Below are 130,214 nucleotides of genomic sequence, written 5' to 3'. Positions count from 1 at the left end.
TCTTCTATACCTATTAATCTTAGGTTTGATCTTCTCATTGAGTCCTGGATTTCCTGTATGTTTTGGACCAGTAGCTTTTTCTGCTTTACATTATCTTTTACAGTTGAGTCAATGATTTCTATGGAATCCTCTGCTCCTGAGATTCTCTCTTCCATCTCTTGTATTCTGTTGGTGAATCTTGTATCTACAGCTCCTTGTCTCTTCTTTTGGTTTTCTATATCCAGGGTTGTTTCCATGTGTTCTTTCTTGATTGCTTCTATTTCCATTTTTAATTCCTTCAACTGTTTGATTGTGTTTTCCTGGAATTCTTTCAGGGATTTTTGTGTCTCCTCTCTATGGGCTTCTACTTGTTTATTTATGTTTTCCTGGAATTCTTTCAGGGATTTTTGTGTCTCCTCTCTATTGACATCTACTTGTTTATTTATGTTTTCCTGGAATTCTTTCAGGGATTTTTGCGATTCTTTCAGGCATTTTTGCAATTCCTCTCTGTAGGCTTCTACTTGTTCTCTAAGGGAATTCTTCATGTCTTTCTTGAAGTCCTCCAGCATCATGATCAAAAATGATTTTGGAACTAGATCTTGCTTTTCTGGTGTGTTTGGATATTCCATGTTTGTTTTGATGGGAGTATTGGGCTCCGATGGTGCCATGTAGTCTTGGTTTCTGTTGCTTGGGTTCCTGCGCTTGCCTCTCGCCATCAGATTATCTCTAGTGTTACTTTGTTCTGCTATTTCTGACAGTGGCTAGACTGTCCTATAAGCCTGTGTGTCAGGAGTGCTGTAGACCTGTTTTCCTCTCTTTCAGTAAGTTATGGGGACAGAGTGTTCTGCTTTCCGGCGTGTGGTTTTTCCTCTCTACAGGTTTTCAACTGTTCCTGTGGGCCTGTGTCTCGAGTTCACCAGGCAGCTTTCTTTCAGCAGAAAAGTTGGTCTTACCTGTGGTCCCGAGACTCAAGTTCGCTCGTGGGGTGCTACCCACGGGCTCTCTGCAGTGGCAGCAACCAGGAAGACCTGTGCCGCCCCTTCCGGGAGCTTCAGTGCACCAGGGTTCCAGATGGTCTTTGGCTTTTTCCTCTGGCGTCCGAGATGTGTGTGCAGAGAGCAGTCTCTTCTGGTTTCCCAGGCTTGTCTGCCTCTCTGAAGGTTCAGCTCTCCCTCCCACGTGATTTGGGTGCAGAGAACTGTTTATCCGGTCTGTTTCCTTCTGGTTCTGGTGGTGTCTCAGGCACAGGGGTCCTGCCGCTCCTGGGCCCTCCCCCATGGGAGCCCAGAGGCCTTATACAGTTTCCTCTTGGGCCAGGGATGTGGGCAGGGGTGAGCAGTGTTGGTGGTCTCTTCCACTCTGCAGCCTCAGGAGTGCCCACTTGACCAGGCGGTTGGGTCTCTCTCTCACAGGGTCTGGGGGCAGAGAGCTGCTGCGGGCCGGGATCCGCGGGTCGCATTTTTCTTTAAAATCCCAATATTTAGGATTTTTCCCAATCTTTTCTCTCTAAATATTTTAATTTAATGCTTTGTTGTTGTATGATTGTGATTCTCTTATCTTGTCTGGGTATGACTGAAGCAAGATCTAGTCTCAAATGTCAAGAGTGTTTCATAAGTGTCTGAGAACCTGTCATGCTCAGGCATGGAGTGGGCAATAGAACACAAGTATAGTATATTTGTTGCATGGAATATTTTTTTTAAAAAAGCAATCCAGTCTACAACCAGCTAGGCACCAGTGGACAGCCCAGCTGGTTCCCAGCCCCACAGACAGGCTGCCCTGTTCTCAGCCCAGCAGTTTCTGTGAACTGGAGCTTGGAATTCTCTCTACCTGGCTCACTAAGTTCCCATGGTCGGTAGCTGCAATGCCAACCCCACACTTCCAAATTCCTATGGCTAGTTGGGGTGCATTTCTTGAAAACCTCACTCTGCCACCATACCTTTCTCTTTGGAACCCAGTTTAATTATTACACAAAGGAAAATATCACACAAACTTAGTTTAGAATTAACAGGTAACAAAATTGTTGGGCACAGCAACTACTATCCTAATTTGTAAGCTATTTTAAGTTATAAATCCTCTGGTATTTGATCCCAGTGGGTCTGCCCCCTGAACCGGGGTCCTCACTCCCTGCATTTTGGCCTCCATGCTCTCTTCCTTCCCAAAAGTGAATATCCTTTTCCTGCCTCCCTCTTCCTCTCTCCAACCCAAAAGTATCACCTACTTGCCCAGTGATTGGGTTCCTTGAAATCTTTACTCATTAGAGGAAGTTTCTGCCATATATATTGACTAGGACTAAGTATCTTTAAGAGAAAAATGTGTAAAGCTCCAAGTATCTATTTTATTTCCATTGTTAAGTTTTATTAATTTTGTTTAAATACACTCAGGTTTGGTAGAGACAGAACATGTTAAATTTTATATATTTCTTGAACATCACTGTTTCATTATTAAACTTGCTATTAGCATAATTTTCTCTCTATACTTTTTGGTTTGTTTTACTTTGTTTTCTTTGTCCTGGGTTGGATGCATGCTATCACAATCTACTCTACATACTACAACACACCCAGACTTTATATTATGTGAGCCAGAGTAACATAGACATTGGTACTATTCTATGCTTTCTATTAATAAAGTACAACTTTCTGTCAATCATTATTGTCAGTTTTATTTTTTTCAATTTAAAATGCTTCTCTTATAAATAGCACATTTAGGCACACAATACAAGAGAATATAATTTTATCAAAATGGAGTGAATATGAACATATGTTAAAAGGGAATGTATTAGAGTGCTAATGTCCTGTGATCAGGCTAGTCCAACAATGGGTTCTTTTTTTTTTTCAGCAAAAAGTCCAAGGATCTGATAATTTTTCAATCTATGAACATGTGATAGAGGCTCCTTCATCTCAATGTTTGATTCTGTGATAGGGAAGAGAACCCAGGAGTATCTCACACTGTTAATTAAATGGTCCATCAGAAGTGACCTCTGTTTAGAGTACTTTCAGCAAAGATCTCAAGTATAGCAAATAACATTAAAAGAGGGTTAGGAGAACAAATTCACAAAGTTTCACCTTACGTTGTTTTCTCCCTTGATTTCAGCTATTCTTGGTATTCTAGAATCTTGGCAAGTCACTCCTGAGTCATGAAATTATACATTGGCATCAAATACACAGCTTCCAAATGTTTTCTTCTAAAACCTAACCAGAATCTCTGCCTTCTACCTATAAGGCCCTTCGCTTGCTCCTCATTGTGGAAAGGGATGTGCATCACTGCACTGAATTTAATAACATCCTCAAGGAAAGCTAAGAGCGAATTTGAGAATAGAGTTCGTTGACTACAGACACACTGGTTAATGTGTCTATTTATATTAGAAATTACAATCTTCATCACTCAGAAGCTTTAAAACTGTCTAAATGCTTCTGAGCTTCAAATGACAGCAGACTGTTAATGGCCTTCTAAAGTCTTTGATATCAGTGATGGTGATGTGTGGTAAAAAAGAAACTAAAATTAAAGTAGAAGTTGTGAAGAATTCACCCAGTAATATGTTTCATATCATAACATGCATACACATACATACAAGCACACACATGTTCATGACTGTACATACATTTATATAGTGACACACATACAAACAAATTCTGTATATATGTGTGTGCACATATATACAGAAGAGGCACACCTACATGAACATACACATGTACATAGACAAACAAATACCTACACACATATATGCTCACAGATGTACACGTGCATACATAAAACACTCCTACTGAATAATTTACCCTTAGCATTACAATTTATACATCCTTCTTAGTGCCATAAATCTTGGAATCTTTTCTGCAAATAAAGACTATTGTAAAGGTATGTGTCATCTCCATTTCAATATCCTTGCTTTAAAATGGAAGGGAATTACTATAAACCTATCACAAAGGGAAATCTCATTTTTATTTCTCTTTTCTCATAGATTAGAGGAACATTTTGACCTCATCTGTGTACTTGTCCCCCACAAACACCCACCTAGAATAGTCTAACAGGCACTCCCCTACTCATATCACCTAAATGTCTTTGAATCAATTGAATCTGAACTTTCCTTTCTGAGATGTAGAGAATTTAGTACAATAGGCTACATCCCATCTCAGTACCACACAGCACCAGTGGGCTTCTAGTGATCGGTCAGCCAGTTCTAAGAAAAATCAGTGTTACTCCTCTTTGGTTTCAATTAATTTTCTAGGCTACTCATCAAGTCAGGTAATTGCATTACAGTTTTAAAATATCACCAAGAAGGATTTGCAGACTTTGCTCAAGGTAGTTTGACCCAACTCTTCACTATGGTCATTGTTAGAAGTACCCATTTGAGAAGATATTACAAGCCCCAACATCCCCTGTGCAGGTATCACAACTCCCTACAAAATAAATATAGGCTTGATGATTGATACATAAAGTGATTCTGATGACTGGAACCCCTCCCTCCCACCGTTTGAATCTTACAAATACCTACCTTCATGCCTTTTTACTGCACAATAGACCATTTACTATGCCTTTTATAAATCCTAGTAGTCTGGAATGATTACCATGATCTAAAGATGCAGGACTATGCATAGCCCATATCGAACAGTGAATGAATAAAGAGGGTGGAATAGCTTGGAAAATTGCAGTACAAATTAGTGGTTTTATAAACACAGAATATTTTGATATGTTTTTCTGAATTCAATTTTACATGGCATCAATGTGTTGAAATTTTAAACTAAATTTTCATAGTTTTGCTTTATGTAATGAGCCTCAGGAAAAACACATTTCAAGTATACAAACTATTTGTGTTCTTCTTATACATAGTTTTATACTTTGAAGTGCATATTTGACTTAGTCATATTTATAATATATTTATTTATATAGCTGAAAGTTGAGAATCCTTTTGGAAACTATTATTGTACTTGTGTAAAACAGCTACTCAAAGGGTGCCATCACTCAATAGGGACTTTTCAGCTATGTCTACCAGATCCCCACTGTATGTGATTTGCCTTCCTACAAAACTTTACATATATCGGAAAGCTGTAGACATGTCACAATTCCATAGTTAAATACTTTGTTTTCTATTTTCACATTTTTTCATCTCTACAAGAAAAACTGCCTTTGTTTTTATAAGCAATGCAAAGTGTGGTACTTGTGCTTCACAAATCCACTCTGGGTAATGTTCAGTGCATGTCAGTGTGCCCACAAGGAAGTCCTACCCTCTGCCTCTGTTTTTATCTTTCGGACTGCATTGTTTATTCATTGTCCTTAGAACCTTCTTGAGTTTTAATCACCTTCTAGAATATTAACTCATTCACTTTCTATTAGTTTAAAAATGTGATTTAAATAAAGGTTAATGGCTATAACTCAATATAATCCGAAAAAAAATTAATGGAGAAGACACATGGATTTCTCTTCATCTCTGTTATTTTCAAACTCAGAATTAAAAAAGAAATAAATTAGACAATTCAAGCTCATTATATTTGTTAGCTAGACTGGGCTAACTAGTATAACTCTTTTTTTATTTCTTTCTCATCTAAAGCTGAAAATTCTATTGAATTTTTGATGTTTTCATATGAAAGTTTTAGGCTTTTAATTTGGACATTTTAAGAAAATCTTTAAATAATTCATTAAAAATATTTCATATTCCCCATCCCTGTACTAAATACATGTGTGTTGTATAAGATAGAAAGTATTTCAGGACAGTAGTTCTGATGAGAAACAGTAATGGCGAGTGGACTCATCTACTTGTTTCTAGTGTGATGCTAATATTTTGAAAGGCAGAATCACAAGTAAGCGTCTGATGTGTAACTCAAGTTTCTAGTCATGAATGACTATCAGTGGTCCACATTAACCCCTTTCTGTTCTAGCCACTATGAATGCCTGGGACATGTCCTGCTGTCTAATCGTGGTGGTCACATGAATGACAAAGCTAGTTTTAATTTCTCACTCAACTTAATACGATTGTAACCCTATTGGGGAGTTACGTGGTGGCTGTTTTAAAAATTACCTGATGGTACTCATTTATCAAACACCATTTGACTATAAATAACAGCAAATTATTTGATATAAAGAAAAATGATGCATATTTAGATAGTGTCCATAATTAACCAACTCCTCTGTAATTAAGAGTTATCAGTTTTGAATCCAAAATTGACTTGGGTTTTTATTGTCCTCCAGCTTCCCTGCTTCTAAGCAACCATTCTTTACACTGCTCATGTCATTATGACTGGCAGGTGACAATAACATCAGGTTAAAGGGCAAACACAATTGATTTCCTGTCACTGAGCCTCTGAAAGTGACCATACTCTGACACACAATTTCTTAATACGTTCTAAAGTTTCATAATTGCCTAGAAAGGAGGAAAGTAATAGATGGTGAATTCTCCTGGAAGAAAGTGTGAGGAGACAAAAATGCCTCCAAGAGAAATGAAAAGAATGTGTTGGTGGAAATGGAATCTAAGATTCCCTCCCAAAATTAAGAACATTACGCTTGTGTGTGTGTGTGTGTGTGTGTGTGTGTGTATTATCTGTATATTCCATGGATATTTTTGATATCTTTTTGAGAGCAGAAAAGATGTGTGACTAATCATTTGACCAGAAAGAATAGCACAGTTAAAATGGGAATCCTAATTACTTTTGCTACAAAAATGTTACTACACTCTTGAGAAATGACTGAAAACTTTTCTTATGTTCTCACACCACTCAAGTAGAATGATAATGCTGTCATAGTCAAGACCATGGCACTATGCTACTAGGACAAAGACCAGAAGATGATACAGGTTCCCACACCTACTATGATATTAAATTCAGTGGAGTAATGTTGTACAATGGAGAAGAAGGTTTATGATATGCCCTAACTAAATTTCGGAATGCTTGGTGCCAAGCTCAGGAGTGACAGAAATATTACTCCAAGTTCATATAACTATTTCCAAAGAAAGGAATTATCTGGGTCTTCTACATCTTTCATCCTCTCTTGCCTGAACTCTTCTAAACTAATTCACAGATATATTTTTCCAACTGAAATCATTGCCTTGCATTGAAGAGCAATCAACATACGAATTTCTAGAAGAGTCTATGAGCCCCACATGAATGAACTAAATCTACTTTAAAAAATCATCTCCTCGATGATACTGTTTCTGATTTCAATGGCCTAAAAATAAAGCCTTTTTTGAATATGACTCATTTGGAGCCAATGTTCTAAAGACACGTGAATTGCGTGCCCTTGAGTGATCTAATGGGGATGTGCAGAGCAAGCGGAGCAGTTCCCATCCTCACTGCAGAAGGAACACACAATGCTCCCTCTGCCCAAGTAAACTGTCCTAATCAAACACGTACAGAATGCACCAGACCATTAGCCATGGGCTGCTTTTTATATATTGCAAACAAACCCAATTACACGGGGAGGAATATTCAAGCGCTGCATGAAAAGTTATCAGAGGGCCTGCCGAGAGTCCCCTGAAGCTGCCAAGCACAGACACAGTTGCCAGTGATTTTCACTTTCTTAGATAATGTGCAAGGACCATGGTGCTGATTAGCCCTTAAATCACACTCGCCCAGGGACAGCAAAGCCTTTAATTCCCTTAATGGGCAGAGTCGTGTCCTGGCTTTCTTCCTTTTTCACCTTCAACACTTCGCTGGCAGTGGGAAGATACAGTGTTTGTATGTGTATATGATGATTTGTATGTTCATACAAGCACGGACACGGGTCTGAAGTTTCTGGTGTCGTGTCTGCAGTAAGATTCCTTACTTAATAGCATTTTCTTTTGCTCAGTGCCAGGCTACTGTCAATATTTGAGTTGGGTAGAGACAGTTCCACTGACCTGCTTTGTGTTTTGCTTGCTTGTTTGTGTCTTCACCCAAAACCGATCCCCCAAGCCCATTTGAGTTCTTTGTTTCCACAGTGGCCAAGGACACATAGAAATGATATTAACTGTGGCATATCTACCTCTATTAAAATAACTCTTTTGAAAGTCCACTGACTAAGGGACCTTTTTTTTTAAAATTTATTTAATACGTAATAATAATTCTTTGGTTTCCGGGCAAACATCCCCCTCCCTCCTCCCCTTCCTTATGGGTGTTCCCCTCCCAACCATCCTCCCATTGCCGCCCTCCCCCCACCAGTCTAGTTCACTGGGGGTTCAGTCTTGGCAGGACCCAGGGCTTCCCCTTCCACTGGTGCTCTTACTAGGATATTCATTGCTACCTATGAGGTCAGAGTCCAGGGTCAGTCCATGCATAGTCTTTAGGTAGTGGCTTAGTCCCTGAAAGCTCTGGTTGCTTGGCATTGTTGTACATATGGGGTCTCGAGCTCCTTCAAGCTCTTCCAGTCCTTTCTCTGATTCCTTCAACGGGGGTCCCGTTCTCAGTTCAGTGGTTTGCTGCTGGCATTTGCCTCTGTATTTGCTGTATTCTGGCTGTGTCTCTCAGGAGAGATCTACATCCGGCTCCTGTCGGTCTGCACTTCTTTGCTTCATCAATCTTGTCTAATAGGGTGGCTGTATATGTATGGGCCACATGTGGGGCAGGCTCTGAATGGGAGTTCCTTCAGTCTCTGTTTTAATCTTTGCCTCTCTTTTCCCTGCCAAGAGTATTCTTGTTCCCCTTTTAGAGAAGGAGTGAAGCATTCACATTTTGATCATCCGTCTTGAGTTTCATTTGTTCTAGGCATCTAGGGTAATTCAAGCATTTGGGCTAATAGCCACTTATCAGTGAGTGCATACCATGTATGTCTTTCTGTGTTTGGGTTAGCTCACTCAGGATGATATTTGCCAGTTCCAACCATTTGCCTACGAATTTCATAAAGCCGTTGTTTTTGATAGCTGAGTAATATTCCATTGTGTAGATGTACCACATTTTCTGTATCCATTCCTCTGTTGAAGGGCATCTGGGTTCTTTCCAGCTTCTGGCTATTATAAATAAGGCTGTGATGAACATAGTGGAGCACGTGTCTTTTTTATATGTTGGGGCATCTTTTGGGTATATGCCCAAGAATGGTATAGCTGGATCCTCAGGCAGTTCAATGTCCAATTTTCTGAGGAACCTCCAGACTGATTTCCAGAATGGTTTTACCAGTCTGCAATCCCACCAACAATGGAGGAGTGTTCCTCTTTCTCCACATCCTCGCCAGCATCTGCTGTCACCTGAGTTTTTGATCTTAGCCATTCTCACTGGTGTGAGGTGAAATCTCAGGGTTGTTTTGATTTGCATTTCCCTTATGACTAAAGATGTTGAACATTTCTTTAGGTGTTTCTCAGCCATTCGGAATTCCTCAGCTGTGATTTCTTTGTTTAGCTCTGAACCCCATTTTTTAATAGGGTTATTTGTCTCACTGCGGTCTAACTTCTTGAGTTCTTTGTATATTTTGGATATAAGGCCCCTATCTGTTGTAGGATTGGTAAAGATCTTTTCCCAATCTATTGGTTGCCGATTTGTCCTAACCACGGTGTCCTTTGCCTTACAGAAGCTTTGCAGTTTTATGGGATCCCATTTGTCGATTCTTGATCTTAGAGCATAAGCCATTGGTGTTTTGCTCAGGAAATTTTTTCCAGTGCCCATGTGTTCCAGATGCTTCTCTAGTTTTTCTTCTATTAGTTTGAGTGTATCAGGTTTGATGTGGAGGTCCTTGATCCACTTGGACTTAAGCTTTGTACAGGGTGATAAGCATGGATCAATCTGCATTCTTCTACATGTTGACCTCCAGTTGAACCAGCACCATTTGCTGAAAATGCTATCTTTTTTCCATTGGATGGTTGTGGCTCCTTTGTCAAAAATCAAGTGAGCATAGGTGTGTGGGTTCATTTCTGGGTCTTCAATTCTATTCCATTGGTCTATCTGTCTGTCTCTGTACCAATACCACGCAGTTTTTATCACTATTGCTCTGTAATACTGCTTGAGTTCAGGGATAGTGATTCCCCCTGAAGTCCTTTTATTGTTGAGGATAGTTTTAGCTATCCTGGGTTTTTGTTATTCCAGATGAATTTGCAAATTGTTCTGTCTAACTCTTTGAAGAATTGGATTGGTATTTTGATGGGGATTGCATTGAATCTGTAGATCGCTTTTGGTAAAATGGCCATTTTTACTAAATTAATCCTGCCAATCCATGAGCATGGGAGATCTTTCCATCTTCTGAGGTCTTCTTCAGTTTCTTTCTTCAGTATCTTGAAGTTCTTATTCTACAGATCTTTTACTTGCTTGGCTAAAGTCACGCCGAGGTACTTTATATTATTTGGGTCTATTATGAAGGGTGTCGTTTCCCTAATTTCTTTCTCGGCTTGTTTCTCTTTTGTGTAGAGGAAGGCTACTGATTTATTTGAGTTATTTTTATACCCAGCCACTTTGCTGGGTTGTTTATCAGCTTTAGTAGTTCTCTGGTGGAACTTTTGGGATCACTTAAATAAACTATCATATCATCTGCAAATAGTGATATTTTGACTTCTTCTTTTCCGATCTGTATCCGCTTGACCTCCTTTTGTTGTCTGATTGCTCTGGCTAGAACTTCAAGAACTATATTGAATAAGTAGGGAGAGAGTGGGCAGCCTTGTCTAGTCCCTGATTTTAGTGGGATTGCTTCAAGTTTCTCTCCATTTAGTTTAATGTTAGCAACTGGTTTGCTGTATATGGCTTTTACTATGTTTAGGTATGGGGCTTGAATTCCTATTCTTTTCAGGACTTTTATCATGAAGGGGTGTTGAATTTTATCAAACGCTTTCTCAGCATCTAATGAAATGATCATGTGGTTCTGTTCTTTCAGTTTGTTTATATAATGGATCACGTTGATGGTTTTCCGTATATTAAACCATCCCTGCATGCCTGGGATGAAGCCTACTTGATCATGGTTGATGATTGTTTTGATGTGCTCTTGGATTCGGTTTGCCAGAATATTATTGAGTATTTTTGCGTCGATATTCATAAGGGAAATTGGTCTGAAGTTCTCTTTCTTTGTTGGGTCTTTGTGTGGTTTAGGTATAAGAGTAATTGTGGCTTCATAGAAGGAATTCTGTAGTGATCCATCTGTTTCAATTTTGTGGAATAGTTTGAATAATATTGGTATGAGGTCTTCTATGAAGGTTTGATAGAATTCTGCACTAAACCCTTCTGGGCCTGGGCTCTTTTTGGTTGGGAGACCTTTAATGACTGCTTCTATTTCCTTAGGAGTTATGGGGTTGTTTAACTGGTTTATCTGTTCCTGATTTAACTTCGGTACCTGATATTTGTCTAGGAAATTGTCCATTTCCTGTAGATTTTCAAGTTTTGTTGAATATAGGCTTTTACAGTAAGATCTGATGATTTTGTTGAATTTCCTCTGAATCTGTAGTTATGTCTCCCTTTTCATTTCTGATTTTGTTAATTTGGATGCACTCTCTGTGTCCTCTCATTAGTCTGGCTAAGGGTTTATCTATCTTGTTGATTTTCTCAAAGAACCAACTTTTGTTTCTGTTGATTCTTTCTATGGTCCTTTTTGTTTCTACTTGGTTAATTTCAGCTCTGAGTTTGATTATTTCCTGCCTTCTACTCCTCCTGGGTGTATTTGCTTCTTTTTGTTCTAGAGCTTTTACGTGTGCTGTCAAGCTGCTGACATATGCTCTTTCCTGTTTCTTTCTGCAGGCACTCAGCGCTATGAGTTTTCCTCTTAGCACAGCTTTCATTGTGTCCCATAAGTTTGGGTATGTTGTACCTTCATTTTCATTAAATTCTAAAAAGTTTTTAATTTCTTTCTTTATTTCTTCCTTGACTAGGTTATCATTGAGTATAGCATTGTTCAATTTCCACGTATATGTGGGCATTCTTCCCTTATTGTTATTGAAGACCAGTTTTAGGCCGTGGTGGTCTGATAGAACGCATGGGATTATTTCTATCTTTCTGTACCTGTTGAGGCCCGTTTTTTGACCAACTATATGGTCAGTTTTGGAAAAAGTACCATGAGGAGCTGAGAAGAAGGTATATCCTTTTGCTTTAGGATAGAATGTTCTATAAATATCCGTTAAGTCCATTTGGCTCATGACTTCTCTTAGTCTGTCTACGTCTCTGTGTAATTTCTGTTTCCATGATCTCTCCATTGATGAGAGTGGGGTGTTGAAATCTCCCACTATTATTGTGTGAGGTGCAATGTGTGTTTTGAGCTTTAGTAAGGTTTCTTTTACGTATGTAGGTGCCCTTGTATTTGGGGCATAGATATTTAGGATTGAGAGTTCATCTTGGTTGATTTTTCCTTTGATGAATATGAAGTGTCCTTCCTTATCTTTTTTGACATCTTTTAATTGAAAATTGATTTTATTTGATATTAGAATGGCTACTCCAGCTTGCTTCTTCTGACCATTTGCTTGGAAAGTTGTTTTCCAGCCTTTCACTCTGAGATAGTGTCTGTCTTTGTCTCTGAGGTGTGTTTCCTGTAGGCAGCAGAATGCAGGGTCCTCGTTGCGTATCCAGTTTGTTAATCTATGTCTTTTTATTGGGGAGTTGAGGCCATTGATGTTGAGAGATATTAAGGAATAGTGATTATTGCTTCCTGTTATATTCATATTTGGATGTGAGGTTATGTTTGTGTGCTTTTCTTCTCTTTGTTTTGTTGCCAAGATGATTAGTTTCTTGCTTCTTCTAGGGTATAGCTTGCCTCATTATGTTGGGCTTTACCCTTTATTATCCTTTGTAGTGCTGGATTTGTAGAAAGATATTGTGTAAATTTGGTTTTGTCATGGAATATCTTGGTTTCTCCATCTATGTTAATTGAGAGTTTTGCAGGATACACTAACCTGGGCTGGCACTTGTGTTCTCTTAGGGTCTGTATGACATCTGTCCAGGATCTTCTGGCCTTCATAGTTTCTGGCGAAAAGTCTGGTGTGATTCTGATAGGTCTGCCTTTATATGTTACTTGACCTTTTTCCCTTACTGCTTTTAATATTCTTTCTTTATTTTGTGCGTTTGGTGTTTTGACTATTATGTGACAGGAGGTGTTTCTTTTCTGGTCCAATCTATTTGGAGTTCTGTAGGCTTCTTGTATGCCTATGGGTATCTCTTTTTTTAGGTTAGGGAAGTTTTCTTCTATGATTTTGTTGAAGATATTTACTGGTCCTTTGAGCTGGGAGTCTTCACTCTCTTCTATACCTATTATCCTTAGGTTTGATCTTCTCATTGAGTCCTGGATTTCCTGTATGTTTTGGACCAGTAGCTTTTTCTGCTTTACATTATCTTTGACAGTTGAGTCAATGATTTCTAGGGAATCTTCTGCTCCTGAGATTCTCTCTTCCATCTCTTGTATTCTGTTGGTGAGGTTTCTATCTACAGCTCCTTGTCTCTTCTTTTGATTTTCTATATCCAGGGTTGTTTCCATGTGTTCTTTCTTGATTGCTTCTATTTCCATTTTTAATTCCTTCAACTGTTTGATTGTGTTTTCCTGGAATTCTTTCAGGGATTTTTGCGATTCTTCTCTGTAGGCTTCTACTTGTTCTCTAAGGGAGTTCTTCACGTCTTTCTTGAAGTCCTCCAGCATCATGATCAAATATGATTTTGAAACTAGATCTTGCTTTTCTGGTGTGTTTGGATATTCCATGTTTATTTTGATGAGAGAATTGGGCTCCGATGATGCCATGTAATCATGGTTTCTGTTGCTTGGGTTCCTGTGCTTTCCTCCTGCCATCAGATTATCTCTAGTGTTACTTTGTTCTGCTATTTCTGACAGTAGCTAGACTGTCCTATAAGCCTGTGTGTCAGGAGTGCTGTAGACCTGTTTTCCTGTTTTCTTTCAGCCAGTTATGGGGACAGTGTGTTCTGCTTTCGGGCTTGTAGTTTTTCCTCTCTACAGGTCTTCAGCTGTTCCTGTGGGCCTGTGTCTTGAGTTCACCAGGCAGGTCACTTGCAGCAGAAAAGTTGGTCCTACCTGAGGTTTCGAGGCTCAAGTGTGCTCGTGGGGTACTGCCTTAGTCCTCTCCGCGGCGGCAACAACCGAGAAGATCTGCGCCGCTCTTTCCGGGAGCCTCTGTGCACCAGGGTTCCAGATGGTGTTTGGTGTTTTCCTCTGGCGTCTGGATGTGCGCAGAGTGCAGTCTCTTCTGGTTTCCCATGCGTGTTCGCCTCTCTGAAGGTTTAGCTCTCCCTCCCACGGGATTTGGGTGCAGAGAACTGTTTATCCCGTCTGTTTCTTTCAGGTTCCGGCGGTGTCTCAGGCAGGGGTCCTGCCGCTCCTGGGCCCTCCCCCACGGGAGCCCAGAGGCCTTATACAGTTTCCTCTTGGGCCAGGGATGTGGGCAGGGGTGGGCAGTGTTGGTGGTCTCCTCCGCTCTGCAGCCTCAGGAGTGCCCACCTGACCAGGCGGTGAGGTCTCTCTCCCATGGGGTTTAGGAGCAGAGAGCTGCCTCGGGCCGGGATCCGCGGGTGTCGGGACCTTTTTTTTTTTAACCAAAAGCATTTAGTGGCCAGGGCAGGCAAGACATTTACAACCACTATATCTTTATTGTTCCCTGTTTGGAACAAGTAGAAATGCACAATTATAAAAGTAAAGGAGGAAACAGAAATGAAAACACATGACAATTGAACTGCTTTATATTAACAAATTATGTATGTAAGAGTCGAGGATCAAAATCAAAAGTAGCAGACATCTTGAGCAATAAGGACATCAAGGAAGATATGATTTGATCCTCCTAACATATGAAGTCACATGACTTATTAATACAACTGTGACCTAAGCAAATATAACATGAGAACTTTTCCTCAAAACATGAACCCATCATCCTTAACACCAATAGAGTGTCTTTTTAATTTGTCTACTTACACTGGCCATCTACTAATGTAGCTCACAGGTGACAGAACAAAACTAACATAGGAATGAGCATGAGAAAAAACATGATAGTTATTTGTTATCAGCAAATAGACACAAATATCATTGCTATTCAGCAGAATCACTGTTAACAACCACATATTAATACAATTACTCTTCTTTTTTCCTCTTAGTACAATCTGTTGGTGACCTCCCAGATTTATTGATATGTTCATTTGAATTAAAGCAGTTCTCATGTGCAGGGAAAGGGACAGCCCCTCGCTTCTGTCTCCTGCCCATATTTATATTATGTGTATGTAGTCACATGTATATGATATATGCTTAACAGAAGTATCTCCTTTTCTTTTTATCACAGTGAACATGGTCCAGTTACCTGCATTTACACAAAGCATTAGTGAATACTCAGCTCAGGGAAAATAATAGAAGCAAATGCATCTATCAAGTGAGCCCTCTGGAGTTTTCATGGTCTACTTCCTTGCTAGAAGCAAAGATGGATAAAAGTATTTACCTCTTAAATGTTTACCTAATACTGTATGAAGCAGTGACCTTAAGTGGTCTTTACAGCTCATAGACCACACACACAAAATTATGAATGAGCAATTTTTATTCTACTGAAACTAATGGCTATGGGCACACTCTCATCCTCTTCTGGAGAATTACAAGCAATATCCTTGAGTCGAATTACTATTATTCATAGATGGCAGGGACCAGTTTTCTGAATCTCTGCCCAGGGCTCTATAAGGAGGAGAAGGCAGAAAAATGGGAAGAGCAGAAAGCTATAAATGACTCCAAGTAAACCACTGTCTTCTGTACTCAATAGGACTGAGACATGTATGAACGCCCAGATACAGTGGGAGCATACACGGGCTCTGCACAGTTTCCAATAAGATAGAGTCTCAATCATGAGAGGGGGAGGTGCACACACCCTTCTATCAAACACAAGAAACTATCTTGCATAGAAAAAAATTAGTTTTCTCCAATGGATTTTCACTATATATTAACCACACTTTAGAATAGGCCCCATGCTCAGCTCTACCTGAATATTTCAGAATTAACTCGGTGATATACTGTAGACTTTTCTTATTGCTTTACTTGAGCATTTTTTTCTTACTCGTGTTTTGCTTATACAGTACTGTTTCCACTTTTGCTAGTGTGTGTGTGTGTGTGTGTGTGTGTGTGTGTGTGTGTGTGTGTTTGTGCATGCAAACAATGTGTTGGATTACCAAAGGTTGACCTCAGGATGTACTCTTTCAACTGTTCTCACTTGAGAATATACTGGCAAACTAGTCCGTCCCAGTGATCTGCGAGTCTTTACAACCAGGGATGAATTACAGACCCTTCGATTTTGTAGAGTTACTATGTATAAATTTGTATGCTCATGACTTCCTTGAGTCCTGGGAATCCACACTAAGCACTGTATGCTTGGACAGCAAGCAAGCACTTTATCTATTGAACCATTTTCCTAGCATTAGCCCATGTTGTTTTCAAATGACCTCCTTCTTCAGTTCCTATAGACTAAATTGAAGTCCCTGCTGTATACATACTTCAATAATATTTCCTTCCTTTTCTAATACTTTCCTGTCTTCCTCATTAAACTGTTTTTAAGGCATTTTGAAGTTGTCGAATTTGTTTTTGAAGTAATTTCTTCGTGTAATCCAGGCTGGCCTCAAGCTTTGTATGAGGATGAGGATGACTTTGAATTTCTGATCATCCTGGCTTCACTTCCCAAGTTTTGGGATGATAGGAGTGTCCAATCATGTGGGGTTGGTGGGATAGTGAATAGAAATAGTAAGGTTTTGTGCATGATAGACAATCTATTTACCAATCTCAGCACTGACTTTATTAGAAAATAAAGGTCATGTTGCTCTTAATGTTGGCTTCGATGACTTATGTCTGTTTATAGTTTTCTGCATCATTCATGAAGGACCTGAGTATCCGTCTCTAAGAACAATGATGGAGCACAGCTTAGTACCTGGACGGAGCATCCTTCTAAAGCAAACTGCTCCCTCTCTTCTCCGGACAGCCTCCTTAGTGCTTAAGCAGCAATTTTCAAGAAAGCCATCTTCTTTCCTCTACAAATGTCTTTTATGCATCTTTAGAGTGTGAGAATTCCCTCAACTCTCTAATAAAAATGAAAAATGTTCCCATTCTGAGCAAACACAGAACACAGATGATATGGTAAAATCTTTTAAGTTCTATAAAAAGCTGCATTCTCCGAGGGGCTCCACCAGCACCCCTGAAAAGCTTTTTCTCTCCTCTTAGTGCAGAGCTGATGGCAGCTTAGCATGCAGATTTAATTACAGCTTGTCCCACATGGCTCTTTTGCACATTTCCCATATTCCTCAGTACCTTCCTCTCTCAGGACCAATCAACGTTTAGCTCCTTCCCCTTGTCAAACATGTAATCTTTCTTTGTTCTGTGATTCTGTCTAATTTTATTCTCTTTCCATCTAACTCTAATTTCAAATTTGTCCTTGTACCCACGGTTTGCCAGAGATCTTGTGACATAATCACGTGAGATTTAAAAGTGCTCTTGAAATTAATTTGAGTTGTACATGTGCACAGTTATCTAACTTGTCTTGAATCTGATGCTATCTGTTTTCATCTTTTTATCAAAATATCATTCACACAAAATAAATTTTACCATCTTGAGGTATGCACTGGACTAATTTACTTTTAATAAAAAGAACTGTATAGTGACCACTGTCATTTTCTTTTAGCAAAATTCCGAAGGCCAAACCTAAATCTCTAACATTTTAACAGCTTTTTACACTTTCCAGTTCTGAAAAGCAACTCTTGGATTTTTGCATCAATAATTGTTTTCATTCAACACTTTTTTTACAAGGGGAAGAATAGCACATAGCGCTTTTATCTGATATCCTCTCTTAAATATGTTTTGAGATCTTCTGAGAAACAGTTTGTATAAATATTTCCTTTGTTCCTTTAAATAGTCAAATTTTGCTGTATTATGCTTCTATAAATTTTTCTTGAGCACTAATTATTTGACTTTCTTTTCATAACATGAAAACTCATATGAACAATTTTATAAGCATACACTTTTTAGTTTGTTTCTGATGTGTACTAGCTGTACTGATAGTCACATTGGTGCCTAGAGTACTATTTTCCTGAATGTTTTCACAGACACTTAACTATTATTTTTCCTTTTTGGTATAAAGAGAAGTTGAGCTGGTAGGGGCATACCTGTGTATACCCTTTTATATCTGAACTTCTGTAATCCTAAAGTATTTATCTAGCTAGACTACCATCCCCAAACTTTGCATGGACCAGGTCAGAACCATGTGGACTCAGAGGGAGTTGTTGTCAAAGGCCCCAACCCTCTGGCTATCTGAGTGCTTTTTATCTGTTTGTATTGGTTTTTAAAGTTTAATATTTCATTAGTTAAGTTTGCTCTCTCTCTCTCTCTCTCTCTCTCTCTCTCTCTCTCTCTCTCTGTGTGTTTGTGTGTTTCTTTTTCTGAGTGTGTGTGGAGGGGGGTATATGTGTGTGTGTGTACAGCTATTTATGTGTCCATGGGTTTGGAACTGAAAGGTGACACTTGATAGGCTCAATGGTGGGTTCATAAAGGAAGGCGTGTTTCTGTCAGGATCTATCAGAAGCCAGTGCACCAACTGGAGGGAGAGGGGTCAATATTTCTTCCACTATTCATGACTACTCATGACAGAACCAGTCATGTGCAGGCCCAGCTTGATGCAGCTGCCTGACTATGTAATAAAACAACACATACACTTTTTTAATGGCTTTTGAGTAAGGATTGATCTTTCAGTGTAGCTCAGACCAACCTGGGGCCTGTAGGATCATCCTGTCTCTTCTTCCCAGGTACTGGGAATACAAGCATTCACCATTATGTCTAGATACACTGATTTTCAATTAATATCATCCCTAAGTATTTTAATGGGTAAAATGATTTTTTTGATCAACAAACGACACTGGAAAGAATAGTGCTAGCATACAAAAAACATAAACTACAACCTGGAGCCTGTTTATAATTTAAAAATGCAATTAATGTAAAATGAAAAAGAAGCACAATACTATCAAACATGTAGATTATATACATACCTATAAGTCTTCATGATTTTGACACCATAAATTTAAATTTTAACTGGATAAACTTCACATTTTTTTTTGCAAACTCCATGTAGAAGAATGTCAGGTTAAAGTCCTAGAAGACAGAAATTCATTTTTTCTAACCCCATTATGATTTGGTACACTCATAGAGCACTAAAATTTCAAAGTACATTCATCAACATGCATTTCTTTCTCTCTTAAAATATCTGTACAGTTCATCATCAATGTAAAATCATTACATCATCATGCTTCCTGATGTTTGCCTTGATCAATTCCCACTTCAGGTTTTGCTCTACTTTTAATAGAGCCCCCTGTTTCCCTGGTGTAGATGGGAACCCACAGAAAGTAAGGAAACCATTGACAAGAAAATATCTCAGAGGTAAAGTTCCCCAGAATTGTTAAATTTCAGGCATCTGAATTTCTTTACCTCTTGTTATAAGAAAACTAGTTTCCGGCAATTTCCCAAAGAAAATATTGTGTTTTCTTTCACTTTGTGTTGTTTAATCATTATTTTCATTTATTATTTTTAATAGATTCTCAGTGTTTAGTTTTTATTTTATAGTAACTATTGATGCTCTACATTTCTAATTTTAAGTGACACTTTCACTTTTCCAGTTTGGAAAAGTACATGCTATTTTACAAAGATTGACAAATGTATTATTTTTTCAGAACTCATTTTATCCTTATCATTTCTACTGTAATAACAACAAATTTTTCCATACACCGTCATTTTATTTCAACAAGAGAAAGTACGCTAACACGGAAACAGAATAAATGGAGCACTTACTGAGGAAACAGTAGAGAAATGACAAACCTGACGGAGAGCCCACCTGACACACAACGACTCAGCACTCGTCAGGGCTCATCAGCAGATGTGACTGACATTCAGTCAGAAACTTCAGCAATAATTATTTCTGCCTCTCATCCTTAATATTTGAGAGAGAAAACCACTCAACAATAAGTTTTCTCAAGCATTTCTGAGGAATATTGTCCCATGATGACAACATTTTGTAATTCTGGAGTAACTTGTTTCTCCATTGCTGGGCTTCCTCTGTGTGGTGATCTTTATCTGATCAAACTTTGTTGCTCTCTTTATTAAGCTTGGTATCATTGTACAAATGACATAACCAAAATGCAATGTGAATGACATGTGAGGTGCTGACCCACCACAGACCATCCAGTCACCGCCATCCTTTACCTATCAGCCGCTTAATGCAAAACTACGGCAAGTCTTTAGTGGTCAAATCTGCAGAGTCCTTTAACGGTAGATGTGTCATCCTGTCCCTGTTGTTTGGTTTTTCGGGTTTTTTTTTTTTTGGTTTTGTTTTGTTTTGTCTTGTTTTGCTTTGTTTTGTCTTGTTTGTTTTTTGTTTTTTTGATTGTTTGTTTGTTTTTCGCACTTTCATCTTTGATTCTCATGTTTGAATATTTTTCTCTTCTTTGTAACTGTGTAAGCAGTCATGACTACTTAGGAGTAGGACCTAGCTAAGTGAAACTCAGGGCTTCATTTTCAGGAAATGCCATGAAATACAATGAATTTAGGACTGACGAAGAAAGCAGTTCTATGTAGGAAATTCTGAATTTTTGATCAAAGGCTAATTTCTTTCATTCACATAAGGCCATATCTAAGAAAGAGGGATGCTTATAATTTGTTTACTATTTTGTCTTATTTGGGCAAAGTTCTTATTTTCTAAGAGTCCAAAAACAGTTCAGAAGACTAATATTTTGAACACAGTAATGAAAGAATCCTCTACCTCTTAGACTCTGAAACATGAAATAACATTTACAAATTGAGACGAATATATTACATAGATATATAAAAGACAGGTACATACAGTAATGAGCTATTAATAAGAGTTATAAGTCAAGTCCTGAATCATACAGATAAAATTGATTTAGAAATTCAGAAACTATAAATCAATAATAGTCATATGATCAGGCCCTTTACATGATGTAATGGCTCATATTTAGGGAACATTTGATTTATGACACGTGTTACTGTATGAAACATAAATATGCTTAATAATCATCCCTTTGTTATTAAAATATTATATTGATTATACATAACCAAGGAAACTGACTCCTTGATTTAATAACTTGTTTACTACATGAGACATATACCTAGGAGTCTAAAAAGACACGGCTCAAACAAGTTCATTCTATTTCTCCAACACAAAGGACTCATTTTCATCAAATCTTATTAAACACGCAGATATGAGAAGGTCCAACCTGCAGGAAGTTGTTTACTTCTTGTTCCCTGGAATGTGAAACCATAGTTGTTCATACCTTAGAAGCATGCCTTGTCTGGAAACAGTGTTGAGGTACCAACAGGAAATATGGGCAAGAGACTCCATTGTGATCTCTGTAGGAAGAAGTCAGGGAAGAAATGATAATTTAGAAGTAGATCACCTGAAAAATGTGAGTTGCCTTCTGTGGCACAGTGATATACTGGTCTTGTTCTCAGCCCAGAAGTGAACCAGGACAGACTACCCATGTACAGTAGCTGTAGAGAGGGGGAAGTCATCATGGGTTTCCTATGGGATTGATTGCTTTATATTTAAAAGCCATGCCGCAAGCCATATTCTTAGGAAATCCTAGCTAAGCCGAGGGGAGAATAAGAATTCCAGTGTCAAATGCTGAAACACTGAAAATGAAAGACTGCTGAATACATCTTCCATGCCCAAGTTGCATCCTGACATCAGAAGATCAAAACCAAGTGCTCATGATCATCTGGTATTTTCAATAAACTTCTTCCTTTCAGTACAAAACTTTGGGAGGTTATTTAATTTGAATTAACTCTGAGGTTACATAGAAAAACCATTAAGTATAAAAAATATATCAAGACTATTTCAAAAGGTAACTATATACCATGGAAACATGCACATTTCAAATACAGATAAGCTTGAACAACTTCTATATTGCTTGTATATATATTACAAATTAAAAACGGGAGAATCATAGCGGAGGGGTACTTTTCAATTCACAGTATCTAGTATCAGTAAAAAAACTGACAATTTTCTTTCATAGAGACAGTTACAACTTGAATCTACTTTCTTCTTAACAATTATAGTTGCCCAAAATTTCACCCATAAACCAGTTAAAATATTGAATATACCAGGCTTTTCAAAGAATCCTCGAGTACATTATTTAGTAGTTTATTATAGAATACATATAAGACGAGAGTTATTTTTACCTGCTTTTCAACACTAAAAGGTAAACAGCAGTTTTCTCATTTTTCCTTGGTAAAGTTAAAAGAGAGTACCAATGGGAGATATATTCATATTCATATATTCATATATATATATATGAATGACATATTTGAGTGCTACCATAGGAGCCTGGCATATCTGTATATTGGTCAGAGATCTGAGGAAAGGAACAGTGTGTGTGTGTGTGTGTGTGTGTGTGTGTGTGTGTGTGTGTGTACACAAAGATACATCCCAAACTCTAATCTTTCTTTTTTCTCATCATTTTACCTACCTAAGAGCACTGGCATTTGTGTCATTACCTGAGCTACAGTATAAGACATAGTTGGTCACATTGGACACAGTAAAATTCAAGTATCTTAAGTTGCTAATTCCTTACTTTAGAGCTCTGAAAATATTTAGCCTTACTAGACTGGGTCGAACAGATGTCTCCTGTTCTACCAATGGGTGGGCTTTATGGATTTATATGTTTATGTTTTGGGGGAGAGTAAAAATGACCTGGTAAGTGTAGTGAACATGTAGAGAGTGTGGGCTTTGTCTTGGTGTTTGTCACCGCAACAGAAACCTAAGACATATGTGGGTCAATCTCTCTACTTCTATATTCGAAGTCTTTGAAGTAAATTTTAAATAAATTCCTAATTTCTTTGAGATTTAACTGGTCTTCTACAAATGATATGAAACTGTTAGCACTTTGTGTATAATAACAATAGGATGTTTTAACCCTGATGGGTTAAAATATCTCTAGACAGGTGGTAAAGTCATATCTGAATGCTGTTAGAGGAGCCTGACATATAGGTCAGTGATCTGAGGAGAGAAATTCTCTGCCATGTTTCCACAATTGGGCATGAATTGGGCAGCACCCAATTCATGGAGCCTGGACTGAACAACTACATCAAAATTAGAAAGGATGATTTTCTTTCTTTCTATATTGGAAATCAGAGAAATGGTTTCTCTAGCCTTGGAAACTCACTGATAGGTAACAGCTTCTTAGTTCTCTGTCACAGAAAGTCATATTATGGGATTCCCTGGCTCCTAGATTAAGAACTTGGTCTAGGCTACACTATCACTCTCCCATATCCTCCAGTGTATCCACCAGATTGCCAGGGGACCACATGGCTTCTACTTATATGAGTCAAACTCTGTTGAAACATAGTCTCATGGAAAAACATCTATGCTTGTTTGTATAGGTCCTTCTTAGTTCTGGGCATCTGGAAAAACTAATACAACGTTGAACATTGAGTGTTAATGCTTCATAGAGATTTTGGTTGTCAAATGCATTTAACCAATTTAACATGTTTAACAATATTTTAAGTAGAAAAATTAGTAATTCAGATATTCAGGGAAAGAAGGACTTGTGCCTGAAAGACAAGAAAGAGGGGTGGGCAAGCCAAAATGTTTTAGCAAAGGGGAGAGAGGAATACTATAGGCAAACAACAGAACATTGTCTCTGTATTAGAGAGCTTTGGAATGAAAGATTTCTAAACCAATGAAGAACAACTCTTAAAATGCTACTTTTCCCACTGAGCAGTGGCAGAGACCTGATATCAGCAATGGGGTCATTGAAATCACCTGAATGTGAGATGACTTTATGGATGCATATATTGGAAGAACAATTTTACCAAGGGGACAAGCAAAGGGCTTAAAGACTGCATTTATTACTTAGCATTGAAAACTAACTGGACCTTCAGTACAAGCATGGTTGTAGAAACTAACAAGATAGAATTCTGCTGAATTCATACTATGCACATTGGAGGGAAATAAACCCATTTCAGAAGACTGTGTTCTATGCTTAACAGAAGGCTGCACTGTCCTATTCAGTGCAGGTTTGAATGGTGCCTTCAAATATTCATGAGCCCTGTGCTTTATGTGTGGGACATTTCAGGTCTTCTTCTCGAGCACAATGAGTATTGTATCCTTCACTATAGGGGAGGTTGCTGCCTGGTAGCATTTCTTCTTCATAAGCCATTTAAAATGCCTCACAGACCATTTTGTGATAAATTTACAAGGATGTTTTGGTCACCAGAGTTATCCCCTGAAGATATAACTAATGATATTACTTCCTAACCCTCAAATTTCTGTGGACCCACGTTATAATGAAACATATAAAGCCCATAAAGTTGTGATGACAGCATCCCTGGTTTTCCAGTGCAAAAAAATCAAATGTCAAGCATGCTCGTTGGTAAGAAATTACACTGCAACTGAACTAAACCTCCAGAGTTCTTGCAGAAAATCAGTGAAGCGGAATTCATATCTTGAGTTCTTATTTGGTGAAGGGGGTAGATACACAGTCTGGACAGTGCCTTCTAGGTAAGAAATGGGCCAAATAGCTATCATTGTGTTTTACCTTCTGGGGGAAGGACTAAGAAACAGGATCATCTGTGAGATAACATCCAGAGGTAACCAATTTTCTCAAGAAACATTCATGGACCAATGTATTACAGAACAGGTACGTAGCTCTGTGCTAGGTTCCATGAGGTATGTAAGCGTAATATAACCCTAGAGGAATTATTTAACATTCCTTTAGGGGAGTCACACACAAGAAGATATGTCATGCAATATTAGATTGGAGATGACTGACAAAAGAAAATGTGTAGGTGCTGAGCAAGAAATGAACAAAACTTTATTATCTTTATTATTCTTCACATATCACTTTATTTTAATTTTGCCTATAAATGACAATTAAAGTAGTGTTTATATGAAAAACAAAATCTAAAATGATCATTTTCAATCCATATATTTTTTGTCTACCTCTTCATAAAAGGATCAGCGGCAGGAACCATGCTAGGATGTTGATGAGCGTGCTCTAAATGCCAACTGTATTAAACAGCCTACAGGCATACACAAAGACCTACACATACAACCAGGCTGGCAATTTCATGAAATACACTTATTAATGTGTCTTGGTGTATTTGGCTGAATCTGTGAATGAGGCTTTAGATATTCAAGATGTAGTTGATCTGGCGACACTTAAAGAGTATATGTCACTGATTTTCTTTTCTTCAAGTTAGCACCAAGTAATAGTTTAAGAGTGAAAGGAAATCTGTGCATCATCTCAAAAGTTACTAGATTGTGATTTGGAGACCTTCCTGAATAGGTCACACAGACTTCCAGCAGTGCAGTACCTTCTGACAGTTGCAAGAGGAAAACAGTTGTCCTGGCAATGGTGTTTTTTATTTCCTGTTGTTTTTATTGTTGTTATTGTTTTCTTTTGTTTTTCTATCAAATATAAGAACAAAACATTTTGGTTTGCTTTTCTATTAAATATAATAATAAAATCATTTACACATAATTTTCCAGCAATGCAGAGTCCAAACAGCTCTGAGGAGATCTAGAGGATTCTTTAGCAATGATACAAGAATAACCCAAAGAAGTGCAATAATACCTTAAAACACTTTCATATCTCAAACTCAAAATGGAACTTTCTCTCAAACATTGCTCTACTCCTTAAATTGTCACCAACACGTTTCTGCAAATAAAGAATCCCTCTGAAAGTATTTACTCAAAAAAACAGAGAAATCAGAATAAATAACGCTACATCTTTTAATAATGATGACTCGGTGTCCCTGTTTATTTTTCTATTGCCATGATAAAACCCTCAGAGAAGAGGGTCTTAAAAGAAAAAGTCTATTTTAGTTCACAGTTGCAAGATATAGCCCATTATTAGAATGCCTCAAAGACATGCTCTGGATGAGTCTCTGAGGAGGGATCTATAACCAGTCCCTTTCAGCATGTACTTTTTTTTAGCTTCATCAATCTTATCTAGTTTTGGTGGCTGTATATATATGGGCCACATGTGGGGCAGACTCTGAATGGCCGTTCCTTCAGTCGCTGCTCTAAACTTTACTTCCATAACCCCTCCTAAGGATTTTTTTTCCCCTTTTAAGAAGGAGTGGGAGCATCTGCATTTTCCAGAGCATGTCCAAAACAGAGATCAATGCTAGCAGCAAACCACTGAACTGAGAACAGGACCTACTTGGGGGGAATTAGAGGAAGGACTGAAAGAGTTGAAGGAGCTTGCAACTCCATAAGAACAACAATGCCAACCAATCAGAGCTTTCAGGGACTAAGCCACTACTCAAAGACTATACATGTACTGACCCAGGGCTCCAAATGTATATGTAGCAGAGAATAGCCTTGTTGGGGCACCAGTGGAAGGAGAAGCCCTTGGTCCTGCCAAGTTTGGACCCCCAGTGCAGGGGGAATATGGGGGGACAGTAATGGGGATAGATGGATGGAATACCCATATATGGACAGGAAACTGGGAAAGGGAATAACATTTGAAATGTAAGTAAAGAACTATATCTAATAAAAAATAGATGAAAAAATGTCTCAAAGAAGCAAAAATTTGAAGCAACTGGTTATAGTACGTCTGCTATCAGAACAGAGAGCAATGTGTTGATACCAGGAAGTGTTCAAACCACTCTCTGTACGTTGCTTTCCTGTTTTCTCTGCTGGCTCTTCGGCAAGCTGCTTACAGTAAAGAGCACTGTGGCCTATGAATGCTGAAGGTAAGAAACAGATTCGTGTTCCATTAGGGATGCAGCTTATTGTGTCATCATATGCTTTGTAAATCAGTGGTTTCTTTTGCTGTGGCGTTTAAGTCACAATCTCATTATGAAGGAAGGGTACAGGAATTTTAATGTTATGCTACAAAATTTTAACACTAGGGTACTTGTATTTTAATATTTTGATATGGTCCTGAAATAATAATAGTTATCCATATGCCTAGATTATCAGTCTAAAATTTTGTATGCATAAGTTGAAATATATATATATATATATATATATATATATATATATATATATCTTACCTGACTATTGAATTATTCAGTCCTAATTTTCAATGAGAAAAATAATCAATGTGATGATACCTCATGAATAAATACTTACAAATTTTCAATGAACTCAAGAAAAAATGCAACTGTTATTAGCCTTCCCCAGTATAAAGCTTCAGTCTATGGCGATAGATTCATAAGGTATTTAAATTACCATGGGCAGACACATTAATGACAGGAAGTACTGGTGGCCTTGTAGTCACTGAAGGCCTCATGAATTGTCATTGAGCTTAATAAGGAATCAACCACTTTGAGATTAGTTTTACAGTTTCTTGAAAAATTTATATTTACTTTCATATAATAGAGGAATTAAAGTGTGATGAGGATAAGCAATGAAAATATGTCTCAGCAAAGACTTGCACAGGCCTGTTTAGAAACTTTGTAAACATCTCAAATAGGAAATGGTCTTAATAATGTCCTTCATTGGATGAATGAAAGAACAAACTGGGCTACACTGACAGTGAAATACACCTCATTGGCAGACATGGTTATACAATCAATCTAAAAACAGCATGCGGATTGAAAGAACTTGGGGAAAACTGACTAGTTTTGTTTCATCCCATCAGTGGGAAACACAGAAAAGACAGATTCAATCAGCAATGATAGAGGACAGAGAGAAGTTGCCTGGGGCAAGAGGTGGGCGATGATTGACTGAAATGGGTATTGGAGATTTTTTTTGGGTGCAGCAAATATTTTCTATCTTCAAGATGTTTGCAGTTACAAGGGAAAATATCACTGAAATATAAAAAATAATTATAAAAATAAACATAATATACTTAAGCACCAAACACAGGTATTTTAAAGAACTAGAATACATAGTACCAAATGAAGGAAGCAGTTCGTACAAGATAAAAGACAGTTCACATTTCCAGAAGCTCTTAGTGTTTGAACACCATGTGAATGGGGAGAAAGAGGTTTTCATAAATAATTGAATGAACATGAACATCTTACAAATAACAATGTCCAGATCCCATCTCAGAATTAGTTCTGTAGATACTGAAGTTTGTTCCGGATAAAACAAATTAAAAGCTTGTCTTCTATAATAAAAGGCCTCTATCACCAAGACACATATTCATATATATATATATATATATATATATATATATATATATATATATATATATATATGCTTGCTGAGGGACAAGTCCACAGTAATTAGAGATTATCTGTAGAAATAATTTGAATAGTATACAAGAAATATATATTTTGAAAGATTTATATAATGTGTTGAAAGTTAATTTTGTGCCCTCTTTTTTTTTCCTTAGTGATAGACTATATCTTTAATCCCATCTTCGGGAATTGGATGTACATTAAACTTGAGCTGAGCCTGGTCTACTTAGTGAGTTCTAGCCCAGCCACAGAAACCTGGTGAGACTCAATATGACACACACACACACACACACACACACACACACACACACACACACACACACAAAGAGAGAGAGAGAGAGAGAGAGAGACCAAAAGACAGACAGACAGAGACAGAGACAGAGAGACCCAGAGACAGAGAAAGAGACAGAAAGACAGAGACAGAGAGACAGAGTCAGAGAGAAGAGAGAGAGAGTTTGAGTATAGCAGTCAGTGGATACTAATGGAGAAAGATTCAGTTTTCCTTAAGAATAAGTTTCCAATCCAAAATTGTCAGCCCTTAATACATACACACATGGATAACACTTATTGAACTCTGTATGATATATATATATATATGAAACAACAATAATTATATCATAGAGATGTTATGAATTTGAGAACAAGGATATGGTATGAGTTGAAGAGAGAGAAGACTTTTTTTCTGTCTAAATGATTGTTTTTATTTCTTTTCTTTTCTTTAATTGGATATTTTCTTTACTTACATTTCAAATGTTATCCCCTTTCTCAGTTTCCCCTCCAGAAACACCATACACACTCCCCTTCCCCCTGCTTCTATGAGGATGTTCCCACTCCCACCCACCTATTTCCATCTCAGTGCCCTGGCATTCCCCTCCATTGTGGAAATGAGCTTTCACAGGACCAAGGGCTTTTCCTCCTATTTATGCATTGGTTGTTGTTTTAGTGCATGGGAGCTCTAGTGGGTCTGGTTGTTTGATATTGTTGTTTATGGAGTTGCAAGCCCCTTCAGCTCTGATGAGTTTTTAATGAGAAATATACAACGGTATATTCATGTATGAAAATCTCAAATGTTAAGCACATAATACTCAATATCACAGTCATAAACGATAATTATAAAATTATGTTCAAGCAATAGACTCATCTATGTTATAAGCAAAGAGGTGAAAAGAAAAAGAACTGCTGGTGAAGATAAGTAATTGTTTGTGGGTACGGAGCCCTTGAACACTGCTTGCTGAGGGTGATATGATGTAATCGTATTAGAATCAGTATGAGGGTTCTTCAGAAAATTAAAAACATGACTCAGGAATAGTGCTTTTAAGTACATATCTGAGCAGAATTAATCATGTAATCTTTCTTTTAGGTATATATACATAGGAAAATAATCCAGGAATCTTACTTCTTGGTATATATCCAAAAATAATAAACTGACCCACTTGTGCATTATTCAAAGTAGTCCAGATGCATAAGGGTCACTGAAAATCAATATGTAAAGTATAAATTATATCACACACACAGATATAGATATATAGATATAGATATAGAGATAGAGATAGAGATAGAGATGGAGATAGAGATAGAGATAGAGATATATAGCATTATTTCTTGAGGTAGGGTCTCCTACTGAACCTAAGTCCACCTGTTGCCAGTCTTGAGCTGTGTCTCGGCTTCCATCTGTCTTTGTCCCTCTAGCCACAGAGTTACAGATGCACATCACTAAGAGTGATCCATCTCCCTAGCTCCTAAATACGTGCCCTTTTTATTTGACAGTTACACCACACACAAAAGCATTGAACACCATAAAATAAATCTCCAGGGAGAAATTAGCTTCCACCTCTTGTGTAACATAGATTTATGTAATATACTGATGCAGACTTTTGTATACATATTTTTGGAATTAAAAGAATGGGGGAATTAAACATAAATAAAAGTAGATTATATTCTTCAAATATGGTGCACAGTATTTTCAGTCCATAAATCTAGTCTATGAAATAATTTTGACATTTTATGACTCATGGGACTTCATGAACCATCTTCCAGTGTGAATGTATGCTACCTGGTACAGGGACGTCTTTCCATCTGTTTTAATTTTCACACATAATCTTCTCCCACACTCAAGATATTTAAGTTTTTCCCACAGGGAATAAACACACTGTATTTATTTTAGAATATTAAAGGAAAATGTAAATTAGAGATTCTTTATTTAGTAAATATAGCACTTTTTGCATATAACGAGGGAAATTCAAGTTATCCAAATCATGACTTGTTATAGTCTTTCCACTGAGGTCTCCTTTTTTTCAAGAAATTTTATGCTATCTTTGACTAATAAAATGTGTAGACATATCAACCACTTACTGAAAACAAGTCATATGGATGCATACTCTATAACAGCTCTTTGATATAGATGTGTCTGTGTGTGTGTGTGTTAGAATTAATTAAAAATAAAAGCTAATGTGAACATCAAAGAATTATCTGCTTATATTCTTAATGAATTAAGTCTTAGTTCCATGTTTGGTGTGGAGCAACTTCAAGGCTCATCAAAGTTGACCTATATCTTGTTTCCATCCCTGTCAATACTGAGAATATAACTTCATGAAAATACACTGCAAAATGACAGAAACATATTTGGGGACATTTCCAAAAAGATCAGTGATTTTGTATAGATACCCAGTCAAAAACTATTAATGACTTTTAATGGAAACCAGGTCAGGAATTCCAACAGGAGCTCTACAATCACATGTAGGGGAAGATCACAATTATACTAATTACATGTGTATGTGCTATAGAATAATGCTAAAAAAATGCATTAAATCTTTGTTTTCTATGATAAAGCCACTATGTTTTTGTAAGGAACAAAATTGGTATTTTTCATAAAAACGTCAATATTAATAACAGAATAGTCTTGACTCTAAGCAGAGATATTATGGAGCATCCATTGGTGTAATGTGCTACAGTGGATAAGTGCATGTATCTTTGACTGAGACGCAAGGCTGCAGGGAAGTTGAATGATTCACACAGGTGAGCCCTACCAGAAATACCTCTGCTTTGTCCCACAAAAGAATTGTAATTAAATGTTGGTCCTTGAACTTTGAAAAATCCTTTCTTTTAATTAATTTGTCTCTGAGGTTGCATTTCAATCATGAGATAAAAGTACAAGACTATCTTTTCTCTTTAATATTAATACATATATCTGATGTCCTGGGAAATGCATTTGCCATAAGTATAAATGTAAACAAAACTTCAAATAATTATTAAAAAAGTATAAAATTAATTATATGTCAGGCTAAAATATAAACATTTTGTCATCTCCACTTTGCCTATTTTGTTAAATAAATACCACTTCCCTTTAAAAGGCAAAAGATTATCAATACCCTGTGTGAACCATTATCTGTCCACTAGTTATAAATGGGTTTTAAAGGAGATGTGGTCTTCATAAGATTTAAAAAGTTCCACAACAGTAATCAGAATTTTCAACTGTCTCTGAATAGTGTATCTTGAAATTAATCCATTTCGACATACACAACTTCAATACATCCTTCTGTGTGCTGTTGTCTTTGTAGGGATATGTTATTTGTTTCCTACTGTGGATAGACACTTGATGGTTTCAGTTCTTGCTAATGCAATAATCAAACACATTCTTGCCCAGGCCTGAGCTCTGTTTTTTTTTCCTAATGTTATTTATTAGTGATTAGAATCTCAGGCTACTAGACAATGATAGCTTCAAGTCATTAATCCTCACAGAGCCAATGATTTATGTCACGCAGAGTCGATGTTCTGATGTTGCTCGGCACAAGTCAGTGCTAGGCAGAGGACAGAATCTCCTGGGCCTTTCTGATTCTGTTTGTGATTGATGATGATAATTTCAAATTGTAGTTAATAAAGATTGGTAAGATCAGAAACTTATGACAAACTGTAGTCTTTGTACAACAACTTCTTTGTACACCAACAAATTAAGTGTAAACAGAATGCCCACGACTGATAAAAGCAAAGCTGGCGTGCAGTGACCGTCACACTGAAAGGGGGCATTCATAAAACTCAGGATCAACCTGAGCTGCATCATCGGGGGTTGAGACCATCACAGAATGTGTAGGAAGATATAGTCAGGCACTGTTATATTTAGAGAAGTTTATTAATATATAATGATTTATATAAAATATATACTATATGATACAAATTATATAATGTTATCTGTTTACATTATATATCAGTCATTATTATGAATAATCACATCCTTCAAAGCACTAATATTTACATCATTAACCCCTGCTCAGTTATAAATGCTATCATTAGTTGGCATCCTAGCTGTATTTTCTTAGTGACAGACATACACACCCTGACGTAAGCCATTAGGTGCAAATATTTGTGCCTCAAATTGCCCCAGTGTGTCAGAGAGTACCCTCTGTCTTCATCCTTTCCTATTTTAATTGATAACACAAATTACACTACCATTTTATACTGCTAGATTTTAAGTTATATGATCAAAATCTAATACTGTCTTTAAGTTTTATTAATATAATAAATGTAGTCATTTGCCCAGTGTCAATATGTTATGTGTTGTCAGTCAGCTGCAGGAGAAATATCTGAATTTCCAGTGTCTGATGGTTTTTATTATATGTCTCTTCATATCAGTAATGAACATTTGGCCTTTTATGTCTTCAGTCCATAAATTTTTGAGTTGTCCTTTTTTGCACGAAGTTGTTGAGTTTTTCGTGTGTTCCGGAGTATGGTCTTGTCATTCAGGATAATTTAAGTATTTTCTTTTTGTTTGTTATTCAGTAGCTTTGTTTATTGTGCCTTTCTCAAGAGAAGTTTAGATTCTATTTTATTTTAATTGAATATGTTTAAAACTATTCTAAGGTATTAACATAAACTTAATTTTGTCAGTAGTAGGTCAATTTATATTAAACTACATATTACAAAATCTGTGCATAATGTATAATATATATCTTTTTTTAGTGTCATCATCTACTTTGTAATTTTCTTTCATATGTTAGTTAGCATGCGCTGTTGTGTGTCCTTATACAGTTTCCTACTATCCAGCTCCTTCTCACTTCTGACTTCTGCTTGTTCTCTTAGCCTCCCCCGAGCGGCATTCCATCTTTTTAAGGATATCAGGACTAACCTTTATAGCCATGTGACTTCCATGAGTCTTCTGTTCACATTACCTCATCCTCATGCATAGATTCCGTGCATTAAATCTCTCACGCCTCATTTTTAAAGCCAGTTTCACTGAAGAACAATCCCATCCACTCCACTGGTCTCACCAAACTGGATGTAACTGTAATTAGCTGTTAGAGTCAGGAGAGTGGGCAGGCCAACGCCAGGACTGGCCTCACTCTTCTCTGTAGCTCTCCTCTCTCTTCTGTTCTTGGTCCATGAAAATACATGTGATTTTTTTTGTTGTTGTTTTTTTGCTGTTGTTTGTTTTGTTTTGTTTTGTTTCTGCTATTGTTGTTTCCTTGGGTTTGCTTGCTTGTTTTAAAGAAGATGACAGAAACCCTCAATTACTGCTTCAGGTCCTCAGGCTTTTCTATCATCACCATGTATTAGTTGTGTGTGTGTGTGTGTGTGTGTGTGTGTGTGTGTGTGTGTGCGCGCGCGCGTGTTACCTCACATAACAAACTTACAATATTCTGACTGGCATGGAAGACTTATTTTGAGAGAAAGAATACATGGATGCATCTTCATCAGGTGCTATCTATGAAACACACACACCCTACTTGTGAACAAGGAACATCTCTCTTCAAGATAGGAAACACACATTCCAGGCTGACTCAGCCAAACTCTATACCTTCCTTGAGAGAGAGATGGCAATTTCTTCCCAGCAACCAAGATTACCTCTCACTGAAGCTGCCACAGAAGCAAGAATACAGAGCCCTATGTATGCATATGTAGAGGTACCTTTAATTTTTCATATTGTTGTTTTCATTTTTTCATAATGTTGTCATTATAAAAAGGTGGTGGTAACCAACATTATAGAATGTAAAAATAAATAAATGTCCTGCAAATAATGATTCCTGTTATCTACCAACAAGCCTTTCTGGTGAATGTAAACTTAATTGCAGTGCATTTCCTTAATGGTTCTGTTAATTGGTTAGTCTGATATGATATCTTTGAAGGGCTGAAATAAGGCATTAGTGCTTGCTCTTCCCTAAAAGCTTGTAATGATACAAACATGTGGAAATAATGTCTTTTCGATATTAGGCGATTTAATGAAAATAGTTATAGTTCAATTTTATTTGAGTTGAGTTCATTTGTTCAACCATATGAAGGTTTAACACAGAGAACATTACTGACAAGCAAGATCTATTTACATAAAACTTCACAACGATCAGGAACTGATTCTTAAAATGTCCACTTCTCGTTTTCATTCATTGGTATGGAGAAGGCTTTAAAATCACAAAATCCTGGTGCTGCGGCTTCTGCCTGCAGTGCCCGTGCTTGTTGGGTTGAAAAAGGAGGAATGTCATACATTGAGGCATCATCTAGTGAGCTTCCAGCCTGTGGTACAGGATGAAAAAATGCCTATAGTAAACTTACAGAGGGAAAAAGGAAGGAAAGGGGAAAGAAAAAAAAGAAGGAAGGAAGGAAAGAAGGAAAGAAGGAAAGATGGAAGGAAGGAAGGAAAGAGAGAAGGAAGAAAAGAAGGAGGGAAGGAAGGAAAGAAAGAAAGAAAGAAAGAAAGAAAGAAAGAAAGAAAGAAAGAAAGAAGGAAGGAAGGAAAAAGCAAGGAAGGAAGGGAGAGAGGCCTGAGAGAGGGAACACAAAGAAAACGGAGAAATAGGGAGGAGGAGGGGGGGAGTGGGAGTGACAGGACAGAAAAAAGAAAAGGAAAAAGGGGGAGAAAAAAAGAAAGTGATCCTTCAAATGCTTGTTATATTTTTATGCAGGGGAGTATCTTTCTCTTTATAATGTCTACTCTCTCCTGAACTGTTTCCAGCAGGAATAAGCAACACAACTTCTCCCCAGCACTTCTCCCTTCCCCACTTCCTCTCTATCCTTCACTCAGTTCCTCCCTCTCATTCCTCCTTTTCTCCCTTGCCTTCTTCCTTTCCTACCTTCAGTGTTAATAACTGAACTCAGGGCACATGCTGGGAAACGATTTACCTCTGAGCTACTGCCCAGCCCTAGTACTCTTTTTGCATCTCGCAGTGGCTGAATTATGTGGGCCCCTTTATCTTTACTTTTTCACTTCTTAAAAGAAAAATAAAAAGATCTAATAGACCGCTGAGAGAAACATTCAATTCTCTGTATTTTCTTGTCTAATTAGACTACAGATGCTGTTTGAATATTCTCCTGCCTAGACAATTTTTGCCCTGTCTTGGGGGAACCACTCTAAGAGACCATTCATAACCTTGTCCTGTAGCTTCATTCTCATTGTGTTTCAGATTTCCCTCTCACTCTGTTCATTAGATAATTCCATTCATTCCTTAATTGAATTAGCTTTATTATTCAAACATGGCATTATTATAATGGTATGCAAATGATGTGTTTTCCTTTTACTGGATATTTGCAAACTTGGGACATTATAAAGAGATTTAATCTTCTAAAGGAGGAAAGTCAACACCAAGAAGGTGTGGCAGCTGCCTATTGTTGTACCTAACTCCTGAGTCTCATGGAATAGATTTAGCCCCACACTCAAGGTGATCACAATTTGTGACTGTTATAGCTTGCTTTCAACTTCCTTTTACATTGTGAATTATATTCCTGTGTTCATGTTGTACTAGATGCCATTCTATATTTCATATTGATTTACTTTTTTTCTACCTCACCAACTTTTGGATTTTTGGCTAGGTGTGATGGTAAGTTGCCTTCAAACCCAGCACGATCTCTGTAGACGGTGAGGTAGGAGAATTATATATTTGGGGAGTACCAGGGACACCTAAGAAGACTGTCTTAAACAAAGATAGTGCATTTTATTGTATTTCTCATATGACCAGTGGCATAACTTACCATGCACTTAGGTTACATCCAAATCCTTCTGTTTTACTATTCTTCTAACTTAAAATATAATTTCATAGGTCTCTGAATTATGCTCTTCTTTTCTCTTTCTCCTGTGAATGCTTTCATCCTTTCTTTATGATGACCAACTCCAAATTCTAAGTAACGAAGTATTTCAGCCTGCTTCCCTATCTGGATGAGTACGAAGCTGCTTGAGTCTCTGAGATGATTGCTCTTTGCAGACTCTGTGATTTATTTTGTTTTTTAGGAGGCGAATGGCCAGCTGAGAAGTGTGATTCAAGTCACATGTTCTTACTTAAATAAATCAATGAAGTTATAAATGTCTTCTTTGAATTTTTCATCAAATATGCTTAATTAGATTTTCGTACAATTTGTGATACAGATAAATATGTTAAATACAATGTTTTTCTGCACAGAGAGACAGGGTAGTAGAAAATCTCCTAGCTTCAACTCTCTGACATAGATGTGTTGCACCCAAATTTCTGAAAAAAAAAGAAAAAAGTGTCAAAATCTTGTTCATGCTATCCATGTCACCCGTTCGAAAGGGGTAACTTTCTATCCTGAAAGTTTAACTGATCAAATCTCCTATTTCATTTCTCCTAGTAAACGACAAGAGCCAATGCCCTTCTAAAAGCCATGTGTCCCTAAATGTTCCTTGCCATTTCCATTTTCTGCTGTCCTATCACAATCTATACATTGTCTCCAAAATTGTAAGATTGCCCCACAACCTAATTCAAATGCAGTAGAGCTTCTTCCGTATGTATGTCCTTCATATTCTACGGCTATCAGAATATGGGTAAGGAATGAGAACAGAGTTGTGTAATTCTGGATGCCCGCCACCACTGTGGCAGCAGGGAAAGTGCTGTCAAGTAGTAAATTATTCTGTCCTTTAGACCAGAACAGAAATGGCTTATTGAGTACACTCAGGAGAACAGCAGTCAGGGCAGTAACTAGAGCATTGAGGAGAGCAGAGGGCAAAGCAGCTGCAGGGGCTGATTTAGTTACTTTTAGATTGCAGTGACAAGCTACCATAAGCAAGGCAAATTATGGTCGAAAAGGCTTGATTTTGGCTACAGCTTCAGGAAGTTAAAGCTTATAATGCTGGAGAAGGCATGGCACCAGGGAGAATCAACAGGAGCCAGAAGCTAGATCAGCACATCTCATCCACACACAGGAAGCAGGGAGAGTGAATAAGAAATGGGACAAGGCTATATACTCCCAAGTCCTACCTGAGTCACACATTTCCTCCAGCAAGGCTGTACCACCTAAACGTTCCAGGACATTTTGGAAAAGCACCAACACGTGGGATGCCTGGGGAACAAGGGTTTAAGGTATGAGTCTAAGGTGGATATTTCCCATTCAAATCACCACAGTGGCATCTTTCTTTTGAACGAAATCCATATCTAATTACTATGACTTTCCTGGGTGCATAAATGCAGGTTCCTGTCATGTAACTCATGGCATGAAGAGGACTGATGCGCTGGTGTCAGTAAGATCCATAATACATTCATTTTCCCATTGTACAGTCTCTGTCTTGAAAATAAAATGTAAATGAAAGTAGGCCAGCTTGATCAAGTTAAGTCCTGGTCAGTGGGTCAGAGCACTGAGCCTGGACAGCCACCATACAGAGCCGAGCCGGACAACAGCATTCCTAATGGAGTTGTTTGGGATTCAGTGCTTTTGAAGATTAATGACAGGAAGGACTCCATGTTCTAATTTCTTATTGAACTCCTCCTTTCCTGAACATATGTTTCCCCATAGTTGGTGGCCTCCCTTGTTCTATATTAGTTGGTGAAGACAGGTTCATAATTTTGTGGCTGGAAGATTGTGGTACACATTTTGTGGTCCAGCTGTGATTTTGGAAGATCCACCACTTTTTTTCTCTCCCAGGGATCAAAGCTCCATACCAAGCTTGAAAGATGAAACAGAGCCCAGAGCATTTGGGATTCTGCAAGATCCTGATCTGCCAGGGATTGCTAAAGGTGAAAGGGTCCGGGGAGGGTGGAGAAGCATTCTCTGAAGATCTTCAGGGAAACACCTGAGTCTTAGCTTGTGCATATGCCTTTATACATGGTGGGAATGTGCACATACATGTTATTCAGGGTGAACTAGGGTTATATATGGACTTTGGAGAGTGGGAAGGAGTTTCCAGGGTAAGTAAAAACCAGTAGAGTTTACACTTCTATGGATGCTTCCTTTGTGTGGGGAAGAATCTTAAGAAACCCAGGTACTTGCTGAGAGGAAGAAAGGAAGCAGAACCTGTAATCTCACCAAGGCTCTGTGACACACAGCAGGTAGTGGGTATGGGGATTTGAGATCACCAATCAAGGTCAGAGAAGGAGAAGCCCTGATGTAAAAGGAGCCCTCCTTTTTTCTCTAAGAAGTATATCTGGACAATGGTAAACTTGTATCTTAATCAGCGGGTCCCAAGAGAAAAGTAAAAGCTTATCTTTATCCATATGATTTTAAGTCCATATGAATAGCTGAGGCTACAGCATCAAAGTAAGTTTCATTAACATTCGGGAGGAATCTTGGCTCCAAATTCAATCCAGTCAACACAAGCCTAGCTTGTCTTCATTGTGGTTTCGAAACCAGAAAAAAAAAAAAAAGAAATCATCCTTCTAACCAAAATGCATTTGACTGATATTGTTCCAAGCAGACTGTCAAGAAATAAAACAAATATGGAAATGATAACATAGAACTTTAGCCCAAATTGTTTATTACTGAATTCAGTGAAAATATATCTTCAATAACTTCTTCCTCTGTGATTCATCTATTTATTTTTTACTTACTTATTTTGAGTGCTCGTCTGTGCTAATCTCAGAGTCTCAAGACTCAGTACTGAGAGGTTCTGCCTTACTTGTGGGCTTTTGTTAAAGAAGCAGGATTGCGAATCACCAATGTTGTGTGGTGGGGTCTGAAACTAAAGGCTCCTTTTGACAAAAGATTGCATTTACCAAAAGACTACAGTCTGCCATAGACTTAAACAATCCGTAAGCAGTTTTCATAGTTACTACAATGACTTTGCAGCAATGCTTTGGTACAAGAGCACACAAAGCAAGGGCCCTGATCCCACAGGATCTGACAGAGTCCACAGGTTCGGTTTAGAATAAAGCTGTGAAGCAGAATTCCTAGAAAGCTTTGACTGAAAGCATGAGTGATTAGAGGGCTTCAATGATATGGACACGCAAGAATGTTACATGTCCAGAACCAAATTATGTAGGGAAAACATGAGTCCTAGTAGCTATTTGTATGTGAACTTTGTGTGTGTGTGTGTGTGTGTGTGTGTGTGTGTGTGTGTGTGTGTGTGAGAGAGAGAGAGAGAGAGAGAGAAAGAGAGAGAGAGAGAGAGAGAGAGAGAGAGAGAGAGCGCATTAAGTATTTCCTTTCAAGGGTATGAAGAGTACCCTAGTACCAACCAAGCAAAGAGCTGCGAATGCTGTCATATAGCGTCTGAGGCCAGTAGCAGAGGTTTCCTTATTTTGCTGAAACTACACCCCACCACCGTCCTGCCAGTGAACCTATCAATACGTTTGAAATTCTTTTTTTTTAATTAGATTTTTTATAACTCACATTGCAAGTGTTATTCCCTTTCCCGGTTTCCTGTCCATAAGCCCACATCCTCACCCCCTCCCCAATACGGGTGTTCCCCGCCTCCACCTTCCTTACTGCCCCCTCCTCAGACATTCCCCTGCACTGGGGGTCCAACCTTTGCAAGACCAAGGGCTTCCCCTTCCACTGGTGCCCCAACAAGTTTATTCTCTGCTACATAAGCAGTTGGAGACCTGGGTCAGTCCATGTATAGTCTTTCAGTAATGGTTTAGTCTCTGGAAGCTCTGGTTGGTTGGCATTGTTGCTTTCATGGGGTTGGAAGCCCCTTCAGCTCTTTCACTCCTTCCTCTAATTCCCCCCCAAGGGGGTCGTCTTCTCAGTTTGGTGGTTTGCTGCTAGCATTGACATCTGTATTGGACATGCTCTAGATGTGTCTCTCAGGAGAGATCTATGTCCTGTCCCTTTCAGACTCCAGAGAACCAAATAACTCCATTAAATATGGGGTTTTGAGCTAAACAAAACATTCTCAGCTGAGGAATATCGAATGGCCGAAAAGCACCTAAAGAAATGTTCAACATCCTTAGTCATCAGGGAAATGCAAATCAAAACAAACCTGAGATTCCACATCACACAGTCAGAATGGCTAAGAACAAAAACTCACGTGACAGCAGATGCTGGCGAGGATGTTGAGAAAGAGGAACACTCCTCCATTATTGGTGGGATTGCAAACTGGTAATGACTCTGGAAATCAGTCTGAAGGTTTCTCAGAAAACTGGACGCTTGAAATTCTTTATGGCTTTATTTGTTCTGGTACTATTCAAAGTTCAGGAAATTGCTACTGCATTGAAATTTTGCATGGGTTGGGGAACACCCTCATAGAAGAAGGGTTTGGGAATGGGATAGGGGGTTTATAGACGGGAAACCAGGAAAAGAGAATGTTAGAAATGTAAATTTAAAAAAATTTTTTTAATTTTAAATTTTTTAAATTTTAAAAAAATCCAAGAAAAAAAACACACAAAACCCATGTTTTCAGGTCACAATCCCTCACAGCACAATCTGTTTACTTCATCTACAATCTAAGTGCTTAGGTGCCTCATAGCAGCTATATCAGTTATGGTGATAAGGAATGAAGTTTTCAGGATCACATATACAGTGACATTGTCTTCCAGCTCATGGCACTACACAACCATGTGCCATTCACCTGGAGGGTCATATTTAGTAGTGTGTCAGGAAGGTAGACATTGGTTTAACACCTGAAGTAGTGGGTGACGGAGACGCAGTCCAAAACAGTACTATTCACAGCAAACCAGACCACGTGGAAGAACAAGGAAGAGAGAGGCAAAGATTAAAACAGAGACAGGAGGAACACCCATTCAGAGCCTGCCCCACATGTGGCCCATACATATACAGCCATCCAATTAGACAAGATGGATGAAGCAAAGAAGTGCAGACCGACAGGAGCCGGATGTAGATCGCTCCTGAGAGACACAGCCAGAATACAGCAAATACAGAGGCGAATGCCAGCAGCAAACCACTGAACTGAGAACAGGACCCCCGTTGAAGGAATCAGAGAAAGAACTGGAAGAGCTTGAAAGGGCTCGAGACCCCATATGTACAACAATGACAAGCAACCAGAGCTTCCAGGGACTAAGCCACTACCTAAAGACTATACATGGACTGACCCTGGACTCTGACCTCATAGGTAGCAATGAATAGCCTATTAAGAGCACCAGTGGAAGGGGAAGCCCTGGGTCCTGCTAAGACTGAACCCCCAGTGAACTAGACTGTTGGAGGGAGGGCGGCAATGGGGGGAGGGTGGGGAGGGGAACACCCATAAGGAAGGGGAGGGGGGAGGGGGATGTTTGCCCAGATACGGGGAAAGGGAATAACACTTGAAATGTATATAAGAAATACTCAAGTTAATAAAAAAAATATAAAAAAAAGAACAAGAACAAGAAATTTCAGGAGGCTAGCTACTATGTAATGGCGACAGAGTTGAGGTTTGTATTCCTTCCCAGCTTATTAGTCTTTACACACTCAACAATTCCTTTCTTTTTCTTAATAAACTCTACTTCTGCCACTCTCCTTGTGTCCCTGGTTTAGTTATTTGGTATGACACACAAGAACCTGGAAGTCTCCGCAGGTGCTTTCAAAACTCAGAGCTATGTCTGCAACAGCAGGGGTGATGCTACAGGTGAGCCTGACTGACTTCATGAATTCTGGCATAGCTTCCCAGTGGTCCTGATGATGGAGACCTGAAGACACAGTTGATGAACATTTGGTTCCTTGATACTCATTACAGTTGACTCTTACATGGGAAGTTACTGGAACTTCTAAAATCTGATTTCTGAACCTGTCCTTGAATGGTTATGTTTAATTATTGCATCTAAAGAATGGATTCCATGTGATCCTCTTGTATATTGAAGGTTAAAAATACACTTTGCGATAAGAAGCCGGTTCAAGGGCAACTCTTTCTCCTGTAGGAAGGGTATTACTTTCAGGAGAACCACTAGGAGCCTTGAAGCAGAACTCATCTGAAGCTGTTTCTACCTCTCATGCCCCTCTAAGCAACCGTGCAATGAGAAAAATCAATGATGTATATTATCCAGCATTATCTAGGTTAAAATCATATATTAAAACCACAGGTGCTCTGTAGAATACAACATAATAAGCAACTTTCAAGAATATTGAAACTTTTCCAGCTGGGACTCAGGAGTAAATATAGCACCTTGTTCACTTTTGAGAAAGATGAAAAATGAGTCATGACATACACCTTAATCCCGGATTTGCATCTTTGACAGATGTGGGATTGGAAAGCAGGCAGAGTCATTGTGTTAGCTTTCTGAAATAAATGCTAAACCTTGACTGGCATTGAAATGTTAACTTTCAAAAGTTAAGACAAGACAGAAGCCTGACATGGGACGCAGAAAAATTATGATTTATCTGAAAAAGCTCTTCTTGTAATATGGGGAGGCTGGCAGCCTCTCCTGTTAATCTTCTATACCTCAAGGAGCCTGTGGTCTTTGGGCTTCTCCTTGTTTATGATCTTCAGTTGTCTTCCATTAGAATGAGTCTCTGTTCTTGTTCCACATGCTACTTCTCAGAGTTTAAAAGCTCTTCAAATGCCACAAGTTCCCTACACCATCTCCCAGCTTCCCCATGGAACGTCTAAGTGGCAAGAAGCTTGGAAATACAGATGGCATAATTATATATTTTGTAGTTGATTAATCAGTACAAAACATTAATCACATTTTGTATAACAATACATAATCAAATTCTTTATAGTTGAAATTAAGTTTCTTTTTGATAGGGAATGCATTCCTCTAGGGTACTGATGGCATTTTCAGCATCTGTTAGGATCCCATTCCACATCTGCATTTGACTTTCATCTGCTGTAGGGCTTACTAAAATGTAGCTTAAAGGTTGCTTTATGACTCTGCATGTACTTCTTAATAGAGGAACTTGTTGAGAGGGAAATATTTGCACAAGTTAGATGCTCCATATCTATATTTTCCAGGCCATAACTTGTTTATTTAATGAAAACAATTAGATTTTACTTTCTAAAGAGTTAATCCATGGAATGAAATAAAAATTAGACATTAGACATCCATTTTTTCTTCAGAGCTATTGAAATAAATATTTCATCCTGCAATTACATTTATATAATTATGAATCAAAATTCTAATGTATAATCCATACATGTTTTATAGTAAAATCACCCAATATCTTGAATACTTTAAAACATGTATGCACAGATATGTATTACTTTGAGCACATATAATTATATTTACAACTACTGAACTAAGAACTAAAATGTGTATGAAATCATACATGATAGTGTTACCATAGTCTGTTACTATGGTTCACAAGCATTGGTAATTCTTAGTTTTCAAATCACAGAACAGTTAGGTATGTTCTGATTTACATGTAGTTCTGTTATAATTTTTTTAGACAGAATTCAAAAAGCAGTTATTTATACATTCTGATCAAATTTGTAGTGATACTTTAACACTATATACATGCAGAAATGTAAATTAGGAGAGTTTTCAAAGTATTGCACCATAGTTACCTAGGTGGTCACTTGAAATCAAACAGAAATCCACACAATGCCATGCCTCAGAACAAAAAACTCATGTTCACATATGAATACATTTTACACAATACAGAAATGAGTTCACATGCACATGTATCCCATGTGACATAAATCCATGAATGCAAATATCCCGAATATTATGGCTTAAATTGTGATTGCATCATTCCGCTGAGGACAAGGAGAAGACAGGTAAGTATAATGAGACTATTAAACAGACAAGGGCAGTATCCATGATATCTTAAGAGAAGTGTCATGAGGTCCATGAATTGTTTACACAGATAATGAGAAGACCTGGACCTGTTTATCTCTCAATGGCACCTGTGTTTGGGGGAGGGGGTGACTTTTTAATAGAATGTTTGTATACTTGGAAGTTAGTGATATTTGCATCTAATTTTATGTAAACACTTAACATATGTGTGTCTTCATTGTTATATGTTGTCGCTTAGGTGGTTTGTCCTCAATAATCCTATTCATCCTGAAGATCTCTGTGTTTTACAACTGATTTCCTTCTAAAAGGCTGCTGGGAAATGCTGGCACACCTACTTACCTGTTGTAGGCTGTTTCCCAGCAGCCTGCAGGCAGCTTGATCAAGCTTCCACCATATTTCACATTCAGGAAGTTCCAGTCTGCATGGGAAAGGGAAGCAGTGCAGCTCGATAAAGCTGCCCTTTGAACAAAGACTGTGTGAGCCTGAGTTAGGCACTAGGATGTGACCAGCCCCGTGAAAGGCTCTCAAAAGTAGTATACAAATAAAATGATTGATGCCCCGTCAATAGGGACTCCAGGAAGAGGATCAAACAGAGCTGTTTCTTTTGAAGTATGGATGGAGGTATGGGAAAAGGTGTTATATTTTACTTTTCTATCTATTGTAAACCCCAAAGCCTTATTCCAACAAGAATGGCACCTGGTATCTGAACAGAGCAGGACACTATTTCTTAGCAGTAGACACATTCCAAGGACAAACACAAAAGCTGGATTTGTGAAAATCCATTCATGAGGCATTTATTGTAAATTTTTCCATCACTGGGATGGTGTGGGCTGGAAGGCTTATAGATTTTCTAGCTTGTCTCTTTTTGCCTTCCTTTTTCAAAGACTTTTCAACTTTGCTTTTAAATAGTCAGATTATCCATCCTAAGGACATTTGTATTGAAAAATATTATGATAATTTAGCAAATTGCTAGATATAAATGAGTATATGCAATAAATTGCATTTCTTTAGTGTGTATAATTGGAAAATGTAAAAAATAAATTAATATTCTATGACGCTCCAAATGTTGAACATTAATCTTTTGAAATATAGAATCTACAAGCATCCTATGGATGACTTTATAAATCATAAATGGAAAATATATTTGATGAAATGAATTCATAGTTCCTATATATAGGAGAAGGGAATGTTAAAATAGATAAGTTCCACAAAACACTCACAGGTTCAGTAACAAAATCCCAAAACATTATTTTTCTTTTTAGTGTTATAATTATATTTTAAATTATGTGACCAAAGGAAAGTTCAATACCAAATAATAAAATCTAAGCAAAAAATATCAAAACACTATCAGATATCCAGTCCTTATAAAATACAAGGAGGAAACTTTAAATAGCTAGAAATGGAATCAACTTTCCAGAGGCATACATTAGTGACCAGGTAAGCTCCTGAATGGTAGAGGGGGAATATAGTGCAAAAGGTTTGCAAGGGCAAGCATTTTTATGCAATAAAAACTTATTTCAATCTCTACCTCATATGCTCCTTGTTTAAATTTGCTTAAAAATCTCACGTTTCTAGATTATAAAGAAAAAGAATATGTAAAAACTTAAAAAGACTTTGGGAACCATGGAACCAAGATTAATCTCCTAAAAACAGCTAGACAAATGTCAGCCAAATAGAACTACCAGTCTGTAGAATACTGTTTTATTAACATACACATGACCAGGAGCCAATCTTACATTCCATAGAAACATGCAAACCAAAACCATAAGGGACCATTGCATTGTAATATATGAAATGGGAAAAAGATCCTTATTCAAGAATGCTATTAAGCAAGCAAAAGGATGCTATCTAAATTGGAATAAACATAGTGCCTTTTTCTGAAATAAAGCCCATAATATATAAACACAACTGTATGTTTATGTTACAATGGTAAGTATGACAATTAGCACAGAGTCCTTGACAAATACTTGTGCATAATTTTTTATTACAGGGTGATTGTTTTTATACATGAGAACAAGTCTTGTCAGGTTTACCTATGAATTTAACAAAAACTTCCTCACATGTGTACCTGTTCACAGAAGGACACATTCAAGAATTTTCATACCAGTAGCATTTATGTCAACAACAGCAACATATAATCATTGAGACACTGCATTTGTCTTTAAAGGGAAATGATGACAACATTGTCCTATGTGCATCAAATTAAATGTTCTAAAACAATGAAAGGAAATGAACTGGAGCTGTAGGGCCTTTTCATCAAGATAGAGAACCTCCACCCATGTCTCTGCTTATTACTGTGCTGATCCACATGCTCATTCCTGGATCACGAATGCCACATGCTTATTCTTTGTGTACATGGATCACTGTATCTTGTGTATAGGAACATCAGTGTGAAAGCATCCGTTGTCTATAGCTACAATATGACAAAGTCAAAGTGGTTTCTTGTTGCCCAGTTTTATCCTCAATTTCTGGTGAGGATCTCTATAGGTAATCCTGGACTTAGCCACTCCTTTCTTTCTGTAGCAGCTCCTGGGACCTCAGAGGACACTCTTTCATAATTGTGAATCAGCACTCTTGCTGAAGAGACAAACTAAGTCCAACATTACTTCTGTTTCCATAGGCAAACCTTGTCTTCAATAAATCCTGTCTTTCAATAAATGTGTTACGGGTGTCAGATTAGCTGCTTGACCCTCCTCAAACATATTTCGATTTTATCAAACTCTTAGAGTCCTCTCTTAGAGAAGAAATCCAAACTACTTGCTGTCTTATAGATTCAAAAGAGATGAATGAGGAGAATATTTGTCAGTGCTTCTAGTGGATATTTCTTATCATCACTAGTTGTTCACACAGTCAGGCTTTCATTCTCTCAGTGGTGTACACCGAAGAGATGAACTCAAAAGTAGGACATGTGGACAAAAACCCATGAGTGAAGTTTGACTGAAGCTTCTCATGACCTAAGGATGAAGGATATTGCATTGACTTAAGTGCAAATTATAAAAGAATAACAACAAATAGGGCATGCTTACTGAATGGGCAGTAAGCATACTGCTTGCTGTGTAAGTCTGCTACAGGCGGTAGAAATGACCACATCTATCAAAAGTCTTTCATGAACGAATAAACTCTGAACTAGAAAACTACTCACCGATTATTTACCAAAATGAATCTGAGTTGGCTAAAAATAGAGTTTGAACGTGAAACCCTTTCAACCAGGTCCTCATCAACATTTTGAAGAGTCCTATAACATAAATGGGTCTGTTGAAATGGATCAAGTTTTGATACAAAGGTAAGACTTTGTCCTTTGCTATTGAACAATCAATTGTGTGTGTGTGTGTGTGTGTGTGTGTGTGTGTGTGTGTGTGTGTGTGTTCCAGACAAGGATGTTAACATAAATGGATAAGCTACATCAGAATTTCCAATAAGAAAATTATTCTAGGCATTGGGAAAATAGGAGTCATGCTGGAGAAAGACCATCTGAGTACAAGGCAGCATTCACACAGTCCAGTTTAATGGTGCCATCTATTTAGAAAACCACAAAGCTAAAATGCCTATCAAAAATTTTGTATAAATGTATTTTTTATCCTTGACATATATGAATGTCTCTCATTTCTTTAGAAATGAAACTGCCATTACATCCATTTTTCCTTTTTTCACATTATTTCAAGAATAGAGAATGACAGTGATGTGAGTTTATATGTGGTCTGATGGTGGTAGGAAAGAAAAGGTGGTCTTAGTTTCTGTCTTCTATATTGAGAAAATAAATAGATATACCATCATGTTTTTATATGATAGGTAACTGTTAAATAATTCTTCACTTTAAGACTATACAAAAGTAAATAGGCATTGTAGTGGCCTAATTTAGAGAAAGAAGAGGAAGAGGAGAAGGAGGAGGAAGACAGAAAGAAGAAATGAAGAAAAAATGAAATTAGTCTTTTTTGTGTGTATGAGGATGTGTCTCCAAAACCATTCACAGATAACAGGAATGAATGACTTCTCTAAGCCCCTATGTAAACCAATGACTGCCAGCACAGAGCCCATATTAGTTCCCTTTGTATAGCAAATAATCTGAATTTATCTCTAACTAAAACTACACTAGTGCTATTAACAAAGTTTTACATTATGTGTTTTAGGAAATAATAGCAAGAAAATTGTGTGTACCTGTTTGGTAGAAACCCAATTCATTTGTGTTTTTTTCTTCTGAAATCTTCTCCACCAATAATCGACTGCTTCCTGAGATGCTGAATCTATACATAGGAATGGGGCAAAAGGAAGAGTAAACATGTTAACACAAATTTAACCACTAAGTTTTACAGTTTTGTATACCTGCCTTGTGCTTTTAATAATAATGTCTTTTTCAAATCTCAGAAATAAAACAATATGAAGAGTGCTTTAAAAATGAGCAACATAGCCCCTAAACTCTATTGTTGATTTCTTTAAGTGTGTTACATCCTTCAAGTATGAGCCTACAAATCAATTCTGCCATAATTCTTTCTCAAGCAACATCAACCAAGAGTGGAGAATCTTTTTCTATAGCCCCAATAGGTTATTGTTCCTATGGTCATCAAGAAACTCTTTATCCTATTCAGGGAACACAGAGGCACTTTCTGAAATCATGGGAAATGAACTCGAGAAAGTGTAAATTGAGAGGAAAAGAATCCTGTCTGCCTGATGCCATGCTTTCCCCAAGAAGAACATAGAATCATGGCAGCCTGAAATAGTCCATACCTAGCAAGTTCCTTCTCTGACTCTACACCCAACCCTTTCTTCCCTGCTGTCTCCCCAGTATGGTGCTCCTGCCTCTGTCAGAGGGAAGGAAAGTTATCCAGGGAGATAGACAGTAGAATGAACAAGCAAACTTCTGCCAAAAATCATTGCTTACAGGTCAAAATTATCACCAATCTGACAACCTGTCTAAAAGACACACAGATTTTCTGTCTGCCTGTTTTCTCTTGCTGAGGATTCTTAAGTCCTGAAGAATCTATGGTAAGAGATACTTAAATGAATAAATATTGAGGTGGCCTTGGTGCTACTCAAGATGGTGAAGTAAGATTTCTGTACCTTAAAATTATCTCAAAGAACTAACTCACTAACTAACTAACTAAGCACATAAATAAATAAATAAATAAATAAATAAATAAATAAATAAATAAATAAATAAATAAGCTTCCATTTTATTATTCTTTGTTACAATGGTTTCAGCCATGAAACATCCCATGTAACATTAGGATAGGGAAATAACTAAGAAAGCAGTTCTCTCTTATTCCACTATTTTAAGGGAAAAATGTTCCATTTCTTTATTGTAAAGAAATCATATTGTAGTTAGTTTGTATAAAAGTCACAAAAGCCTTGCATTTTATTTATAAGCTATAAGCCTAGATTGGGCAAATTCTATCTTTTCTCACCTAGATTCCAGCTATAAGGCACTTATTATTTGCTGTTTGAATCTGGCCTGACCTGCTTTTACTTCATCAGTCTTTAATGTGCATTTCTCTCAGTCCCAAGATCCTGGTTCATCCCTTTTAATAGAGAACCCCTCTGTCTTCTTTCTACCTTGCCCTATAGTCTCTCTTGAGAACCCTTGCTCAGGTCTGGCCTTTCTTTCTCTACTGCTCCCCCTGCTCTAGCCTTTCTTTAACCAGTAGCTTCAAGTTGCAGAGCAAGGTTTACACAACAAAAGCTGGTGCATGTTCATGAGAATTCACCTGTCAGGAGGCAACCAGATCTTGGGTTTCAGAATTTAGCATTGTATAAAGATAGCAGCAGACCAACCCCCAACATTTTTTTCTTTACATTGAAAATGAATAAATGACAGATTTGTGTTCTTTTTAATTTGTATTTGGAACATGTGCCATATTTTTCCAAAATAATATGTGTAATCAATATATACTGATGGTTCAACTTCTTCCAGATGTGGAGATGCTCATACTAGACACAGCAGTCGAGTGCCCTTCTAAAGAGAAAAATTGCTACACTTATCCTTAGTATTTCAGAGGCCTCCAGGCAGAGTACAGACAGTAAATAAAGGTGCAGAATCTCTCACGGATACAGTTTGGATTCTTCACAAATTTACCAGGTCAAGAATTTCAGATAAAGTGTTACCTGCTAGACCTAAAGATCACGAAAAAATGGTGGGGACCCCCAGAACCCTCATAAACTACATACTGTTACAAAAATAAGAAGTACAGAAAGGGTGTCCACACCGGGGGGAAAAAATGCAATCAAGATGCTCAGACTACAGAAGACACACATCCTGCAAATTCACACGAACATCCCATTAGTCAAGGCAAAACTGAAAGTAGGTAAGCACTGATATGTATCTAGCCCCTGAAGCTGCCACAGGGACTTCTCACAGAAGAGAATATAGCCAGCCTTTGCTTCAAGAGCACTAGGGATTTGGTCCATGTGGCATTTGGAAGCCTGTGGAACAGGAAGCAAAGTTCTGATGCCACTCAGCTTCAGGATACAAATGTGGTTACTGAGAAACCATTTTCATTGAAGTGTATATTAACCAGATAGATATCCATCCACCCGTCTATCCACCCACCCATCCACCCACCCATCCATCCATCCATCCACCCCTCCATCTGTCCATCCATCCGTCCATCCATCCATCCGTCCATCCGTCCATCTGTCCATCCACTCGTCCATCCACCCATCCACCCATCCACCCATCCATCCATCCATCCATCCGTCCATCCGTCCATCCGTCCATCCACTCGTCCGTCCACCCATCCACCCATCCACCCATCCACCCATCCATCCATTCGTCCATCCATCCATCCATCCATCCATCCATCCATCCACCCACCCACCCACCCACTCATCCATCCATCCATTCAGCTAGCTAGCTATCTGATCTATTCATGTCATGTACACATGATACATAATTCTTTCAAATACATAATTGACAGTTTTGTTTAAACGTTTCATAGGCATTTTGAATTCAATCTACTCCAACTGAATTATCAGTTATCCTGTATACCACCACCCTGATATTCCCATCACTCCACACAGTAACCCATCCTTCAACGACTTGAGATCCTAAATCAAGAGCTGTCCCAAATCCCCACACTTCCCTCCTCCTCTTTTTCTCCCTTGAGCTCCTTGATGTGCATTCTCCCCACTTTTCCTAACACTGATTCGTATTGTCCAGTCCCAATGAAATCCCCACCATTTATTTCTTTACATACTTGATTATTTATTTGTACATGTGCTGTGTGTAAGCTGTGCACTTCAGTGGACAACCTTATAAGGCCAGGTCCGCACATGCAGGTGCTGAAGCAATACTTTTCTTCTATTGCTATTTGATTTCTTCCTCTGAGACAGTCTTTCTGGACTAGAAGCTTAGCAGTTTCATCCACAGATCTGTCTGCCTTCTCTCTCTAAGCTAGTGTTATATGAACAAGCAGCCCGGATTTTTACATAAAGGCTTAGTCATTAAACTTAGGTTCTTGAAATTCTAGCACTCTTACCCACAGAGACATTTCTCAAGCCCAGTGCCAGTTCTGATGTTCACAACTGTCTACTTCATTTCTTGCTTTTCTCAGTTCTCCTAAATTGTACCTTCTCACAAAGTATTCTCGGAACTTACATGAAAATGGAACTTATTATCGTATATGTCTTGCATGCAGAAGACCCAGACTTTCATAATTCAGGTATGGTGGTCCAAAGTAGGGAGTTGAAGGCACAGCTTCAAAAGTTCAACATTATACAATGAGTCACATTGAGAGAATTAGGGCTACCCAAGACTGAGTGCGTGTTCTGTACAGAGTTCCCATGATGGTACTAAATAATTCTTTTAAATCTGGAATGATTTCTTGTTGAAGTCTTAGTTTATGCAACTTTTCTTCTTTCAGAATTCTGAGCAGACATGTTTTTCCTACCAACAACTGTTCAATGTAGAGCATAGCAGCTTCTTATTCCAACTGCCAGGCATTACTCTGCTGCGGTACTCAGGACTGTATTTATATTGCTGCTTATGTGCATTTATATGTGTCTACATTGCTAGGTCACGACGTCTATGAGAGCAGAGCTCTGGCCTTTTGTGCACCAAAATTCTCCAGCCAAAAAAGCAAAACACCAAAATATAATAAGTGCTCAGTGAATATTTGTTGATTGATGAAATAATTAAAAGGCACACAAATAAGTGGTTTAGAAAACGTCTGAAAAATTAAAATGCATTTTAAATTGTGGTTTGAAGTCTGATCTCAGTTTGCATATGTGAATGTTTAAAAGACAGGGGGTATGATGCAAATATTAAACGCTTTTGGTCCTAGTGTTTCAGGCAGGAGATATTCAGTCCGTCTGGATGATAATGAGGGAATAACCATGGAGCTATGCTAGGCTCTCTAGAGTAGAATCTGGTTAATTTCGGGGATAATGTTGAAGAAGATATATAGATGTATAGAGTACAGTATCACAGCTAAGCTTATTTCTGAAGCACAAACAAGAGTTACATCCAAAAAAATAAGAGTAAGGAGTGGTCCAACTACACCGAGGAAGGGAGGCAGAGGATCCAAACAGCCAATGTGTCTGTGTTAGAGCAGGGAAATCAAAGTCCGTAATTGCTGTGCAGAATGGACAGTGGATGGGTCTGTTGGACGGAAATAACAGAACTCTTCCTTTGCTGTAGCTGTGACAATTTGTCAGCAATGTTTTAGAAAGAGAAGACACCTTTTACACCATTCTTTTTTTTAATCATGATCCTTGTATTGGATTCATCCTCAGTCCCAGAGCAGCTGTCTCATTGAGAACAACTTCGCTGAAGGAACACACACCTACACACACCTACACACACCTATACACACACACACACACACACACACACACACACTCACACACAATCTTTCTACCAATGAGAGCATCAACTCTCGAAGGTTGTAAAGGAGACAAGGTATTAAGAATAGAGAACACCTCCATGCTCAAAGTAGGAGGAAGACTTGGAAGAAAGGGAAATTTGGTAGGAGATAAAGGAATATAAGGGGTGGGAGATTTAATCAAAGAACATTATACAAAATGTTAAAATTATTAAGGAATAAATAAAATTTATAAAATGACATTGTCAAAGTGATCCTTCTATCTATGAATAGAAAAGGGATGGAACAGATCTTGGGTCCTCTTGGGTCCTTGTGCTGCAGCTGCTGCTTCTCATTTTCTTGTTTGGGTCTTGGCCATTTGGTAGTAAATTTAGTTTGACAGATGTTGACAACTGGGAAATTAGGAAATGAAGTAATCCAGCAGAGAATCAATCAAACCAGCATTCAAGGTGCTGATGATTTTAATCATCATTCCAAAAATTTTATAATAATTCCAATTTAGATTAATGATAAGATCCAGTTGCACTGAATACCAAAGAAAGTTAAGTAAACTGTTTTAAGAACTCGAGGAAAAAATTCTCAAAACTAATAAATCTTCATTAAACAGCCTAGAATATATTAATAAAGTATGTAAAATAATTTCTTAATTAGGACTTTAGCTTTTTACTTGGGTTATTTGAAATAATTATTATTACATTCAGAGCTTTTGAATTATTTTAAAAATATTAAAGAGTAAACATTTTCTTTAGATTTTATTCTCTAGCTCTTCAAATAGAAAATTATCTTAAGAACTATTTTTCTGAGCATTATAAGCCACATTATGTTTTAATAGTGAAATAATATACAGTAAAATTCATATGTATTACAATTATATTTAAATATTCTTTAATTAGAAGGTATTAAAAACTTGGAATTTTAACATATAAGAATGATTATAAAACATACTATTCAAGCTTAAAACTTTAAACTAATTGAATAATACTAAATTTAGAATTTTTCCTCCTTAAATATTAACTCTTACTTGGTTCAAAATTTCACTGAGAAACTGTGATGAAAATATTCTCACATTAGAAGCTCCTGTATTTATGATTTTTGTGAAGAGACCTGGACAATCCCATCTTGAAAGGTCTGCCTGAAGCTCTAGCATACAGAGTTATAATGATTAAGTACTGAGGGAGGGAAGAAGATAATTTATTCCCTATATAATTTACTAAAGCCGTAAGTTTGAAACACGCTACATGTAGCTTAACAAATTCAATGGGAGGATTAAGTAGCTTTAAAGGCTTCATTTACACTCATGTGAAAAAAATGATGACAAACAGGACAGAAAAAATTAAGAAGATTAGCACTGATGTCATGTTAGGATATCATGAAACTTTATGACACATGAAATGAAAAATTGTAAAGGCAGAAATGGTAACATGTTGATTGTCAGATGTGGGGTGACTAAAGCTGGTTGGTGGATATAGGACTATGAACTCATTGACAAGAGAGAGAGAAAGGGAGTCACTGAGTGAAATTGGCCTTTAGAAAGTGAACTTCAGGCTCATTCAAACACAAGAAATGGTCTCTGTGTATCATAAAGGTCATGCCTGAAATTGCTATAACAGTTGACATGGGGGTCAGAGGAAAGCATAACATTTTTATTTAATTACAGTTTTAGGTGAGTGCTAATGGTTGGCATGGTGTGCAAAGACGTATGCTGTCAAGTCTGGCAAGTTTGATGCCCAAGTTGGACTGGTAGAGGAGAGAGCTGCAACTCACCTGCTGTCCTCTCACACCTACTTTCACATGTCATGGTCAATAAAAATTTTAAATGTTATAAAAGATGTATGTTATCTAAAACCTTCAGCATGAAGACCAAAGACTGAAGGAAAGCCCTTCATTTGATTAGGATTAGTAAGAAATAGACAAGCAGAAGGGAATATGGCCATCTATGTTCTGACCTATTTGGGGAAGGCCAAGGAGTCCTTCTGTTCCTGTTCATGTGCCCTCCTCAGTTTCTCTGTAGAAGTCTTTTCATCTAGGCTGTATAACTGGACCCCTTCTGAAATGACATTCTAAGGCTGCATCAGATCAAACATAAGCCATGCTAGCAAATATCTTCAGAGACAGGAGAATATAGGAGTGAAGTTCTTAGTTTTATAACTGACTCTGGGGAGAGCTTGTATTTGGTGTCGGGATCATTTTGGAGAAAATTTAGAATCTAGTTTCTCTTATATAACTTTGGTCAGGCAGGGAAGAGAGGTTGCAGATGGGGGTTTGGGGACAAAGAATACATGTCAATCTGGGGGAAGCAAAGGCTGTGAGTTTGTGTGGGGAATGCAAGTCAGCCCAAGGAGAAGGGAACCCAGGAAAACACTGTTTCTGAGGACCTCCAGTTTCATTGAGATCCAAACATTCCTCATTGTTGATACAAAGTAAAGCTGTGACTTCAGAGAGACAGAGAGACAAAGACAGGGAGAGATAGGGGGAGCAGGGGAGAGAGAGGAGAGGGGAGAAGGGAGAGGGCAGTGGGGAGAAGGGAGAGAGTTCATTCTTGAGTTAAATAAGACCGTCCATGGCACTGGAATGTAAGAGTCTGTCAGAAGACCCCCCCCACACTCAATAAGGCCACAGAATCCCTGCAATCCACAAGAGGTTTATTGTTCCAATGTACATTGGGGTCCCCCAGTACGCAAGCAAGAGGAGACCCTGAGCTCACAAAGTACACACTTTTTATAAACATTTTGGCGGGGAATTCAGTGATCACCTTAGCTGCGATTGGTTACCTTGAGCAACATTTAAAATTATTGGTCAACTTGTCTCCTTCATTTGGCCCTGTCCTGCCCATCTTGTAAAATTTGTGGTATTTCCTAGCATTGTCTTTTCTCGGAGTCACTTTCCTCTCTGCCCTCTCTCTAGGCAGGGTGGTTCCCTGTTTAGGCCATTTCCTTATCTGTCCTTACCTCAGGCAGACAGTCATGGGCAGAATGGGGAACTGGCCTGCTATTTCTGACAGGGTTCTCACAGGAACACCTATATTGTTTTCACACAGAAAAGGTTTCAAAAAGGTTTGTATTCACAGAGCAAATTAAAATCATATAACTGGGCATTTTACAAAAAGGAAATGTGGAAATATCAGGTAAGCAGTTTACAGCAAAGAATGGGAATGTTTGCTGTTATGTCTTCAACACTCTCTGATGACATTTTTAGCTGTGGGGTTGATGGAAACTAGGGGCTTATTTATTTTGTATTTTCGAAAAGATTTTACCAGAAAGTCACAAGGCTTTTTGTCTGACATTGAGAAGGGCAATGAATGAGATGGAGGGAACAAGCAAGTTATGGTGGAATGTGCACAACTTGTAGGATATGCTGAAGATGCAGAGACAGGGGGATCAAAAGATGGAGGGGACTAAGGGCAGCCAGAGATACTTGTCTTTGTGTGTGCAGCAACCCAACTCTCCAGTCAAGAAGTTCTCATCAGTTGGCCTAAGAGGGACTTTTTGCCTAAGAACTTCAAGTCACAGCATGTTCATGTGACACGTACAAGAATTCTTGCTTTTGTGCTCAAATAATTACTTCTTCCCTGTTTCCTCAGCCCAGAAAAGTGACATAGTCAACTCACAGTCAAAAACAAGTAAAAACATAAACTAGTATTACCTTTTTGGTATTCTAGATAAAGGCTCTTTCCATCTTTCTGTCTTTCTGGCTGTCTCCATGCTTCCTTCCCATGACTCTCCTCCCCTCCCTTCCACCCTCCTCCATCCCTCCCTCCTTCCTTCCCTCCCTCCTTTCTTCCCCTCTCCCTCTCATTCTTCCCTCCATTCTTTCCAACCCACTTTTTGTTATAAGTGGATTCCACCTGTACATACCATATTCCAAAGATGTAACTTATTTGTTCTTTCAACCTAGTAATCCAAGTTTCCCCTTCAAGTTAAAAAAAAACAAAATGAAAAGGACAATCTCCTGACACTTATTAAACTCTGAGGATCAGGTGAGGACAAACAAGAGATAATGTATGGAAAGCACTCTGGGGAGCTCAGCAGGAAGTGGCCATTTACAGGGAAAGCACTTTTTAAAACTCGATGATCAAAAAGCCTAGAAAGGTGGAGAGAAAGGGAAAATGAACCCGTATTGCTCCTCCCACTCCCTACAGCTGTCTAAGAACCAAAACAACAACAAAACAAAACCCAAACAAACAAACAAACAAAAAAACCAACAAAACCAGCAATAGCAGTAGCAACAGCAAAAACCCACTTGTGTCTTTAAATGGTGACCCATTTCCAGTGATAAGATTTTAGAGCTGCTATCCCTGAGTCAAATGTGCCACATGACTGTCTCCACTCTGCAGAAGCCTAATCTGAGAGCTTTGAATGTGACTCTCTCTCCCTGGAATTGTTAGGACACTAACAAGGATATTTTCTGTTCTTCATTGTTCAAAGTCATTTGGATTAGCATCTTTTGTATCTAATCATTGTCCACTCTGATGTAGATGGACTCGATTTACATATGAAATGTGCTTCACACAAATAGCCTGATTCTGTCCAAGTACTCCTGGAAAATGAACTGTTAGAGAGTGGAAACTAATCCCTAATCTCTTGATGGGAGATTATGTATATAGAGGAAAGGCGAAGCTCTGCCAGTTGAAAATGTGACTAAATCTCTTGCTTTAGTAGAAGAGTAACAGAAGCAGAGACTAAACCCAAGTGCTGTGTCCTCCATGAAAGTAATCCTGAGACCTTATGAAGGACCCCTTCTGTTACATGGGGATACTTTCTTTCACTTTTTAGAGAACATTATGAAACATATTAATTGTTGTCTGGGGAATTATCCAGTTGCTTTGGGTTGTGGCTTAAACTGTAGTTTAAACTGTGCTGAGGTCAATTCACTCATAGGATGACATGGAATAACTGCCTGGAGATGAGAAGCTAATACTAGAGAGATGAATTGCAGCAGATACTCACAGAAGGCCTCTGATGGTAAAGAGACCACCATCCAAAGCATTCTCGGTCCATTAGACCGTCCAAGTTAACCACTGACTGTGCTCTGTTTGACTATAGCAGGACTCCATATCATTAGTTCTATGAAGATACCTTTTCAGCACATGTATTTGACAACATGAGACACTAGAATGCTCCATGTAAGAACAAGTGAAGGGAGTAAAAACTTCTGAGAGTTTAGAGTCTACTGATTCTTTGAGGCCTGGCATCCAAACTCCTAGATCACGCAGAAATGTGATAAATTTTCATGTTATCTATCCCCATATTTGTAATGGATAAAGCAGTCATGACCTGATTGATGCAGGAGGAGGAAAGTATTAGTTCTCTTTGACAGAAAGCAAAAGAACATTGGTTTCATCCCTCCTCCAGACTTCCCTAGCTTCAGATCACCTTAATATACTAAGTCTCTAAAAGATGGAAACCATGTTAATAACACCAAATTGTCTGAAATTCATAGCATGTCTTCTGATTACTATCTTATGATCCTGTGAAGTCTTATCACATGTGGATGTCAATGTAGAAACTGTCTAGGTCATAGAGAGTACTGTACTTTTTAATAGCAGAAGCAGTGTGTGAGCTTCATGAGAACTGTGCAGAAATGCATCATTCACACCCAGGTGCTAAGGATCACAATGCCAAGGCCTCCTTTAACAAGTTACAATGACTCCAGAAGAGCAGTAAAATAGAAAGATAAAGGTATAGTCTCCTCAACCTCATCTGTGTGTGTATTCCATAATTTATTTATGTACTTCAGTGATTCTGTTTTTCCATTCTTTCAGTTACATAATATACAATGGGAGGAGGAAGATAACTTATCTTGCCCCTAGGCTGCATTGTTACAGTGGCTTTGCTCTTGGGCTATTAACCTAAAGGGAAGCAAGCATCTGTTTTACTCCCAGAGGTTAGAACCATCCCCACTGGATGTCAGAGTGATGATGTCATCTTTTAACTAATGGTAACTGATGTCAAATGTGGTGCCATTCACATTTGCTTTTCTTTCTTAAACAAAGCAGAATGGCTTGTGAGATATAGTTTTGAATGATGAGCAGAAGGTGGTAAAGAAAATAAAATATCAAAGTCAAGCCCCAAAACCATCAAAAAAGTGCTAAATGCTGTGTCTTGAAAGCAACAGATCCCTGTTATTCTCTTGCACAGGCTTTTCCTATTTCTTTTCATCTCCCTTTCCCTATATTATTTTCATAAATAATGGCTTATCATTATTATACCTCTCTCTCTCTCTCTCTCTCTTTTTTTTTTTTTTTTTTTTTTGGAGCTGGGGATCGAACCCAGGGCCTTGCGCTTGCTAGGCAAGTGCTCCACCACTAAGCTAAATCCCCAACCCCTTTTCCCACTCTCTTAATTTCACAGCTTAGTTCTTCTCAGTTTAAGTTTAGTCACATTAGAGAACTCAGTGGCTGGGTTGGATAATCAGAAAAGATAGCAAACAGTACAGGTGGCACTTTGCTCTTTTGAGGTATACATAAGAATTGTCTAAGCCATGCTTTAATAATTTCCTTCCTTCCTTCCCTCCTTCCTTCCTTCCTTCCTTCCTTCCTCCCTTCCTTCCTTCCTTTCTAGTGTATTTCTAAATTCAACTTAGTTTTAAGGAAATTGGCTTCATCTGACATAGTTGCCTTGGCACCTTACTATTGATAAGTATTTTCTTAACAATGAAACACATTGGCTTCTTTGTATTATGTGTTTCATACTCTACCAAAAGGACAGACATACACAGTCAGTAAAGTCATAAAGCCATCCTCCTCTTAGACAATAGTGTGCAGCATGAACTAAAAACTGTTTATAATCCAATATCTGTACCTAGCAGTGGAAGCAGCTTTCCCATTAGTGTGCCTTCTGGGTGCTGTGGCCCTTCCTTCCTTTAATGAAGTTTCTGTAGAGCTTGAAACTCATCCTTCCCTTTACATGCTAAGAAGTCACTTAACACTTTAAAATGTGTGCTTGAGAGCAACTCCACTTTCAGATGCTGTAGCCTGAAATATTCCCTTCCCGATATGTTGAAGAGATCTGATAAAATGAAGAATTTTAAGGTAGCAACTATTTAGAATGAAATGTGTTATATAACGGTGGAAAAACGAAGTTATTTCTTAGAACTTAAAAGAACCTTAGGCCTTGTGCTACCCTGTAGATGCGAGGACTGAGCTCTGCAAAGCTTTCATGGAGCACAGCTGGAGTGTAAGGAGGCCAGCCTCTGTGATCTGCTCAACCTTGACCCAAGCAGCAGGACTGGGCTCAATCTGCTCCAGGCTTGAGGGTCTGTGAAAGAAAATCTTTTTGAAAAGCAAAATCCCATTCCTAAAAGGATAAGCTGTACGTGCATGTGGTTACAATCTCTGAACTTCAGAGTTGAAAAGGCATAGTGCCAACATTGTCTTACCAGAAAGAGTCAAAACCAACTGATAATAAGTGCTAAATTTTCCTTTTGAACCCCAATTTCTTTTTCCTGATTATTTGCCTATTGTTTGTTTGCATTACTGTATTCTTCCATTGCCCTCCTTCACAAAAGTGAGAAACGATGGCAGACAGGCCAAGAAGTTCTGTGAACCAAGTGGCACAGAACAGATATGGGAAGCCATCTTGATATGTCTCTAGTGTCAGAAGAGCAGGGCTGGTATTAGATGTTAGATGGTGTTAGACAGTAGCTGTGAAGGTAAACATTATCAACTTCACAGAACATCTATGTTCTGTGAATCAGCTAGGAAACAAATATCTATGAGGGGCTGTCTCTTAGTTTGACTGAGAAGGAATGGCCCACCCACTATAAGTAGCAACATTCTATGGACAAGTGTCTGGACTGAATAAAATGAAGAAAACAAACCCAGGCCCAGTGTTATCACTGTTGGGTTCCTGGCTACGGACCCAAAACCATCAGTTACTTCCACCGTCTGCCGTCTTCACTTCTCTTTCAGGATAGAATATACCCTCAGACTGTGTCTTGATTTCTCTTCCAGGATAGAATGTTCCCTCAGACTGTGAGCTACATTAAACATGTCCATCTAGAAGCTACATTGTTTGCACACTTTATTGCAGGCACAAGAAAAGTGGTCAGAGCAATAGCTTATAAGATATATCAAAACTGTGTGTGTGTGTGTGTGTGTGTGTGTGTGTGTGTGTAGAATATAGCCTAGCACATGGTTGATTAGCCAGGTGAAAATTCTGTTAGAAAGATTTTCACACATATCCCCTCAAAGAAGTAGTTTTAGGCAAAGAAAGAAAAACTAGTGTTTTGATAGTCCACACCAGGAGTTGATAAATAAGTATTTACAAAGTAAGATTTTCAGACTTGAAAGGCAAAGTGGTTTCAGTTGTAGTTCCTGAATTTTTTTTCAAAACCCGAAATGAACGGTAGACACTATATAAAATAATGACCATGGCTTTCATCAATAAATTTTAATTGCAAAACCACTCTAAAAGTCAAGATTTTCTGTGGGCACAGCATGGCCAGTACTCTAAAGAGATCTGTGTTTAGTTTGGAATCACAAAAGTGGAGACACCTGTGGCTAATCTGAGAGACATACAATGCAACTTGGGGGGAAACCGTCAAAAATATTTAAAGATGGAAATTTGAGCAAAGAATGTATGCCAAAGTTTCATAGGACCCAAAAAGTGAAGAAATAAAGTATTGATTTTCATAGTGTATTCTTAAAGGTAAGCTAAAAATTTAAAAGTTAGAACCATGGGCATTAAAACCTAGGGACATTTGCAAGTGAATAAAATGGGTTATGAACAGCCTAATAAGATAGAAGACAAGAGACCAGGAGACTGGGTTTGCTCCTTATTTTGACACTTTCTTCACAACATTTTCATAGTTATAGATAAAGAAGCTGCTGAGATGTTAGCTTGCGAGCCGTGCTTCAATAGGAAGTGACACTGGCATCCTCTTCTAACCCTCTCGTCACACTCTATGCCTGAGAGTACAAGGAATCTCACCTATCGTGCTGCCTTCTTGGCTGTGCCCTTGTAATCTAGACGAGAACAAGAGATTCAACTACCTGGAAAAGGAACAACCGAAAGAGACAGGACAATCATCACAAGAGCCTTGAGGGTGTGGTGAAGAAGCTTTGTCTCTGTGAACACTAATTATTTCCCTGTTCAGGACTGGATTGTACGGGTAGTAGGTATTTAACACTAAGAGCTTATTGTCTAGACAGACAGGGCTGGAGCTGAAAGTTCCATTACAACTAAACTGAAATCCTGACCATTCTGGTTTAATGTAATGTTTTCATCAGTTCTTTGGGAATATCGTAGAATCTATTTTGATCACATTCACTGCCCATTACTGTAGTGGTTTTGTCTTTTATTGCTTATTGAAATTCAAAGTGCTTCAGATCTTGGAGACTAGCACATAACCTTTGGGACCTGGCACCTAAGTTAATTCTGATTGGTGATTAAAGATGCCAGCATCCAGAGGTGGATGCTCGCAGTCAACCATTGGACTGAACATGGTGTCCTCAATGGAGGAGTCAGAGAAAGGACTGAAGGAGTGGAAGGGGTTTTCAGTTCATAGGAAGAACAACAATATCAACCATACCAGACACCCAGAGCTCCCAGGGACTAATGCACCAACCAAAGAGTACATATGGAGGGACTCATGACTCCAGGGGCATATGTAACAGAGGATGGCCTTGTTGGACATCAATGAGAGGAGAGGCCTTTGCTCCTGTGGAGGCTTGACACCCCAGTGTAGGGGAATGCCAGGGCAGGGAGGCAGGACTGGGTGAGTGGGTGAGGGAAACACCTTCATAGAAGTAGCAGGAGGGAGAATGTGAAAGGGTGTTCCTAGAAGGTAAACTTGGATAAGGGATCACATTGAAAATGTAAATAAATAAAATATATAATAATAATAAAAAAGATGCCAGCAGCCAATAGTTAGGGGAAAAAGATATCCGCAAGGTTTGGCTTTTCTGCTTTAGAGATGACAAGGAAGGAGAGAGAGACAGAGTAGTCATGGGATAGAGTAGCTAGAAGAGTGACCATGGCTTCTGGTCAAGAGAACATGGCCCAGAGGGTTGCCTGGTTGGAGCTAAGAGCAGCCCAGATGAATGTAGCATAGTAAGTAATAACTTGGGATACCGGTGGGAAAGTGGATTCTCACACCATGGAAGGTAGGCAATTGCCCAGCTATTGTGCTGCCTAAGGCATATTTAAATATATAAAGAGTGTGTGTGTGTGTGTGTGTGTGTGTGTGTGTGTGTGTATACAGTAATGAAGGTTAAAGGTGGAAAGGGACCCAGCACCAGGATATTTTAAGTATTTTTTTGACTAGACACAACCAGCCCTATCTGTTCCTGAGGTCCACCTCTCTCCCTACTCCCCAAGTGTGGGTCCTTTAAAAGTGTTTATAAAAATCATTTGGGGTCCAGTTTGCACAGCGCATATACTCCTATTTAGAATGGTAACCATGCTGGAGGTCACATCATTGACGAAAACTGACTCTCTCCCCATCCCAGAAACTCTCAGCTGTCATACAGAAAGTGACACTTGTTTATGTTATGTACATCCTGATGTAGATGGCTTTTCTTCAGTGATGTAAGTTCATCCCTTACAATGAACCTGTGAAAAGTGATACATTTTACATGTAGCCTCCCAGGCATGTTCACTGTTCTAATCCTGGCACAGTTGCTCGAAGAATGCCTGGAAATCTTCTGTTGAATTAACTTTACTGTTGGTGAAATCAAAGGTTGAAGGTTTAATCGAGGTTGTACGCATTCAGAGTTGGGAACCAGACATACAGGCTTTGCCCAGTTAGAGGCTTATGAAGCCAGTTAGAGCTGTAAGAAAAAGGAGTTAGTTGTTGAAAAAGAGCAGGGAGGGGACCTGTCCTTCATTCTGCCACTGACTACTCCTGTTGGCTCGCCCTGCTCTCATGAGCACTTCAGATTTCAGCAGGCCTGGAACATTACACGCACAACAACCTGCCATATTCTTGCCTTTTCTCCAGTCCCCAGACTTTTGACATTGCCATTAAAGAGATTCAGTGTGCTTAGGAGCTCTTTAAAAAATAAATAATTGAAAGCTAAATTATATTAAACTGGGCCAGTGCTGACCCCTTCACCCCAGTCCATTGCTATCTCCTTAAATGTATTCCTTCTTAAATCATATAGTAATTTGAAGATGCTGAAGTCTAAGTTTTTTGACTCAAATGCAGTCACTTCTGATGTATAATTCATTTTTGCTTTGTGACTGGTCCTGCACATGCAATCACTTTTCTGGCAGCTAAGTGCAGGATGAAATCAACAACTCGGTAAAGGCTGAGGAATCAGAGTGGACATCTTGGCGGAAGAAATATTAAGCATGTCACAATGCTTTGTACTCTGTCTGGTGAAATGGAGACAACTTCAACCCCTCCCAACCCCACCCCACAACGACCCTCACATTAATGGAAAAGAACGGCATTTTATGGCTGGAAATTGTCGATGAATGCTGTCATGCAGATGCTGCATTTAATTAATCTCCCATCACAGGAGACAATGCCTTCTGGATGATTTCAGGCTTCTCTGTTCTCTGATGAGCATCTCCTCGAGGTGGCACAGTTAAGGAGCCAGGTTTTCTAGTTTTCTCAGTCTTATACTCTCCAAGAAGGCAGAATTCCTGCTGAAAACATGATCTTAAGATGAGTGAAACTGGGCAGAATCTCCCCAGAGCAGTGGGATTGTCCACAAAAACAAAACCAAATGTTTAGAATACTAGGTAAAACTAGACTTGTAATTGAACGTTAGGTGACTTAATACAGTTCACATTCAGAGAAATGCCAATATTACTAGCCCTTTAAAAGACCATATATTGCTGTATCCTCAAGACGTCCATGAAAACACAAAGTTTACTCATGATAGTGGTTAGGCAAGATGTTTGGTACACGATACCTCAGAAATATTGTAGCTGTGTCTCTTGATTGGCACAATAATTCTTTGTGGTTAAATATCCTCGAAGCTGAAGTTTTGTCACCCTGGCCAGATCAGAAAGTAAGACATTGAGACCTTTTCTCACATATTGAACCAAGGAAGGGTTTGTTTCCCCCAGAAGATATGATAACATGGTAACATCACGTGCATCATGGTTTTGACACTTCTGTTTTGTGGAAATAAATCATGGTGAAAAATACCCTAAAATGGAGAGCCAGGCCACAGTGATTTAATAGGGAAAGGGGGATAGTTTTTCTGTACATCTGCTAAACACCTCAAAACATTCATTAAAACTTCTTTAAAAATCTGAGAAACAGAACACAGAAAGCCTCATACTCACACTTGAGGCAACCTACTCTTTTCTCCTTTGGGGGGTACACTTTACATATCTTTGTTAAGCAAATTTCTAATAAAACCCTGTCTTTCACCTGAATTCTTTTCTTAGAGAAGATGAGAACCAAAAACCATGGAGTACCTGAAACATTCATTGGCCTTGGGTGGCATTCATTTTAAATGATCTGACATAGAAAATTTAACAACAGTCATGTTAGATAAGCACCCTCCCAAACTGTTCTGTTTTTAGTAGCTGAAATTCAGGAGTTAAAATAAACTGTGGCATTTTAATACACATTTAACGATGGAGGATGAAAGGTGAAGAATACTCTACTGCCTTTCCAATTCCCTGCGCTCACGTCATGACCGATCCCTGTAGTTATTCTGACATCAGTTTCTAATTTTCTGACAAACTCTTTCTTAGGAATGAAGTGACTAGGACTCAGATTGTGGGCCCTGAAGTTTACAGTCCCATTTTGTCACATGGAAGGCAGTGTATGTGTCTATTTGTACTAGTACATGTTCTATGGTTCTTTGAAAAGGGGTGGGTAAGTTGCACCTTCCCACTCCTAGCAATGAACTCGTTTGTGGACTAAATTTTTCTGCATTATCCCCTCAACTCTCCAGAAAGCTGTGGTAAAAGACAGCAAAAGACAATTTTCCCATTTTAAAAATAAAGAAAAAACAAAATGAAAGAAAACAAATGAACAATAAATAAATAAATAAATAAATAAATAAATAAATAAACAAAAACCAACCCACCAAACAAAACAACCTGAAATTTTAACTGGCTAGAGCAACTCTTGATAATTTAGTGTAAAGACAGTGAATGGCCAACAAGAAAGAGATCTTCACAAAACTTCCCTTGGTTATATATTTAGAATGACATGTTTGAGAAGGAAATGAAAAACTGGAGTTCAAGTGTAATTTGGGACAAACTGTGATCAGCTGGTCCTCATCCCCTATTTTGAAAGCCCCATGATCAACAACAATAAAATATGGGATAACAAAGAGTGCGTAGAATTTTTAAAGTGAAAACAAACATACCCCAGTTCTGATAAAGCAGTGGAGGCACAGGATCAGAAACCCAGTATGAGCTGTGGTTTCAGATGACCCACTCTACAATGGAACTGAGTGTTGTGTGCCTGTAGCATATCTGTCTTCTGTTTTTGGCTTGTTTACTTGGTGAATTAGGAAATAAAAATGCTCTTAGCAGACCATTTACTTGTGTCTATGTGTGTATATGTTCGTGCATGTAAACATGTGTAGGTAGAGTATGCACACATGTATGTATACATGTGGAGGTCAGAGTGTGACTCAGGTATCTTCTGTAATCACTCCCCACCTACTTATTTGAGACAGAATATCTCACTGATCCTGGAGCTTACCTTTTAACTGACTGACCAGCAAGCCCCAGAGCTCCTGCTGTCTCAGCCTCCTGAACACTGAGATCACAGGTGTATACAGCAATATCAGATTTTAACTTGAGCATTAAGAACTGAGTTCAAGTTTTCATACTTTCAGAGCAAGTATTTGACTATCTACACTCTCTGAAATCTTTCTCTCCCTCTTCCCCTCCCTGTGTGTGTGTGTGTGTGTGTGTGTGTGTGTTTGTTCATGAATATGAGAGTCCCCAAAGGTGAAAATATCAAATCTCCTGAAGCTGGAATAAGGAATAAAAAGTGGCTGTAATCTACCCAATATAGGTGCTGTGAACAGAAATAATTAAGCTACAGGAGCAGTGTATTTACTACTGAGCCATTTCTCCAGCCCAACAAACAATCGATATGATCTTTAGCAGCAAGGGTTCATTATACCTGCTCCTCTCTGGTATCTTTATAGAAAAAGTGGAGATTTTTGGGCTACCATTTGCAACAGTGGTGAGCAGAATATTTACAAACCAGGAGCTAAAGTTGTCTTTTGGCTTTTCAAATGATATAATCACGAGTAATTAAAAAATAAATAAGGCAAAAAAGCACTCATAGAATTCTAAGTATTTATTATCCAGCTATTTCTAGGTCATATTAACCAATACTCTTGCTAATGAGTGGTTATTTCTATAAGCATTGATTTCTGAAGGGTAAAAGAGTGGTCAACACTCCAGAGGCCTGTGAATCCTACATGAAAGGACCCTGTCATTTAGCCCAACTGAACTTAAGCAAGGCAGTGAGGAAAATATTAAAAAATACTCTGACACTCAAAAATCACTCAGTGTGAACAAGCTGCAGGAGGATGTTTGTAACATGTATGCCTCTTAAAAAGGAGGAGGAAGAGGTGGAGGAGGAGGAAGAGGAGGGTGAGGAGGATGAGGAGGAAGAGGGGGAAGAGGAAGAGGGGGAAGAGGAAGAGGAGGAGGAAGAGGAGGAAGAGGGGGAAGAGGAAGAGGAGGAGGAGGAAGAGGAGGAAGAGGGGGAGGAGGAGGAAGAGGGGGAAGAGGAAGAGGAGGAGGAAGAGGAGGAAGAGGGGGAGGAGGAGGAAGAGGGGGAAGAGGAAGAGGGGGAAGAGGAAGAGGAGGAGGAGGGGGAAGAGGAAGAGGGGGAAGAGGAAGAGGAGGAGGAGGAAGAGGAGGAAGAGGAAGAGGGGGAAGAGGAAGAGAAGGAGGAGGAGGAAGAGGAGGAAGAGGAAGAGGGGGAAGAGGAAGAGAAGGAGGAGGAGGAAGAGGAGGAGGAAGAGGAGAAGGAGGAAGAGGGAAAAGAGTAGGAAGAGGGGGAAGCGGAAGAGGAGGAGGAAGAGGAGGAGGAGGAGGAAGAGGAGAAGGAGGAAGAGGGGAAAGAGTAGGAAGAGGGGGAAGCGGAAGAGGAGGAGGAAGAGGAGGAAGAGGGGGAAGAGGAAGAGGAGGAGGAAGAGGAGGAGGAAGAGGAAGAGGGGGAAGAGGAAGAGAAGGAGGAGGAGGAAGAGGAGGAAGAGGAAGAGGGGGAAGAGGAAGAGAAGGAGGAGGAGGAAGAGGAGGAGGAAGAGGAGAAGGAGGAAGAGGGAAAAGAGTAGGAAGAGGGGGAAGCGGAAGAGGAGGAGGAAGAGGAGGAGGAGGAGGAAGAGGAGAAGGAGGAAGAGGGGAAAGAGTAGGAAGAGGGGGAAGCGGAAGAGGAGGAGGAAGAGGAGGAAGAGGGGGAAGAGGAAGAGGAGGAGGAAGAGGAGGAGGAAGAGGAAGAGGAGGAGGAGGGGGAAGAGGAAGAGGAGGAGGAAGAGGAAGAGGAGGAGGAAGAGGAGGAGGAGGAGGAAGAGGAGGAAGATGAGGAGGAAGAGGAGGAGGAAGAGGAAGAGGAGGAGGAGGGGGAAGAAGGGGAGGAGGAAGAGGAAGAGGAGGAGGAAGAGGAGGAGGAGGAAGAGGAGGAAGATGAGGAGGAGGAGGAGGAAGAGGAGGAAGATGAGGAGGAGGAGGAGGAAGAGGAGGAAGATGAGGAGGAGGAGGAGGAAGAGGAGGAGGAGGAGGAGGAGGAGGAGTCGTCTTCTTTACAGCTATCATGGCACAGGGTACACAAGCAGACACTGCATTCCCTCTGATTGTACCAGTGGAGACTGTCAACTCATCTTGCTATCTCATAGACTTGCATGAGGTGAAGTGCCTCATCTCAGCCAATCATTCACTTCTACCCTTCACCACACAGACTCCCGGTGGACTTTTTCCTTAAAGGTGTGGTTGGTGCTGCCTGGAGATGGGGCCTTTTATGTACAAAGCAGTGTAGCATATGTGGTGTTTTCAGATCTGTGATCAGCCATGTTTCATGCACAGACTCATACGTGAATATAAAATCTGGTATTTGTTTTCACCTTAAAAATCACTACAGCGTTGATGGGGTTGGAGAGTTCCTTTAAAATGAGCTCCCATTCCTTGAGAATGTCAGTCCCACAGGTACCCTGTTGCTTTGTGCTGTTCTGTGCTTTGCCCCTTCCACTGGCTATCCCTGCTAAAATTCAAATATCTCAGCCCTCTTTACAAAGGCAATGTATATTCCTTAATAAGAGTGATTTCATTAGATTGGTTCTTCTTTATAGGTGAAATATTTGGCCTGAGAATACTGTTTGTTCCTAAGTGAGGAAGGATGGATCAAGTAAAAGAGGACACAGATTTTGAAGAGCAGAAGAAAAATACAGACTTCAATGCCCTGTGATTCTAGAATGGTTTTCCTTTTTTGTTATTCTTTTTTTTCCTGCCTCCCTGAGGTTAAGCCTGACTAATTTTCTTCTCCTTTTAAGAAATCATTCAAAAACATTGCACATGTGTTGAGTTTAAAAGGAGAATAATGCTATTTGCTCTCAAAGGAGTGGTGGAAATTATAGGTAGCAAAATGTAATTATCCACTTGGAGTTTTTCCAGGCCGGATCCACCTGATCAGAGACATTACAGCCAATGCATTACACTTTTTAAAAGTCTCCTGCTGGGCTCTCTGAATGAGAGTAATATCATATCGCCTATGGTTCTGGTAAATAAAAGGCATCATTAACAACAACACAATGTGAAGAGCCTGCTGAAATGACGGACTGCGTTTAGCCATGATGGTACATCAGAATCACCAGCCCGGCTTCCGAGTTGGGCGGATGCACTAGAGAGACACACAGTGATGATTAAAAGATGAAGTGAGAATGCGAGCAAAGCTTTCCCAGCTTCCTATCACAGCCCTTTCTCTTTAGCCGCTATCATAATTGGGAACACCTTACACTTCCCAACCGGAAAGACTATCACGCTGAATGTTATGTTACAATCTCTGTACCATGCTGCACAGGGTGAATACCGAATGTATGGCAGGGATGTCTGTGAATTTCAGCTCTTGCCTTCAATCATTAGGGTTTCCGAGCTTCAGCTCATGTCATCAGGCTTGGCAGCCAGTGCTTTTATCCACCGAGGCATCTCTCTTGGCCTCTCCCTAATTTACAATGCTTAAGAGTATAGTTATGAAATGTTACTGTGCTTGGAAACACTGCACAGGTGTCAACAACTATCACAGAATTTAAGAATTCCCTCATTAAAAACAACTGCCCTATTAGAAATACATTTAACATATGAAAATCTGAATTTGTCATAAAATGGATATGAGAGTAGGCATCAATGTTTTGGGGGACGGGTGGAAAACAGAGAGGAAGTGGACTCTGCATTGACTGGGGAGAGAGACTGTCATAGCTAATCACTTATGGTTTAACCACTTCTTTCTGGTGTGCTTATTAAGTCGCCAAATCCTACATGGAAAAGGACAGAGTGCCATACTGGTCAAGGGAAAGACTGATGGTTTCAAGGAATAAATCATACCCAAAAAGGAGCTGAGGAAGGTTGGTCATCCATACAGAGTTCAGTCCAGGAGACAGAAATTCTGACAATAGGAAGGAACAATTAAGCACTGTGATGCCTTTGTCTTCAAACACAGAATGAATACTTCAGTTTTTAATTCAAAGTTGAGACTTCCTATTGCTTTTGTTCATCTACTTCTCACCTAGCACTATTACCATGCAGTAAATTGTGCTTGGGATGAAATTCAAATATTTATTAATTCATTTAAAAATAAATATGTATGGTATATTTAAATAAATGATCATTATTTCTCGAAGTAACCAACTGCTTTGAGAATTGCATTATTTACGTTTTTGCAAATCTCTTTGATACCTGAATAAACAGAAGTCTGCTGAACCCTTCCACGAGCTTCTGCCTTCGCTCTGTTTTAATATTATGAATCATTCTGCCTTGAAGAATTGCAAATCACACATACCAAAGGATGAGAACAAAACAAAAGGCTATGAATTCCTTTTTACATGAAAATACTTTTGATATGGCTGTGCATCTTACATACTCTCGCAAACCCCATGAACCCCCGGGTCACAATGGGAAATACTTAGAATGAAGTATTCATGGTTCTGGAAAGAATCTGTTTCCACAATCTGAGTATGTACAAATGCAACTTCTGCTTGTCAAAATATCCCTTCAAGGAAAACCCAAGGCTATTGTACCTACAGGGAATACAAGGCTTAAAACAGGATTTACCCCAAGGCTGCAGAATAGAGAGTTGAAGCTAATTTGCAGTGTCCCAGTGATGGGAAAAACAAACAGCTTTCCAGGTGAGGATCGACAGAAAAGTGTACCTGCACAATACAGCAAGCTGCAAAGAATAAATTAGAGACTAGGGGCTCGGTCATATGGGTGAGCTAGAAATGGAGAACAACATCCTTGCTAATTGTCAGACAGGAGAAAGAAGGAAACCTCCAGAGCTGACAGTTCACAGAGGCAGGTTTTGTAAACATTTGCAGCACAGATATGATTGAGAAGAAAAGTGTTTAATAGCCAGTTGCATGCCACCAGTATGGAGCCTTAATAACTTTAAGAAGGAAAATACCAATATCTCAAACACTATCACTATCACTAAAAGTAAGACAAAACCCACAACCACAGGACCTAAGAACAATAAGAACAAGACACGGATGAGAAACTAATGTAAAAACAAAATATGACTGCCACCGCACTGAGAAACACACGGAGAGATGAAATGCTAGTGGCTTTCCACGTGTCACGCATCATGCTGACAAATCTCTAATACTTGGAAAGACAGAAAAATGAAGACTGAACATTTTAATGCAACAGGAGCTCAGCCCCAAGTTTTGCATTTTGGAAAGCAGTGCAGTGAAATTTCACCCCTCAACTTCATCCCAATTTCCCCAAAAAAGGTCATCTCAAGGAAGTCTAAAAAATATTGTCCAAAAGAAATCTACCACTGAGTAAATCTATTACTTACTAGGCAAGGAACTAGAAAACGAACACGTAAATATAAAATGGACTGAAGGAGAATGATTTTTTTATGATGGAAGAGTTATAAAGGAAATGACTTTCCCATGGACACAAATATTCACAAAATTATAGTCAAGAACTTAAAGCATAAAGGCTGAATGGACATAATCTTCTACAAAAGATTTTACTTAAAAGGATGCCTTATAACAATATTTAAAGGCAAGTCTGGACTCAAGTTCTGCTTCTTCTGACTTCCATGTTTTTGTTATGGAATGCTTTCATGTACATAAATTATTGAATTTTCCATTTTAATTGGATCATTGCCAGATCATTAATTACTTTTTAAATGTATGGAATATATGTAGCTTTTATTGTGATGACAGTTATCTTTGCAAATTTTCCTTTCTTTTTAAAATTTAACTCTACCCCACATCCTTGATTTCCTTCCTATTTCTTATCTTCCCTTTTCTGCTTTTTATGTTAATTTCTATTCTGCTTTCTAATTTAATGCACTGTGATTATTCCAGCCATTTGATACCTGTGTTTTATTAACTAACAATTATTGATATTTCAAGATGGCCTATAATATAATTAATTTATTTAAACCTTTCAATGTAAGGCTGAGGATGTGGTTGAGTGGTAGAATATCTGATTAATAGGCAAACAGCTGAGTTATAAACAAACAAACAAACAAACAAACAAAAGCATCTCTATGCATTTGAACCACTTAAAAGTAATGCATATAAATAAAAGTTTGTGTGGAGTCCATAACCAAATCACATATAAATATTGAACTCTCTTCTACAACCTACAGTCCTTTGTTTGGAAATCCAATCACTTATCTACAGTAACCATTATGTAGGGACTATTGGAGAGAATGAAAAAAATATATATATCTGCTAGTCCTGTTCATTACCTGACAGAGCACCAGTGGCCCATTCAAGTCCCCCATATGGAATCAACAAATTTAATGGATCTGCTTGCAAGAGGCAGATCACTCAAAGGAAACATCCTCACTGATAAGCACACCCAGAATATGATCACACAAGAATGTTGCAATCCTAGAGTTCCTCCAAAGATGTGCCTTTGGTTTCATTGAGGAGTATCCTGTCCTTCAGAAATCACTTCTTGTTTAACCCTTAAAAGAGACCCTATGAACCTTAAAAAAATCACGAGCTTCCTGAAAGCTTAGTAGCTGCCCGAGTCTGCTGAGTCTTTTATAATTACTTTGGCATAGTCAGGATTCAATTCATCTTAGAGAACTCCCCAACTTTTTAATCACCATTTTCAGCAGAGAACTCCAAATGTAGATCTGCAAGCAACTAACAGGTATTATGATAGAATTGCGGCCCGTGTCAGCAAGACCACACCGGGCCAATGCAGAGCCACATGGGAGAGGTTTACTGTGGCGAAAGGGGTAACAGAGCCAAAGTGGGGAAAGGAGAGAGAAGAAGGAGGGTAGGAAGGGTCTGACTTTATTTAGACTGTGACATAACCACTCGCAGGTAAAGGTGGTCGGTAAACCAAATGGACTCTTGGGCATGAATGGTCTTTGCCATGGCAACAGATGCACGGGTCCCTGTTGCGTATGGGTGGCATCATCGCTGTGTTCGGAGGCAAAAGCGGGTTCGTGATCCCAACAACAAGCCCACAGTCTGCAGTGTGTATTTGCCAAGAGATTCCATCAAGGACCTTCAGAAGAGTCCCCTGTTTTCTACAAAACCAAACCAAAACAAAATATTAAAAAAAAATTATTGCAGCCTTGTGTAGGTGCTCATAATAAAGCCTGGTTTCCTAATTAGTTCTTGATTTGGGCAATAAAGAAGGCCGGGAGCCAATTGCTAGGAGAAAGGGACAAATGGGACTTCTGGGTCCCAGGAGGAAGAGGATACACAGGGAAAAGAAAAGGGGTGTTTTAGGCCAGGCTTTGGGATGAGGAACATGAAAGAATCATGTAAGATCTCAGGGAGGCTAGAACCAGCGATCTCTGCCTCTAAGGTAGCCAAGAAGTTTGGCGGAGGTTAGCTGATAACTTTAGGGCAAGAGATTCTGTGCCTAGCAATTGTGCTGTCTGGCAAGTTCTAAAGTAAAACAGCTGTCTGTTTTTCATCCGCAGATCAAAGGTAGGTAGAGAGAGAAGCTATGCAGGTGATGGCAGCTTGACTAAGCTGAAAGGAACAAAAGGAAGCCAGGAGGAACCAGAGTGCAGGCTACAGCTCCAGGGTCAGAGCCCACGGGCAAAGGCAGTAGTGTGTTTTGAAAATTACACACAACAGGCTTGTGGTCAATGTCTGGAAAACAGGAGTTACTGGGCAGACTAACAGTCCTAAGATAGCCAGGGGTAAATAAACAGCCTTTTATTTTCTCATTTGTACACATTCCACATACTTAGGCTATCTTCTTTGGATTTTCAGCTACATCGAGTCACCTAGTTGTGTGAGAGCACACACATAGAAGTATACACACGCATATGAACACGCAACTTACACAGGAAAGGTAGAAATACATTTTCAGAATAGAGGAAGATGGTTTCACAAACCATAAAACGTATACAGAATGAATAGTCAAATATTTGCTCTAAAGTTGTCATCTAAAACTGAGAAGAATAAGTCCTTCCAAAATAACGACCAATATATTTGGTAGTTTTCACAAGATCTCATTTATTACATTGAAAGGAAGTGTGTATAGATATGTGTCTACATGAGTGTATGTGTAGGTGGTCTCAGTGGCTAAAGGAAAACATTGGTTCCCCAAAGCTGGAGTCAGAGGTGATTTTGAGTTTCCTGAGGTGGGTACCATTAACACAAGTCACAGATGTTCTTCAAGGAAAGCAAACATTTTGAGTTGGTGAGATGTGTCTCTATATATACTCATATATTTTTAAAAGAGTATATTATATATATATATATTTAAAACCTACGGCACAAAATTATATAGCATCAAAATATATTTTCTGAAAATAAAAATAGTAGGTTATCTTATGAAATAAAGGAAATACAGTCAGCATGGACTTTTTTTTGCAGTAATAAAGGTATAGCTCTTATTTTCATGTGTTAAAACTACATTTTCTTATTTTATTCTATGTGCATATGAAGTTTTGGGATAAAGTATTTCTTTTAATTTTTATTAGAAGGTGTTTAATGAAATCCCACTCATGTCTCTGTGGAGACATAGAGGGTAAATGGTCAGGGTGTGTGTATTATAATAGCAGAATCACTTCAATGTGAACATTCAGTTCCCTTGTTCAAGTATGTTAACTATTTTGATGGAATGAGGCATCTTGAGTGATAAGGTACACAAGACGAAAGGCTGAATCCAGTTAGATGACACCAGAGAACATATATTACAAACAGACACACTGGATTCTGAACAGTCCACAGCAGTTAAAGTGGTGGGCAGAGCAGGCTGCTGTAGAAAAAAAGTCATTCTTGTATGAGAGTGTGCGTGCCTGTGAATATATCAATGTATACATAGGGATAGATGTATATTCCACATCTGTTCTGCTAGCGAAAGCAGCAATACCATTTTGAAAATCCCATTTGAATCCTCCACTATCTCAAAGCTCAAGGCTCAAGTTCCCTATGGTGAATTCCTTGTCATTTGTTTACTGTGTTTTTAAATAACAATGCAAGCAGTAATCCTCCCCAGGGATGCCCCTGCCTCCAGCCTCCACCAAGGACAAATCCTGGGATTATAATGGAGAACATTTAAACGCTGTGGAGCACCGTACAGGGAAATGCCAGCCTCACAATCTGGAGGGTACAATGCAAACGTTAACTCTCTCAGCTCTGAATAATTTACAGCCTTCCCTGGCTTTCTCTTCCAACCTTCATGTTTATATTATCTCAGCACCTCCACTGAGACCAAATAACCCCAGAGAAAGCAGTGAGCCTCCAGGTGCCCACCTCCTCAAAGTTCACTTTCATATTAAGCATGTTATTCCCAAGATATGATTAAGCGAGCAATGCTACTACAGGATGCTTCATACTTCTCAAAACTTAGATGATGAATGCTTTTAGATCGTTAATGTGAAATTGAAGTGGGTTTTGTTTGATTTTAAAATCTTTCTTCTTTTTCTGTTCTCTTTAATTGTGATAATATCTGTATTATGTGTGGTAACCTGTCACCCATTTTAGACTGAGCACAGCTACACCATACAGACACAACCCACTCACTGAAACAGAAAATAAAACCAACCAAAGAAACAAACAAAACTCACTCAATCCATCCCACACCATTTATCCTGAAACTGCCATTCTACTTTTGTGATTATAATTTGGAACACTGCAAACAGTCCAACATCAAGTGATATTTTGTGAAAGGCACATTCCAATTTGTTCAATCCTTTTTCTGTGTTTAGGCCATGGCAATATTTCCTGCTTTTTTTTAAGGCTGGATAATGTTCAAGTGCATTTGCATTTATGTTAGTAGACTGGTTAATTTCCATAGTGTCAAGATGCTATGGATTCAATCAGAAGAGAGTAATCTTCAGCCTTATGCAGAAGTGAACTCCACAAACCAATAATAGTTCCGGCAAGATGTAGAAAATGGTGCTATAATGGCCAAAATGTAAAGGAAGTAACCAACTGCTTTCTGATTCAATTCAGGGTCTGTTCCAGAACAATAGTCAGTTTCCTATAATGGGTGTTGCTGCTGTTAGTTCACCCAGTTCCTATCTGGTTGCCTACACCTAAATGTACACTAAAGCAGCACAAAATATAATGTGATGAAGAAAATAAGAGGATACAGAGTTTGGTGGTAGGGAACGGAAGAGAATCTGGGAGGCAGGAGACAAAGGGCATTGAATCTGATTAACACATAATGAAATTCTCAAAAAGGTAAGAAAAGTATTTTAAAGTTCTTGGGGTTAATACAGCAATTAAGATTGATGAATATCTCTTTAGGACCCCATATTCTTTCCTTTTCTGGTTATATCCAGAAAATTTACAAGATCATATGATCATATAAAATTCAACTTTATTTTTGGGAGGTGGTGGGAAAAACAATCATTTTCTAAATATGTACTTTTTTAAATGATGGGATGCATTTTATGTGTCTGCTAAACGTAGACGATTTTGTTATATCATTTTATTCTTAAATACCCTACTCTTTACATTAAAGTGAAATACCGATTCCTTACTCTCTCTGTAACACTACTGATCCTTTTAATTCCATCAGGTTCTGGCACTAGTTTCTCAGTATCTTACAGTAGATGATTCTAGTTGTGCCTTCTTCCAACAGTGAATGCTTCATTAACTTGGAACTTCTTTCCGACTCCTGTAAATTTGTGGCCTTGTTATTTCATAGAAAAATAACTTCTGGCTCACTCACTGCATGTGCTGTCTATTTCTGCCATTTCAGTTTATACCACTTTGGGTTTTTGGTTGTCACTGGGTTCTCTTGTTGACAATATACAATAATAATTTTTCCTTGATAAATCTATTTTAGTAATTCTTCTGGTTTAGAAAGTTAGTTCATTGATCTGAATAGGATTCATTCATGTTTGTTTTCTGTATGTCTTACAAATTTCATTCTGCCTTTCCTGTATTGTATTTATTTATTTCCCATCATCATTTTTAAATAAAATAATTATTAATTAATTAATCAATTAATTCCAGGTTTCACTATGTAGCCTTAGCTGGCCTAGAACTCACAGATAGATTTGCTTTTGTCTTGCCCGTGGAGTAAGGATTGGGTCATAGTGAAATGGATATCTCAAGCCACAGAGGGAGTTCTGGTATGCTTACCCACAGCCTTAAGATAACACTAGATTTTAATTTGCTCTTGTATTTACAGTACTGTAGACACCTAGCATCATCATATTCCTATCAAGTGACCTTTCCTTTCTTGTGAAGGGACATCCTTTGACATTTACACTGAAGGTTTAGTGATCATGAACTTTACTTTTGTCTGTGTGTGCCTTAAGGCCCACTTTATGACTAAAGGATATTGTCCTTTCTTGATTAGCAGTCTTGTTTTGTTAAATTTTGGGTTCACTTTTAGAATACAACAGGCTTCTAGACTCCAGCTTTCTGATGGGATCGAATTAAAGATCTGCTAATCATCTCTTGCAGATGAGTACTCTTTATTCTGCTACAAACTTTGAAATTCTTTGTCTTTGGCCCTTCAAAACTTGACTGTCATGTATCTCTGAGGTTCTCTGAATTCACCTTACTTTCAGTTTGTTGATATTATATGATATTTTTGAAAATCCATTCTTCATTCTTTTCCATATTCTGTCTGCATGATTTCTTTTGGGTTCTGTGATGCTCGTGCTGCTGTCCTTAATGGAGACATGTAATTTAGACTATTCATTGCTCCTCAATTCATTTCCTTTCTGTTTTCCAGACTTGGTAGAAATGAACTAACTGGTTGATACCTTTACATCTGCTCAAAATGATTCTGAATTTGCAACACACATTCATTGTTTCCGTTACAAAACCCTACATCTTTAAAACTCCTTTTCAGTTTTCTCCCATGTATCAACTTTATTTTCATGTAATTTCTATTACGTAACTCATGTGCTTCACATAGACTTGATTTATTCTACTAACTTTAAGTCCATAGTTTGAAAGTCTTTGTCTAATAGATCCATCATGGACTGACTGTGATGACAAGAAGAAGTGCTTCCACATTTCCACTCATATCCTCATGAATCTGTAATCACCACAGTAATACATTATCATAGCACAAGTCTCTAATAACTCTTATTTCTCTAAGTTCTGTTGGATCATCTTGGGGGATATGAGATGAATAATTTTTTTTGTCGTGGTTTGTTTCCTGTGTTATGCTAAACAACAATGCAAACCACAACTTTCAAAGAAAAGGCTTATTTGGCTTACACTTTAATATCACAACCAATCACTGAGGGATATCAGGGGAGGAATTTAGGGCAATAACCTAGCGGCAATAACTGAAGCAAAAACCATAGATGAACATGACTTGCTGGTATTTCCTCCACTGGCTTGCTCAGGTTGCATTAGTTTAAAACTCTGAACATGGATATGACCTACTATGGGTTGTGACCTTTTCACATTAATCTCAAATCAAGAAAATATCCCATAGAGATGCCTACCATCCAATCTCATGTCGACAAGTCATCAGCTGAGATTCAAGTCACTCTACTTATATCAAGTTGGTGAAACCTAGCACACACAAGTCTAAGATTTAAGATTGTCAGAAAAGAATGCAAATTAAGAACAAGAATAGGGATGGAGTTTCGCAACCTCCCTCCAGATGGTCAAGGGGGCTACTGTAATTGTACAAGTAAAGGGAATAACAATATACGTAGGAGAAAATCTTGTCATTCTTCCTTTCCTTGATATTATGTTTTTATATAAGTAGATTCACATAACAAAATAAAATGGAAAAATTAAAAATATATGAAATATAGTTATTTGTGTTATTAGAAATACTTCTGTAATAAACAATGACAGATTTATGATATATAGAGAATACTACAAACAAGAACAAAAATTACACTATATATTATTTCTCCAGTACAGAAACATATACTCCTGGATATTTGAGGTTTCCTTACCACTTGCAGATGTTATTTCCTTTTTGTTTGGTTTATGTGCTTTTATGATCTATGGGCTTTGCATTATTGAATAGTGCTCTGCCATTGAGTTACATTCTTAGACGTATTTCATCTGTTTTAAGATTAAAACATGTATACAAAATATGTTGCTAGATTTATATAGTATGTGAACAAACATGAACAAGAACATTAAAAATATTTGAAATGACCAGAACTTAAGATTTCTGCTTTATCTTATGGATAAAGTGCTTACATATTTACTTCTGAGAATACTATCATATGTTAGAGGTGTAACCTAGGAGCAGAAGATTAAGAGATGAAGTGATTGGCAAAGACATGTCAACAAAATGTTTAGTAAAGAAAACATTAGGGGATAAAATGCAGAGGACAGTATTGAAACAGGATAATAGGATATACATAAAAACTCACCTTTCTGTGGGGAAACCTAGACTAAGTCATATATAACTCATGAGTCTGAAAGAACGCACAGATGCAAGGGGATCAGAATGTCTGATGGTGATGTAATGCAGAAATCCATCTACCCCCATCAACAGCTTCAACTAGACTCTTCTCTCCTATAGGGACGACAAGACGTCAACCCCTTGATGAAGGAACTCAAACACGGTCAAAGGTGAGAATTAGTATTATAACATCCTTATTTCAGCTGTAATATGTGTTATAAAACATGTCACCTTTGGAAGTAGATTGAATATATGTTAGAAATTAAATTAAATTGCTAGTTTAATTGACCTGCAATTTAAAACGTGTCTGGAAGAGAAAAAATTGCTTGTTTCTAGAAAACAATCAAGTCAAAGGCATCATCGAAATATGAGGACTGAGTTTGTATTTTTGCTTGTACAACATGCAGTCAAAGAGATAAAAAGTGACTTGATTGAGATGCTAGGCTCACTCAATATTGAATTTGAGTGCTACGATGATAACACCCATAGATCAAGGCAGGAGGAATTGGAGAAACCATTCCTGCTTAATAACTGCTCATCTCTCGTGGTTATGGAATAGTAATTCAAGGGAAAGCATTCACCCAGAGTCATGTGCTCAAATGAAAATGTCTCTATTCCACAGCCCCATCGATTTAGATGAGAAAACTAGAAGGAACCTTAGATACCACTTAGGCCAGCATCATACCAAATGGAGAAGCTATTTATAAAATTCTTCTGATGGCTTACCTTTCAGGGTATACTTGGTCATTTTGAGTACCTGCTATATTAAATGTCAACCCCTAATTTTTTGTGTTGGTGGAGATCTATATCTATATTTATATCTATATCTATACATATATGATTGATACATATATTTATATGTATGAATAATGTACATCCTGATTAGCATCCTGATTAGTAGTTACATTGTCATTGCCACTCAGTAATTTTGGTTCTATACTAAGAACCTATTTAAAACAGTTATATCAAATTTGTACCCAAGACGTGGCACTTTTTCACAGATTTGGATTTAAATATTCAAATAAGATGAGATCTCACATAACAGAATCTTAACCTTAAACTTATTACCATTTTTCAACCTCCATGAATTTATTTAATTCTTGCCTGTCATTAACTTACCTGTTAGCATCATTCAGGACCTTTTGCTCTTCAGTTATCTCTGATAGAATGATCAAGCTTGTCATCTAATTAAAAAAAATCCTTTAAAGAATCAATGATAGTTTATTCCCCACCCATTTTAACAATAACCTCTGTGATACAGGAGAGCTCTATTCTAATTCTGATTTGTTGCCAGTTTATGTCCCCAACTAGGATATATCTGATATCTGTGTAAAGATACCACACAGCCTTAGGTTCCCTCCAGGTTCTCATCATCATGCTTTAGTAAGCATGTATCCAATAGCCATGACACTATTCAAATGTCCAACATATGTTTTTCTCTTTACATTTAATGGAGTTTATTGAAAATCTTAGATGCAATGCAGTAATATTGTGTATAAAACTTAGAGGATTTTTAGTGAATTTTCAGAATCATTTAATAAATTAGTTTGTAGCATTTCCTTTTCCTTATCTATCATGTTGTCTTTCATTGACTATGTTCAAAGTGATTACTTAATAATTAACTTCCTATATTAATGGTAATCAGGGCTAAACACTCGGAGTCATAGTTTTCAACATATACTGTTCTATCTGTGAATGCTTGTTTCATTAGTTTCACTTGTCACACTTAAAAAACTAACTGCAACTGAGGAATTGCCTCTATCTGACTGGCCTGTGGCAATATCAGTGGAACTTTTAAATGTTTTTGAATGTTTTTCTTTTTTACATTACAGTGTGAATTTTTCCATTCACCTCCATTTCCTCTCACCAAACTCTTCTAAGGCCCATCCCTAATTTCTTTAAAATACATGATCTCTACCTTCTTAATACACAAACCACAATATCTACAGAGAATTGTGAATTGTACCCATCATTGAAGACATTTTTTCTTTGCCACATACAGAGATCATTAGAGAAAATTTCAACCAATCAAAATGTAGAGTTGTGAAAGCCCACTCCCAGTGAATGAATTTACAACAGAATTTGGGACCTAAAATTCCGGGATCACCCTAGAGAGGCATTTGGAAGATTGTAAGAGTCAATGTGGCATTACATTAATTGCTAATTGAATTGAGAAAGCTCAACTTACTACCATGAGTGATGCCACCCCTTAGCAGTTGGTCTTGAACTGTACAGGTGAGGTAGCTGAGAAAGCCAGAGGAAACACGACATTAGCAGCATTCATTCGTGCCCTCTGCTCCTGGTCCTTCCTTCAAGGGCCTACCCAGGCTTCTCCTGATGATGGATTGTCATCCTTTAAACCAAATAAATACTTTCCCTTCCAAGTTTGTTTGACTCTATACAGTTTTGAGTAAATCACTCACATACAATCCATAAAATCTCAAAATTAGGGACAGAAACCAAGCAAGAACAACAGCATGGTCTTCTTTCTTAGTATCTGAACTCTTTTGTACTACAATTTCCCCGATTATTTATAATTGCTATGTGATACTGAAATTATGCTTTTAAGAAATTCAAAAACAAACAAACAAAAAAAGCAAAAAACAAAACAAAACAAAACCCAAAGAAGCAAACAAAATCCCTTTTCTTTCTATCACATCTTGGCCTTTATTACCTTGTAATTTTCTTTCTTTTTTCCTTTCTCTCTCTCTCTCTCTCTCTCTCTCTCTCTCTCTCTCTCTCTTTCTCTCTCTCTCATTCTCTCTCTCTAAAAGACATCAAAATATAATAATATAATAATATTTTATTCCCTTTACATTTCTAAAATTAAAATATTAAAGTTGTTTGCTATGTACTAATTAACAACATAATTGAATAACCAAGAAGTGCAACACAGCTTCTTGAATACTATTAGACAGTAGAATATTATTTACCCACTAACAGACTTAACAAGGAAAAATGATGATAGAAGTGCCTAAAAAAGGATAAGAAATATTTAAGTAATTGAATTCTCACTAGTCCAAGCCTTTTGGGTGAGCATCCTTCTCATTGAATTCTAATGATCTGAGATAGGTAATAACTTTATAGATGCATAAACTGCCTTAAAGGGTCAAATTCTATCTTCAAATTCATGCAGAAATAATTGGAACTGAGACAGGAACCCGGGTCTCTTCAACGCACAACCTGAGCTTTTAGCCATATTCAACGAAGAACCAAAATAACCTTAAAGAATTCTTTTCCTGTGATTATCAATCATTACTAGCCTACCCTGGAGCAAAATGGTCTTACAGAATATAAATGTATTAACTTCATCCTAGCTCATACAGAATGCAGAATACTATTATATTGTTGTACTGCTATTTTTAGTCATTTGGTTAATTTCTAGTCTATCATATTTTTTGTTACTCTTTTAGCCTGGTTTTCTATTGCTGTGCTAAAACACCATGATCAAAAGCAACGTGGGGAGGAAAGATCCTATTTCAGCTCACAGCTCTCAGGTCCTAGAGCATCAATCAATCATGGAGGGAAAGAACAGCAGAAACATAAGGCCGAAGTCAAGAGGCAGGGACTGGAGCAGAGGCCAAGGAGGAGTACATTGACAGGCTTATACACCATGGATTGTTTATCTTGTTTTCTTACTTTATCTAGAACACCAAAGGTGTGACAGTCTTTAGTGGGCCGAACCCTCCCACATCAGTCATAAAAGAACAAGTTGCCTCACAGACAATTGAATGAAGTTATTTTCTTAACTGAGGTTCCCCATCCTGGATAATTCTAATTTGTGTCCAATTGATCAAAAAATCCAGGCAGAACAGTTATCAAAAATGTGTTGAGTGATAGACTGTGTATACAGACCTTTCCAATAGGACATCTTTCCCAAAAGCTACATCGCTCTCCACCATGGGCAGAGATAGAGAAGACAAAGGGGTTGAAATCATACCTCATGGCCAGACTCAAAGTTTAGTTCCTTTGGAACTTTGCCATGTCCATCTCCTCTAATAACACCGACTCATATATGTATATTTAACCCAGAATCCAAGATTACACTATTGAGTCACAAACCAAAATAAATCTGGGGGAAAAACTTTTAGAAAAGAGAGGGACTTGGCAGGGGTAACTGTCATATTCGGTCATTGCTCCTGTCCTATCCTAGCTTCTGTACTCTAGGAGGCAGGGCAGCTGACAGACTGTCCACTCCATCACACCTCAGCTCTTTTTCTTTGCTCTTAAGTCTCCTTAGGTCATAGAAGATGATGCCATTCTCCATCCCAGAATGTTTTGATAAGACAACTGTTTTCTCATCTCTCCTTTGACTGAACCCTCTGGATACACGGCCTGAGTTTCTGGGTGCTGCCATGTTACCTGATGACCTGGGAGAATCTTATTTACATTCACAGAATCCCAGTGGATTTCACAGGCAGGGAAGTTTGCTCTATCCCTGGCTTTGCAGTCATATCATGTGAGATGTCCCTGTAAGCTAATTACTTTTGTGACAAACGGGGCACCAGAAATTCTGTCAGGCATCCACAGAGGCACCTTAGTAGTGTTTGAAGTGTGTGTACAGAAAGGGTTAAAAGTTGCACCAAGAGGAGCAGAGCCTGGGGGGAAAGACACTGCAGGTGTGTGGTTAACAAGGAGCTAATTGGGGAACCATGCAGGAGGAGAGGCAAGCACAAAGCTGGTCAGCAGGCTTGTATGGAATTCCAGCAGTTAGCTGGTGCCAGCCCTGGAGGAGTTGAAATAAAGACAAGTTGATCTGGAGTCTGGTTTTGCTGTGATCTTTGCTAGAAACTGCAAATTGGGACTTGACAGCTTTTCTCACCGCCTGTTGCTTGATTTCAGGTGGTATTGTTTTTGAAGGAGCTCAGAGCTGACATTCTGGATGCCGAGCTTTGGAGCCTTGCATCCAGACAGCAGTATGTGTCAACTTTTCAAGGCATGCTACTCTTTCTTCTCTTCCTAATGATCTACCGTGACTGAGGCAGTAGAAGGTAAAACGAATTTTGGCCCACTCTTCTGGAGACTGAATTTTAATCCCAAATGTGTACCTGAAAACATCAGCGCTCTGAAGCTGTCTTAACAGCTGTGCCTACTACTTCCCTATCCATAAATAAAATGAGGTAGTCTGCTTCTCCCCTAAATCACTTTAAGCCTGAATGCTTTGTTTTCTTTTGTTTTGTTTTAATTGTAAAGACTGACTAGAAATCCTTATTGTGGCACTGTGGCTACATGCTTAAAATTAATGTAGGTGATATGGAGACTACTCAGTAAATCGAAAATGGTGAAATCTACAATCATCTGGATGTCAGGGCAAATGCCAGCCTCACTGGGATTCTTTGTCATCGAATCATTATGCTCTCTTTTTGTGGGAGAGATTCTTCTTGAAGAAATTCAACATACAGCTTTGGACCCTGAAGAGAGAGCACATAACAGATCAAAGTAGTAAATTTTCAACTTGGCAAACCACTGGAATTACAATGAAGACTACAGGTGAGCGGTGACCCACAGGAGAAGGAATATCTCAAAGGCAGCTGCATCACCAAAAACCCCACCCCCATGTGGGTGGCTCATGACAATTGCAGCCCTGGGGAGAGGGACAAATTTGAGAATCTGTTTGCAGTTCTTCTAATTAGTCTCCTGCCCAGGAATTTACTTGTTTTACATAAAACTGGGGAGGTATCTTCAAGATTCTTGTAAATTTCCCCTTTCCCACACATGTAGTCTTTGTTTACTCCCCATGTCTTTGAGCCTCTTCCTCCCTCTTTGAATGGATATTTTGATTTGAAAGAAAATACTATGCGACACACCTTCAAGTTCCTTGGTTAACATTCTATCCAGGTGATGGTCTTTGGAGTGATGGATACACATTGAGTGAACTCTCGTGAGTAAATCAGCTCCAGGAGAGGCTCAACAAGAAGGTGTCATGTATGATCAGAAATCAGGCCTTTATTAGATACCAAATCAGCCTTGGTATTAGATTTCCCAGCCCTCAGAAGTACCAGTTGTGGGATGATGGCATGATGCAGGTGAAGGCAGGTACAAGATAGAACAAGGCCTGTCATTCGTCGAGAAGGAAGGATGGGCAGAAGAAAAGGTTTAGAGAGAGGAGGAGCCTGGAGCAAGGAGAGGGAAGTAGCAGGGAGATCATGGAGGCAGATGTTAAGATTCTTCTCTGCACATTTATAGGTTGTTATGAATATTCTTAAGGGATGGGTGTGTTCAGGGCTTTGAATGTCTAGGTGGGCGATTATATCTTATCAATTGGATCAGAGGTTATTGGGTTGGATGTTTTTCATGTGGCGATTTAAGTTCAAGAGAGTATGTGGCAGCTGGAGACACTAGGCTGCCACAGAATTGGGATGTATATTTTTGGCATGGTGGAAACCTGCCTTGGGAACTAGATGGGTAGAGAGATTGTTGCCAGGCTCAGAGCGATATGGTCATTGACAGTGTGATGTGGGATGGAGCAGAGTGGTTGAGATGCCTTGCTGACTGAGATGAAGACATCTACCAGGTATCTTGGGACACTACAGTGCTGGATCTAGTGTAGGGTAAAAGACAACTTTTATATAATTTTAGAGCAACACCAGTGGTTGACTTCTGATCGTAAAATAAATGATTGAGGGTGCTTTGTTATATCAGCCTGAAGAGACCAAGAAAGATCAGTCCTACTATGAGTAAGCCTTGACAAGCAGTTGACTGTGAAGTAACAAGATAGATAAATATCTTAGTTGAAGGCTCAGAATCGACTATGCTCCTTTTGAAGACAGAAGGCATACAAGAGGCTTGTCCAAATAAAGTTCATGCCAGATAAAGGAAATCAAAACCATATCCATAGATCCAGTCTCCTTGCTTCTCTGTCTCTGTCTCTGTCTCTGTCTCTGTCTCTGTCTCCGTCTCCATCTCCCTCTCCCTCTCCCTCTCCCTCCCCCCTCATCTCCCCCTTCCCCTCCACCTCCACCTCCCTCTCTCCCCCCTCTCTCCCCTTGGTTCATTCTTTTTTTCTATGCAGTTTCTAATGGCCTTGAACTCCTCCTTCCCCTACATTCAACTGCCAAGTGCTGGGATTGCACATGTGGCCTCTGTGGCAGATTCATGTCATGCTGGAAGGTTAACCTGAACCATGACCTTCATATGTGGTAAGCAAGCACTGTCCCAATAAGCTGTATCCTTAAACAAACATCTCATTTAAAGACAGTTTGCAGGTATCCTGAGAAAACAGAACACTTAATGAATTTGAACAGTTTTTTTAAATCTGTCCTTGGGTAGCATATATATTACTATGGATTGTACAGAAGCCCAAAGAGTTATGTTCTAATTCTTGGGTTTCTCCTGGAAGAGCCCATCATTGAAAGGTGCTTTGTCCTGAGCATCTTGACCTAAACACCAATCTAACACTCTGAGGAATTAAACTTTGCAAGGAACACTGAGAAGCTGTGATAATGTCAATAGCCACATTGTAGAGAAAGCAGATCTCCAAGGACATGCCTTTGAAGAGTGCTTTCTTGGCTCTAGCTGTCCTGCACTCACCCCTATTGTCATGATGTAAGGAGTTCTGTCCCACTGTGGCCATTATTCCATGAAGCTTAACCTGACCTCAGTCTCCAGGAGACAGGACCAAGTCACTGTGAACCCAATTTTCTAAAGCTGTAAACCAAATCCATCTTTCTTTTTAATTTGTTTCTAAGTTATTTGTCACAATGATAAGGAAAAAAAATTGCTACATATATGATCATTTCCCCGCAATTGTCTCTTGCTTTTAAATGATAATAAAGCACGCAATTAAAAGAAGAGAAGGCCTAGAGAAAAGCATATTTCGAGACAAATGGGAAATTTGTAGACTCAGAGGTTCTCAGTTCCTTTAGTTGAGAATGCACACTACATCTTCTCTGAGCTAAAATGGACTGGCTTAAAAGAAAAAAAATGAAGCATATTTTTGATGTAACAGCAATGTGAATCCTCTTCAGGTTACTTTACAACATCAATTCCAAAGGAGCTGACCCATACCTGATAATTGGCAAATTATGATGCTCCTCCAGTTGGACGCCCATGCAGCGGAGCACAGGAAGGGAGATGCCCATTCATTTGGAGAATGCATTTGTTTTGTTCAAAGATACGGACATATGGTGATCCTAGACTGTGACACTAGGAGTGCGTAATGCAACCTCCACAGGCGGGGTTAGTGCAGACCTTACGGCCCCTGGCCATTTCCCGAGGAGCAGAAGAGATATTGCTGACATGCAATAAGGAACTGACAGCCATGGAACCTCGGAAGATTGTACACTGACATATGGAAAGTATCTGAAGAGCTGTAATTTTCCTTCCATTACTAGAGTTCTGCAGTGCTTAATAAGAAATAACATTTTTCTAACATGGTGATATGATATGACAGTTTGGAAAGAGGAGGAAAGTAACTTTTAAAGCTGGATTAATAGAATGCAAATTGCTGCCAGATGACTTTTCTTTTAAAGACCTTGCCTCACTTGTACTGATGTTTCTGAAGTACCAAATCACAATTCCTCAATAATTGGCTAAATCGGAATCTTAATGCTTGGTGTGTCTTTCTCTCCCTACCTCCATTCAAGTTTTAATGCAAAAGAAAGAATGGACATTTTAATGAAGCTTAAAATTAGACTCAAACATCAGGTTCTATAGTTTGAAGATGTTTTACCCATTTTGACAACAGCTGTAAGAGTGCTTAAGTAATTCATTGAGATTGCTGACTTCTTTAGATCATGCTTGGAAAAATTCAGCTTCTGAGAGAGAGAGCACTATCTGGAAATGGTGTGGGCTTCTTCAATCTGAAAAAAGCCTTCATCAAGGCTACAAGTCCTTCCACAATATCGTACTTCCTTCATCAAGGCCATACTTCCTAATAATTCCACCAATTATGAACTAATATACAGTACGTGAGACTAAAAAAAATTAATTTTTGTTCAAATCACCACTAATACATATATACATAGGAGAGAGAGAGAGAGAGAGAGAGAGAATCTGCTATCTAACAAAATGCCTTTTACTAAAATAAAACTTAAAATGCATTCATTTAGTTAACCAAGCCAGTTGTTGAATTTCAAAAACAATGAGCAACAGATGTTTTTACAGGTAGAAGGGGAAGAGTAAGGACAGAGGAAAGACCATTCAGCATGTCAGAAGGCTAGAATAACACAGAATAGACAGCATTCCAACATACCATGAGCATGCATAAAATCAGAAGGCTGGAGGTATAGTCAACTATGTATAGTCACAGGGTTGTACACTCACCATACTGCATCCATGACAATGCCTTTAGCCTGCTTTTTGTCTCTCCCCCTTCCCCATCTCTACTTCTCTCCTCCATGTGAGCTGTTGTTTCACCATGGAAGCTCCCACTTCTGTTCCAGGGCAATGCTGTCTGCCCGCTACCATGCTACTTGCAACGATGTTAATGGGCTCACCCTCTGAACTGGAAAACTTACCTTCTTTTACAATTTCCTTGTTCATGGTGACTCTGCACAACAATAGAAAAACAGCAAATACAGTTTCAAATCACATGGGACTAAGGCCTTCTGAAGTTTCTTTCAGAGCAGATTTTAGGCATGAATATAGGTTATGAACCACTGATAGTACTACATTTGTGACACTTCATGATTTATGTTTTTTACTTTGAAAAATGCCCTTTTTCTCAGGTTCACCTGTATACCTGAGTAGAAAACACTGTAGAAAGTAGAAACCTCAATAATAGTGGGAGAGCCACATAAGCAGGATGCTTCTACTGCTTTGAACTGAGAAAATAAAATGTGAGTCGCAAAGTTCACTGGCACAATGTGCTGCTGCTGGGTGATGGGACAGCAGAAGGAGATGGAGGGCGGTGCATGCTGAATCAAGAGGGCTGATAGTCCAAGAACATTAAGGCTCTTACACACATTTCACTTCCAATCAATCCCTGCTGCGCTCCTCCAAATAAAGAGAGCACTAAAACAGCCCTTGAGTATTTTATTTCAGGCCTTAGCAGAGTTTTCTAACGCTTAAGCTGTGTGAATGGCTTTTCTTCCTTCTTTCCTCCTTTTTTTCCTGCCTTATTTCTTTCTTTAATTCTTTCTTTCTTCTTTACTTCCCTCCTATCCCTTCCTCTTCCTTCCTCTCATTCTTCCCCTTCCTTCCTTTTTCTTTTTCTTTCTTTCTTTTGTAGGTCATATATCCCACTCACTTAACTCTATTTCATTTCCAAGTTTCCCTTTCTAGTGACATCTTGCATCCATAAAAACATTTGTTCTGGAGATCAGACTGCATGATTTCCTAAAATTCCATTTTCCTTTCTTATGGTGTGCTATAGCTCTCCTCTACGTCTCACTCCTTTTCTCTGTATCTGAGTGCTAGATCTTTGATCTCCAAATACTTCAGAAGATTCTGCAGTAATTTTCTAGTTGTTCATGATGTTAGGTATGAAGAGGGCTGCTGTGCCATCTGTTTCTATCAATATACTTTGATTAAGAGTAACATAGAGAACAGAAATGTTAGCATTTTATATTTACACTGCATATCCTCCCACTCCTAATGTATATACTCTAACTTTCCCTTTGGACATGGTAGATGTTTGTGAGTTATTGTTAATTCTAACAAGCTTCCCTTGAATTTCATATTGGCCCAGACAAGTTATCATTGAGTCTCTGAGATGGGCTTCTGGTGATATTTCAAAACCTTTCACCTTCTGAACTAGAAATTATAGAGGAAAGGATGGAGAGAGAATATTCTGATGTTAGCCAGTCAAACCTCAGTTAAATGTTATACACACACACACACACACACACACACACACACACACACACACACACGTTTAAATGGTCAGCCCTCAAGGCATGTATGTACAAGATCACTTGAATTTTAACCAATGTCAGCAATATAAGATCCATTTGCATTCTTATAATAAGAGTTCCATAGAACAAGGATCATAAACAAATCTCACAGATTTGTGGACTAAGATGTAAAAGATTGCAGTAGATTCCTGACTGGTGACAACTTTCTCTCTCGGTCTTACATGCCTCTTCTTTGAGACGTAGACACAGCTGACTAGTAAAGAGTATATACACACTGTCCTTGCCAGAGACCCAAGTTCAGCTCCCAGAACCTAACTCATACAGCTCACGACCATTTGTAACGCTATTGCCATGTAATCTAATATTCTTTTATCTGTACTCCTGGGTATATAGCACCAATCTCCTATTACTACATACACAAAATTAAAATATAAAATAAAACTTTTATAGAAAAACAGTCTTCTCTTTGTTTCTACACATCATAAGAAAGAATAGCATTATCTTAGCTATCTGGTATGGGAACACTTGTTGGTTACGCTTAATTTTTAAAACACACTTTTTCTTTCTTGGAAGCTCTGCGCGAGCTCCTGGCTTTGTTCTGAGAACAGCCACCACCATGCCGCTGTCTCATTCAGCCACACCAGTTGCCAGTTGGTGTTTTCTCGAGAATATTGCCCATTCTTCCGGTTTTATTTGCCAAGCTGCCCACAACCACTCTTCCCGGAAAACGCTGGGAGCGGCTGTTCTCATGCTACAGGCTAACCATCCTGACTGCACGCTCTCTTCCTCTCTTCTCCTGTATCCTTTTAGCCCCAGGACAGAGAATACTAGAGACTTATTATTTTAAACTGACCAGATAAGTCTATGACTGGGAAAAGAATTTCCTATCCTAATCTAACAGTAGCCTTTTCCATTTTCTTCGGCCTCTACCCTGGCAGAGGCTACACACTATAGGTGCCAGAGAGACCTACAAGCCTGCCGCTTCCTATTGGCTCCGCAGCCAAGTTTGAATTCCCAGTCTTCTCTCAGCATCCCCTTCTCTTCCTCCTGGGACCCAGAAATCCCACCTTTTTCCTACATTGTTTGATCCGGAAAGATGGGACTTGATCATCTCACAATACTCCCCTCCTGATATAATTCTATTGATCTCACGATCTCAACATTATTATTTGAAGAGAAGAGCAATTGTCAGTTTGTAGTATACACAACAGTTAATACTGTCAGTTTGTCCTGAAGACAGCGACCACACAAGTCAGACACTTCATCATCAATTCAGAGTCTTTAACTAAGAACCTTCAGATTTACAGAATGAGTTCTTGCCAAGAGAAAGCAGCAACAGATCTGAAACTAGAACTAATTTTCTCCTGCTGGAATTGAGTTCTTCTGGTCAGATAACCATTGGGATTACCTTGAAAATGAGTCAGGGGCAAGAAACAAAACTTACTCTGAAACCTACAGACTTAAAGCCTGTATCCAAGGTGTCTGATTTCTTCAAATCTCTAACCTATTGCTTAGGAGCGCGAAGCTCACAAGAAGATTTGGTGTTCTACAGAAGATTCACAAAACAAGTGTCAAGTCACAGCTAAAAAGAGACTAGACAAAGGTAGCAGAGTGATGTCCACACCGCTTTCCACAGAGGAGGAGTGCACATTGTGTAGCAAATGGAGGAAGAAGACTCTCAGAAAATAGCAGCAAGAAAGCATCTATATGTTCATACTTGAGAATGTGTTCTTCTTGCCTTTAAATGTGTTTATACTTATATTTGGAAAATGGTTCAAACTGAGTGTCTTTATGCAATAATTCTGCCAAAACATAAAAGATTTCTGAAAAATTATAACTAAGTATCTATGTATGTGAATGGTGTATGTGTATGTGTTTATGTGTATGGTGTGTGTGTGTGTGTGTGTGTGTGTGTGTGTGTGTGTGTGAGAGAGAGAGAGAGAGAGAGAGAGAGAGAGAGAGAGAGAGAGAGAGAGGAGTTTGGCCAAGTTCCACTTCTATTCACCAACTCTGTAATCATTTTTAAATTAAAACAAAGTTTTGGGTTTATTTCTCATCAAATTGAATACTGTTCTTTTTTGTTGTTGTTGACATGTTACAAATAAAAATAAAGGATTTTGAGTTTTTATCACTTAAGCTTCAATTTTTAATTTTCTATTTTTTAGAACTGCTTTTTCTCTGTACTTTTAAACCAAACACAATTGATTGATGATACATCCTTGAAAAACATTGAGAGGAAGTCTTCTAAAATTAATAGTGTAAGCCAAGTTTACAAACTGTCAAGCTTTGAAGTAGAAATTAGTGTGTCATTCTTTCTGGAGAGAGCAGACACCCATTTTTCTACCATATTATAGCAATCTCTCAAGGCAAAATACATTTTTGATGTGTGAGGACAAAAAGAGCAAACATTATCTTCTCATTTCCCAAGTTCAAACAAATATACATGCCTACTCACCCACACAAAATTGGAAGACCATTCTACCAACAAATAATGTAATATTCTAAGAAATCAATGGCTATGGAGATTATCGGATGGTAAAACTTTAAGTCCTAGTACTCTAGGGAGAAGTTATCTGAGGGCAGTGTGTGTACTTCCTTGCATCCTGAAATTCAAAGTTTAAAATGCAACTAAGAATTTGATGGTGAGCTCTGGGAAAGAAATTCAGAAAAATCAGGCTAAAATTATAAATCCAGTTGAATATTGGCTTTGTTTTCTAGCTAAAATTTCACTATCACTAAAACACCAAGGGCTAGAAAGCGGTCAGTGGTTAAGAATATTTGCTATTCTTACAGAAGACCCAAGTTCGGTGATGAGTGTCCATTTAAGTGGCTCATAACAATTTGTGACTCCAGCCCTGGGGGGATATGCCATGCTTATCTGTCCTCCATTGTGCTGTACTCACATACACACAGTCACACAGATACAGACAGAAGGACGTACTTTTTATTTTAATAAAACATAAATAAATAGAAATATTTGACCTCTATGAGCTTTGAACCCCGTAGCCGTATAGCTGTGGACTATTGAGAACTGTTTAAAGTAGCACAGGATTTTGGATACTTGATGGCTTTGATTTCTCTACAGACTTGCCTTCTCAACAACTGAACTTCTGCAGTCTCCGTCTTCATAATAGCAATTACAGAAGACAGTTTTTTTACAGCAGGTTTGGATGGTGTGCCACGTGATTGGAGTTGTAGAAATAGAGATGTGCATATATCATGTTACTTATGTCTATGTTCTCAGGGTTGATAATATAACACCAATATATAACCAATTGGTATCATTTTCCATGTGTATATTTCAACCATATATGTGTTCGTGCTATCGATTATTATCAATTCTAACATACCGATTAGCTTCTCCTTCTTTAATTATGCTCAAAAATGTTGTGAGGTACAAGAATCAAGGACCACATTCATACATATTTAAAAATAAATATATACTTTTTCACACAAAAATGACTTTGCTTTATAATGTTAACTCTTCTCATCATACACACAAAAGTACCAGTCTTCTCATTAGGTTATGTGTCACTCAGACACCTTTAAATAGGTAACAAGAGAACATATTGGCAGTAAATCAATGTTTCATAGGAATGGTGATGAGATTCATCTGTGAATCTATAACTAAAAAGGGAGAGTTCCTGAACCAGGAGGATGCATACTATATGACTTTGCAGTTTATGGTTAGTATCATGTGATGAAAAACTTCAGGTGGTCCTGCATCTCCTCTACCAAGAAATAGTCTCATGCATCTCAAATTGGACGTCATCTTCCTATGTGGTCAAGAAGGACCTTAAACCCCCATCTTGATCCCTCTACCTCCTTGATACTGAGACTGAAATATACTACAACAACAAGTTCATGTGGTGTTGGGGACTGAACTCAGGGCTTAGTACTCAAGCACTCTGCCCTCCAAACCACATTCTCCCCCTTATTCTTCTAATTTAGATTCATTGATATTGACAATTATAATAACAACACAGGATATTTTGGTTAGATATGATAATATTAATTCTTCGAAAACTTCATAAATGCACATGTTTTTATTATATTCTTCAGGTAACTTCGTTCAGATCTTCTAATCCCCCCAATTCCTCTCCCAGTGTCATATTAAAGAGACTTTAATTATTCTGTTACATAGTAAGAGTAATCAAAAATATTAAGTTACATTTCATTTCATTTCATCTGATGTTTTTACAGAGTCATGAGCACCTGATCAGTGAGTCATAAACTCCCATTAAAAGGTAAAATTCCACAGCAATGTAGGATGTTAACAGAAGTTACAGAAACTAGAGAAATATAAAAATACATTATTAAGGAAATTCATGTTATCTTTTCCAGTAATGATGGCAGTTTTCAAATCAAAGCATTTAGATTCTTCTAGATGTACCTAATGTAGTGAGTCAAAAATTGTATTTAAATATCAACATTTATAATGCATTGACTTTGTATCTTTGTACTATTAGTATACATTTATGACAGAAACTTTTAGATGTCAATTTAAAAATATGTCAATGTACCAGCTTTTCAAAAGCCTTTTGGTGGTAATTGGGGGAAAATGATTACAGACACTTGCCAATAGTCATCTCTTGGGAGTTCTGAACAATCATAGTTCTTTTCTGTGGGACATAACATGGTCTATGTAGCTCTTTAAACATGATCTATCGATCTCTTTAAACATATTCTACTAGTGATTTTACAACTGAAAAATGCAAGCTGATGGATTTTCTATAGTAATGAAAATTAGATGATTCTTACTCTTTGAATCTAAGAAGAACCACAAATTCCACTCTACCTCTGTATTCCTTTATATCTACCCTGGTTAGGAATCTGTTCCTGTACATGTACAGAGAAGCAAAAGACTCCATGTTTTGAATCAAGCATTAAGGCTTTGGAAAAAAGTTCAAGACTGATGTTTTCTCTTTGATGCACTGCAAACTCATGCTGGCAATGACAGCTCTTAGCTTTTCCAGGTTTCTTGGGAACCTGTAATAGGTCCAGTTTTGTCTCAGGTCTGTTGTTCACCAATGCATTGCCAGTGAATGTGCTATTAACTGGCCAGTCTGCAACCTCCAGATAATTCTAGTATGGCACACATTCCTCTATTCCATTCTTCAAAATAGGACAGTTTCCCTTTTTATGTCACTTTTAATGTAGCCTACAATTCTGTGACTTTGCTCAGACTATAACTATTCACATTTGTGTCTTTATCACATTCTTTGGAAGTCTATTATATTAAGTTTAATATATTTTTATAAAGGATCATACATGCACCTTTCTCTAAGGAAAGGGATACATAATATGGAGCCTATGAGAAGTATGTTCATAATCTTGAGGGCATTAGACATCTAAATCCTAATGTGGGCCTGATCTCACTGGTTCTCACTAATTTCATTTAAGTAATTGTATATGTTCCTCATGTCTTGCATGACAAATACAGAGGCAGACTCTCACAGCCAACCAATGTACTGAGAACGGGGTCTCCATTGGAGGAGTTAGAGAAAGGATTGAAGGAGCTGAAGGGGTTCACAACCCCATAAGAAAAAATAATACCAATCAACCAGAGCTCCCAGGGACTAAACCACCATTCAAAGATGGTTATCCATGTTTTCTATGGTATCTTCTGTCCCTGAGGTTCTTTCCTCTATCTCTTATATTCCATTGGTGATGCTTATGTCTTTTTGACTCCTGATTTCTTTCTTAGGGTTTTCTATCTCCAGGGTTGTCTCCCTTTTTGATTTCTTTATTGTTTCTATTTCCATTTTTAGATCCTGGATGGTTTTTTTTCCAATTTCTTCACTTGTTTGGTTGTGTTTTCTGTAATTCTTGAAGGGATTTTTGTGTTTCTTCTTTAAGGGCTTTACTTGTTTACCTGTGTTGTCCTGTATTTCTTTAAGAGAGCTATTTATATCCTTCTTAAAGTCCTTTATCATCAACCTGAGATGTGATGTTAAATCCAATCTTGCTTTTCCAGTATGTTGGGATATCCAGTATTTGCTTTGGTGGGAGAACTTGGCTCTGATGATGCCAAGTGGTCGTGGTTTCTGTTGCTTATATTCCTGCATTTGCCTCTCGTCATCAGGTTGTCTCTGGTGTTACCTGGTTTGCTGTCTCTGACAGTGGCTTGACCCTTCTGTAGCCTGTGTGTTAGCACTCCTAGAGACTGGCTTTCTCCCAGTGGGATCTGGATACAGAGAACTGTGGGACCAGTTCAGCTCTGAGTGCAGGCAGAAACCACAAGGATCCTATCCCAGGCTTCTCCTGAGTTTCTGTGTCCTGAAGATTCCAGGAGGGTTCCTGGAAGCAGAAGTGGTGGTCTTACCTCTGCTCTCAGGTTTGTCAGAGCTCCTGGAGCCTGGCTCTCAGTTCTGGGCACAAGCAGAGCCTGGAACAATCCTGTCCCTAACTGTCCCTAGGTTCCTGTGTCCAGAGGGCTCTAGGCAGGTTCTTCTTGGGCCAGGAATGTGAGCAGAAGTTGTGGTCTCTCCTGAGCTTTCATGATTGTCCACACTTCGGAGAGTCCAGCTCTTTCTCCCTCACAGGATTTGGGTACTGAGAGCTGTGGGACCTGGTCAGCTCTGGGTGCAGGCAGAGACCCTAAACATTTTTTGATAATTTCTGTCTACCACCCACTATAGTAAGGCACTTTAAGGGAGTAGAGCTGCTTCAAATTAAAAATGATATTGTGCAAAATGAAGTTGTAAGACCTTGTTTTATAAGGAAAGGAGACTTCCCCCTAATGTCACAGAGCAAGTTGGTTAGATGAGATTCAGGGGTCCTGCTTTGTGAACACAGGTCAGCAAATTAGAAACAAGAGTAGCTTACTTTTTGTAAGGGTGCTGTGAGACATTCACCTTTGCTATAGCTTATCGCTTGCTAACCACAGTTTCTTTTGGGGGTGACTTAAAAGGGAAAATGGATTGAAAGTTAAAATATCAATATATTGATTTTTATCAAAAATAGACATCCAGACCTTTTAAGTACTTCCCTCCCCCAGGAAATTTCCTAGTGGATTCACTTGTGTTTGCTAAACACCGATGGACACAACATTCTTTCATCATAAACGATAGAGTCATCTTTATTATAAAAGTCTTACTATTTTAGACACACAGTCTCATGCCAGCAATGTGGACAGTCAGATGTTTTAATGATTAGGACAATAGAACTAGTTGATAGTTATAGGAGTGGATTTTATTGTTAATGGTATTATTCAGAGTGAGAAGAAAATAAGAATGGTGACAATAAATCCAGGACAATGTAGAACAATCAGCAAGACAAGAAGTGAAGAGAACTTATGTTCAAAGAAAACAGGAGCGTGGTAGGTGCAGTGCTGAGATCAGAGGACCAGGGTTTGACTCAATCTAACAGTTTTATTGATCTCATGCTATTTTCTGAGGCTCTCTCTCTCTCTCTCTCTCTCTCTCTCTCTCTCTCTCTCTGCCTTCCTTCCTTTCCCTTCCTTCCTTCCTTCCTTCCTTCCTTTCTTTCTTTCTTTCTTTCTTTCTTTCTTTCTTTCTTTCTTTCTTTCTTTCTTCTTTCTTCAAGTAAATTCTCATTATGCAGTTAAGCCTGGATTTCTAAATTGTGTCAGTCCTCCCAACTCAGTCTCCTGAGTACTGGTCTTGAATCCATGGTTACCCATTCATTGCCCTTGCTGAAATCAACCCCAAACTTCCTTTCCTTATCTCTGTTCCTGGAAACCTCAGATAAATTGGTGTGAGGAATAGCAGTTCTTATCTGGGAGTTTGAACACAGGAGAAAAATCACAGATTCACAGGTGCAGAAGCCACTGCTTGGTGTCTTCTGAAAATAGGGCCTTCTTAATAAATATCAGAGTGCTATAGATTTGAGTGGATGAGATTTGACTGGATATGAAAGTTATAAGCAAATAAAGGAAAGTTCAAGGCACAATACGAAGGTAAGCAGAACACAGTACTCCCTTCTTTCTCTTGCCCCTGTCAAGTGATAACCCAGGACCTGTGCCTGTGCCCGCATGCCTCCTTTTTCACTATCCTTTGAAAATGTTGAAACCCAGACATCTAAATGTACAGGGTGAGAAGGAAGCCAGAGCAGCTTAGAGGTCTTCACGTCCAGCTCAGTGTTTTATGGTGTGGATGCTCGATTCCATGCCTGGATACCTGACATGCCCCAGAGAAGGAGGGAAGGCAGTTTTCTAACAGTTTATCTGTTTCACTAAAGCAAGTGAATGCAAAATAAAGAGAAGAATGGGACAGAAAAGATTACACAGTCTCAGAGCTGAGCAAATAAGCAAAAAGAGTAGTTCCAATTTAATAAGGAGAAGAATCTTTTTCATGCATGCTGCTAACATAGTAGTTTAGTGTCAGAAAAGAAATATATACCTTGGTGGCTTCCTTAAATGATAACTTGCTACTTGCTTTATTTTTCACTTTGTCAAAGGGTCTCTTTTCAGCATTGTCATTAGTATCCACAGTTTTGATGTTTAAAATAGAGGTCAGGGAAGGAAATACTTCCTATGAAAGCATACTTTTAATCTTTTGAAATTTATAAAGAGTAGGGTTAAAAAATCTAAACCTAGGTGCAGAGGCAAAGATTTACAAATAAAACGCACATTTCATGAACAGGAAACTAATTTAATAAACAGCCTTTCCCTGTTAGCTTGTGATTAAACTAAATTGCCAGCCTAAACTTTTCTGTACAGAATTTCAAATGTCAACACATTATATTGTGATTCCTCTTAATTTCTTACAAAGAAAATGCAAAATGAATTCATTATGCTGGAGTAAGTGGAAAAAATGATGAGTTTCTCCAGAGAGTATGCAACAGGGAGAGATTGGGCACGATGATTATATTGAGATATTTGAATAGCTGGCCATTAGCGAGAGCTTCTCCATTACTCTGCTGATAATTATGTCTCTTCCGCCATGACTTCCCAGTGGACTAATAGAATGTTCCCAGTGCAGGAGATAATGAAAAATACCATTCAGGTGGTATGTTCATGCCAGCAGTGGAATGCAGTATTTCTGTCTTCCCTGGCTTTTGCTTTACCTCAGCACCATTGGTACAGACTATCTGGACACTGCCACTCTGAGCATCCACAGATTCCTAGGACATGTTAATCGTGGCTTGTACTGCACTGTGTATAAGCAGAAGAAATGTATCTCAAAAATGAAGAAGGCAACAGAATATCATCCACTCAACGTAATTATCCTCTGTCTTTAGAAAGCCCGGTGTTTCGCCAACTACATTTTTGCTAGCTGTAATGGAAATGACTTTCAAAACCCATTTTAGTTCACAGTGAAGGCAATGGATGGGTCTGATAAGAATAATTTTTTTTCATTGTAAAAAGTGAAAGAGGACTACATTTCTTTTTGTAATTAATACTTCACTTTACAGACACATTTCACAGTAGAAATCAAGTGAAATTAAGCAAACAATAAGGGAGGGATAGAGGGTAATGTTTACACTAACATCTTTTTCCCCTTCCCACCAATATTTTTTCTTTTTGTTTTCCTGTTCTGAACCTTTCATAAAACCTATCATATGATGATGCCACCTTATCATACTGTGGCACTTTTATTGTTGTTTTATTTTCAGTTTGGCACAATCTTATTGCATTTAATGTGTCATTGAAAATTTCTTAGGTTTACAAAAGACTCAATTTAAATCACCATCCTTCACTGTATGAAGGTATCTTCAGTTCTTTATCCTTATTTGTGAGGTGCATTTAAAAATTGTAAACAAGAAGGAAAATCTGCACATAAAGCACCTATATCTACGTCTTGCAGGGGCATTGAAATGCTATTATGACGTTAACTTGCCCAGGATTAAACTGGGGGATGGTCACTGGACATTAGAACCAAAGGACTGGACCGAAGAAAAGCTAGCCTAGTGACCTTGGACACCATGGTTTTGTATTGCAACAGTATTTATATCTAGAGTCAGGGAGATATGCTTGATATTATCAGTATGCTGAAGTTAAAATACATCTTGAGAACCTGTGAAGTTGCGATGTGACTCAGACTGTGGAAAGTGAATGTGAATGTTTGTAGGAAAATGTGAAGACTTTCCCTGATTTCAACCAATGACACCACAGACAAAGGCCCGGCTCATACAGTCAATGGTCATGGTAATCAACAAGAAAATAAACCACTTCTGCTCTGAAGTTTTAGTTGATAATTACCTTTTTACAAAGCTAGTCACATACAAAACCTGAGATCAATTATACTTAGTAAGTGGCATGTTTTATCAATATATAACTGCAGCCCAATATAATATGAACATTGTCTCTTAGAAATTATTAAATTAGAAATTATAAAATGTCAACTATTAAATATAACTTAATAATTATTAATTTATCATTTAAAAGTCATCTTACATGTGAATAAAGCAACCTATATTTAAATTTAGTATACTCATATAGCTTGTATTTTAAGCGGTGTATGTACTTACTTTATAGCAGACATGAAATACTTTTATACTCAGTACACAACAAGATGGTGTGGAATGTTTGACTGTTTCTCCACATATACTGTCATGTACATGCAATGGTGTTTCATCAGGCACAAGATTGCTAAGCTTCATCTAGAACTGACTCCTCTACTGCTCAACACTGAATTCTCTTTGCTCACTTAAATCCTCAAACATTTCTTTATCTCTTGAGATATGAAACCCCTGAATGCCATGGTGTCAACTACTTGATCCTAATTATTGTTTTTAAGATTTTCTCGATGTGTTTTAGCTTTTCTTATTCTTCTTAAACTGTATTTCATTCTACTCTACATTGTAATTTGTTATTTCATTTGATTTGGTTTCCTTTTACACACTGTCTTTCTCCAGAATCTCATCAGCATGGTGTCCTGATGCTTGTCCACAGTGTGCCTGGAACCAGACACTTTCTCTGTTAGCCCAAGTGAAGGCTGGGCCACTGCAGTCCTTACCTCCTCACAGAGAGATTTACTCTCGTATTCTAACCTCAGTCTTTTAGAGAATTCCTAACTTTATTAGAGTATTAATAATTGCTTTTATCTCTATATGTATTTGTGCATATATATTTATATACACACACAGTGTGTGTGTATGTGTGTGTGTGTGTGTGTGTGTGTATTTACATTGACACTATTCTAACATTTTGGATACAATTATCATGTTAGCTTCAACATTACTTTCCTTACTTGGTTTCTTACACTATCTCTGGTAGGTATCTGTAGGTTGATGTCTATATGCAGGTGAGGACTGGAACAAGTTAGGTCAAGGCCTTGATTGGGGAGTAAAAAAAAAATAAGGCGGGGACAAAGCATTTGTGTGATGGGAGGGAAGGGGAAGGAAAAAAAAAGATAATCAAGATGGAGAACGAGAAGGAAGGCCCAGATCGGAGTGGTCTTCAATTGCCAAGGGAATTATGTACATTTCTTAAGGGATGGATTTCTGTAGGTAAATTTATCTTAGCTAGGCGGGTGGTTTGTACCCTTATCAGTTGGTTGTAAGTTGCTTGTGTGGATGTATTGTGGATGGAGAATTAAACATAGAAATCTGATTGCTGGGCTGCAGTTGCCGAGTCTTGATTTTACCGGGTAGCTGGAACCAGAGAATTCCGGCTAGCAGAGAGCCGCCGGGAGAGATACTAATCAGAAATATATTATGGTTAGTTCCATACGGCCCTCCAGTGCCGGAACTAACACTACAGACCAGTGAGGCAAGATGCCATGCTGCAATGGCTTGAGGACCGCCCAGGTCAGAGAGTACGTGGGGGCAGTGTGGAGCTGCTGAGATAAAAGTATCCCACAGTTCTGTGCGACCCCATGGGTGCCGACACTAGATCGGGTCAAAAGGGAACTAAGTGCCATGTGGCCCCATGGGTGCCAGCACTAGAGAGATGCAAGATATCCCACAGTGCCATGTGGGTGGCCCTATGCATTCCAGCGCAAGCGCAGAATAAAAGGTTTAAGGTTTAGCCAGTTTTTAATATTTACTGCAACAGGTATCAGTCCTAATTGCCACCCCCCCCCCCATCTTTTTGAGTCAGGATATCACAGCCCTGGTTAGTGTCTAATCTCAGGTCTAGCCAAGTATGACCTTGAACAGACAATTCGCGTCATTCTACCTTACAAATGCAGTGTGTCACCCATGTCCTGCTTATATAATATTAGAGATTGAACTCAGGCTTTGAAAAGCTGGACAATATTTTGTCAACTGAGGTCCATTCTCAGTATTGTATTATGTTTTAAATATTTAGGTCCAGGCCTGTGCTCCACCCTAGTTTCTGTCTGCGTTATGTACATCCTCATGGTTTATACGATGACAGAACATAGAAAAGTAAGGGTCTATTTTCTAAATAGCTGTCTAGAGTGAATCCAAAAGCCTCAGTTTCTGGTTTAAGAAAATGGAGGTGGTCAGCAATGCATTGTGAATATGAGACCTGTGTGTCATCGCTTCTCGGCCTTTTGGCTAAGATCAAGTGGAGACCTGTGTGTCTTCAACCCTTTGTTTCATATCACCTCAAAAGAAGTTCGCCTCATTCTCCAGCCTCAGTTCTTGTTACTCCCCGAGTCTCCTGTAAATGACACTTTGTCACAACATCCTCAACACAAATTCTGTTTTGTAGAAAGAACAAGCTAAGACACTGTCCTTAAAGTGAATTCCAAATAGTGTATGAGAACAGTATGGTCAGGGTGGCATTTCTACGTGGCTCACAGACATAGCTGAGCTTCAGTGAAGTTTCACTTCTGAGGTAGTTTAAGTTAAAAACAGCATAACACCTGATATGGTTCTCTTTGTCAACTCTGTTAACTTAGAAGTAGGCCAAACAGTTGTCATGAAAAGAAATTAAAAAATTATGGCTTGTAGAAATATTCCTTTTACCTAAATCTACAGTTGAAAATATAAAAGTGACTTTTAGAATAGCAAAGCCTTTAAAAACAGTATGTATGCTTCAAACTTAAAACAGGTATCAAATATCAGGAAAGACAATTACAATCTTTAGTTCTGTCTTATAATATAGTTATGTATTTGTCTAATAAGCCCTTTATAACATATTAGTAATTGGCATAATTTTGATGGCATGGAAGTATTAGGAAAATGATTAAAGACATGCTTAATATAAAAAAAATGAAGGACAAATAGTCACGTTGTGAGAGGCAATATCCATAGAGAGAGCCATCCAGCTCGTATATCTATTATAAAAATAACACTTTTAACTTTAGATAGATGCACCTTTGACATTGATTTTATGCCAAAATTCCTACAATGTTGATTAAAATATGTTAACATTTTAAAGTCATAAATAAAATATAAAAAAATGAATGTTTTTAATTCATTAAAAAAGAACACCTAGTAGGCTGCATTTATAAACACCCACATGCATGCGCACGCACACAAACACACACACACACACACACACACACACACTGACACCAAAAAAAAATCAACTAAACAAATTAACAAAAAATTGAGGCATTTTATGTTTTGTCTCTTGAATTCTAAGATATATATATATATATATATATGAAAGAAATGTGATTTTCAAATTAATTACTTCAAAAATAGGGAGGAAAGAGTCACCTTTTCATTAGCTTATGCCAACCCAGCCTTACATGCACCACCAAACAAAAAAATATATATATATTCTATATTAATGTGTTCATCATAAACATGAGGATATTTAAGAATATAGATGAATATTCATATGACTAAGTTGAGTTTGTCATAGGAAAGTAAAGTTGGTTTAATTGCTCAAATGCTGAATTGCGTAATAAACCATATGAACAAAATAGCTGTAAGAACATCAGTGTACCACTATGTGCAGAAACGTTACTTGGCCCAGTTCACCACATATGTGCAGTACAGTTTCTGAGCAACCAACGAGTAGAAAGTAACTCAGCAATCTGACCAAGCAGTTCCAAATAACATACTTACGATCATACTTACTGTTGGAAAGTAGTTTTCTCCAAATTTGGGAAAGAAAACGTTAGCTCCAGATAGGCCTCTACTTATAATTGTCGTGGAGCACACAAGGAGGAAGACGAGGAAGGAATATATACCGGAAATGAGGGACAAATGATTCTTTCAACAAAGAGGAATGTTTATGTTTAACTGTCTAAGGATTTTGCCCCTCTATGTGGCTTCAGAAGAATATGGGCATTTTTTTAAAGATCAATTGCCTTCCTTACGTTAACACAAAATCCTTATAATTGTTTAAAATCTACCTAATCAAAAAGGGAGAGGTGTGCCTTGCCACATTTTTGAAACACCTGCTATATTCAGCCATGTTTTGTTTGTTGTTGTTTTGTTGTTTGCTTGTTTTTTAGTTTAGTTTTGATTTGTTTGTTTTTCCTTTTTGTTTCTTTTTATTTTATAAGACTGATTGATATATTCATAAATTCCACCCAAAGTTCTGGCACGACTTTAGTGAAAATGGACAAGGAAACCCTAAAACAAGACATTGACGTATAAATAAACCACAAGGGGTAAGAATGAGCAGCAGAAAGATCACAGGTCAATAAATTATGGAACCGACTTAAAGATGTGTGACCAAGTAGGACTAGGAACAAAAAAACTGGTCTCTGATTATAGAGTGGATATGTAAACTTTCGTGCAATCCCATGCTGGAATCCTTCTTTTGCATACAGTAAAAGAAAATATAGTAGCATGTATAAAAATAGTGGGAAAATCTCAAGTTATTAGTCTGAAATGAAAAAATAATAATTTTGGAGCAGAGACACCATATCAACTACATGTGACAGGTGATCAAGGCCAAAACCAACTGTAACCCAGATAGTTTGCCCTCATTGATGCTATAAGATGCTATGACAGTTTAGAGCCCTGGTAAGTGCATATTCTAAATCTACAGTTCTAGACCAATAATAAGAAACCAATAAAAACTATAAACTTCACTTGAGCTGTGCTCTAACAGATCTACATAGTAATCTTCACAATTAACAAGGTCATGAAAATGAAGGAAAACCATCAGGAGTAAGTACAATCTATGAAGGATGGTAACGTCTTGACTCCATGTAACATGGTACCTTTGATGGGGTCCCAGAACAGGCAAAGGTTATTTAGAACATGCTAAGGTATTTTCAGTCTTACTGTTTGTACTTGAATGGAGTTTACAGTGATGGAGATGTTGATAAATGTGTAAGAACTAAATTTTCCTTAAAAGTAAGGACAAATAAAAATGATACTGGATGAAAAAGCCATAAACATGAGTCCACATTGTACACAGTAAATTTATACTAATCTCCAAAGCAGACCACACTAATTTATTATTATCATTGAAAATAGACCTTTTATATAGTACATTCCAATGCCTGGTTCTCCTTCCACTCACCCAAATCCATATCTATTCTTATTAATGTAGAATGAAAGGAAAAATCCAGTTAGCAATTGCCTCTTGAGAAGAGTACAGCTTGACCCCAGGCAGGAAGTTCCTGGAATGAGAACAATGTTCTCTATCGTTAGGGTGAGGGTGCAGGGATGGTATCGTTTTAACAAAGCTCATTGAACTGTGCACCTCGATTCTTTGAATTTAAATAGTATGTAAAGAAAAGTTACAGAGATGAAATAATGAAGTATTCAGAAGCCTACCTCTATTCTGCCTCCGTTGTTCTGATTTAGTTGTCCTCCATCAGCAATGAGAACAGGCATTCTTTGCAGCTCTTTGCCTTGTGAGATCTTTGAACAAAAGCCATTCGTGAAGTACAAAGGCTCATTGTGACTGTGCCAGTGACTCACGCCAATTGAACTTTTAAATAGGGAACGGCTCTACAAAATCTCACCTGCCTTTGTTTCTTGATCTGAATACATGCAGACATTTTTCCTCTTCTATTTTAAATTCCAGAGAAAGGACACGGGCTCTTCTCTTAGTCAAGATGAAAAGTTTCGATTTCTCTCATTCTCCAACTCATGCCTTCCACATGTTGCCTTCTTTGTCTATTAATATTTATGTTTTCATAAACTCTACTTGTTACTCAAATGTTCTCAGAGTTCACTCTTTTTGTTCATAAGAAACCCCTTTACTTCTCTACTTCCAGTCTCCTAGCATTTCACAAATTAGGCTTATGTTTATACAGTTTATGTTTCTTTTTTTCTATAAATACAAAGCTCTGCATATTTACTTAAATATATTTAAATGATAAGAAATATGAGAAGAAGGAAGTGTGGAAACCATGAGGGAACATGAAGAATGAAGATTTGTCAAGACATCCTTAGAAGGCAAACTACAGGAAATGTACATTAAACCATTAGTCTGGAAAATATGTTACTCTCACTATTAACAATTGTTTTATTTCTGCTTAAAAGAACCCTATTTTGAGACATTAATGACATATTCACATAGGTTGATGATAAGATAATAAAAAGAAGGATCCTGTTAGAAAATGAACCCCACTATTCCTTTGCATTCTGCTCTTTACCTCCTTGAGTTTCAAATGTATTTTTATGGTAGGATAAATAATTTTGATACACACAATATCCTGTAGCATCTGTATGTGTAAGCCTCAGATTTGTGCTATGAATTCAGAAATATGAGCAGTTTGTTCACAGTGCGTATTAGTTTTACACTCTTCATATTAAGGATGTTTTTCTTATACCTGAGTTGAATATCTTTTCACTGAGGATCAGTATATAATTACTAGAAAAAGTCCTGAAAGTAATGCTTGCCTTTACTTATTCCAAATGCATACATAAAACCTTAATAACAAGACATCACTAAGGACTTTATCCATAATTTTCTGAACAGTGTAGAAGGCCATTTAATAAACAGGTTTAGTTAATGCAATGTCAAGCAACTGAGAAACTGTTCTATTCATTTTCTCAAAAAAACCTAATGAGCATTCAAAGTATTTACTATCCTCTGCTAAATGATGTTGGTTCCCTGAATGGACCAAAACTATCACTATAGCGATGACCACTGAAGAACAGGAATGGTGAAAAAGGGAAAAGAATATAAAGAAGCTAGAGTAGTTAGTAGGTTTGATGAGAAGGAAGTCACTCAATGTGAAAGGAGGGTAATGAAGAAACCTAGAAATACAAAGAGGGTTGGATCAAATGAATCAAGGTTAAAAAAAGTGAATAGCACAGATACTAAAATTGAAAATTAATAAATAGGACCTCATAAAACTGGAACTCTTCTGTAAGGCAAAGGAAACTATCAAAAGTACAAAACAATAACATACAGAATGGGATTTTTTTTTACTAACTCTACATCTGGCAGAGGGTAATTTCCAACAATGTAACAAAGTTAAGAAACTAGACATCAGTAAAGCAAATAATCTAAATAAAAAATAGGGTACAGAACTAAACAGAGAATTTGCTTCAGAGGAATTTCAAATGGCTGAGCAGTGGTCCATATGCAGAACATCCAGAGGTTTCCTCATCAATCCAAGAGGGTTCACAGACACTGAACCACCAATCAAAGAACATGCAGGGGCTGGAACTATGGCTCCTCCACAGTTGTAGCAGATGTGCAGCTTGGTTTTCATGGGGTTCCCCTAGCAATTGGGGTGTAGGCTCTGACTCTGCTGACTACCATTCGATCCCCTTCCCCTCACAGGACTGCTTGGTTGGGCTTCAGGGGGAGAGGATATCCCTAGTTCTACTGTGATTGGATGTCCCAGAGTGAGGCAATAGCCAGGGTGGTGGGGATTACCCTTCTCCGAGGAGACAGAGAGAAAGGGACTTGTAAGGGTAAGAGTAGGAAGAAGTGGGGTGCAGAGATCTGGATGTAAAGTGAATCAGTCAATTAATAAATATAAAGAGATACTCAACATCCTTAGCCATTATGGAAAGGCAAATCAAAATGACTCTGAGATGGTATCTTAAACCTGTCAGAATGGCTAAGATCAAAAGCATACATGACAGCTCTTGTTGGCAAGGATATAGAACAAGGGGAAGACTCTTCTATTGCTGAATTCAATAAAAACTTGTACAGCCATTTTGAAATCAATATGGTGGTTTCATATAAAGTTAAGGGTTGATATACCTCAAGACCCGCGTATTCCTGGACATATACCTGAAGGACTCTATCATACCACAAGGATAATTTTTCAGTATAGTTCCTAGTTTGTAATAGCCAGAAACTAGAAAAAAACCTACATGTCCCTCAAAGAACTGTTCAATATAATGTTGTACATATACAAGATATAGTAATACTCAGTTATTAAACCAATAACATCATGAAATTTTTAGGCAAATACATAGAATTAGAAAAAATCGTACTGAGTAAGGTAAGCCAGATCCAGAAGGACAAATTTGGTATGTATTCATTTATAAATGGATATTAGATGTAAAGTAAAGGTTAACAGTACTACAATCCCTCGACCCACAGGTTCGTCTTTCCCAACACACACAAATACATATGCACATACACACACACACAGACACATACACACACATGCACACAAACACACACAAACTCACACACACACACACACACACACACACACACACATGCACACATCCCCAATTAAAAAGAAATAGGTTATAAATTTGACAAGTAATCAAAAGGTGGATGATGGGAGGGTTTGGCAAGAGAAAGTGGAAGAAAGAAAAATGATGTCATGTACAATGATTCTCTCTGTCTCTTTGTCTTTCTGTCTCTCTGTTTCTCTGTCTCCCTCTCTCTCTGTCTCTGTCTCTCTCTCTAAATATATATATACATATATATATACACACATATATATATATATACATACTGTATATAACATGTAATAGGTAATATAAAATGTATAATATCTAATAAATATGTAATATATATATATAATTAAGAAAAATATAGGAATAGTGGCCTGCACCTCTAATTTCAAGACTCACGAGGCAGAAACAGGAAAAATTCTGAGTTAAAATCCAGCCTGTCTTCATAGAGAGTTCCAAATGGGCCACGAATACAGTGTGAGACAATTTTTCAGAAAATAAAACAATACCAACCAAATAAACCAAAAGAATGGCCAATTTGAGTCTTCCCTTCACATAACTGTTTACCAAGTAGAGGGGAAATTCTAAATGAAGGAAAAAATAAAATTACATTATTACAGTCACATCGACTTGCCTCCAAGAACTGTGGCATTAATGCCTGTAAACCTCTCATTCTCCCCAAAGATTATATCATGGGATTTGTCAACCAGGGAAGTCATACTCAAAGAAGAGTTGTCAGATCAACTCTAGCTGCCAGGGAGAGCCTTTAAGTGCAGTTTTTCCTCAGCCTCTATTGGGGTATTTAACTTGCTTTGGGAAAATGTCACTCTTGCTTACTTCTTCAGTCTTTCTTGCCAAAGAACATACAAAAATTGTCCCAGCAGGGACTGTGCCATGAGCCCCATTTTTCAAGGGCTTTCTAACTCAGTCATAGAAATTGGATCTGGGCACAAGCTTGTCCCAATTGTGGTGCACTTTTTAGCTTGTTTGTTATAACCAGATGTATTTAAATTTTGTTCAGCTGCTTTTGAAGGTGGAAGGAAAATGACATTTCCTGCTTCTCAGACGAATTTTGGCAATAGTAGGGATCTAAAGGGAGTTTGATTTTAAAATTAAACATGAACTTTTCGATTCTGTTAGGTCATACTTTTGATCTGAGGCCACTGCCAATGGGCATTTCTATTAACAAGCAAACAGAAAATAAAACCCAGTGGAAATCAATCTGTTAGAAAAAAAGATGATAATTCAGTTCCATCCCAAGCTTTATGCTAATAGCTACCCATTGTGGATGCAAAATCCTTGGAGGAAGGAGCAGTCTCACTTTGTGAAATGTTGGGCTGGGAATTTGGGCCCAGACACAATTTTGGTAAGAGATTGAGAGACAGGTACACAAAACATGGACTTTTTATTGATCACAAAAAAGTATAGCTGGAGAAAAGAACTTGTTACTTTCAACCAACCTATTTTCAAGAGCCAGTAGATAAAGTTCTTCTCCAAAGAGTGGGCATAAGTGTTAGAAAAGCCCCACATGTGTACAAACAATGAGAGGACTGGGATTGAGAGTGTATTGACGCATAAATATTAGACACTAAAAGTATCAAGAAATTTATATTGAAGGAGCCTGAACCTATAGAGAGGCAAAACCAAAGCAGCAACAACAAAGCAGAACAATACAAAACGTTACACGTCTAATCCCATTGATCCATGCAATTGATCACTGTGATGAATTTCACCATTAATTTTCCAAATGTTTGACTAATGTGACCTCTGCCTCTTGTGCCTTCAAGGTAATTTATAGCGAAAAAAGATTCATACTACTCAACTGATTACGTTAACTCTTTGATGTTTGATATCTTAGTAATGGGAGAGTCACTTTATTGATATTTAGGTTACATACATACCTCTACAATGTAATATCATATACCATATATGTATCTAACAGGCAACTTGGCAAATTCAGAGAGAAATACTTTATAACAGAGACCAAACAAATTGGAAATTCAAGTTAACAGAAAAATGACATTAAATATTTGTAAATGTGTTCTGATTCTGGCACTCTTAAACACTAGCAAAACAGAGACATAAAACCTTCAATGTATACTAATCAGAGTTTCTACAGTCACAAAGGTTCTTTTATGGTAGAGATACCTGAACCATTTTACTCTCATTGATGGGTACACAAGTTACAAACTCTCGCTGAAGAAGCTGGAGATGTTTTAGGACAGAAAAAAGTATGGATACTGATTTAACAATTCACTCAGAATTTACTCACATAGGTAGGACTGTAGTGATGCCCAAGAATATATACATAATGTTTGTTGTCAATGGTTACAGATGTGAATGTGACTTTATTTCTATTCAGTTTGCCACATTTACGAACTACACACAATGCAAATATTTCTTTTATTTTATGAAATATTATGAGGGCTAAAATGTATAAGTTTTCTACATTGAATTGGCAGAATTTATAAGACATATAAAGTACTGAGAATGGTAGACTGTGTTTATAGGTGTATCTTATTTCATAGACACACTTTTCACTATGCAAAATAGTACATTAGTTTCTGTTCTTCTAGCCTCTCATATTATTCAGTCAGTTTTCCTGAATGAAAAATAATTTTTACACTGATTCAATATAATTTACCACCCCCCCACACACACTGGGAGATGAACATTAAACTTATCTTTTATGCTAGAATGTTCTACTACCTTACTATTGGGCCCATTGCAAAGAAATGCTTCGTGCATGAGTTAGGGGTTTGTCCTGAAGGAGTATTCTCATAATAGGAAAAGAGGAATCATGGTAACTATGATGAATCATTATCTAGTTTATGAAAAATTGAAATCTGCTTACTTCTAAATTGATCAACACACATTATGAGACACTAGATATCTTCTTCAGTCCCAACACTAATATTTTCATTGGTCATTAAATTAGTCTCACTAAAGTCTAACATTAGTATTTGATTTAAAGGGATTCTAAAGTAAGTGATTCCCAAAGACCTATTAAGTATATTAATGTGTCTCAGATTTGCCACTGCTCCCAGGCAGTGTCAGGTTGTCCCCGCTGAACCAAAATTACTGGAAAGGAGTTCACGTAATTTTTTCTTCCTTCAGTGTCAGGGTGCCCATGCTACCATGTTGATGGGTTTATATTTCACTACCTGGAGTCCTCCCTCATCTTGTCCTAAGATCTTTCACCTTAGTCTCAGATATCTATTGTTTGAAGACACCTTTACATTTTAGAACTGAAATTTTCTCCAGGTTAAAAAGTTCACGACAGTGACAAATACCCACAATGAAGGATACCCTTGACATGACTGACATTTTAATTTTCTTTGGATGAAGTCCAAAATGCCAAAAGGCACAAATGTGATCTAGAAGTTTCAGAGAACTCTCATAGTAGTTTTGCTGTTTTTTCCTGTAGGTACATATCTTATGAAATAACATATAGTAAGGAAGAGTAATGGAGAAAGAAATACATTTTAGTACTATTTAAATTTAAGTCTGCCTGACTCATGTATGAACAATTTAGTCCCATATCTGTTATTGCTTTTGTCTGACCAGCACCCATGTGTACCAGTAAAATTCTAGGCTTCTTCATAACCCACCCTATGTGCAGCCACTCTTCTAGACCACGGCTACCACTGTATTAGGTACTCAGACTTCTCACATCCTCCACCAGGGCCTTGCCTCATGAAGATCCCTGGTCTCCCCTCCATTTGCTTCCCACAAGCCAGATTTAATGTAAGTCCCAAACCAGTGTACCAGACTGAGTTGGTCTTGCCTACTTTCAGTGCAAATGAGCTTTAAGCCTGAACCAGGATCCTACACATATCCCACATATAACAGGACAATGACATCTTATATCCAATCTGTGTACCTAGAAAGATCTATGACTGTACTCTAGCCTTGAAACAGTAAACATCCTGAATATCAGTCAAGTCCCTCAATTTGACCCAAACCACATTCAACTTCTAGACTCAAGGAAACCAAAATTTTTCTCTCTATCATCAGCCTGTTCAGTGCACAACAAACCCAGAAGGAACACTTAAATTCTACATGCCCATATCTCAAGAATACAAACACTATAAAAGATCAACCAAGCCTGTATAAATGCTTGCCATTGGGAATTACTTTGATGAATCCTAAGACATTTACCTTAAAAGAACAATAATAAACTTCATCAAAAAACTCAAGCATCTTAATGAATAAAAACAATCAAACAAACAAACAAAAGTCCATAACAGTTCAGTGACATAAAGGAGAAAGAATTTGGGAATAAACACCTGAATGATGCCCAAGACAACAGAAAGGAAAAAGTTCATTGAAATGATCAAATGATCCAATGCTGGATGGTAGAATTCAGTCATCATCTAGAAACACTGAAGAGGGCTCAAGCTGAAATGAAAATGGTTTTATAAACCCCAGTAGGCTAGTTGGGAAAGCTAAAGGAAAACCTTACAAGTGGATTGAATCAAGAAGACACAATATCAGTACTAGAAAACAGTGGAGAAATATCCACTTATCAGTGAGTATATACCATGTGTTTTCTTTTGTGATTGGGTTACCTCACTAAAGATGATATTTTCCAATTCCATCCATTTGCCTAAGAATAACCTGAAGTCATTGTTTTTAATAGCGGAGTACTACTCCATGGTGTGAATGAAACACATTATTTGTATCCATTCCTCTGTTGAAGGACATCTGGGTTCTTTCCAGCTTCTGGCTATTATAAATAAAAATGCCATGAATATAGTGGAGGATGTTTCCTTGTTATATGTTGGAGCACCTTTTTGTATATGCCCAGGAGAGGTATAGCTGGGTCCTTAAGTAGTACAATGTCCAACTTTCTGAGGAACCACCAAACGGATCTCCACAGTGTTTAGATGAGTTTGCAATCCCACCAACAATGGAGGAGTGTTCCTCTTTTTCCACATCATTGCCAGTATCTGCTGTCACCTGAATTTTTTGATTTTAGCCATTCTGACTGGTATGACATGAAATCTCAGGGTTGTTTTGATTTTCATTTTCCTGATGACCAAGAATGTTGAACATTTCTTTAGGTGTTTCACAGTCATTCGATATTGCTCAGACGAGAAACTCAGAACACCCAAAATAATATTTACAGACCATATGAAACTCAAGAAGAAGAAAAACCAAAATGTGGATGCTTCATTCCTTCTTAGAAGGAGGAACAAAATACTCGCAGGAGGAAATATGGACATCAAGTGTGAAGCAAACACTGAAGGAAAGACCATCTGAAGACTGCCCTAGCTGGGGATTCATCCCCTACAGTCACCAAACCCAGACACTATTGTGCAAGCCAAGAAGTGCATGTTGACAGGAGTCTAATATAGCTGTTTCCTAAGAGGTTCTGCCACAGCCTGAAAAATACAGAGGCAGATGCTTGTAGCCAACCATTGAACTGAGCACAGGGTCCCCAATGGAAGACCCGGAGAAAGGACTGAAGGAGCTGAACACTTTTGCAACACCATAAAAAGAACAACAATATTAAACAACCATACCCCCCCCCCCCCAGAGCTATCCGGGACTAAACCACCATCCCAAGAGTACACAGGAATGGACCAATCGTTCCAGCTGCATGTGCAGCAGAGGATGGCCTTGTTGGGTGTCAATTGGAGGAGAAGCTCTTGGTCCTGAGAAGGCTCGATACGCCAGGGTAGGGATATGTCAGGGCGGGGGTACGGGGGGGGAGTGGGTAGCTAGGGGAGCACCCACATAGAAGCAGGGGGACTGGAGATGGGATATGGGGTTTCTGGAGGGGAAACTGGGAAAGGGGATAACTTTTGAAATGTTAATAAAGAAAATATCCAATAAAAGAAAAAAAGAGATAGAAAAAAAGAAGACAATGGGGAAGATCTCAATCAAAGAAATAGGTATGAGCATACTCTTTTCCAGAAAAACATGAGGAGCAGGGTAAAGGAAAATAGCAGGATTCAAACTACTTGATAGGGGACATGGAAAAATAACCAATTCTTTATTTAGGGAGAGGAAGTAAATACAGAATAAGGTAGGAGGAAAGAAAAGTAATGATATTAATGTTTGAGAATGCCCTAAGAAATGATAACTAAGAACTATTTACCTAAAATATACTACAACACTATTTTGTATATAATTATAAAAATACAGTTTTAATGAACTTATTCCATCGGACAGATGATTCCTCTGTGAGTCAAAAACCACTTCAAAAATAACCCAATAGACATGAGAAGTTCTCCTTTGAATTCCTGGGCAGGGTTGTACAGAAACTACCAAAGTTTAAGTCTATTTCCATCACTCATGAATACCTCTCAAGGTCTGAAAGCAACTTTTGTTGGTGAAGACATCACAATCTTCACATGGCACAAGGGACCCCTGAACTGGAACTCAAGTATATGTCTCTCTTCAAGGACTTTCTTTTCTGGTACAAGAAGGCACCCTGTTAACTCCCATTGAATTGAGGTTATCAACATCTCTTCATAGCTATGATATTTATGAAGCATATGAAAGACTAGGATGACACAATGCACCTAAAAGTACAGTAATGTAATGGGTACCTGGGAGCAACCAACAGCTTTCTAATTGCAGTGAAGACCCACTTAAGAAGAGAAAAACCAGTCAACTACTCAGTGAAGTCATGGTTATTGAAGAAGAACGTACAACTAAATCAGCATAATCCCTAACAACACTCTAGACAAACTATTCATTATACTCCCAGATAAGTGTAGTCTTCACCACTCTTTAAGGAAATTACTTCTTGAAACTGATAGAGACCACTAATATAATACTATAACCATTCAAAACACAGAGTCATAGAGCCAAGTCCAAATGGATACATCTAAAAAACTTTCTGACATCAAAGGCTCAGGAAAAAATTGGAAAAGATAGGCCATAAAATTTGAAAAGCCAAAGGATCAGGGAGTTTGATGTGAGATTACGTTTCCAAGAAGTATCAAAAGTTCCACCCATAGTCTCATCAACATGGCTACCTAAATGTGACCTGAACAAGAATGACTCCATTGGAAATACCAAAGTGGATATCTAAATAAAGCATATGAAGTCCTAGTCCTACACAAGAACTACATGTAACCAAGCAATGTGGGAGCAGCAGAGGTTGTCTTCCTCAGGGAAGAGCATACAATGTGTTTACCAGTGTCCAATAGTCATTCCTAGAAACATATATGCAACTAGCATCACACAGACAGACCAGGTTATATTTAGGAAGATATATTTATAGCATATACATATACACATATATATGCAATAAGAATTGATTTAAAAAGAAGCTATGAAGTTGAAGGAGAGCAGGGAGAATTATATGAGAGGATTTGCAGGGAGACAAAAAATGTTGTAATTATATTTCAATCTCAAAAAATTAAAAATGCCAACATAAAATGTAGTTCAAAACAAACACATAAACAAACAAACAAACAAATAAAATGAACCATTTTTAGGTTTAAATTTTAATGAATTTCTTGTAAAGTTAAAGGTAGAATTACACAAGAGTTTTTCAAGAATGAAGTAGAAACAGTGATAAGCACCACCAAGAGTAACTGAAGAAAATTTTTATTGTTTTCAACCCTCTATAAATTGTTAGAAAAATGCTTATAATTAGGACCATAGCCAAGACGATCAAGTTCTGAGTGATAAATTATTTATTAGAAATATCTAATTCTGAGGGCATTGCCTCACCTGTTATGAAAACCCTGCACAGGTACAGATGGGCATTTGAAAGAACAAACACAGTCCATAAAACATTCAAGCTCTTCGTGTCAGATCTAACAGCGAGAATAAAATTAACATATAATTTGCATGTCAGTAGTAAAGCAGTGTTGGTCTGAAGTAAATCAAAGGAATAATACCAGTATTATCATAAAAGTTGGTCTGGGCAACCATGTAAGTAGATGCAATCTTGGTTTGATAAAATTGATAATACATTAAAGTTGTCTCATAAATGAAACTGAGGCATATGCCAGGGTTCTGATGCAATCTAAGAAAAAAAACACACTTATATGGTCACAGAAGTCACAAAGAATGATATTCCCTGTAAGAATTGCAAAATAAGTGAGGCACCAGCCAGTGAGCTAGACGTTCATAATTGGTGTATAGGATACTAAGAAGTTAATTTCTCAATTTATGAAATAAAGAATATCAATAGTGGATTATCTGAAAGTACAGGTCAGCTACATTTTAAAATGGTCACAATTATTTGTCTATTTCTGAATGTGATTTTTTTTTTTTAGCCGCAAATTACAATTGATGGAGCATGTGTTTCAAGAATCCCAGGTATGTGTTATGAGTTTACCTGCTTCAAATTCAAATGGGTCTACAGAAGTTTATGGCAGCATGCATTTGCGTAAGTGAAAAATCCCAAACGTTTTCAAGGTCTCTGTTCTATAGATAGACTCTATCTTTAATATGTTCGCATACTCAAAGCACATGGAGCTAGCAGAACTGGGTTAATCGGGAGTTAAAGAATACTAGGTATTTGACACTTAATGGTTTCCCAGGGTTCCAGGATCTGTACAGCAGTCATTAATCATCCTTAAATGCTTTATTAACATGGAAATGTCTTCCAGAAGACCACCGTAGTGATCCTTAGCTTGTGGTATAAAAGGTGTTATAAGAGTGAAATCCAAGTGACCGCCTCCAATGTTGTATCTTGAAGGCAAATAAAAAGTATCAAAGCCTAGTGTGAAAGACTGGTGTCATTCTCAAAGATTTAAGAAGGCAAAGGGACAGTACCTAAATACCAAGAGATTATACAGATTTTTCCAGTAGAAGTCAGAAGAATCCTATCGGACAATAGTTGATAACCATGAACTGAATACATTTAAATCTCTAATGTGATACTGTGTTGGTGTGGCATTTTGCACACACACACACACACACACACACACACACACACACACACACACACACATACACATTCACCCACACAGGTATATTGCCATTAACTGGTGTGTTCCTCTCAAGGAGGCTCATACACATCCCACACACTCCTATCAGACATAAAACAAAATAGTTCACTTTTTCCTTTACATGGTTTAACAGCTGTATAAAACCAAACAAGACAAAACTATGAGAAGTAGACAATTCCATAGCCAATTTTCTAATTCATGGTTCTCTGACACTGGAATGAACGTGTGGACAATGATTAAACAGAAAAAGTCAAAGCTCACAAAGAGCAAAGGATAAGAAACAAAAATTTCATAGAGATATTTCTCAAGCATCCCTTTATTTGACTGAACAGCAAGGCAAATGAATTTTAATTATATTGAAGGCTAGAGAACAACACATAAAGAAAGTTGAAATATTTATTTTCCCTCTTATATGTATATGTATCTTACCCCAACTGTCAGATTTAACCTATGAAAGGTAGAAAACCCCTAGTATACGAATATAACATTTAAAGTTGGTGCTACAATTTATATATTTTTGGTTGTTTTCATCTTGTTCAGAAGAACTAATGAAATATAGACTCCTCCCATCCCAAAATTCTACTCCATCTAAAAAGGCAATCGTCAAAAGACAGCTCTGTGAGAGCATGGTGGGGACTCAGCTACCACAGAGTATGTCACTGGTATCTAGATGGTCCACATGACCTGCAGAAAGCTCTCTTACTGTCAGCTTCTCCTGTCTTTGTTACCCTTTCCAGTATTCACCAACAATGACGTTCATTCAAAACAGCTCAGGCTAGCCTGGTACAAAAATGACAGTTTCATATCAGTTAAAGATGAAACATGTATACAAACAGTTTTAAACAGATGTGCTTAGAAAGAACAAACTTTTAATGTCTTCTCGAATACACACACATACACAGATTTTCACATACACACATGCACACACACATGTACACACACAGACACACACGCTCACACACAAATTTATGCACACATAGCACACACACACAGAAAGAGAGAGAGAGAGACAGAGAGACAGAGACAGAGAGAGACAGAGAGACAGAGAGAGACAGAGAGAGACAGAGGGGGAAAGGAGAATGGAAACATCAATATGTAAAAATAACACTAGTGATAAAATTAATAGTGATTTTCTCAAGTACTGGACTCCATTGATTTTTTATAATTGAGGATTACTCCCAAGAAAGAGCGCAGCACAATTGAAAACAAGAAACTTCACATTTCAGCTTTAACTGATTAATCAAATTTGCTAATTAATACAGACATTAGGTGGTAACAGCCACTTATACACCTTAGTGTAAGTTTCTAATTAAGTACACACATGAGGAGTGAAACGCTACATACATACTGTGTATGGACTGGGTAAGGCTGCTCATAAAAGCTCTTCTAATCCATGGCATTATATCTGAAGGCTTATGGGTAAAATCAAAAATATATCACCCATTGCCAATTCGATGTTAACACCCAGGACTATCCAATGTGTGAAATGAACTGGGAAGATGAGATTCAAGTGAAAATCATACAACCTTAATCTAAGAAATTCATAAGTGAACTTTGTGTTGCTTACGTAGATATACCACATGGCCATAGGCAGTCTATCATGGAAAGGCACCCACAGGGTCTGGCCTCTGCGGCACATGTCCTATTAGCAAGAATTCTAACTTCTACTATGTTTAAACTTCTCAAGTCTTGTGAGCAGACATACATTGCAGTCACTGTCAATCCATGAACCAGAAGAATAAACAGAGGTTAGCTTCCTGGAGCTTCCAATTTTCAGCATAAAAATTTGAGAAAGTGAACTGAGAAGTAATTTAAACATTTTTTATATTACAACAAATATCAATATATTATGGAATAAAATGCAAGATATGCATGAATTTTTGAGATAAAACGGAAGACTTCAAAGAAATTTCACACTTGCTATGGGCCAGTTCAGTCTGGATCACAGAGCCCTGGGCACACAATGATTTTTTTTCGTCTGAACTGATAGAAGGGAGAAAATAACGGAAAACATTGAAGAAACCTTTCTCCAAAATTGAACTTGATTGGTGTATTTTCTAGGCCAATTTACATTTGGATGGAAGAAAGTTAAATTGCACCATCGAGAAGAATAATCTAATTAGATGCGCAGTAAAGTCAGGTGGAGATGATATGGAAGAGGAATAATAGGTGTCACATTGCGACATCTTCCTCCTGACGTTGTATAAGTTCTCATCTCGGTGAGTACTAACAAGCCACAAGAAACCAAGAGCATCCACACCTACATGTGTCTTATACAACTGCCCTTATCTTACAATGAGAGAAAGCCCAGCTTTGAAGTGGCCGACTGGGGACAGGGCTTACAAATGTTGTCTGGAACTCTCTTATTAATTTGTATTTTATAAAGAAGGCTATATAGAAAGTCTGTATCTATGTCTATTGTCTATGTCTGTGTCTGTCTCTGTCTCCCTTGTTTTTCTTCTACATCTCGGTCTCTCTATATCTGTCTCTTTCTCTGTCTCTCTTTGTGTCTCTCTGTCTCTCTCTCTCTCTGTCTCTCTGGATCTCTTTCTCTCTCTGTCTCTCTGTCTCTGTGTCTCTCTATCTCTCTCTCTGTCTCTCTGGATCTCTTTCTCTCTCTGTCTCTTTCTCTCTTGCGCGCACGCGCGCACACACACACACACACACACACACACACACACTTAAACAGATAAGATAATCTCATATATCCTGGTAACAAGTAACACTTCAGCCTAGATGCAATATCAATACACTCAATATTCAGATTATATATAACCCAATGTTCATTTTTGTAGAATCTATCCACAGCTTCAGAACATTTGACATCATTAGGTAGCTGAAAAATATAACTGATATTATATGTTTTTACATAAAATTATGAATTACAATGGAACGTATAGTTTCTATGAAACACAACCCTGTGTGTTTGCTGAGCTACTATGTCGCCATTGTACTGAGTGGTGACTCATCAGTTTTGGAAAAAAACCAAACTACTCTTTTGTCCTTTCCCAAAAGATTTCTCACCAGTGCTTGTTATTCTCCTCCCTTACAGTACAGTCTTTTGGTTTCAAGCCAGTAATATTGGCAAATGGAGCTTTTCGACCTTGCGGAATCCCAGCTACAACCAAGTTTCTTCCCAGACAGAACTTTCTTTTAGCATCCTGCACCACTAATCCTTGCATAGTGGCTATGAGAAAAATTAAAAATTGACGGTTTTCTACTGGCTTCTGTTGCTGCTCCTGTAGACATGAACATTCCTGCATTGAAAGAGAAAAAGGAGAGGGTTCATACCCACAGAGCTTGTGTTGTTGAGGAAGTCCACACCCGTGGACTTGTGGATGAAGGTGAACGAATGCTTAAGATGGATTATTTGTGCACTGTTGACTGTGGCAGAAGCCAAATGAATCACCATTCCATGAGATGCCTTCAACCTCACAGCAAAGCCTCCTGATAGTTAGGATTCCTGCATTTTACCCAGCTTCGCTAGGATTTTAAGGAATCTGGTTACACAGGCTATTGATTTTTAGATGCAGACCTATTTAAACTTGCTCTTACATTGGGTACTGTGACACACATGATAGACATTGTTTATATTTGTCCTATCTTTTCTTTTCTTTTTACTATAACTCAGTGCCAGGCATACTGGAGATTTCTCTGATAGAGAGAAAATAAGTGAGTCCCAGAAAGATATTATAAAAAGACCACATCACATAAAAATGCAGACTTCACTGCTTTAATATTGTTCCTTAGCTTATTGCTTACCTCTGTGTCTTTTCAGAAAGACATCACTGCAAAATCAAGACATCTGATTTTCATTTGTGTTTCACCTTTCATACAACTTGCACTCAGTCTTGAACCATAGTCCTTCCCCAGTGACGGTTATGCTTTATAGTCTATCAGTACATTAAGACCAATGCACCAGTGGAAAATTCTTGTCTGCCTTACTGTGTGTTTCAGTTAAAGGTATAGGGTTTTGTGCTCCCTACAGACTAGAAGCAGAGAATGTGTCTTACAAAATGATATGCATTTATACACACATAGGAATCTCTACATAAAGCATGCCATGTGTGTTCATATACAAATTCATTAAATAGGAAAATGTGGGTCCATAAACCACAAAATGGAATATATGACAATAGAGAAACTTAGCAACAGAGATTCGCTGAACTGGATTTGCTATAATTAGAGAATTACAAAAATATAGTAATGAAATATAATGATATATATTTAATGATATATTATAATGATATATATAGTAAATCTATGTATGATGACAATCTACAAAAATAAAAATAAGAAAGAGAATTAATAAAAGGTTTTCTAATACTGCACACTGTGAGATTTACACATCTTTCTTGTCTTGTCTATGATACCTATTAAGGCATCTCCTTTTGCCAGCTCACCTCTTACCTAGAATTATATACATCAATAAACCTGTGGCTGGGGGCTTATTCTCTTCACACTCATTAGACACAGAGCTGAGAGGACTATCTTATCTGGTCTTTATACATTGAGTACCTATCTCCCTCTTTGGAGAGTAAGAGTCAGTTTTCTTCAAAGTGGTGGGTCCTGACAAGCTACAAACACTGCAGCAATGGTTCTCCACAAGTTATGCTAAGGGGGATTAAGTCAGTTAAAATGAAAACAATTATCATATCAAGTTTGGAGAAGGAGGTGGAGTGGAGTGGGTGGGAAGATGAAGTGGAAATTTCTGTTTTTTTTTTTGTTTTTGTTTTTGTTTTTGTTTTTTTTGTTTTTGTTTTTTGTTTTTTTTGTTTTTTTTTGTTTTTTTGTTTTTTTTTTTTTGTTTTTTTTTGGCAACTCAGTTGTTCCATGTGATTCTTTTTTTTTTTTGGAAACTGTCTCATGTGAGGATATTTTTGCTGACGCAGACACATGGGAGGATGTTTTGATGAGAACAAATAGGTGGTGCTTTTCTGAAAGCTTCCTGGAAAAGGGGCATGAGAAATTTTGCGATAGCGGACATTTGATCAAACGTGATATTTGGAAAGGTTATAAGCATAAACCAATAGACAGTGGACAAAACTCTGTGGTACCTTGCCATTCTTAGAGAAAAATGCCACCAAAGAACTTCTGGTGGTATTCCAGTGACTTCTTGCAGTTTTTTGTGGACTTAGGCCAATTTGAAGAGCCTTGTGGTTTCTTCTGGATTAAACTGCCACTGCAGTGTAAATGGTGTTTGAGAGTAGATAGAACTACTGTTGCTTATTTGTGTGAACTGAACTACTGATATCCTGATGATGCAGAATGGAATCACTCCAGAAAACTATTTCTAACCAGGACCACATCCTCCTTTGCCTGATTAGCTTTTCTTTTCCACTACCTCTGGTGGGTGGTGGGTCAGAAGGGCGGTTAAAGCACGTAGGTTTTGAAAAATATGAGCCGAAGAATGGGATCGAACGAGAGAAAAGAGGATTGGTAGATTTGCTCCAAATACTTTATATGCACATAGGAAACTCTCAAATAATAAACTAATTTAAGTGCTTTGCTGTATTTAAAATCATCTTTAAGAAAACATATGTGATGCCCTTCATACCAGAGAACAGTAAATCAGGATTGGGCTGTTGGATATTAAGTTGTTCCTTGCCAAATAAGAATCTCCTGGAAATATATCAGTGCCTCCAGGATAAGAATGTTTACTCATTGTCAATAATTCTCTAGCCAATTCTTTCTGAATTCCATGGATGTTATAAAATATGATAATATGAAATGTTTGAGGATCCACTAGTAAGAAAAAGAGATGAATCATAAAATTCATTATACTACTGCTGACTATCACTTAAGATAACACCATACCAGCAACTTAAAATCATGAAATAAATGCATTATACTTTAGTCTTTTAATAAACCTGTTGTGAAGAGTGAATAACAGAAATATATACTTTAGAGTGCTAGGCACTCTAATGTGTTCAATAAATGTTAGCAATGTTCTGATAATTTTTAGCTATATTCAAATGTTCACTAAAATTTAGCCAACAACTTTTCATCAACCATCAATGACCTTCAGCATAACACAGTGGCATTAAAAATTATAATTGGTCCACCATGGGCTGGTGGACATTAAAATAACACCACAGAGATTTGAAAGTCATGCCACCTCTTGGGGCCTTCATGGGACAACCTACCCTGAGGGTACATGATTGATTTAAATATCCTTTTTCAGTGGCAATCCCTTTTCCAGGACACAATGGACTGTCACCACTTTGAGAGCAACCACAACAGGAAGCCTGCTTTGGGTTCAGCAAGCTCAGGGGACGTTCACAGAAGAGGTTTCTCTATGTGTGCTCTCTTGATGCATCTGTGCAGTCTTTCAAGAATTATCACTACCACGGAACAGTTCACTCATCTCCCTATGCAGCTATCAAATAGAAGATGTAGGGATGGACAGCAGCATCAAAAATCACTGAGCAGATGTTGAAGCTGGAGGATAGGATGCAGGCATTACTGGATTAGAGGGCTTCCCTGCATGTGCTAGACATGAATAATATACATTTACACATTTACTTTATAAGCATCCTAAAACATTGACACACATTGATCTCAGCATATTTGTCCTACATATTTATAGTAATTAATATGTTCTTTCTTGCCTGTAGTTGGTTGTCTTGTCTGTAGTTTCTTGTCTTTGTTGGTTGATAGGTTTATTTTTCCAGACCATTGTTACAGCTGGGTGTTCAATTTCATGGCAAAGTATTTAAAATATATTCTAATTTAAATAAAATTCTACTTACTATAAAAGCAATTTTCATCTTATCATGCTTAATTTTTGTGTTTTTGTTTCTTGATTAAATGAACTGAACTTTCTCTTTTTAATATTTTTATAAACGTTAGTAGGATTTTGATTTTTTTTACTTATGTTTCTATTTCCAAATTCAATTCTATTCTATTTGTGTGTGTGTGTGTGTGTGTGTGTGTGTGTGTGTGATGTTGTTGGTGTGTTGTATGTATTTGACATGTGTTTATTTTATGTGATATGTATATGCATGTTTGGTTTGTGGCTTATGTGTATATGGCATGTGTATGTATAATGTGTAGAGATTATTTGTGTATTGTATATAGTAAGTGTGGTGTCTGTGTGTGTCTGTGTGTGTGTGTGTGTGTGGTATAGTGGTGTATATGATGTGAATATGAATATGGTATATTGGTGTGTGTGTTATGCATATATGGTATATTTATGTGGATATATAGTGTATTTATGTGTTTAGTATGTGTGTTGTGTGTGTTTTTCTGAGCGGTAAATCTTTGATATACTCTTTATTCTTATGCTTACTAATAAAATGATTACTGCTTTCACTTTCCTGTGGTTTCAATGTGTGCCACATTCTCTGCCTTCTGCTCATCTTGTCGTTTTAGGAAAGTTTGTGGTTTTACATTATCGCTTCCCTTGGTGACAGGGTTAGTAGAAGGCTTGACTCTCTACACCAGGTAGCCTTTTCTTGGTATGCTCTTAATCCTTGACAAGTTTTCTGCATTTTAATCATAGCACTTTTGTAATCCTACTTGTTTAAAATTACAAATGTTTATTTTATAACGCAGATTATGGTCAGTTTTAAGGATGACACCATGAGAGGAGAAAAAAATATAATTTATGCTGTCAGTACATAAATTTGGGTACATATTCTTCTACAAATCAAATCTCTTATTTTGATCTTTTGACATGGTATTTGAGTCTTAAGTAGTTCATGCTATCCTTTGATTCTTTGTGCTATCAAGGATAACTTTAAATTTCTGATCCCCCTTTCTGTGTCATACGAATGGTGGGACTAGAAACATGTCTGATCATTCCTCACTTACACTGTGCTGTATCAAACCCAGGGCTTCATGAGTTCTAGTCTAGTGCTCTACCAGTTGAACCATATCCTAGTGTGTGTTGAACTAGTGTGTGTGAAACTCTTGTGTTCACCATGCAGTGACTAGGCTCCTGACATGTGAACTGTGGTATTGATTCATTGTTAAGAAACATTCTCTGCTGAGTGCTTAGTGGTACTGCATTAGGGTGCTTCTTGGGCAGGCGCTAGCATTGTTTGGGTTCCTGTACAACTCCATGCCTTTATCTAATTATTTTGATGTTTCTGAATTTATCTCTTTCTTGTAAAGCACACAAGTGGATCTTCTGTGAAGAACCTGACACTTTTATATTTTATTAGAAACTTAAATCTACTCATGTTTATTGACAGAAACAATCATTTGATAAGATTAGTTATGTCATAATATCTCATCTTTACTGTAGTTTTAGATTTTATGTGTTTATTTCTTATACTTGATTTTAACCAAAGGACTAAAAAGTCATGTTTGCTTGTTTCTTTATATAATATACATATGTTTTGAACTATGTAGGGACTTGTCAACTTCTCAAAGCTGGTCTTGGAGCCCCACCCTGGGACCGCACAGCATCCATATCCAGCTCAATTTTTTGAAACTTCAGTGTCTGAAATCAAACTTTTCAAGTTTTAACAGGAAGCATGTCACTGGCTGAGCTTTTTCCCGGGTCCCCACTTCCCATCGTCATTTTAAGTCCCAGAGTGCATTTGTATATTATAAAGTAGCTTTTGTCATCTTCTGAAGTCTTCCTATCAGACGATTTTCCTTTGCAGACGATTTTCATCTGACAGGAGATTCTATATTCAGGGCTGATGGATGCAGTTCCTTGGTCCCTAGCAGGTTTTACACTCTGCTGTGCTTTGACATTTGGATGTAAGATTCACAGGGTAAGACATTTCTTACTTCATCCTTTATACATTGAATTATTTCTTGGAAAATTCTGCTGCAGTTTTCTTATTTTATGTATTTCTGGGAAAATCCTTCATTGTTAAAGTGATTATGTGGTCATTGCCTGGTCTTTGATGATTTGCTCATAGTTAGGGAGGATTGCAATATTTACCTATTAAAGCTGGTGATTCTTCCAGGATCAGCCTCAAAGTTTAGCATCCTAGGTTTCTTCTTTCATATGCATAGTGTGTTTATATTTTTTCAATTTCTAGAAGTTTTCTATAGTTGCAGTTTTAGATATTAAACCTGCTATGCTGTTAGAGTTTTCTTTATTCAGGGGGCTTTAATGATTACAAATATTTGTCTACAGTTCACTTTCTAGTATTCTTCTTCTTTGTTAATAAAATTGTCTCTCTTTTCATTGTTGCTCTTTCCAACCTTTTTTTTAAATAGGATCTTATCATATTTTCACTTGATGAATGTCTGTATCTTATTGCTTCTTTCTATTTTGTTGTCTATCTAATGAGTTTAAATCTTATTTTTTTTACATGTTTTACATTCATTTCTATTCAGGTTTCCATTTTCTCACACAAGCACATTTTGCCCTTGCTTTTGTCTTGGTCAGAGACCATGGTTTCTGTTGAATGATCAATCCTCATCTCCTCTGCTCTCTTGTTGCTTGGTTGGATGAGAACCACTTTTTATTGACATATAATTTATTTTTGTGTGGTATCTTTGTGAGAATTTAACTGCCTTTCTATCATTGTTTGTGGAATTCATGTTTTTTAAATAACATAGAGCATTAGAGATATGTCCAAGGGATTAGTTGCCTCTTTTGCATCTGTCTGTCTGTTCAAATTTGGAAGCGTTCACAATAAGGTGACCAAGCATTCAATTAATGTGCTGTTGATTTTTCTTTCACCTTATTGTCTCTCTCTGTCTTATGAATTTTATATTTTTAATGCCCATCCAATTCCGTCTCTTAATTCTATCAAACTTGTTCAGGAATGCTTCCCTTAATGCTCTGTTTCTTATTTCTTCTTCCTTGTGAACCATACCCTGCATAAGCTCCCTGTCCATTTCCTACCCTGTGCAGTTTCTTCCATTTACTCTCTGTGCTTTTAAGTTACGTCCATTTTCACCATCTCAAGACCTAGTGTGGGACCAGAATGTTCAGATCATACATTGATCTCTGGCTTTGCAAATATTTAGTTTCCAGTTTCACCTGTTTACAAAGAAGGGTCCTTTGTGCATCATGCACTGGAATTGGACGGTTTTCCTGTCATTCACAGGAATTGCGAATTTTGGACAGTCTATCAAAAGTATGATTTGGGACTGGAGAGATGGCACAGCGGTTAAGAGCACAGGTTGCTCTTCCAAAGGTCCTGAGTTCAAATCCCAGCACCCACATGGTGGCTCACGACCATCTGTAATGAGATCTGATGCCTTCTTCTGGTGTGCATGAAGACAACTACAGTGTACTCATATGCATACAATAAATAAAAAAAAATTTTAAAAAGTGTGATTTGTTACTTTGTATGTCAGACCCTTAGGTGATAGACGCTATCTAGCTATGTGGAGAGTCCTTTCCTCAACAGCTTCAGCTGACCACAGCTTGAGCCTCAGGATTGTGTCCATGAAACAAGACTCATGATTTCCAGGACTTTCTATTTCCTGAACATACTTTAAGGAAAAAATTGAAGTTCTTGACTTTAACATCTGCAACAAGGTGACAAAGTATAAGATCTATGCATTTTTACTTGTTTATCCTCTCTTAATAGAGCTAGTTAGATCCATGCCGTGCAGTGCACAGACATTTATTAGTTTGTTAGAAAATGTACTCATGAGACTCTAAAAGAAACAGGATGTTGTATTTTGGGAGTGTTAGTTCATTGTTTAAATATTTCTAATACTTGTATCATGATTATTTCATCCTCTTCCCTCAGTTTTCTGGAAAATTTATTCCATATAAAACATTTCAATAATTTTGACTTATTTTAAAATGTCTACATGTACCCTAGTGTATTGAATATGGTTTTAGTGTACTGGGGTTTTCCTACAATTTAAGTCACTTTTCAAATGTATTTTCCCTTAAAAAATAAAGTTGGCTATTTTAAGTTACTGACTTGGCATATACACATGGAGTAAAGGTTAGTATTTTTAACCTTTTAAGATAGCTTTGTGTTTTTTTATAATTGGTTCATAATTCTGATACTAAAGTATTGCTCTCTATTTTTCTTTATAATATTGGGATCAATGATTTAGATGGCTGTTTGGGCTGGACAGATGGCTCAAAGAATAAAATGCTTGCTGTTCTGAGGTGAGTTTCTGATTCCCATTCCCTGCCCAACACCAAAGGCCTAGTGTGGCATTGCGCATGTGTCATTTTGGAGACTTGATTGTCACACAGTCTTGCTACATACTGAGCTCCAGGGTGAGTAAACAGCCATGTCGCACAAAAACAAGGTAGAGTGTGATAGAGCAAGACACTCAAAGTCAACTCTGACCTCCAGGAGTACATGAGCAGATAGTACATCTACACACACACACACACACACACACACACACACACACACACACACACACACACGCACACACACACACACACACGCACACACACACACACACACACACTAAGCTTTAGACAGTTGTTGAGAGTTTAGAATTTGCATTGCCCTCATCCTCAAATATGTCTTGTTAATATTTTCATTAATGCTTATCTTTATTCTTTGAATAGGATTATGTGAATTCACTAGAAATTTATCTTTTGGTTGCATTTTCTTTCCTAGTTACTTGCAGACTTACTGCTGCTGTCTTGACCTGTGACTTTGGGTCATATCTGCTCTTGTCACAGTTTAATCTAGACATAGCACCTGCCAATGTCTTTGCTGGAGAGCCCTGACTCTTATTTTGATTAACTCTGATGAGAAGTCCAATTTTCACAAGTTCACATGAGAAAATCTTACCTCAGTTCTTGCATGCTGAAAACCACTTGTCAGTTGCTATAATAATTGATTGACACCTGATCTAGAGATAAAATTCATAGGTCAGTTTCTTTCCTCAAGTAATTTGTAGGTGTTTCCCAGCTGTCTTTGCTGTTGAATGTTGCCATGGAGATGATGCAGCTGGCCTTACATTTTGCTTATTTCTCTTTCCTTTTATAAGTGAATTGATTATTTTTCATGGTTCCCTAAGGATTTTTTTTATTGTTAAGACCAGCATCTTTATTACAAATCATTTTGGACTTACCCATCCTTTGTCTTACAGGACACAGATTAATGGTGAAAAATAATTTCCTTTAGAAATCTTAAGTGAGTGTTTTTGAGTTACTGTTTTAAATATTGTATTTCTATGATTGGTTATTTTTATAGACTTTCATTTCACACAGAATAAACCTAATTTCCAGTCATTTCATCCTTTTGAATACTTGCCTTTGTTTCAGTTTTATATTATGTTTTCATTATATGTCCTATTGACCTGAATCAATATTTTCATGGTCCCATCTATGTCACCTCCATTTCTGTGGTTATATTTTTCTTTTACTCGATTTGCTTTCTGAGTGCATTGTTTCACCTAATAATCATCCAGATTTTTAATCTACAATCATTTTTGTTCATGTATTTATGCTTGCAACATTGCTTCATTGCATAGCTGAGCATAGCATTTTTTCATTGGGGATCAAAAGTATTCATTCTACATGTTCATTTTCATCTCCGAAATATTTGTTTTTCTGCTATTTTTTCTTTTTCTCATGTCTGCTATAATTTTTGTTTATCCTCTTTATAGTAGATTTGTAGAAAGGGCAAGAGGTTAATTG

At 38.0% G+C, this 130,214-nt stretch overlaps 1 long non-coding RNA gene and 1 pseudogene across 2 annotated transcripts; one reads left to right on the top strand and one right to left on the bottom strand.

Moving 5' to 3' along the window:
* Nucleotides 1-32,094: 32,094 nt before the first annotated feature.
* LOC147999701 (uncharacterized) lies at nt 32,095-106,015 on the bottom strand. 2 transcript variants are annotated; one of them, XR_015642496.1, is made up of 5 exons: nt 105,918-106,015; nt 47,955-48,040; nt 37,176-37,257; nt 35,938-36,428; nt 32,095-34,733 (listed from the first exon to the last, which is right to left on the bottom strand). It is a non-coding gene; the product is annotated as an uncharacterized LOC147999701 (long non-coding RNA). The 2 variants fall into 2 exon arrangements; XR_015642497.1 differs by having other exon boundaries at nt 32,095-34,485; nt 105,918-106,011.
* LOC103694175 (39S ribosomal protein L30, mitochondrial pseudogene) lies at nt 48,416-50,239 on the top strand (annotated as a pseudogene).
* Nucleotides 106,016-130,214: the final 24,199 nt, after the last annotated feature.

The sequence above is a fragment of the Rattus norvegicus genome, chromosome 18 (genome assembly GCF_021556685.1).
Source record: "Rattus norvegicus strain SHRSP/BbbUtx chromosome 18, alternate assembly SHRSP_T2T, whole genome shotgun sequence".
Taxonomy (NCBI): domain Eukaryota; kingdom Metazoa; phylum Chordata; class Mammalia; order Rodentia; family Muridae; genus Rattus; species Rattus norvegicus.
The sequence above is the reverse complement of the archived record's forward strand: the minus strand, read 5'-3'. Positions and strand labels throughout refer to the sequence as shown.